The sequence below is a fragment of the Canis aureus genome, chromosome 18 (genome assembly GCF_053574225.1).
Source record: "Canis aureus isolate CA01 chromosome 18, VMU_Caureus_v.1.0, whole genome shotgun sequence".
Lineage (NCBI taxonomy): Eukaryota > Metazoa > Chordata > Mammalia > Carnivora > Canidae > Canis > Canis aureus.
This window is the reverse complement of record NC_135628.1, coordinates 17,205,937-17,348,206: the sequence shown is the minus strand read 5'-3', so window position 1 is coordinate 17,348,206 and position 142,270 is coordinate 17,205,937. Positions and strand designations below refer to the sequence as shown.

At 48.7% G+C, this 142,270-nt stretch overlaps 1 protein-coding gene and 1 long non-coding RNA gene across 7 annotated transcripts; one reads left to right on the top strand and one right to left on the bottom strand.

Annotated features, from left to right (window-relative positions):
• Nucleotides 1-13,239: 13,239 nt before the first annotated feature.
• On the bottom strand, nt 13,240-19,663 carry LOC144288634 (uncharacterized). 2 transcript variants are annotated; one of them, XR_013356593.1, is made up of 3 exons: nt 19,533-19,642; nt 18,989-19,127; nt 13,240-16,208 (listed from the first exon to the last, which is right to left on the bottom strand). It is a non-coding gene; the product is annotated as an uncharacterized LOC144288634 (long non-coding RNA). The 2 variants fall into 2 exon arrangements; XR_013356592.1 differs by lacking the exon at nt 18,989-19,127 and having other exon boundaries at nt 15,945-16,208; nt 19,533-19,663.
• Nucleotides 19,664-27,970: 8,307 nt separating this feature from the next.
• Nucleotides 27,971-86,216, top strand: ADCYAP1R1 (ADCYAP receptor type I). 5 transcript variants are annotated; one of them, XM_077856313.1, is made up of 18 exons: nt 28,098-28,114; nt 32,793-32,906; nt 38,943-39,082; nt 40,601-40,706; nt 55,078-55,185; nt 57,539-57,559; nt 58,516-58,560; nt 60,869-60,981; nt 61,626-61,723; nt 62,181-62,313; nt 63,220-63,373; nt 63,804-63,864; nt 64,437-64,506; nt 67,998-68,089; nt 75,268-75,351; nt 78,474-78,603; nt 79,934-79,975; nt 81,430-86,216. In XM_077856313.1, the coding sequence occupies exons 3-18, from the start codon at nt 39,032-39,034 to the stop codon at nt 81,616-81,618; spliced, it is 1,497 nt and encodes a 498-aa protein (XP_077712439.1). In that variant the 5' UTR covers nt 28,098-28,114; nt 32,793-32,906; nt 38,943-39,031; the 3' UTR covers nt 81,619-86,216. The 5 variants fall into 5 exon arrangements, with proteins under 5 accessions (XP_077712441.1, XP_077712438.1, XP_077712440.1 ...); XM_077856315.1 differs by lacking the exon at nt 32,793-32,906 and having other exon boundaries at nt 27,971-28,114; nt 75,271-75,351; XM_077856312.1 differs by lacking the exon at nt 32,793-32,906 and having other exon boundaries at nt 27,971-28,114.
• Nucleotides 86,217-142,270: the final 56,054 nt, after the last annotated feature.

The window sequence follows — 142,270 nt, the reverse complement described above, 5'->3', positions numbered from 1 at the left end:
AGCTGCTTAAACTCTGTCTGCCTCAGTTTGCCCATCCGTAACCTGGGGATAATAATAGGACCATTTCATGGAGGGGTTATGAGTTTTGGACGACATAATCCAAGGAGAGGCCTGAGCCTGGGACATCACACAGTCTCCGTAAATATGTGTTATTATTACTTGGGGTTCGGTGAATGGAGGCAGCAATCGGCAAACACCGACCTTGTGCACACCTGTGTTTTTACCCGCTGAGAGGGGGAGAATGACGCTGGCTCCGACAACCTGCCAAGAAGCCAAGCTGATATCAGACAAGAACAGCAACCGTTTACAATTACTGGCCTCTTCCTTGGCTTTTAAAAACATTTCAAATCTCCGTCCAATCCTCTGAAGAAGACATTGACCCCCATTAGGAAGGGACAGAAGCCAGAGGAAGATGGGTGTTTTACCCAGGGTCACGTGGCCGTCTGGGGGCTCCCCCTGACTTGGGCTCTGGGGAGGGGGTTAGGGGTGTTGAGAGGTGGGGACAGGAGGAGGCAGTGTTCCTGCTTGGTCCCTGTCATTATTTGTCCTACACACTTGCTGATTCTGAACAGCAGACACCGAATCTTCAGGCCTCAATCACCTGTCTATTTGAGGAGAAAATTGGATGAAAATGGTCTAGAGCTTTCAGCCTCCAGTTCACGAGAAGGGAGGGCAGCGAGGAAGAGAGTAGCTTCTGAGTCTGAGGGTGTTCTCAGGGCCAGGACCTCAGGAAGCAAGGCCCCGAGGCCTGGTGGATGCCTGGGGAGGGGGTAAATGTCAGGGGAGGCATCAGGGTCCTAGACCCCGACCTCCCTGCTGCAAGATAGAGGCTCCTAAACCCCTCCCCCACAAAAAGACATGATGCAAAACTCACCTATGACCACTGGGTCCTGAAGTTTTTCTGCAAGAAAAATAAAAAGGACGAGTGGAGGACATGTGTGGCATGCCCGGAGGCCCTGCTTGGCACTCCCTCCCCTGCATCCTGGTCTTCATTTGTTTGGCCTATTGGAAAAACTGGGAAGGAAGACCTGGGTCCTGCCCTCAGGAAGCCTGTGGTTGGTGGGGACCAGACTCAGCCCAGGTCAGCCAGAGAAGAGCCCTGGTTGAGGTGGAGGTCTGGCTGGAGGGTAGCGCTTGCTTGGCCAGCTAGGCAGAGAAGTTCAGAAAAGGGAGGTCAGTAGAGGTTGAGGCAGTTGGGGAGGTTCCTGTGAGAGGAGTGGATAAAGCTGGTTCTTCAGGACTCGGACAGGGGGACTGAGGAGGAAGAGCCCTGGGTGGAGGTCTTCTTGTCTTCCCCTAGCTGGGGCAGAGTAAGCGATGAAAGATGACAAGATGGGGGAGGTGAAGGAAAACACCACCTAGTTGGGCCAGGAAAGGGTTGAGTGGCCAGTAAGCCAGGAAAGAGAAACCATAGACCTGGAAGCCAGATGCAGAGAGAGTTGGGCTACGGGCATTGGACATGACACAGTGGGAAATAGGGAGCCATTGAGGATTCTGGAGCAAGGGAATGGCTTGGTTAAATTAGCAGGTGGCGAAACTCATTCTTCCCCTGGCTGGAGAGTGGATGAGAGTAGAAGCTTGGTGACTAGTTGGGAGACTATCATAACTGGTAAAAGGCAGTGGTGCCCGGGTTTGGACTATTCCCAGTGGTTGGAAAGGAGAGACTAAACACCTTTGTAATGCAGATGTGGGATAGCCTGGGGTGGATCAGATGGGGATGGGATTCATCTACGTGGAAAAGGCTAACTTCTACCTAGGTTTCTGGTTTGGGCAATTAGGGGGATGGGGTGCCATTTGCAAAGACTGAGAACACAATGAGGAACTTGACTTTGGACTGGCTGAGTACCAAGCATCTGTGAAGCAGCAGTGTGGAGTCAGTCCATTGGATGGTTGGGTAGGTAGGGACACAAATGAGCGATGGGGGCCCACTGGCAGATAGATGGGAGTAGAGTATGGTGCTCAGTCGGGTGGCTGTGAATAGCAGAGCCTGGAGAGAACATCTGCACCTCTTCCCGCAGACACTGTGCATGACCCCATCCTGAGGGTTGCCTGGGAGTTTCTGCTAAGAGTAAGAAGAGGGTCAGAACCCAATCCTGGGGACCATCATCGTTTAAAAGGAGGCAGAGGAAGATGGTGATGGGTGGACTCTAGGAAGACAAGGGGCATGGTCATAGGTGTCTGGTGTCACAGAGTGCAGTGTGGTGAGGCAAGAGGCTAGCAGGAGGTCATGGGGCCTCCAGAGTCACAGCGTGGGGTCAGCTGATGGAAAAGCTCAGAGCCCAGAAGTCAAGTCAGGTCTGCTGTTGCTGGTGCCCATGGGGTAAGAGGGGGTCTGCAAGCTATCTTGGAAGCAATTTGGGGTTGTACTACTCTGCCTCCCCAAGACCCCACGGAGGCCCTCCATCTTGTGCTCATGGGATGGAGGAGCTGACCATCTGGCGTCTCTACCCTTCCCATTTGTCCTATATCTTGACCATTTGTCTTCTTGGCCTGCCTACTCCCTTTCCTGTCTTCCTCCCCATGTCAGAGCCAGAGGCCTAGACTATTACAGGCCTGAGCTTATTACCAATTCCTGCACCCTGCTCCCAGGACTCAGGACTCCCTTTCCAGGGGTGCAGGAGTACCACGTGGACAGAACCTGAATTGCATGCTGCTCTTCAGATCTATTCCATGAATAACCCATGGCAGGGCTTGGGGGTTAGACACGGGGGGAGGGACCAGACTTTAAGGTGACAAAGTACACTAGCAAGTTGGCCTGAGGGCCACTGCAGGGAGCGTGGATGGTTCTCTGCCACCCACCCCGCCACGGTGAGCAGACATCAGTGCCCACAGCCATGCCCGTGACCGAGGGAAGCAGTGAGCACCTGGGTGTCAGAGAGCTGATAGCACAGACTCTGAGGTCCATGCAGGGGGCACCGGGCGCTCTAGGAGTGGCTGAGTCATTCCCTGAAGCTGCGGTGGCTGGAACATCCAGTCCCTGCTGGTAGACAGGAGCTTATCTGGGCCACCCGCCTGCCCATCTGATGTGATCTCTGCGAGGAGACCTTGTCCTCGGCACTTCCCTGCAGCACAGAGGCCGTGCAGAGCTGGGCTCAAGAGGGGTCAAGAGGGTCCTGAAGTCCATGGCCCCCACACCAGCGCACAGGTCTTGGGTCTTAGAAGCACCAGATATGCCCCTGTCTAGAGAGAAAAGGAACCCTAGCTTCTGTTTTTTGCAACCCCTGTGGGGTGTGAGCCTCTCAACTGCAGCCCCTGACAAGGGGTGCCTATATGTATCTCACCCACTGGGCTCAAATACCCCTGGAGATCAAGGATGCCCAGTTCTGCCCAGAACAGAGGCTCGGTTTGGGTAGGTGGGCCAGCAACATGGGGGGAGGGGGAGGACTTGGAATCTGGAAGGACTTTTAGAGAATGTCTTGTCTGGTGTGGGGTTTCAAACACCTTTAGCAGCAGCTCAATGACTAAAACACATGAGGGTAGTCACTCTGACTGCAGTGGGGGTGGTGGGCTGGGGCCACCTATTGACTCCTAACCTTGAAGCCCACCCCCAGCGGCCACCACCAGGAGTGGCTTTGATTAACCCCTAGGGTGCCGGGTAGCACAATTTGAAAAACTGCCCACCAGCATCACTCTGCATGATATACTCGGCCTACCTGTTTTACAGATGGGTATGTTGAGGTGTAAGAAGGAGGTATAACTTATATAAGGTTGTTTGTGGTGGAGCAAAGGGACAGGAATCCAGATTCCTGCATCCCAGCTTGGGACCTCCCAGCTGCCTGATAGGACTCCATCTTCTCAGACTGCTGATGGGATGCCAACAGCTCTGTTTTAAAGAATAATTGTGTTGTCCTAATTGTGCATCTCAATATTGTAAGCCACCTTACATCTGCTTTGGAAACAGGCCAGTAAGCATCGTAAATGCATATGTAAAATCATGCTTCCTTTCGTTCAACCCTGGTCTCTGCTGCCCTGTGGGAAGATTTAATAAAAGAGGGTCAACCTGGCCCCTGCCCTTGAGGAGCTCACAGTCCAGATGGGCATGGAGGAGAGAGGACTCTGGCCCACTGTCAGATGCTGCAGCCAGGCCGGAGATGACAGCTGGCCTTCTGTTGTGTGCCCCATGGTGGTGGTGGGGGGGGTAGGCTGCAGGTTAGATTCCCCTGGGGGCATCTTCCTGGCTAGCTGTAGGGCAGAGGCATGCGATCCGTATACCCTCTGGCTCCAGCTTGAATGCTGTTGAGAATATTGACTCTATCTGTTGATAGCCATAACCTTAGGCAACTTTGCTAACCTGTCTGTGCCTCAGTTTCCTCATCTGCAACGTGGAGATTATAAATTACAAATCTCAAAGAGTCGTGAAATTTGGCATGTATCCATTTGCTAAACACCTAGCACTGCACCTAGCATATGGCGAATGCCCCTGAGCAGTTAGCCGGTGATAATGATGATATATGCCTGGGTTAAAATGGGCTCTGGAAGAGTGCCCGCCCTGGGGGGTGGTGGGGGTTGGGGTATAAACTCTCCCATGGGCATCACTTCTTGCCTGAGGCTTGATCATTGGAACCCTGCTTGAATGGAGCAACCTATTGTAGAGGACAGCCTGGGAGCTGGGAGCACGAGGCTGGGAGCTCAGATCCTTGTGCTGCTGCCAAGGACCTGGGACGGGGCTGTGTCTTCTCTGAGCCTCCATTTCTGCATCTGTGAAGTGAGGGACATTACACAAACACACCGTGGCGCTGAGAGTTAGATCAGACGAAGGCGTAAATAACAATCACTTGGCCTGGCATGTTGGAGGCATTCAGAGAAAGTTTGTTCCCTGCGCCCGGCCCCGTCAACAAGAGGATAGCAGGAGGACCCTGGGTGACATATCACACAAGGATCCTCCATAGAATTTGGGAAGAAGGTGGAAGTAGCAGCTGGCAGCTAACACAGATGGAAGCAGGTAGAGAGGCCAGGCTGGGGCAGAGGAAATGTGCATTTTCATCACTTAGCACATTTCCCAGATGTTCACTGTGTCTGGCCCCTGGGCTGGGTCCTGGGTCGATGGACAAGGCTGACATCACTCCTGCTCCCGGGAGCTCCCAGGGTGCGGGGAGAGGGGTGAAGATGTATGCTCAGATGAACACTGTGCCGGGTAGAAGTAGAAAGGCTGGCCTGCGGGCTGAGGGCTCTTTGAGCTAGGGAGGGCTGGGGTTGGGTTTGGTTCGGTTCGGCTGGGGCTTGAAGGACAGCTAGGATAGAAGAAATTCGGGTATGCCAGTTAGGTTGAAGAGCATCCCATGTGGAAGGGCCCCACAGGCAAGTGCTGGGCGGGAAATCATAGGCAAGCGGATCTGAAACCCCGCTACATCCCTACCTCCTACCTGGGTCACCCCATTCAAGCAGGAACAGAATTCCCCCTGGAGGAATCAGAAAGGGCTATTTCCAAAATTTTCACGTAGCAACAAATGGTACAACCCATGGTTCACTTTTGAAATATTGACCAAAGCTCTAGCACCACACAGGGGAGTGTTGACTGCAAATTCACCATAGGCCGGGAGAAGGTCCAGTGGAGCCTGGTGGGAGCCTGGGCAGGGTCAGCCTAGGCCCGGAAGGCTTCTCCGAGGAGGTGATGTTGGCGGAAGCCAGCCTGCTGGCGGGAGAAAGCCAGGCTGAGAAAGCTACAGGCGCTCATTCACTTCCTATTGCAGATCAGAGCAAGGAGTTTTCCTCAGATTACTTCTCACTAATAAGACAGGCCTCTTCTCAGGCACGACTGCTGACATGTTTTGTTTTCCCCAGATGGGGATAATCAGCCTGTTTGGTAGTCAGGCTGACAGCTCAGGCAGCAGGCGGGGGCTGGGGCGGGAGGCCCGGGGCTGCAGGCAGCTCTCAGGGAGCAGATGCCGCTTGGTTGCCTGGCTGCCTGGGTGACAACCCCGAGCAGGTGGGGACTGTCATTTGTGCCGTGGAGAAGAGGGCTGCGGGGCAATGTCGCTCGGTTACGTGAACCCCAAGAGCCCACCTGGCCGTCTCCCCACCTCATTCAGGCCTAATGTCAATGCTGAAAAGCATCCAGCCAATCCCCTTGCTTCACGAGAGGAGACCAGTCAAGATCTGTGCTTGGAGCTCCCTCTCCTTCGCTGGGAAGATGTCCATGGTTCCCCATCCCACAGCCCTGACAGCCCCGGCCTTAGATGCCGAGCCAGGCATGCACGCTTCTCCCACTCGGGAGACCCGCCTTGGGATCTCGATGCGCAGGTCATGGCCAAGCTCTTCGGCTCCATCTCTAAGTGCTGGGCTGGAAGCCTTGTGAACGGAACACAGCCGGGCTGAGGAGTGGGTAAAGCAGCCATATCCACCTTGAGGATGATGGGTCCCCCACCCCATGGGTCCCTGGAGGTCCAAGGGAGGCCCCAGACCTGCTCCACCTGGCTTCAAGTTTCCCCTCCTTCTAGGCTCTCCTTCCCCTCCTGGACAGCCTTTCTGGATGCCTTGCACTCGTTTCCCACCCAACACACACTCTGATTTCTTCTACTGTATTGAAGGAAGGGGGTGGGCCGCCCCAGCTCCAAGCCCCCACGGCCCCCACCTCAGCACCCCTTCTCTGGCTCCCCAACCAGAGCCCAGCAGAGAGCCCAGCTCTGGGCCGACAGTGTTTGCTTCTCGCTTCCAGTGCAACAGGCCTGGGTTTCCTCCTCCCCTGTGGCTGCACATTCCAGCTCCTCCGGAGAGCGAGGTGTAGTAGTGGCCTTTCTGGAGCCTGAGGTGTTTCCAGAGGGGCCTGGTGGGGGACCCGGCCACGGAGACCATATGCCCCCCGGCTGTGTGTGCCTGTGTTGCAGCTCCCGGGCCCTGGCTCTGTCCTCGGTTCCTTGCCCTCAGTGTGTCAACAAGTCAGGGCCTCCCTCGGCACCTCAGTTTTCCCAATCTGCCTTGTGGGTGTCCAGAGGACCCCAGCAAGAGGCCTACAAGGCAGTGGCCCCCAGGAGAGGCACCTCGGGGACCACCAGCCATCTGGCCCTCGGTCGCGGTGTGGAGCAGCTTCCTCCTTCGTGGTCTCCCAGGCAACGCCGAGTGCCTGCCAAGCTCGCCGCCGAGGCCTGGCTCCTGCGCACATCTTTAGTGCCACACAGAGATGGCTGATGGCAGGAGCCGGGGCGAGACCCAGCCTCCCCAGCTGTCACGGGAAGCAAATCAGATAAGAGCTGAGTGGGGTCAGGAGGAGGGAGTGTTGGAGCCAGGGGTCCTGGGAAAGAAGCTCAGAGGCCATGACTGCCACTGTCCCCCCCCCCCCGCCCCGCCTTAACACTGCCCTCTCTGTGACCCTGCTTTCAGAACCCTCCATGTGGAATCTCACAGCCCTGGACCTCAGTTTCTCTATATATCAGAGGAACGGGGTGGGGGAGGAGGGAGGGATCTCTAGCCCTCCAGACTCTAATGGCCTGAGACAAGGGCCCAGCCATGATGCCAGGAGCCTGTGCAATGGGCCCCGAACAATCTTTGGGAAGGTGCATCTCTCAAGGGTGTTTATTAGGCAAAGTCTCTAGGATCATTTGCTCCAAGATCCTAAAACCACCCTCTGCTCTTCACTCCATGCCCCAGCTGAGGATCCTTATCCAGGCTGCTTTGCTCTGCTAGCCTCTCCCTCTGCCACTCCCAGGATTTGCAGGCTCTGGTAGCTAGGCAGTTCTTTCTTAAATTATAGTCACTCATGAGCTAAGGCCCTTAGTGCATTCCACCCCTGTCCTGAGAGATGTGGAAGCTAGAGCTGGCCCTGGGAGGGGGACCAAGGGGGTGTGCAGAGAGGATAGATCCTGGGTACTGCTACTGCTGCATGTAGAGGGCTGAGACGTAGGGAGAGCTCCTAGGACAAGGACCGGGGAAAGGGGTGATGTCCGGCCTCCAGGGTATTCCCAGGTCTGGAGGAAAGATCCAAGCATTCCCCCTCTAGGCTGGGCTCCCAGATGCTCACCAGGCCTGGGACATGAGAAGGGACTGCTATGGTGGGGAGTTCTGCTGAGACTGGGCTGCTGGCAGCATCAGATGGCCACAGAGACAAGGATGTCGTCAGCCGCCTTGGCCTCTCTGTGTGGACTGGAAAATGCACCCTCTCTGGGCAGACATGGCCCCGCAGTGCACAGATTCCAGTCCCTCAGAGGCTACCCCCACAGACTGTTGTTGAACGGAGCAGATTCGAATTGCTGTCCATAGAGGCCTGCCAAGCAGAAATTGGAGAGGCAGCAACTCTGGCCGACCCACTGGAGGATCAAGGGAGATTGGTGGCACAGGAGGTGGGGAGGCTTTGGTGCCTGTGGGCTGAGGCTGGATGCCAGGGCAGAAAGGGTATCGGTTCCTTCAACAACTACTAAGTGAGAGCACCTGCTCATCGCCGGGCACCGTTCTGGATGTTGGGAGCACAGGGATGCCCAAGATGGACAAGGTCCTGGAGCTTATGTTTTGCAGGGGAGAGGCAGTCAATAGTAACCTAAACAAACAAACAAACAAACCAGGGGGCAGGCAGAGGCTTACGTCAGGCAGCGCGATAGTGAGTGAAGGGCCATGATAGATGGGGGACAGGTGGATGAGTCTGGCAGGCTCCTCTGAGCCTTAAGCTGAGGCCTGAGTGACAAGGAATCAGCAGAGTAAAGGTCAAGGGAAAAAGCATGGCAAGTGGAGGGAACAGCCCGGCGAAGGCCCCACGGAGGGAAAGAATTTGGCCTGTTCATAGACTTCCAGGAGGCTAGAAGACGGGAGCGTGGTGGATGCTGAGGAGAGAGTAGGAGAAGCACTTAGCGGACAGAGGCCAGATCTGGGGACTCAGCCAGCTGTGGTGAGGAGTTTGGACTTTGTGCAGTGAGAAGCCAGTAGAGGAGTCCAAAGAGAGGACACTCAAGAACAGTGATTCTCAACCGGGAGTGACCCCCTCCACCCCGGGATAATTGACAGTTCTGACTGGGGGTAGGGGTGGGTGCCACGGGTACTTTGTGGTAGAGGCCAGGGACACTGGTAAGCGTCTTACCATGTGCAGGACAGCCCCACAACAAGCGATTATCTGGTCCTGAATGTCAGAGGTGGGAGGGGTTCTGAAGCCCTGGCTAAATGTTGGTGCTCCCCAGGGCTGCTGCTCTTTTTGAATAACCCAGGGTCACACTGTACTCACATCTAGCTCTTTCTATATATACTCTGGGTTCAAATTCTGTTTCCACCACGTGCCCGAAATGTCAGTGGTGCAGAGGTTAAGAAACTCTGGAATGGAAGCGTCGAGACTGCTTAGACCTGCGCTGGCCAGTGTGGTGGCCCCTGGCCTCGGGGGGCTCCTGAACGTTCAGATGTGACTAGTCTCAGGTGAGATGTGCCGTGGGTGTAAACCGCCTACTGCGTTCTAGACGAGGTATACTGCAAGTGATGTAAAATATCCATATTTTATATTGACTGCATGTTAAAATCTTAATATTTTTGATACACTGGGTGAGATAAAATGTTTCTTTAAAATGAAACATTTAATGAAATGTTTGCTTCTTTTCACTTGCCTCTTTTCATTTCTTTTCAACGCGGCTACTGGAAAAATTTAAGTTAGACACACGGTTTGCATTTGTAGCTCCGTTATGCTATTGGATGGTGCTGAGGTGGCCGGCGATAGTGTGACGGGACGGCTTCCTAGGTGCCCAGCACTGTTCTACACACATCACCGACTTCCTTCCCACAACAGCTTCCTGAGGAAGATATTATCTCCCGTTTAATGCAAGGAAGCTGTGGCCCAGAGCAGTTAAGTAAGTTGCCCAAGGCCACACAAGGAGGAAGGGTAGAGCTGGTTCTGGAATCTGGGTGCTTAAGCAGGCCCCATGAGGATGATGGCTGGGTTATGGTGGAAGGGATGGAGTTGGACAGACGTGAGGTGATTCAGGACCCCCATGGGGCTCCACGGGACTCTAGTGGGTGGGCACAGCAAAGCGGGAAGGGAAGAGAAGGAATCAAGAATGCTCACTAGGGGACACCTGGGTGGCTCAGCGGTAGAGCGTCTGCCTTTGGCTCAGGGTGTGATCCCTGGGTCTGGGGATCCAGTCCTGCATCGGGCTCCCTGCGGGGAGCTTGCTTCTCCCTCTCCCTCTGCCTATGTCGCTGCTTCTCTTTCTGTGTCTCTCATGAATAAACAAAAATAAAATCTTTAGGGGATAAAAAAAAAAGCTCACTAGGCTTTGCTTTGAGCAGCAGCAAGTGGGGGTGATGCCATTCATGGAGATGAGGAAGCCAGAGCAGGAAGCCCAAGGGTTCCATGCTGGCCCTGCCAGCTTCAAGATGACTGTACGCATCCAACTAGAGACAGCAAGAAGGCGGTGGGGTTTGTAGGGGGGCATTTGGGGTGGAGATAGACACTTGGGGGTCAGTTGCAGGCCGCATTTAAGGACACGGGGGTGATTTTATCACCCAGAGAGAGTACAGATGTTGAAGAGAGGGTTGCTCAGGATGGAGACGCAGAGCACACCAACATTTAGAGGGTGAGCCATGGGGTAGGAAGCCGAACGGGTGGCTGAGAGAGAAGCCAGTGGTGCAAAAGGAAAACGAGGCAGAAGGAGAGGTCTTGGGAAGGAGGGTGGGGTCAGTTTTCAGGCTCATTGAACAGCCTGTGAGCTCTGGCTGGTGGGAGCAAGATTGCAGGAGAACTCGGGGTCCAAGGAAGGACGTCTGGGCTGGAGCCTTGCAGGCTGCCCAGATTCATGCCGAGTCCCCAGAACTAGGCATCTCTGTTTCCCAGAAGATCAGGCAAGGAAGGGCCATGTCAAAGGGCCCCAGCTAAGGTGAGAGGAGGGCCCAGGGGTGTGGGAAGGGAGACCCAGGCAGCTTATTTCATTTGATAGTCAGGAAGTCCTTCCTGATAGCTGACTGCAATCTTAACTGCCTCAAAGTGGGCCTACAGGTCTTTGTAGCCAAGCAGAGCAAACCCCCTGGGACACGTATTTCTTTTGGCTGAAGACAGAACATGCTTCTCCCTCCCGACCTCTCCCCCCAAACCCATCAGCCCCAGCTTCCCCAGGCTTTTCCTTCTCCCTTCGCCTAGGAAAGGCAACAGCCCACAAATTCATCTCAGGGCTTGGACAGTTTGGAGTTCGTGACACATGGGGAAGGATAGGTAGCAACTCTGCTCTGAGCTTCTTGGGTCCTGCCTCACTCTAGAAGCTTCCAGCTGGCCCTCATCCCTAACTTCCACTGTTTCTCTGAGCTGATTAGGAAGATCTGTCTCCAGGAATCTGTTCTCAAGAGCACTTGTTTCTGGTTTGGCAACTTGCTCTCTGCCACCTGGTACCTGACTGCAGCCCAGCCTGGCTTCTGTTCTCTGCTCATTCTTGGCCGTTTGGGGTACCCCTGCCCCTAGCCCAGGCCTGGTCTCGGCTCTCCTACCGCTTTCTCGGGGCTGTCATCCCAGCGCACCAGCCCCCGCCTGGCCCCCACCGCTAATCTCTCCATCAGCAGCTTCTCCTCGACCGCACTGCCCACAGAACCAAGTGCTTTGTCGATGAAAAAGCCCTTTGGGGGCAAACACAGGAAATTAAAGCCTCAGAGCACAGTAAGAAAATCCATTCTTTTTCATGGATTTCTGCAATCCGATTGTGTTAGTTTCTCCTGAGTGGTTGGGATATTCCGGTGTTGCTCACACTCACAGGGGCTGGTGGCGGGGGGGCGGGGGGGTGTCAGGAAGGGGGGTGACGCTGACAAGGAGGGCCTATGTCTGAGATTTGGCCACCCACAGTTCATACCTTTGGGGCTGTAAGGCTGGCCATTCGGTCACCGGTCTCTGGTCTCCGGGGTGTCTTTGGCAGGAGGGAGCCTTCAGGGCATTGTCAGAAGCTAACACCTAGAGTGGATTTGTTGATGGCCAGCTGAGCTTTGTGACTCTGAGTGTAATGTGGGAAGAGAATAGACTAACTCGGGGACAGAGGCATCCATGGTCTACTCTCCATGCCTGCATGGTTTCATCTCAAAATGAGGGGGTTGGATGAATGGTGTTTAAACTCCCTTCTGGGTATAATTCATGCCACAAATGTTAGTAGAGCTCCATCCATGTGCCAGAACTTTCTGAAGCCTCAGCCACACTGAGTGTTCCCAGAGCCCCAAATCCACCAGGCAGCAGCTATGCCCCCTTACCTCCCTTGGCTACCACTGAGACCAGGCCCAGCCTGCCGCCCAGCAAGCAAGCTCACCGGCTGGGATCTTTGGAAGCCATCCTGCCACCAAGGACCTCAGGAATGCTGCACTCTGGTGGGCATCTTCTCCTTCGAGAATCCCAAGATTCCACCAAGGGCACTTCACCACTGGGTCCCTGAGAAGGCAGGCGAGGTGCCAGGGGAAGAAAGGTAGGGAGTGCAGAATGCAAGACATGGCCTCAATTTGGGGCCTTAACTTATCATTTGGGGGAGCAGAAAGAGAAGGAATAAAAGGAGAAGGTGGGAAGAGCAGGGTTTTGGAGTAGGATACATGGAGGACTCCTTCAAGTGCTCGGGCTCTGCTGACATGTCCCAGTGTGGGGACTGTGGGCTGAGGTTGCAGCCAGCCCTGGGAAAGCCCTCCAACTCAGGGCTCTGGGAGGTGGCCGCATGCTGGACATTGGGAGAGCAACCCCACAGGACAGACTGGGCCATCCTGGCCCAGGGGAGCAACAGCAGTCACAGATGGGGCAGGAAGATCTGTGAGCCTCAGGGTAGGGGCTCAGCATCGGATTATCCAACTCCATCATGTCTTCTAGTTCTATCCATTTTTGTTTTTTTTTTAAGATTTTATTTATTTGTTCATGAGAGACACAGAGAAAGAGAGGCAGAGACACAGGCAGAGGGAAAAACAAGCACCTGCGGGGAACCTGATGTGGGACTCGATCCCAGGACCCTGGGATCATGATCTGAGCTGAAGGCAGATGTTCAACCACTGAGCCACTCAGGTGCCTCTCTATCCATTTATCTATCCACTCATCCAGGAAACATTCTCTGGTAGGCATTCCTTTGCCACCCCACCCTCACCCCTCCCCATCACCACTGACCTCTTGCCCAGGGGCTCCCCCGCCCACAGGCTGTGGCTATTATTTCCTGGCCCCGTGTCTGACCTTTCACATCTGCTCCTGGCCAAAGTAACCCCCGGCAGGATAACTGATTTCCTGCTTTGTAGATGGTCACGATAGGTGCTGGTTCTCAAAACCCTTACCCCCGCCAGCCCATAACACTGGCAGGAACCTCACCCTTACAAAGAATTGGCAGTCCTCACATTCTACACTTGCAACACACTAAAGCTTTATTTGATTATAAACTTGAAGGAAGAAAGGGAACCAGTCCGCAATGAGTGCATACCCCGGGTCAGGCATTTTCCATAATAGCTCACAACCATCTGAATCTGGTAAAATCTTAACAGCAAAAGTAGCTAATAGTTATTATTAACTACTGCTGTGTTCTAGGTTTTATGCTAAGTGATGAAGACACAGTCTCAGAAGGGATAAGTGCTTCCTAACTCTCCCAGTGTCACATAATCAGAGTGTGGCAGTGTGGACGTTCAAACCGGCTCAGCTGACCCTCGTCACCTTCCACTTCGACCTCCCAAAACAGACATTGGTCATGAGCTTTGGGGACCCAGTGGAGGGAAGAAAATGATTGCTCTCAAGGAAATTCTAAGGGTAGGGCCCTCTTCGGGGGAGCCTACCTGTACCCTGCCATTGACCTCTGCTCTCATAAACTCTGGGCTCCTCCTGAACCAAATGCTATAAGGTTTTTTCCTTCTAGGCTTTCACTTATGTCAGGCACATTCTTCTGTAAGTGCCCCCAAGAGCAGCAGGGATTTATGGGTCTTTTTTGTCTCTGCCTCCCTCCCTAGCTCTTCCTGGCACTTGACCTGAACAAGATTAAAGGTGTTTCATAAATTCTTACAGTTTCATTAGCACCCGCTTGGGTCCCCACCAAAAAAACCTTACCACTTTGTGGGATTGAGTACCCTATAGCTATTCTGTTTTACAGATGAGCATTTTGAAGTCCAGAAAAACAGAATGGCTAGAGAGAGAAGAAGTGATAGATGTCCCGAGGGTTCACTCGTGCGTATGCACGTGCTCACAGTACAGGCTGGCCTGGCACTTGCAGAGAGGACAGGGGGCTGTGGCGACAGCGGCTGCAGTTGTCCTGGGCAGGGGGGGCTGGTTCCCAGGAGGGAAGGTGGAGCCCCTCAGTAGTAGGCTCCGGCCAGATCAGCTTCCAGGGCCGGTGAAGGCCAGAGCAGCTTCCTGAAGGACTCATGAGTGACGAGTGACATGCGGGGAGCCCCGGGAAGTAGAGAGGGATGGAGGGAGAGAAAAAGGGAAAGGAACCTATTTTGTTTCTCTAAAGCCCTGTCACTCCTGAGAGGACCATCGTGTTTCCTGTTTGGCTCTCCTTACTGCGTTCTTGTGAGGACCGTGATGGAGGTAGCTGGGTGGCTGCTCTGGGTCACCTGCTCTCCTCTCCACGGGCCTAGGAGTGTGGGAGGGACTGCAGGTTGGTTCCCTTCCCACCCCATACTCCTTCCCGAGGTGTCTCATCCATGCCTGTGGTTTCAGTTATGGCCACGCCTGTGCTTCCTCCACCGCACCCTGCGCCGTGAGGACCACCGTGAGGGAGCTTTTAGCAAATGCTGCTTGCCCGCCCTGTCCCAGACCGACTAAGTCAGAATCTCAGAGATGGGCCTGGCTATCAGAATTTGTCACCCACTCTTGTGCAGTCAGGGTTGGGAACTGCCGAGTCCTCCTCTGGTTTCCCTTTCTTCCAGCTGCCACCTGCCTTTGAAGCTTCCTACCTATCCCCTTTGCACCTCTTCTTGTCTCCTCTTAGGATGCCTCCAGCTCAGTTTGCCTGAGTCAGGTTCATCATCTGTACACCCCATCTCACTCCGCAGTGAAGCCTGTTTCTCCCTCGGGGCTCCACCCAGCAGTGCAAGCCGGAAACCTGAGGGCGGACCTGCCTCCTTTGTCCATTTGCTTAGTGTCTATTTGCCGCTCCATGGAGATCTGATTCAGCACCTCGGACAGAGAGACATAAATTAGTGGTGCCCCAGCGTCCAGAGAGCATAGAAGTTTCTCTAGTTTCCCTCTTTCTCTCATAAGAATTTGGATGGACCATTCAGGATGGTGTGGCAGCTCCATAACCAGCGGGGTCCCAGGGTTCCTCCTCAATCGGGTGCATTTGCTCTCCTTCGTAAGCAGCCTTCTTCTCCTTGTCCAACATGGTGTTCTCATCCTGACCATCATGTCCCCGTTGCAGCCAGTGGGAAAGGGCAAAGGGGAAGAGGAGGTCATGCCTCTCCCTTTGGGGGTACAAACTGAATGTTGTTCACATCACTTCTGCACATGTCCCATCGGGCAGGATGTAGTCACAGGCTCATACTCAGCCATAAGAGAATCAGGGAAACACAATCCTACTGACTTCATCTCCTCAAATGGTGTCCAGTCCCCCCACTTCTTTCTACCTCTCCCACCATCCCCTTAGTACAAACCATAATCTCCTTCCACATCTCCTGCCACAGCCTCCTCATCTCCTCACCTCCTCCAGCCTGGTTTGTCCTTTGCATCCTGGTGTGATATCATTTCAATGCAAAGGAGACCTGATCATCTGTTTAGCAGCTTCTTACTGCTCTTAGGATAAAGCCCCAGGGTCTTTCTTGACCCTTCATCAGCCCCAAGACTCTCATGATCTGATCTGCCCTCTGGCCTCAAATCAAAGCCTCCCTCCCTTGCCGTCCATCCTCCAGCCACACTGGTCCAAGTCCCGGGGGTTGAGCACAGACAGCTTCATCTCTACTCATGGCCTTTGCTACTTTCACTGCTGCAGCATTCTCCCCTTCCCATCACCTCCTACCTTCTCCTGTTTCCCTGTATTTGTCCCGCAGATGGAAGAAAAACTGACAGTTGCCCTGAAAAACTCCCCTGACCCCTTGAATGAGATCAGATCACCCAGTCCCTAGGCTTAGGGCACCCTATTCTTTTATTTTGGCATTGCAGGTTGTATTATATTGTTAGTGTGATCATTGCTTAGGTTGTGTGTACCCAGCTGACTGTAGGCTCCAAGAAGGTAGGACCATTGCACTGCCTGTACGGTGCCTGGCATGGTGCCTAGCCCACAGGATATCTTTCCTAAATGGTGGTTGCTCTGGTGAACATTGAGGATTGTAGAAGTATGAAGAGTGATTCCCAGGTTTTTGGCTTATCAAGGAGATGAATGTGGCACCATCTGTGGAGATAGGGCACCAGGAAGGGGTGAAGACTGGGTCAGTATCTTGCATTTAGTGTTGGAAATGCTGGGCTGAGATGTCAAGTAGGCTATTGGACATATGGATATGGACTCTGGGGAGATGTCCCACTTGAGTCAATTGACATGAGGGGGGATTCTCCACCTGACCCAAGGTTATCATAAGTCAAGCCCACCAGAAAGGCAGCCATTTAGGGCAAGGGGTGTGTGGGGGGGAATCCTGGCAACATGTTCAACTTTAAGTGGGGCAAAATGGGAAGGAAGTACCAGAATAACTCCCCACTCTAGTTCTCCCTACCAGATATTCTCAGAAGGGCTTGCTTAGAGGCCCCTTAGCCTGTCCAGGAGACTGAGGTTCTGAGTAGCATGTATGGTGAGCATGGGAAAGCTGGAGCCTGTGCCCGCCCACCTGGTGATGGTGTATACCTCTCGCTCCGCTCCACACCCACAAGCAGTCTAGCTCAGCAAACACAGATGGAGTATCTACGGAATGCCAGGCCCCATGGGGATCAGTAATGACAGTGCTGGGGAGGGGCAGGGAAGTAGAAGTAGTACTAGCTAGTGCTTGCAGAGGACTCACTCACACCAGACACCATCCTGGACACCAACTATTTAAACACATTTGATACTTGGGACAACCTTATGGCATAATAATATGCTATTCTTCACATTTTACATCTAGGAAAACTGTGGCAACCAAAAATTAGAAATAAGACCACAGCGACTGAGTGGCAAAAAGAAGACTTCTTTGCTTAAGCAAGCTTAGAGGTGTGGGACTATCTCCTTGTAATAGTGGCGATAGCTATTGTCACTACTATTGGATGGGTAGGCCCACAAAGGGGTTTCTGGTGAACATAATGCTTCTTACCAGCACTCAGTCACCCCCCACGTATATCCTCAGTAGTTTTCATTGAAACTTCTTGCCTTCTCTCAGAAAGCCTGGAGGTGGGTGGTGGGCTAATGTTGGCAAAACAGTTTTGAGGCCATTCCCCTTGCAAACCCTGCATAGACAATTTCCCAAAATGATTCTCAAGGGGGTAGAGAGTGGGCAGTGCTGGAAATGGATAGGAATTTTATATAAAGATTTTATTTGAGAGAGAGAGAGAGAGAGAGAGAGAGAGAGAGAGAGAACATGAGCAGGAAGGAAGGGCAGCAAGAGAGGGAGAGGCAGGTTCCCAGGACCCTGGGATCATGACCTGAGCTGAAGGCAGACTCTTAACCGACTGAGCCACCCAGGCACCCTACATAGGAATGTTTTTAACGTCACAATGACTGTGCAGTGCCCTTAGCATTTAGAACTGGCCTCAAGACGCCAAATGATTTGCATTGCAAAAAACAGCCTGGCAATATCCTAACCAAAAAGCCCCGGTATTGTCCTCCTTGAGAAATGAATGTGGGGTTATGTGACTGAAGCGTCAGTTAGAAGCAGTGCTGTGACCCAGATTAGCAGGCAGGCCTCTTCCCATCAGTCAAGAGTGCTCTGCAGGGCATATTCCCACCTGTCACTGAAAGAGAATGAGTCCCAGTGGGGGAGATTTGGATGAAGCACTGGACAAGGAAAGTTGTGGAGGGGGTAGAGCATCTTTCCCTGCCATCCTGGCTCCACTGGCCCTGTGAGGTGTAGCTGGCACAGCACCCCCACTGTGGCCTACAGTCTCTCCCTCCTCTGTTCAGATGATTGCAGTTGAGAGGTCTGTGGGTCCATCCATTTCTTCCAGGCAGGACTCCCTTGACCTTCCTGGGACTGAGCGGGGTGTGTGTGTGTGTGTGTGTGTGTGTGTGTGTGTGTGTGTGTCTATGTGAGAGAGAGAGAGAGAGAGACGAGTTACATGCCTAAGGGGGAAGGCTCTTTCTAGAAGAAGACTGTTGTTTCTCCACCTTGGAGATGCTGAAAGAAGTGCAGGGAATAAACAAAGACTCAAATTTATTTGTTACTTGAGCTGGTATAGAGTTCCTCCTTGAAAAGTGCCAGGCTCTCTAAGGAAAAACAATGACCTCTTGCAAGACGCTAAAACCAGCCATGCTGAAGACAAGACAGGGGGTGACAGAGAAGAGGAAAGAGTGCAGTTGAGGAAGGGAAGTTGGGAGACCCGTTTGTGTAGGTGGCCACTGCCAGGCTTACAGACATTCACCGATATTGGCCATCATCAAGGTCAGCATCCCTATGGCCACTCTACCTCCACCACCACCAGGACCAGCTCCTCCATCACTCCACCCAACTCTCTTGCCACAGTCAGTGTCTCCATCTTCACTGTCTGGGTCAGGTTAAACCCTGGTCCATCGGCCTCCTTCCACATTCTCTTTCTCATACTGGAAAGAGCCTAGGGTGGAGCAGAGCTACCTCTGGACAGAAGACCCTTCCGAGAGTCTGGACTTTGAGCGGGAGTTCAGCTCAGGCCTTCATAATTGTGAGTTTCCAAAAGCCAATGTGTCTCAGGGGGCTCTATCTTCCCATTTTAAAGAATCCTACTAGTCATTTGGGTTCTTTGAGGTAAAGCCTATTTTCAGAGATCTGTGTGCTCATTAAGGAGGAATCCACAGGGGGGATCAGGGATTGGTCTTGGATTAGGGCAAGGGGTTACAAGTCAGTCTGTGGTCAGGGCAGAGGTTTCCTCTGAGACTGGGATTAGAGACTAATTTGAGACACGGTCAAGGGTCAGTGTCCAGATGGGTCAAAGTGCTGACTGGGACTGAGCCAGTTCTCAGGGTAGAAGATCATCAGGTGTCCATTAATTGAACCTCTTATATGCAAAATTTCTTACAAAGTGCCACCATTATTCGGGGTCAATCCATTTCCTTGAGGGATTCCTGCACCCTCCAGTCCCCTTGCCACCATTGCCCTTTCAGCTCTTAGTCCTCTGGGGCTCAAAATGCAGCCATACTCCTGCGCTGGGGGATAGACTGCAGAAAAAGATGGAGAACATTCTGAATTCAAAGCCCTCCGCAGCCTGAGCCTGCAATTGGAGGAGAGGGCACAGCCGGGCCTGGTGCCTAGCCAGCCCTGGCAGCTGGATGGCCAGTTGTAATGGGATTAGGGCTGGCCATGCCCGCCCTCCCCCATACTCCGCCCCAAACCTCTCCCTCCCGTTCTCCCCCCTGCATCCTGATTAGGATGCAGCCCTCGGCTCTACCTACCCCGCCAGCCTCATTGTCTCAAGCAGAGCCAGTGCCTAGCAACCCTCACAGGGGAGCCCTTTCCCACCACCGCCCTGGCCCCTGGCCCTGCCCCTCCTCTTCTGAGCACCGGCACCACTTGTGTTTTCGTGGCTGCAAAGGAGCCAGGGAAGCAAAGCCAGCTGGGCTCACCACGTTCTCCCAATGACCCGATTCCAAGAGTCTCTTCTGAAATTCTGGCCCTCCTTTCCAAGATTCCTAGGTCCTATCAGCCATTCTCAGATGACATTCTGAGATTCCAGAGCTCCGTTCTGGAATTCTCCAAATCCTAGAGTCCATTCTAGGAATCTATGAATTCTAGAATTGCAAAATTTTATGACACGGTCTCAGACCACTGAATTGTATTCTAGGATTTGGCTTTGGTGTTACAGAGGGCTCTGTGGTGCCAGAGTGGGATCATGAGCCAGGGTGACAGAGGTTAGAAGATGATGAGGGCCTGGGAGCTGCATTTTATTCTCCAAGAGCATGGAGATCAATGAAACTGCCGCCTGGGAAGAAGGAAGGTGGGACTCCCTCCTGGATTCCACAAACAACTCTTCAAGCCCTCTAGGTGCTGAAACAGAGTAACGAGCAAAGGAGGAGCCTGCCCTTGAGCAGCTCCCACTCTCTTGGGGGAGACAAATATTGAACAAATAGACAAATAATACCACGTTGTACAAAGTGCTATAAAGAAAGAAAGCAAAAAAAAAAAAAAAAAAAAAAAAAGAAAGCAAACAAAGAATTAATACTTTATTGTACTTACCCTGTGCTAGACGCTGTCCTAATGCTTGACATATCTTATTTAGATTTTATAACACTGTGAAAAAGTAGGTGCTATTCTTTAGTCCCACTTTAGAGATGAGAGAATTGAGGCACAGAAGGTTGCATAATTTGTCCAAGTGGCAGAGCTGGGACTTGAACCCAGCAGTTTGCCTCCAAAAATCTATGCTTATCCACTGTGTTGTAATGCAGGGTAAGAGGGTAGAGAGTGATGGAACGAGAGTGCTGTCACACTGAGGGGGAGCGGGGGGTGGGCAGGGACATTTGACCAGAAACTTATCGGAAGGCGAGGGGGTGATGCATGTGTCTGTCTGGGGAGTAAGCCAGGTCTCTTCTTGCAATGTGGAGGACCCATGTTCTCTATGTTCCAAGGCTGGAAAAAGGCTTCTCATGGGGGACCTGGTGGGAGGGGGTAGGCTCATGGAGGTGCTTGTCTCTACGGCCATAAAAGTCCCCTTTGCTCACCCTGGCCAGATTCCCTTGTGTCCTCTCCTCCTTGGTCATGCAGATGAGTCCCTTCCTTTCCAGAGAAGTGTCCTCTGAACACAAAGGAAAGAACTAAAAGAGACAATCCTCTCATGACAGGACCAATCATCATGGCTAATTCTGAGTAATTAGCAACCCTCCCTACCACCTTGTCAGGCTGTGGGTGGCCCAGAGTGAAAGTGAGTGACACTGTGAGGACTAAATCCCTCTGAGAAGGAAGGGGGAGTGGTGAGGAGTGGTCAGTGGGGGGAGGTGGCCAAGCATCCTTGACCATCCACGCACACCTGGCCTCCTGATGGTGTTCTCAGTCTGTCCTGCCTATAGACACAGGCTAGGGAGTGTAGACAGGGGTACATCAGGGACAGTGGGATCAAGACAAGTGAGCATGAGTTCTGGCTTTATGATTATGCTATTAGCGTCTTTGAGCAAGTTACTTCGCCTCCCTGAGGCTTGTTGTCTTCATCTATAATCCTGGGGTAATCCTAATCCCTAATCCTTCAGCTTTATGATGACTCAAAGAGCTAATGAAATAAGTGAACAGGGTGCCTGGCATATAGTAAATGCTCAACAAGTAGAAGTGCTCATCAGTGGTTCACCTTCGTCCTCTGTTGCCTTGGATGACTTGGAACAGTCCTTTGTTCTCTCTGGGCCCTGGTTTCCACACCTGTACAACAGAGTTAGGAGTTGGTGACTTGCTTGTCCAACCAAAAAAAAAAAAAAAAAAAAAAAAAATTCCTGAGTACTGATTTCATGCCAAGCACCAGAGATGGAACAGGACCGACACAGGCTCTGAGCTCAAGGAGCTTTGGTCAAGGGCTGTTCTGACCCCATTCCTCACGTTCCGGCTCTAAGTCATGGGGACTATGGTAGACAGACTTGTAAGGTCCCTGAGATTTCTGCTTCCTGTGTACATGCCCATACAAACCCCTCCTCTTGAATGTGAGCCGGACCTATAAATATAATGGAATTTTTATTTTTCTGGTTAGGCTACTTATGTGGCAAAGGGGAAGGGATTTTGCTGAGGTTGTTAAAGTCCCCTAATAAGTTGAATTTAAATTTGCCAAAAGGGATATTAGCCTGGGAGGGCCTGAGCTAATCATGTGAGCCCATTATAAGAGGGTCTAGAAGTCAAAGACCGAGGCAGAGTCTCTCTCCTGTTGGCCGGAAGAAGCAACCTGCCATGTTGTAGAGAGGGCTACACGGCAGGGATGGTGGGAGCCTTCTAGAAGCTGAGGGCCCTCGCCCCACAGCCATGATGAACAGACTGCCTATAACCTTGGGAGAAGACGCTGAGCCTCAGACCAGACCCCAGGCCTGGCTGACACTTTGACTGTAATCTTGTGGTATCTTAAGCAGAGGATCCTGCCTATGTTCCTGCCCCAAGAAAACTGAGATAACCACTGTGATTTGTTTGAAGCCCTTGTGGTAACTTGTTACATGACAATAGAAGCCTGATAGACAGACCCTACCCTTGAATGTAGGCGAAGCCTTGGGTCAACCCCATCCTGCCACCTGCAGCCAGCTTCCCTGTCCCTGCTCAGGGCCTAGAGCCCCCAAGGCTCCAGTGAATTCCTTGCAGACAATGCTCCCATCTGCCAAGGCAAAGGGTTGTTTCATCAGCTGCCAACCTGCTCCCAAAGTTGGTCGTCAAAGAACGTTCTATTTGCCCTACTTTTAACATAATTATCAGCATTGCTCGCACAACACCGAGTCAGGGCTCAGCCTGTCGCAGGCCCCTATTATCCTGAGCTGCTTTTCTGGGAACGGCTGTATCCACGCCTCATGCCTGCTGCTGCCTCCCACATGAATTATCTGTAATTTCCACACCTCCATGCTTGCCGAGGCCCCATGTTAAAGCCAGGGACTTGTGGCGGGCTGGGTGCACTGTGATTTCCAAGGCAGCCAAGTCAGGCTCTGAGAAAACTGGAGCAAATGCAAGTAGAACCTGGCTTTGACTGTGGGAGCTACAGGGGGGTGGGGAGAGCGAGCAGAGGGGAGCGGGTGTCCATCCCAGGAGGAGCCAGAGCCAGAATGAGGGCAGTGCCTGAGCCCCTAGCAATCAGAGAGGGCAGGGCATGCATGATGGGGCTCTGGAACACACGCAGTATGGCCCATTTGTGGGATGCCCGGGAGGGGTCCCTTCTGCTGCAGAATATTACACCAACTCCAGACTGTGCCAAAGAGGGAGGAGGGGATGGGTGTAGGGATAAGAAAAGAAAGCCCTGTGGATAGAGAGGAGTTGGAGATGAGAATAAATCGTGCAATTCTCCTTCAACCGGTGCCCTGCAGGGTATTCAGCTCCCATGGGTAAACAACTGAGCTCTCAGGGAAGGGAGTAGGGAAGGCGAGTGAGAGATGTCCCCGTCTGACAGCTAAGAAGCTATGCCTCCACCCAGAGGCCCACTGCCCGCGTGCAATTCTGCAGGAGAGAAAACATCTCTGTCTTGGTAGGGAAGATGTACTTTCATACCACGTATCTGTGGATGGGGCCTTTGTGTGTGCGTGCGCACATGCTTGGACCCCATGTGAATGCCCCTCTGGGCACAGATTTTGGATGGAAATGCATAGGTGGGGACATCTGGGTGGCTTAGCGGTGGAGCTTGTGCCTTGGGCTCAGGTCGTGATTCCAGGGTCCTGGGATTGAGTCCTGCATCTGGCTCCCTGCAGGGAGCCTGCTTCTCCCTCTGCCTCTGTCTCTGCCTCTCACTGTGTGCCTGTGTGTAAATGAATAAATAAAATCTTAAAACCAAAAAAAAGGAGATGCATAGGCATATGTGTCACAAGTATTCAGGAGTATGCATAATCTGAGCACTACGCTGCATTCGAGTATTTGTGAACATGGGGGAGGGAGACTACCTCTCACTTTCGCTCTGAGCTTTATGGGATTACTTCTTTGGCCACTGGTCTTCCAACACACCCACATTTTCCAACTCCCTTTCTAAGAGTTATTATGGTTCAGGGGAGAGAGCACAGTAGTCCAGAGACCTGGGATGAGGCCCAATTCTGCTACTCGTTAGCCTTGTACTACGAGCCTGTCGTTCTGTTGCCCGAACCTCATTTACCCTGTCTGTGAAATGGGGTGCTAACCAGTCACGTCTACCTAGAATTCAGAGCTCCAGGCCCCGTTGTCCCCTGGCCCTACCTGCCCCTACTCCAGGCAGTTCTCTTCTTGCTCATCCTTATCCATTGCCACGCCCTGGTGTGGAGGCAGGGCAGAGACAACTTGGGACTCCTCAGCTCTGAAGGTGAGTCTTCTTTCTTCCTGTACTCCAGGCTGGTGGGGAGGCAGGATTTCCAGAGCTCCTGGAGCACAGTTTGAAAACCATGGACCTAGGCAGCCTTGTGTTCATTGCCTTGGCTTCTCGGAGAATCCAGAGGGTCCTGAGGACCAGCATCCATGGGGTAACATGGCATGATTCATGGATGAGGATGTGGACCTCAGAGGGGAGGGCCGGGGAGGAGAGTGTATCGACCTCTGGGATGTGCATGTGGAATGGCTACTGTCTCAGGGGAGCCCCAGCCCTGATGCCTGCAATGTCCCTGGAGTATCCATGGGAGAGGATGTGTGTATCCATGGGAGAGGGGACCTTCATGGGACAATGGGCGTGGCTTGCACACTTGCATGGGCTGAGCACTCCAAAAACCTCCCTGCCCCTGCCCTGCTGTGCTTCCAGGCCTTCCACTGGGCATCCCTAGGGGCACCTGGGGCTGTCTGGGTCCAGCACAGGAGCAGGAGCTGATTGGGGGCCTTCAGAATCAAACTTTCCCCAAAGCTGTATAATCTGGGCCTCTGGCTCCCACTGGCCTGAATGAGGACTGAGCCAGGATCAGCATTTTTTATTCCAGAGAAAGAAACACATACTCTAGTAGAGCTGGGCATTCAAGGCCCATTCCCCACATACGAGTCAAATGGGTTAATGCACATAAGGCAGTTACTCCCCATCCTTTCCATGCCTTAGAGATCGTAGAAAACTAAAGTATTTATATAGTTGCTGGCTGCCTAGCAGGCCGAGGGACAGTACTGCAGTGCACAGGTAACCGGTTCTGGACATACAAGGATGCCACCTTGGGACGCTCACATGTAAAGCATTTAGCCGAGGCCCCGTGACGGTGGATCTGAACCTTCACCACACGTTAGAATGGGCTTTAAAGAAAATAATTTTGCCCAGGCCTTACCACGGGCCAACCGTCTAGTGATTCCGGGTGGTGAGACCTGGGCATGGGTATATTTTTAAAGCTCCCCAGGGAGAGTTGAGAAGCCCTGGCCCAAGAATGAAGTGAGCATTCAGCAAATGTCAGCCAGCTCTAACGAAAGTGGCTCCGTGTCCTCCAATGTGCTGTTCTCCTTGACTGAGCAGCAGAAGGGCTGGGCTGGGCTGGGCTGGGCTGGGGGGCCAGGAGTCATGGAGGGCACCACTGCTCAGGAGAGATGAATGCCGGGTAGGGCAGCCTGGCATCCATCTCCCTCAGCCATGTCTCGGAAAATTGAATTACCACTTGTATTTTTCAGCTGCTGCCCGCCTGGCTGGCTGGAATGTGGAAGGGAGCTGAGGCAGTGAGCACCTCAGGGTAGGGAAAAGGTTGTGGGGAAGACCCCCCCAGCCTCCCTCCCTAGGAGAGAGGAGGCAACTCAAGGGGTCCTTTGGGAGGAGACCATTCCCAAGGTGGGCCCTCAGTCTCCGATCTTCCCAAAGGCAGGCAGGTAGGATGAGAATGCGCTGGCTGGCTCGGGGGAAGGGGGAGACTCTGGCCCTGTCTGTCCTCGGGAAGGTCCCTCTGGGGGAACAGGATTGGTGTAGCTGCTGTTCAAGGACAACCAGGTTTGTTTGGAGAGACCAGAGCCTCTGCCTGGAGGAGCAGAGCCCAGGTTGTGAGAGCCCAGCCTGGGTCTCCAGCACGATGGAGGCGGCCCACCAAGTAGAACACCACTAAACTGAACACCGGGACACAGGCTTGGGTCCCCAACCTGATGAGAAAGTTGCCTGTGTGTCCTCAGCCTAGTCCTCTCATCCCTCTGGGGTCAGGCACTTGATTCACAGGGAAGGGGACTGGACAACCTCCCGGATCCTCACGCAGGCTGATGCTCCTAGGCAGGGCTGGCATCAGAGTCCATCCACAAGGCCGGCTGGCCCATACAGCGCTCTGGAGAGAATTAGGGAGATACCCCTCTAGGACCAATGAACAGAAGTGTGCACTGCCCACACCAAGACGTACATGTGGGGACACAGAATAGATGGCAGGGGGTACAGAACCCTAAGCACTAGGGATCACAAAGCAAATGCACCTGGAACAGAACGAAGGATCTCAGAGCCAAGGGGACCTCTTCCAGGGCCCTGGCCATTGACATTTCCAGGCTGAGCTGGGCTGCCATAGGTGACTCTTGGTTTCCACCCTTCCTCACACTCCCGGGTCCCCAGCGTCCTGCTTCCCTCCTGCTTCCCCAGACTCTGAGACTCCCAGCAGACATCCTTTCCCTCTCCTGACATTTCACAGTTCACAGAGCACTTTCAGACACAGCATCTTATTTGAACTTCACTGGAGAGGAAGGAAGCAGGCTCCCAAGGGTTAGAGGAGCAAGCCAGGCAGGGGCGTAGCCAGGCCCACAGGGAGGTTCTGTCTGTCTGTCTGACTCTAGCACAGCACCTGGCCCTCTTCTCTCTAGAGAGGTCCCACTCTTTATTGACACAGAGAAGGACTGGCATTCTCCTCCTCCAGGAAGTTTTCCTGGACTGAAAGGAATGTGATTCACGCAGACCAAGTGTGGTGTACCAGCCGGGGCTAGCGTTTGCTGTGCAGTGAGGAGACATCACCAAGTCTCTGGGTGGACCTAGGCACTCCCTGCATCTTTCTGGGGCCTCAGACACCTCCTATAAATCTCCATTATGGATTTCTCTTCTCAGTTGGACTGGAATCCCCAAGAAAAGATTCATCTGTTCTTCCTTCCTCCTTCTTGAAGCTTCCTTGATAGAGTGGCCACACCCAAGGCTTGGCCCATAGAAGGCTGGACAATAGCTTACTTGAACGGGGAAGGACAGCCTGGTTGCAGAACTGTGGATCGGGGTTTGGAGGGAGCTCTCGGGATGCTCACGTCTGGGGTGTGACCAGAAACCAAGAGCAGGGGCAGGCGGAAGCAGAGGTTGTGGGTGTAGGTGGGCAGCGGTTAAGTGCTTTGCCTGGGAGCACTAACTGTCTTCAGTGAGGCTCTGGCTCTACTACTGACTGGCTACCTGCCCTTGACCGGCCGGTTCCCCTCATTAAGCTTCAATTTACCCACCTGTCCTAGGAAGAGGCTGAGTCGGACCCCAGTAACAGTAGTAATAGCGATTTATTCATTAGCGACTTAAATAATAAAATCAGCGAAGGCCTACTAGGGGGGGTATGCACCATTCTTATTTAATACTGGGAGGGCGTGGGCATTATGATTCCACCCACACGGGGTTAAGAAGCTGAGGCTCGGAGAGGTCAAGTCACCAGCCCAAGCGCACCGGCCCAGAGCTTGCCCTGACCCCGCGGGGCCTGGAGCACAGGCGGTCTGACTTCAGAGCAGGATAAGTTGTAAGCCCCCCCCTCCCCGCCCCCGTCCCCACCGTCACCCCCGCTCCTTTCTGGCCACAGAGGTGTTCTCCAGGGGTCACATTTGAGGACATCCCCGGGGGGGGGCGGGGGGCAAAGCTGGCCGATCTTCCCAGGCCCTGGGCTGTGGGGGCCCAGAGTAAGCCAAGCGGACTCTGGGACTTGCCGGGTGAGGAAGGCTTCCCGGAGGAGGAAGCGCAGACTAGACCCACGGACCCGCAGGGACTCCTGAGGACGCGGAAGGGGGCAGAGGGGGGCTTTCTGGCTCGGGGAGGCTGGGAAGGGGGGCAGCGAGCCCCGGCCCAGCCCGGACCCTTTGGGGCGCGCGCTCGCCTCCGCACCGCCGCCGGGGTCGCCCGCAGCTCGGGCGGTGTCGGGGCGGCCGGGCGAGCGCGGCGGGCGGGGTCCCGCTCCCCCGCACCCCCCGCTAACCCCTCCCCCGGGCGCCCATTGGTCCACACCCCCACCCGCACCCCACCCTGCGAGGAGCGCGGCGGAGGCGGTGGTCGCTCGCCTCGCTCCGGCCCGGCCTGGCTTGGCGGCGCCTCTCCCGCAGGACCGAGCCCGCCGGGCGCGGGGCGCGGGGCGCGGGGGGCGGGGCGCGGGGGCGCGGGGGCGCGGGGGGCGGGCGGGGGCGCCGCGCCCGGGCCCGGGCGGTGACTGGCGGCGGCGGCGGCTCCAGCTCCGGCGAGCGCGGTCCCCGCGTGCGCACTCGCACACGCACACGCCGCGGCGCAGGGGCCCGGACACCGGCCGCCGGCGGACACGCGGACGCGGGGACCCGGGCTCGGCGCGCGCTCCTCGGCGCCCTCGCTCCAGCCCGGGCCTCCCGCCGGAGTCCGCCCGCAGCCCGCAGCCCGCAGCCCGCAGCCCGCCGCGAGGCCCGGTGCGAGCAGGTAAGGGCCGCCCGGCCGCCCCTCCCGATGCAGAACCCTCGTCCCCGCGGGGGGCAGCGGCCCCTTCCTCCCCTCGGCGACCCCCGCGGCCCCTCCCGCTGCTGCTCCCTTCCTGCGCGACAGCCCGACCCCCCCCCCCCCATCTGGGGTAGTACCTGGGGCAGCAGCTCCCTGCAGCCCCTCCCCGCGCCAGAGGGAGAACCTGGGGCAGGACCGGCACTGCGGCCGGGGGGACCCAGGGGGACCCAGGGGGACCCAGACCGAGGGACCCAGGGGGACCCAGAGGGACCCGTCTCCCTACTCCCAAGGCAGACGGACGCGCCTACGCGGATGGGGAAGGCAGCGCTGGAGGGGCCCTGGCTGCTGGCTACCGCAGTCCCCAGGGGGGCTGAGGGGTGGGCAGGCGCCGTGCAGGGTGGGTGGGGGCAGGGGCCAGCCTAGAATGGCCCCCCCATAGTGACACATTCGGGATTGTCCAAAAGAGCGTCGTCTCTCGGTTTCCCGCGGCGCAGAGGGGATGGGGTCTTGACGCCTGGGCGCGGGTGGTGGGCCCGGGCGGGGGCGGGGGGGGGGGGGGGGGGGGGGAGCTCCGGCCTCCCTGGGCCCAAGAGGGCCAGCCCGAGACCCCTGCCGGCCGCCTTAAAGGCACAGGCTCCTGCTGCAGCTGCGGGAGGCGGGGGCCACATCCTGGGCGGGACGTTGGCGCTTTGAGGGCCTCCGAAGGGGCCAGGGCCGGGGAGGGGGGTGACGCTAGCCGCTCAGGAGGGAGCCTGGCCAGAAGCTGATTGCATGTCACACGGAGCTGGGGAGCGGAGCCTCACCACTGGAAGGAGTTCAGGCCCCTTTTGGAAGCCGCTGGGGGAGGGCTGGTGGGCCCCTGCGAATTCTCCAGACCATTTCTACGCTTTTAGTGTGGTCAGTGTCCCTGACTTTACCCTGGCCCTATAGCGTCCCACAAAGCATCCCCTCTCCCCGCTAAAAAAGAGAGAAAAAAAAAAAAAAAAAGAGAAAGAAAGGAAGGAAACACACAGCAGTTAGCTTTTCTGTTGCACAGCCCAGTGTGTGGGGTGCCTGGGGAGTGGGATGGGGCTACACACCATCAGTGGAGGGTCACTTGCCTTGGGACTGCTGTTAGGCAGAGAGAGACAAGCATCAGGTCAGGCTCGAGGCTTTGAGTGGATGTGAACTAGTGAATGGGATGAAAAACTATTTATGAGCTTGGGGGTGGGCAGCAGCACCCAGATTTTCTCAGGAGACCCCAATCTCAGTTCGGTGCTGGCTGAGGGTGGGGTTGGCAGAGTCCCCAGCTGAATCTGGGGCTCCTGCTCCCCGCTGACCTTGGGGAGGGCAAGCAGAGGTGCCAGTCTGGATACAAACCGAAATTGGAACATACCCATTGGAAACAACACACTGGGGTGGGCTCTTGGCCAAATCTTCCAACCAATCCATCAACAGGTGGGTAGGGTGACCAGGGATGCAGTCCTGGTCCCTTCCTCTATGGATGATTCATTGGTGGGTCTGTATCTGGGCCCGGCTCCCTCTAGTCTGTTTGTCCCTGTGTGCAGTGAGGACAGGTGTCAGTGGGGAGCCTCTCGAGGGACCCTTCCCTGCATTCTGAGGACTAACCAGGCTGAACATCCATTAAAGTCCTCTTTTGTGTAAAGTTCAGGCTGGCAGGAGGTTGATTGGAGAAACACTTTGGGACCCCCTCGCCCCCCCCCCTTTTTTTTATGTGGCCACCCCTCCCTGTCACTCTTCTACTTTGGGACACTCCTCAATTTGTGTTGAATACACAAACACATAAAATAGGTATTTACAGGGATCCCTGGGTGGCGCAGCGGTTTGGCGCCTGCCTTTGGCCCAGGGCACGATCCTGGAGACCCGGGATCAAATCCCACGTCGGGCTCCCGGTGTATGGAGCCTGCACCCTCTGCCTGTGTCTCTGCCTCTCTCTCTCTCTCTCTCTCTCTCTCTGTGTGACTATCATAAATTAAAAAAAAAAAAAAAAGGTATTTACAAATCAGTATGTGCAGCTAAGGGGCTAGGAAAAACAGGAGCTAAGGCCACAAGGTGGCTTTCTTCCTAGGGAGGTGGCCTCAGATTGAGTGTCCTGGGTCTCTATCCTCCCAGGGATGAAGTCTTCACTGACCAAGGGCTGGCACCAGTTAAGTGGAGGACACTTTGTGCTGTCTGCCAGAGGGCAGAACCAAGGTGTGCCAAGCGCAGAGCGGGAGCCCAGCTCAGTGCCAGGAAGGCCTCACTTCCCTGAGAGCCACCCAGCATGGAGCCAGTACCTGGGGGTGACAGTGAGTTTCTGTCTTAGGAGGTATGTGAGCAGAGGTCTGATGCCCCAGATAGGGCTGTTGGGGGCTCTCTACCCTGGTAGGGCCAAAGGCGTGGGAAACCTTGGCCGCCCCTGGACAGAGCAATCTGAGTCCAGGGACTGAACGTGCTGGGCCTAGTGGTCCAGCTGCCTGGCAACATACAGGCTTAGAAACTCCTTGGCGGCGACATTTGTACTAAGCCCTGGATGCCGTCAGAGGCACATGGTGACAGCCACCCCCACAGTGACACACAAAGAGGTAGTGACACACTGCCTAGGAGGCATGTAGGTTTCCAGTGACACCTGTCACCGGGCTGGGGCAGGACATGCAACAGCAGAAAGACATATGGACTTTGGGACACACTGTCTCACACAGATCTTGCATACCTGGGGACTCGGACATTGGCCACAGGAAGATCACAAAAGTCTTCCTTAATGAAAGTCTGGATGCACACGGAATCAAATGGAGAAAGTGCACGTGTTGCATGAGATTAGACTGAGGGTTGACAAACTTTCGGGAAGGGGCTAGATAGTAAATAGGCTTCGCTGGCCGTGCACCCTGTGGCAGCTGCTTCGTTCTGCTGTTGTAGCAGAAAAGCAACCGTAGGTGACACGTAAACAGATGAGCGTGGCTGTGTTCTGATAAACTCTGCTTAGGGATGCTGAAATTTGAATTTCATACAATTTTTTATTTGCCACGAAATGTGAGTCTTAATTTTTCCTGACCATTTAAAAATGTACAAACCCTTCTTGGCTCACTGGCTGTACAAAAATAGGGGACAGGCTGGCTCGGACCTGCTGGAAGTGTTTGCCAACCTCTGGCCTAAGGTCAGAGAAGAAAAGTGATTTAAAAGATTAAAGGAGGAAGGGCTTAGTCCTGGGAGGCCGAGCTGCCCTAGGGGGCCGTGGATGCTTCCCTCCACTCTGCCTGGAGCCCCGAGTGTCCATCTGCTTAATGGGTCAGTGCCAGGAGAGGCTCCCTGCCCGGCCTCAGCACCGCACCCCAGACAGGTCTTTGCTGTGTACGTGTGATAAATCTAAGGACACCTGGAGACAGCATTCATGAAGATGAAATGATGGTGTGTCGCTTTAGCTCACCACATAGGTCCTGAGTCCCCTTTTCCATTGACCCTCTGTGTCCGGGTCCCTGCCCGCCTCTACCAGGAGGGAGATGCAGTGACACCTGGACAAGCCCCATGTTTCCAACAAGATTTGAAGCTCACAGTGAGCAGGATGAGACCTGAAATGGCCCAGGCAGGAGGGAGGGTCTCCTTATCTAGGGCTGATGGTTCTCAGACAAGGGTGAAATCAGTGGAGGTAGAGGCAGCCAGGGCGGGCTTCCTAGAGGTGGTGATGGGAGGTGGGCTTGACCTTGAGGATACCTGGATGCTCTCCATCCAGTGCCATACGTTGCCTTCACCATCCTCAACCTTCCCCTTCTCCCCCCGACAAATGGGCACTGCAAAGGCTTGGCGGAGGAAAAAAAAAGCTCCTTTGTAGGCTCCTCCACACGGCCCAGCTTCTGATTGAAGGCTGTGTAGTGAACCAGGTCTTGCCTTTGGTTTCTTCCCCTCCTTCCTGTTCCCTTTTGACATTTCCTTCCTGCCATTTGCCCCGAGGTGGGCCAGGGAGACCTTCCTCTCCCCTTTTCCATGAGTCTCTGGATTCTGTTCCCTTCCTTCCATTTCCTGCCCAGGGATTCCCCTCCATCACCTCCACCCTGAATCCGGAGAATGGCCTCCGTGTGGGTTTTTCCCCTTCTGCTCGGCTTGCCAGCCGTCTGAGTATTGCCTCAGTGGGAAGCTTCTCACTTCACTCCCCAGCTTAGGGGCCTTCAGTGCGCCTGTCTTATCCCAGGGACCAAGGCTGCAGTGTCTCCAGCACCCGCAGACTGGCATCAACCTCCCACCCCCCTGACATCTTGCTGAGCCCCTGAGCACCCCCAGTCACCCTCCCAAGCCCATTCTCCAGGCACTTGTCAGAGATCCCTGGGGAGGTCTCTGGGCTCCCACTGTATGCTGGGGTCATGTGCGAATCAGAGCTGGCTCCCCCTTCCAGGGGCTCATGCCCACTCAGGAGGGCCTGGGGGGGTGACAAGGAAAGGCAGATAGAGAGGCACTCATAGTCCCTCCCTGCCTGGGAGGTGCTCCCTGGACTGTCAACAAACAGGGGTCTGCTCCTGGCTTCCATTCCCTCCCTGGCCACCCTCTCCCTCCACGCCTCCCACTGCCTTCCACCGGGCCCCTGCCTGCTATCCGGACTCTCCCTCCACCCCCATTATTATCTTCTGCTTCCTCCTCCCCCTCTCCTCCCCTCTCAATCCCACTTCGTGGGGGGTGGGTCTCTCCCTGGCAGAGAACTCCCAGCATCCCTTCCAGGACAGCAGATGTGCCTGGACTCCTCAGTGTGGAAGGGCTTTGCAGCGTGACTTTGGGAAAGTCTCCTGGTTCCTTGGGGCCTCACACCCTCGTAAGTGAGATGGGATAACACTCCCAATGTGCATGTGTGCGTTCCAGCCCAGCCCTTCCCTGCCCTGAGCCCAGGTTTCCCACGTGTCAAGTGGAGGGTGTGGGTGGGATCGTGGGGGACCCTTCCAGGGACCTGGGTTGTGTCACTTACTGTGCACAGGACCTCAGAGGCCAGGCTCTGAAAGGGGAAGGTTTGAACACCCAGAGGAGCATCAACAGTAATGATTAATCGAGAGGATGCCCTGCAATCGAGAGGATGCCCATTACCCAGACATTGGGCTGTGGCCCTCATCAGCTCTGACCCTACTGAGGAGGAAAGAGGCTTTAGAGGTTCCCTGTTCCTTCTCCAGAAGCGAGTGTAGTTTCCTCCCTTTGAAGGGTGAACTTGGCATGGGGGGTGGGGGCAGGGTGTCGGGGTAGGTAACATTTTTATCCTTTGGTCTTCCCTTCCTGGTTTCCTGCCCTGGGAGGGAGAAAAGGAAGTGGGGGGCAGATCCTGCTCAGGTGCACTAAAAAAGGGAGTATGTGGTGAGCAAGGGAGGCCAGTGATCCACTTCCTGTGGGTCAGCTGTCTCGTGTCAGGCTTGGCAGTGCCCGGTGAGGTGAAGGGAGGGGTGCTGAGCAGCCAGGGGAGTTCAGTAGTGGGTAGCCCAGATGGGCCCCAGCCCCATGAGGGCAGAAGAAGGGCCTAGATCTGTGTGGCCCAATGGAGCAGGAGGGTGAGGTGCTGCCCTCCCACCGTGGGGGCGTGTAGAAGGCAAGGGCTGGCCCCGAAGGACATGGTGGAAGGAAATCAGAGCTTTTCCCTGAGGGCCCTGGGCCAGCCGCTGAGCGGGGTGGGCGCCCGGTCCCCGGAGCTGGGCCACCCTCAGCCGGAGTGCAGCAGAAAGGGTCCTGCAGGTGCAGTCGTGGGGCAGCGGGGAGTGGCTGCAGGGTCTCTGAGTCCCCTCCCACTCCCATGGGGAAAGTGGGGAGCCCGGTGAGTCACCGCTGGCTCCCGTGTGCTGACTGATGACACTCTCTTCCTGTGTGCTTGGCGCAGTGGCTCACCGAGCACGCGGCGGCTGCTCCAGTCTGTTCCCGTTGGTTGCTGTCAGTCCACCACGCTGGCGGGGCCCGAAGAGGGCCTCCCGAGTGTGGACGGGGGAGCAGACTCCCCTGTAGACCACATACCTGTCACACGTGCATTCCCGCCAGGCAGGGCTCCAGTACTCTCTGCTGTGTGACCTTGGGAAGAATCTCACCCTCTCTGGGCTCAGTTTCCCCACAGGGAGCGCAGTAGTAATGAAAGATGGCCTTTAAAGCCCGTCTCCGGTGTGAAATGGTGTGTCTATAATGAACTCTTCCTAAGGAAGATATTTCAGATGTAGAAATACGTGCAGAGGGGAGCTGACCAATCCCTAAAGGTGTGGGAAGGATCACGAACAACATATAGTGCATTCTGCGCTGATCTTCCCTTTGCCAAAGACGGAGAATGGCAGGAGTGTAGGATGGAGTGTTCGAGCTTTGGAACCAGCCAGCTTGGGTTCCCTCCCAGCTCTACTGCATATTTGCTGTGTGACTTTGGAGAAGTCACTTAGTTTCTCTGTGCCTTAGTCACCTTAGCTATAGAATAAGGATAATGCTAGCAACTACTTTAAGGTTTGGGGCGGGTGAAATGAGTTAATGCAAATTGATTGCTTGGAAGAGTCCCTCGCACATACTGGGCGTTTAATAAATGTTAGTCATTAGCAAATAAAGGTGTAGCAGCCCTGCTGCTCCCATTTTGCAAGTGACACAGGGCTATGGGGATAGAGGTGACAGCGAGAAGTGCAAAAACCTGAACATAGGTAGTAAGAAATTAGTGACGGTTAATACCAGTGTGGCCCTACTGTTGGAACCAGGCTATGCGATAGACTCTGTAGTTTACTTACATGAATTTGGTGTCTCACCGTAGTATTTCTGAGATAGTATTACTATTATTTCCATTTTACAGTCAAATCGAGGCACAGAAAACCTGATTTTCCTGAAGTCCTAAGTCTTAAAACTCTAGCAAAGTGGTCCCCACGTCCGCCACCATAAATGCCAGGGAGTAGGGTTTAATTGTTCTCAGATCAGTTGCAGAAGCCAGTTGCCCCAGCAGAGCCTGCACCCGAGAGAGCGAGCCTGGAATATCGGTGACCCGCTTGTCCTGAGCCAGCTGTGTGGCTGGGCCGAAAGAGTCCAGTGTTCATCCTCAGGGAGGGGAGAGTCCCACCCCAGACCACAGTGGCCAGGCCTAGCCTTGTCCTGTGCCATGGTCCCTGGCAGGTTGGGGGAGTGCAGAGGGGAGGTGGCCAGGATGGGGTGGGGGAGGAGGAGCAGCTGACAGGACTGGCAGGTGTCGGGGAGGGACACATCTCAGGGGGCGGGATCTCAGGGGGCAGGGGCACCATGCATGTGGCCCACAAGAGGAGTAGGTTTGGGGCAAGTGGCCTCCAACTGTAAACTCTGAGCGTAGTCCAATAAGGGTGCAGGGAGGTGTGAGGGTGTGGATGGGGGGCGGATGAGGGGCAGAAATGCCAGAAGGGGCTGGGGACACTGTCATCTTGGAGAAGCTAGAGAAGATGATCCCTGAGGTCCCCAGCTGGGGGTGGGGGGCGTGGGGGAGATCAAGGCCCTGGAGCTCTCCCACACTCTCTCTCTCACTGGGGAGTCCGGTTGGGCAGGGGGTGGCCTGGGGAGGGGTGGGGAGAGGACACTAGTGGGCTAAGAACGATTAGATCTTAAGAGTTCTCATCACAAGAGAAATGTTACATCTGTGTGGTGACGATGTGAACGAGACTTAACCGTGGCGATGGCACAGATGAACATCCACTCGTTACGTCGCGTACCCGGGACTAATAGAATGCTACGTGTGTCAGTTATATCTCAATTAAAAGAAAAGAGGGCGAGAGTGGGAATGGGGAAGCCGGGTCCAGATCCAGATGAGGCCCTGTGATGAGAGCACCCCAGCCCCTCCACCCTGCGTCACTGGGCTGCTTCACATCATTGCCTGAGCAGCCTAGTGACAAAGCAGAGCTGGGGGATGGTGGGGCCGTGGGGCCTCGGCTCCGGCTGGTTTCTAATCAGTGCCGAGGCGCTGGCCTGCGGAGAGCGGGCAGGAGCACCCTGCAAGTCCGGCGTGCCCCTGGGAGTGTGCGAGCGTGTGCGTATGTGTGTGTGAGCATCTGTGCCAGGATCCAAATATATCTAATTGCCTCTGTGCATCTGAATGCCTTTGCGTACTCATGTGTGCGTGTTACTCCTGTAGATCCAGGATCTGGTAAACGTATGTGAGCCTCTGCCCTGCTGGGTGCTTGCATCCGTACCTACCTTTACGCTGTGTCCTGGGGGTGCTTCTGCATTTCTGCGAGGGAGAGCGTGTGCGTGTGCAAATGCACGTAGAGTTGCCTGTCAGCCCCTGAAGGAATCTTCACCTTTGGGTATCTCGTGCGTGGCAGTGTACTGATGCCTCAAGTGGGTGCCCTGGGGATGGATGTCTCTCTTTGTCTCTGTGGGGTTGACATGTGTTTACGCTCTTCTCTGTGGACCTGCTTCTGTGTGTGTGTGTGTGTGTGTGTGTGTGAGAGAGAGAGAGAGAGAGAGAGAGAGGATATCATCAAAAACCAGCGAGCTCTCAAACACAAATCCATTCTCTGCTTGCGTGCTGCCGCCCACTTGCCCCTAGAGCACCCAGAGTTGTGGGAGTTGCTTGCTCTTCCGGTCCAGCCCTCTCAGTTCTAATAAAGGTCAAAACAGGCACCTTAAAATCCTACCCTACGTGAGCGTTACCTGGAGAGCCAGAACCGGCGTTGATCTTCGGGGCCTCAGCCCCGGAGACACTGACTCAGTTGGGCAGGGGTATTTTTAAATGCCCCTCAGTGGTTCTGATGGGTGGTCCGAGCTGAGTGTGGGCTAAGAGGTCAGAGCACATCTTCGGACCGGGTTTGGGGCTTGGGGACGGGGCAGCAAGTCTCCGTTTGGGGGACCCCGTCCTGAGGGAGGCAGGTAGTGCTGTTGCCATCTCAGAGTGTCGCTGAGAGCCCGGAGCTCTTGATGTCATTTCTAAGTGCTCTTGTCAGGTGTCCTCCTCCAGGAGCCTTGCTCTGTGTCCCAGGGCAGAGGTCTCCCCCCCACCAAGAGACAAATAGCAGCTGGTCCTGTTTATGGTGGCGCCTTGCTGGGAGTATGAGGGAGGTGGCCTCTGAGGAAGGAGCACTGTGTCCATTTAGTGACACAGGCTGTGCACCCATTTCCCTTCTCTGGCTCTTGTCCAGGTCCTGCTGGCTTGGAAGGTGCTGAGATGGGGAGTCACCTCCCTCTTGGCTAAGACATGCATGACCAGTCCAGGTGGGGTGTCATGTGGAGGGTCCTGGGAGTGGGTATAAAAATCAAAGCCTGGGAGTCCAGCCCAGCTGGTCCTAGGGGTGCCCAGGGATGCTGGGGCCAGTGTTTCCCCAGCCTGCCCAGTCCTTCCTGCCCCACAGGGGAGATCCTGCACTGGCATCCTCAGGACGCCTTGGACTTCTCCGAGCATTTCTTGGGGATACCCGAAGCCTCCCTCAGTGTTTCTGAGTGGGCCCTCGGTGGATAGAGCAACAGGTGGATAAGATAGGACCCCTTTTGTTGAGTTTTCTGCGGCACATTTTTTTCCTCTTTTTTGGGTCCTTGCTTGTCACCAGATTGAGCTTGGAGAAGCTAGGAGAGAGGGAGAGGACACGTGGGTAGGCAGAGAGCCAGGGGCTCAGAGGAACCAGGGTAATGGCAGCTCTGCCCCCCGAGGGGGTTATGCAGAGACTAATGGTTGGGATGCAGCCCTCCATGGGTCTCTGAATCAGGCACCTATGGTGGTGGCCCTGACACCGACCTACTGAATCGTTTTAATAATAATTTAATAGTAATAAAAATACTATTTTTTAAATTACCGTGTGGTATTTCCTTGCATGGCTGCCGGGGCCTATTAACAGTGCCTGCTTGATGGATGCTTTGTTGCTTCATTTTCTGCTGTTGATGCTATTTTAGGTGATGCTGCAGTGAATATGGTTGCATATGCTTTTTTTTCTTCCCCCTTGACCAGTGCAAATATTTCTCGATAAAGACCCAGATGTGGAATTGCTGGGTTGAAGGGAATACACATTAATGATCGATTTTAGAAGCAGACCAGGCTCTACCCCTGGGAATGTGCCAGGGCTTGCACATCCTCCCCATTGGGCTCCCTTTACTCGGTCTGGTCCCCACCAGGACCTCCCCACTTGGAGCATGCTCTTTGGCAGTCACTGTCTTGTATGTCACGGTGGTGGAGGCTTTGTCCTGCAGCCCAGGTGGCCTGAGAGAGGGTGAAAGGTTACGTCTGTTAGCAGGTGGGGCTCGGCAGCTGGCATGAAGTGGTGAGCGCGTAGTAGAAGCGCAGTTCTTTCTTATGTAGTGGTCCGGAGCGAGGCAGGCCTTCCAGGCTGGTGGGGTGCTCACTGGGATTTGGTTCCCTTTGGTGTGTTTGTTACTCTCCACTCCATGGGTGTTGCCTTGGTGGCACTGTCACAGCCAGGTCTAGCACTTAGGAAGGGTGAAAGAGCAGAAGCGGGGAGTGTGTGCTGCCTGAGGGACACATGGTACAGAAGTGATGCATGTCACTCCCACCCATATTCTGTAGGTGGGAACTTCATCACAGGCCCACACCTGCGAGCAGAAGGGACTAAGAAATGTCCTCTTGAGGTGGGCATGCTTGTGCCAGCTAGGACTCTGTGGCAGTGGAGGGAGATATGGGGACACAGTTGTTTGCTACAGAGGAGAAGCCATGCAGACCCTTCTGGTGGTCTGATGGGGGCCTGAGCCCGTGTGTTCCCCACCGCATCCCCACTGCCCAGCACTGTGTAAGTGCTCAGGAAATGCCTGTTTGATAGAAGAATAAAGAAGGCATAGACAACGGCAGGGAGGGGCTTACCCTTGTAGGCCAGAGCCTTGCTGCAGGTGAGGAGGGTGTCAGGTGCCCCTCCTCTGCCGCGGGACCCGCAGGACTCATGCTTTCCTTTCTCTCTAGGCCGTAGACACCTTGGGGTTAACCAGTGGCTGCTCTGAGTGGGAGGCAAGCAGTGCTGCCCTGAGTCTCCTTCCGGATTGAGAAGCGTCATGGCCAGCATCTTGCAGGCCTCCCTGGCTGCTTTCCTCCTGCTGCCTGTGGTAAGGGCCCAGGACCCTCCCCTCCATGACCAACTGGAGCCCCAGGCTCACCTGAGCTCACACCCCAGAGAACCTGTGTCTGTTGTGTGTCCTTCGCCAAGCTCGGGTCAGCTGGCTGTTATCTCTGCCTGAACCCCCACCGAGCCATTCAGTACCTTTGTGTGAGGTACAAAGGGTACCCCTTCTTCAAGATCTTGTACTGACTTGCCTAGAAATTATGACACAATTTACTAATCTATTATGATGAAGCAGATGTGGCAACCTTTAGAGTTGTGCAGTGTACAACCTGCTCGACTGTATGCAGGGGCCTTAGTTACAGCTGCAGAAAGCTTTTTGATCCCAATCCCTAGCCCATAAGTCTCGGCCAGGTTAGAGCTCAGAAGCTTGCTCTTTGCTAATGCGTCTTCCCTAAGAAGGGAAGGGTGGGGGAGGAGGGTTCCTAGACCTTGGCCTCTGCCCCTCAACCTGGGAATTTAGACCAGCAGTCGATGCAGCTGTCTTCAGAGGCCTGGATGCCAGTCCTGTCTCCATAATGGCCTTACTCATGACCCCAGAGAAGCTCAGCCCTCTCCCTGGAAGCCTGCACAGCTGTGAATAGTCAAAACTAGATCGGATCCCTCAGCACTGTCCTTAGCAGCTCAGATGCCTGTGCCTGCCTCCGTACTTGTGGGCACCCCTTGAGGAACCATCCCTGCCCCAGGGTTTTACTTGAAAGTGACAGCATTAGAACACAGCTGTCATGGTAGCAACACATGGGCTTAAATCCACACCTGCCACTAACTGGTTGTGTGACCTTGGGCAGGAACATTTGATCTTAATGAGTCTTGGTTTCCGCTTTTGTAACGTGGGGGCAGGAGTGAATGGGAGCAGTAGTAGGTCCCACTGAATGCAAGGACTGCTCATTTGCCCACAGCCACTGGGGGTGCACCTCCTTCCTGAGCCCCCAGAGGAGAGAGAGGATGAGCTCTCCTAGCCCCTTCTCTCTCCCATCCCCTCCTTGCTCCTCCCCCGAAGTCCAGTAGTAGTAGCCTCATGGCCTCTAGAGCCAGACTGCCTAGGTTCGGATCCTGGCTGTACAGTCTCTAAGCTGTGTGACTTTGAGAAAGTTACTTAATGTCTCCGTGTTTAGGTTCACGTCTGTCAGATGGAGAATGAGCCCAGTACCCACTTTCTAGAGCTCTTAGACGGTGTATGTATGTGACAGAGTAATGCGTGCACACAGTAGCACAATGCTGTGCGTGTGTTTGCTACTATTATTAAACACGTGGAAACGGAGACCCAGGGAGGGGTGGAATCCAGTGAAGGCCGCACGTTGAACTAGGGAAGGACAAGAGCCCCTGTGGTATCCATGGCAAAGTGGAGTCAGGGCCCCTGCTGGCCCTGAAATCTTTCTGGCACTATCTTCTTCCCGCTTCTGCCCCCCCTAGCCCCCACACACTTCCCCGGGGGCTTAGGTAGCAGGGCTTGCAGGTGAGCCTCCTGCTTGCTCCTCCTGTCCATCCTGTGTGTCCCTCGCAGGCCACCACCATGCACTCTGACTGCATCTTCAAGAAGGAGCAAGCCATGTGCCTGGAGAAGATCCAGAGGGCCAATGACCTGTTGGGCTTGAACGACTCCTTCTCAGGTGAGTAGGGTGGCGTGGAGGTCATGGCGTCCCCAGCACATCCAGGCCAGCCTTCAGAAACTGGTGTCCCAGCCTCTGGCCATTTTGTATAGGGTGGTGGAGGGTATAGGTGCCTGGGCCCTTCCGAAAACCCTCTGGGGTGATGGGAGTCCTGGATCTGCTCTGGGCAGTGGCCCCGGGGTGGCCTTCCTCGGGGACAGCCTGCCCAGGATGTCTCACTCTGGAGGAGGCAGTTCTGGGTGGCTGGATGTGGCCGCCTCTGATCCCACGGGGGCTGGGATCGGGCTGGTGTCTGCCCTGAGGAGCGGCTGTTAGTGAGCTTATTAGCAAGCAGCCTGGGCTTGGTGGCAGCAGGGACACAGCTGTTGCCAGTGGCCGAGCCGGAGAGCACCTGGTCAACCCAAAGCAGGCAGTGTGGGGTCATTCCCCTCTTCTTCTACTCGCTCTGCCAGAAGCCAGGGAATGAGGCTACAGCAGGAACCCCACTCCTACGCCTGCTGGGTACAGAGCTTTTCCTGGGGCTGCTGTTAGCAGTGATGTAGTGGGGGGTGCTGCCTCCTGGTGTTGTATGGGGCCATGCACAGCAGGACACTCAGCAGTCATAGCTCTCCCCATTAGATGCCTGGAACACCCCCAATCCCAGAGACAACCCCCAATTCCTCCCACCTTTTCCAAGTGTCCCGAGGGCATGGGGTGGCTCCTGGCTGGGATCCAGGGGTCTGTGTAGCCCTCTCCTGCCGACTCCTCTCTGCACTCGTGGTGCAGATGGGATGCAGGCCCACGGGGCAGAAGAGGGCCTGGGGATTCGGGGCTGGGGGCATCCCTGGAGGCTTTGGAGCCTCACCTGTGCCTATGTTGCTGGAGGGTGGGGCTCTCTGCCCAGACTAGAGGGCTCTACTTTTCCCTCTGGATCCTCCTCATTTATGAGGAGCTCTTCTGAGCACCATCTGTTTAAATCCTTGATTAATCGGCAGCCCAGTTAAATGTAATGGTCCCTCCGGGCTGAGCTCCCTGTGCAGTCAGTGAACATTAACTGGTAATGAAGCTGCTCCTGGCCAGGCTGGCCTTTCCCTCCAGGGCAGGCTCTGGCTCAGCCCTAACTGAAGCCGAAAGTGGATTCTAGGCCCTGTCACCCAGGGCAGCTGAAGCAGGGGGCCCAGGTGGGTACACAGTTGCAGGAGACCAAAAGAATATCTGGTCCAAGCCTCTGGTCTCAGGGATGGGACAAGGGGAGCCCTGGGGGCAATGACTTGTTAGGCCACATGGGGGTGGGAGTGGGCATGAGGCTGAGGTGTCCTGCCTCCCAGCCCCAGGAATTGTTCCTTTTGTTCCTGCATTGCAAGTCTCTGATGTACTTGGTGTTGAGCAATGAGAAGCATCCAGGAGGGAAGAGTAGAGGTGGGGTGGGGACCAGGCCTGGTGAGCTGCATGCAGGTTAATTGCACAGTGATTTGGGGAACCCTGGGTTGGGGGAGGGCATGAGGGCCTGGCCACAGGGGTGCCCTCAAAGAAGCATGAGCAAGATGGATATCAGGATGCACACCCTCCCAGGAGGGGGCAGGCCAGTGCTGAGTTGGGGGGCCTCACCCCCAGGTGATGCTCCAGACAGGAAGAAAGGAGTTCTCTGTGGGGAAGGTGGGCAATGATTCATGGAAAAGGTGGTATTCAAACTAGATCCTTGGTTCTTAAACCTGGCTGCACATCAGAATCATCAGGAGCTTTTAGAAAAATTTACCCAAGCCACAATCCAAACCAATTAAATCAGAACCGCGGTCCACTGTAGTCATGAGTTTTAAAGGCTCCCCAGGCAATTCCGATGAGAAGCTAGGCTGAAACCCCTGAGCGAGGCTTACGGACAAGCAGGCGCTTGATGGCAGGTGAGAGCTGGGGGATGGATGAGTGGGGAGGTGGGGAGAACATTCTCAGCTGAAGGAACCCTAGCAGGAAGAGGTGGGGGAGGGGAATGGGTAACTCCCTGTATCTGGAACCCTGAATGAGGGTGGGTGGGAGTGGGCTACAGAGAGGTCTGGCCTAGGGTCCCAGGGGCCCTGTGAGTCAGGGCTGACCACAGGTCACCCTCAAACCTGGACTTGGGAGAGAAACCCCAGGCCTGTGGAAGAAATTCCCTCATCTGCGGACCCACTCATTCATTTATTCACTCACCCATTCATTCATTCACTCATACATGCACTCACTCATTCACTCACCCATTCATTCACTCTCACTCATTCACTCACCCACTCATTCGCTCGCTCACTCATATGACAAATTGGAATCTTAGTGTCTGGCCTGGATTGAGTAGGGCAAGGCCACAGGTAGGGGACTGCAGAGAGACTCTGATAGGCCCAGATGCAGTTCACAGAGGTCATGCCAGGGGGGAGAGGTGGAGCTGGTGCTTTGGGAATTCAGTGGAAGGAGAAAGTACTTTATGCTGCGCAGGGTGAGTGGAGGTGGTGGGATCAGGGAGGGCTTCAAGGAGGAAGGGGCATTCAGGCTGGGAATGCAAGAGGCAGGGTGTGGAGGGGTCTTCCGGAAGCGAGCTTTCCTCTGACTCTGAGTGACCAGAGCAGAGAGGAGTCTACACCCTCCTACAGTCTGCCTCAAGATTCTCTTACCTCTCCCTATTGTCCTGCCATGAGTCATAGGATGGGGCTCTATAGATGAAGCTGAGATGTTATTAAGTAGAGTCAAAAGGCAGCCATCAGGTGGCAAAGAAGAGACTGAGGGCCCAGCTGGATCACCACCTCCACAGCTCTTTCTTTCTCTGTGCCTCAGAACCTTCTCTATTAAAATGAGCAGGTGGGATGGATCATGTTAGTAGCCAGTACTTATATAGACTTACCATGTGCCAGTCAATGTGCTAGTGCTTTTTTTCTCCAGAAACTTAGAGGGTTGGGTCTGTTATTACCCCTATTCTATAGCGAGGAAACTGAGGCCCATGGAGATTATGTACCTTGCTTGGAGACCAGTAAGATCCAGAGGTGAAACTTATAGTTGGGCACTCTGTGCCCTCAACCATTGGGATCCGCTGCCTTGGAAAAAGGATACGATCCACTAAAGCTCTACCCCCCTCACCAGCCATGTGATGTTGCAAAGGGCACTTAATGCCTTCATTTTTCTGTCTGAAAAATGGAGGAAAAGATGATATCTACTACCTAGCATTATTGCATTAAATGCCAATCATGGGAAATGCTAAGGGTTCTATGTGGCATTTGCTAAGTACTCAACAAAAACATGATAGTTACTTAGAGTTGTCATCTTCTGGTATGGAGTGCCTCCAGGGTCTCCCATCTTCTACTCGATCTGAGTTCTGTGGAAGTGTGGAGATCTCTACAGGAAACAGATCAGTACAGTTTGGAACAATCTGGAAGGGCTTTCTGGAAGACCGGAGGAGGGGTTGGGAACCAGATCCAGGCTGCAGAGGGCAGATGGAGAAGCATGGGAAGGGGAGAGAGAGCTCCAGGTGGGGGATGACCCCTGATAAAGATAGGAAGGGAGCAGTGAGTTCAGTGGGTGGGGACTGTGACAGCTCACACTTGAACACCAAGGACAGCTTCCGAATCTTCCCACACGGAGTTGCGTGTAACCTCACCGACCTATGGGCTGGGTAGAGTTTTTCCTCCCATTTTACAGCTGAGGCTACACAGACTCACAGAAGTTAGGTTGCTAGCCCCTTACCTGGTAGGTCACAGGGCCAGGGAGGGAGGAGCCAGGATGTGCATTTGGTAGTTCCGCAGTCCTTGCCGTTAACTGCTACACTGTGTTGTGGCTCAGAGGAGAAGCCGAGAGATAACCAAACTGCTCCCACCCCCCTTGTGCAGTGAAATGTCACTTGGCAGAGGAATGAGGCTGGAGAGAGAAGTAGGAGAGGACGGCCTTCAGTGTGCCCCCCGAGGCCTGCACTTCACTTGGCTAAAGGGCATCAGTGTTTCTAAGGGCCAGGATAGCAGGAGGCCTCAGCCTCTAGTGACCCTCTAGGCCTCAGCTCCGGTGCTGTGGAAGGAGACAGGGCCTGGCAAGGGGAGGCTCAGAAGTGTCCAGCCTGGCTCACTTCAGGCCTCTGGTCAGCAGGGACTTTGCCCTACAAGCTGAGGTTGGAAGAACCCCTCGGGGGGGGCATTGGGCATCTCTCCAATGCTGAAGTTCTGGTAGAGCACTGATCTTGCGGTCAGCAGATGGGGAGAGTTTGCTAGGGTCTTAATTTTGCTCACGTGCTGTATCCGAGCCTCAGGTCCTGGGGGCAACCTTGTCATTGCAGTTGAGCTAGGCTTCCTGGCTTCGTATTACACCTGCTTGAGAAAGCCAGGCAGCAGTTGATCTCCTTGTGCTGTGCAGGGCATTAGAACCCCCAGGAGCACTTAACAGATGCTGATGGCCAGGCCCTTCCCACACCAACGTGATTAGCATTTGGTGTGTGTAGGGGGCTTGTTGGAGGTATGTGTTAAAAGCCTTCAGATGATTCTAAAGCATATCCAAGTTTGAGAGCCGTTGTTGTGGCCAGAGGATGGCATCCACTGGATGCTCATGCCCTCTTGGACCAGAGAGCAGCCCCCTGAGCACAGCTAAGCCAGGCTGGGAGCTCATTCTTAGCCGAGAGCCAAATGTGAATGTAATGGAGAATTGGCAGTTGGCATGGTGTTGTGCTCGGGTGAACCAAGAGGCCAGCCCTCCCACTGCACCCCTTCTTTGCACCTCCCCCCTTTCTGTCCCTAAGCATATGCACCATGCACAGAACTCTGGCCAGAGGTCAGCTGGTGCCCCGAAGTGTACTTGAAAATGGAAAAAGAAAATCTGTCACCCTGTTCCAGTAACTGTGAGTTGTGAACTCACAGTCATGCTTTGCTATATTTGAAAAATGTATTTCTATGCATTTCGTATATTTCCTTCGTTCTTTTAAATTCTAAAGCGAGTGTGTTGGAATGAGGATACTAATCTACTAGAGATGAGGTGTGTCCATCCTACAGTGTGTGTGTGTGTGTGTGTGTGTGTGTGTGTGTGTGGCTGGGGCAGTAGGGGGCTCCCTGGAAGGCACCTGCTTCCTGTCAACCCCTTTTCTGTCCCTGGGACACCTTAAAGAGAACTGGGATGGTAATGCACAGAGCAGCCTTCAGAGTGGAAGCCAAGGGGCAGAGAGATGTGAGGGTGACAGGGTGGGACCAGAGTTCCACAGACAGCTGAAGAGGGTAGAGAAGCCAGGCAAGGCCAGAAGAGCGAAAGCTGCCTGCATGGTTTTTTGTTCACAACATCCTCGGGGTGTTTTAAAGATGTTTATTGAGACTGTTTTGAGGAGATCTGTTAAGTGGTTTTGTACCTCGTCCCAGACCCCTGAATGCTCAGTGGGACTTGGGACCACATGGAGTCCAGCTCTGTCATGGGACACAGAGAGAGGTTGAGGCTAGAGGTGGCAGTCACTGGCTGGGTCACATGGAGGGCTGGAGCCAGCTCTGGGACAGGGCCCAGGTCTGCCATCCAACCGGGGGCTGCCCTTTGTGTGGCGGTGCTCTTGTGCCCAGAGAGAAGGAGAAAGGACTCCAATGCGTGGGAACGGGGGCTCTACTCTTAAAAGAGTTGCCGGGCCCACCCGGTCACAGGCACAGCCTGCTTTGTCCTCTGCTCAGCCCGAGCGAGTCCGGCCAGCACCTCCTCTTTGCAGGGCTGCGGGGCTTCCGGCCGCCTGGAGGCCTTCCCTGCATGTAAGTGGGGCTGCTTGGGTGTGGTCCTCCTTGGGGGTCCCCCTGCTTTGGAGAAGATGAAAGAGGCCCGCGGTGGCTTTGGCTGGAGCAGGAGGGAAGATGCGGAAGCCTGCTCATTGCTATTCTGCTGCAACCTCAGAAGCCTGTCGGGGGCAGAGCGCTTCGCCCCAGCCCCACCTCCACTCTCACCACGAGAGGAGAGGCCTGGAGGAGGGCACCACCTAAGGGCTGGTGCCCTGGCTCCCCAGCCCCGGGGCAAGATCAGCTTCTTGACAGCACCTCCCAGCCACTCTGAGACTGAACAGGCGCTCAGCATGGGAAAGGCTGGGGTCCGCGGGGACCCTCACTTCTGACAGTCGGTTCCGTTTCTGTCCAGACTGATTTTCCCTTGGTCCCATAGTTCTCAGACTCGAGCCTGCATCAGAACCTCCTGGAAGGCTTGTCAAAACGCAGAATTACTGGACCCCAACCCCAGAGTTTCTGACTCAGTGGGTCTGGGTGGGGCCTGAATGCGTCTGCATCTCTGGCAGGTTCCTGTGCTGTCCCTGGCCTGCGGTCCCCACTTTGAGAACCCCTGACTTCCAGAGGGGAGGACTGCATCTTCATTCCTCCCCCCCTCCACTCCCAGCACTGAGCTCACAGCTGGTCCCCATTTTATGGATCAGAAATATTGGCTGTGAGGTAAATCGAATCATTTTTTACCCTGGAACTGTGTGCTAAAATGAGGGGCTTGTTTTAACAATACCCAAGCATCCTCCAAGGGAGCACTGTGTCTTTGTCTGAGTCCCTTTGGTGCCCCTGGTCTCATGGGTTTTGAACACTGCGTGGAACTGGACAAAATCATCACCATGACAACCTGCGATTAGCTCCTTATTTTGTTCCAGTCGAGGCTAATGGCCCTTGTGTTCTCTCTCTGTTCAGTGCGCCCAAGTGGTCTTTCCCCCTCCTGCTGTCACGAGGCACCGTGTCTCCGTGGCTGCTTTGTGTCTAGTGTCTTAGTGAGAGCAGCCCCCCCAACCCAGATCCCCCCAGAGTGTGCACAGTGCTCTCCCCTGAGCAGGATCCCAGCTGTGATGGAGCCCCCTGCCCAGGTTCCCTAGAGGCTTTCAAGCCTTGGGGTGGGGGTCAGGGGGCAGACTGAGCTAGGAGGGCACAGGCAGACTTTGTGTAGAATTGGAGAACTGGAGGAGAGGTGAATAGGGAGGCTTGGGGGTGTCAAAGCAGAGAGCTCTCCCAGGGCATAGGAGCCATTCTGATTTTTTACCTTTCTCCCAGGGGGAGGAGAAGAGGGGACTGGTGGCTGGTGCACTTGACCACAGCCTCCTTGAAGCTTGCTTTCCTGGTTGCTCTGTTGCTAATCTGCCCTGGTTTTCCCTGGGTTCCTGGCCACTACTCCTCAGTCTTCTTTGCCACCCTGTCTTCTAAATGCTGCGTTTATTCTTCTGTTGGGACCAGGCCCTCTACTCCACTCTTCTTCTTACTCCACTCTTCTTCTTCCTCTTTTTTTTTTTTTAATGGGTTTTATTATTCATGAGAGACAGAGACAGAGAGAGAGAGAGAGGCAGAGACATAGGCAGAGGGAGAAGCAGGCTCCCCAGGGGGAGCCCAATGTGGGACTCCATCCTAGGACCCCGGGATCATGACCTGAGCCGAAGGCACATGCTCAACCACTGAGCCACCCAGATGCCCCTCCTCACTTCTTTAATGCACGCCCTCCCACTAGGCGCATCACCCAGGTCCGTGGTCCTCCTTAGCACCCTGTGCTGACCACTCCTTATTCTCTTGCTCTGACTTCCCCCGTCTGCACTCTGGACTTTTATCTGACCGCCTGCTTGAAATCTGCCTCCACTTGGCTCTTGGCACCATCTCAAACTGAACACACTCCAAACAAAACTGTTGAGCTCTAGCCTGCCTAATACCCTCCACCATTTACTTCTCATCCAGTTCTTTCCACTGTGGAGAATGGCTAACGCCTCTGGCCATAGAGACACGCAAGCTAGAAATCCAGGTGTCGTCTTCGGTAGCTCTCCCACTGCATTAGTCAGGGTAGCCTAGACTTCACTGCGGTAACAACAACAACAAAACCCTTAACATTTTGGAGCCTGGGTGCTACAGCCTTTATTGCAAGCACAGCTCACAGGCCAGCTGTTGGCAGAGTCAGGAGGCGGAGCTTGACTCTGCAGGGGTCCTTCAGAGCCCCAGGCTCCTTCTGCCTTAAAACACTGTCACCCTCAACATGTGGCCTCCAAGGGTGCCACAGAGAGAGGAGAGAGAAAAAGAGCACGGAGCCTGTGAGGGATGCCTTTGAGAGCAGTTCATCACCTCCACTTACCCTCGGGGAGAACCCAGTCACGTGATAAGGGTGAGCTTGCCAGCCACAGCTGGTCTGTCACCAGGCCCTTCAGTCCCACATCCAGACTCCCCAACACAGAATGCCTTTCCATCTTGCCTGTCCTGGCTCCAAATAGAGTCCCTCCACCTTCCCCTGGACTTAGGCCCATATCCTAATAGGTCCCGTGTTCGATTGGTTGCTTTTGAAATGGATTACCTTCCCACTCAGCTGAATCAGGTCATATGACTCCTTGTCTTAAACCGCATCTATGGGAGGCAAAAGGGTGCCCCTGCCAGCGATGTCCACACCCTAATCCCCAAAGCCTGTGAGTGTGTTACCTTACATGGCAAAAGGTACTTGGCAGACGTAATTAAGTGAAGGATCTTAAGATGGGGAGAGTACCCTAGATTATTCAAGTGGATCCAATATAATCACAAGGGTCCTTATAAGGGAAGGAAGAAGGCAGGCGGGTCAGAGGAGAGAGTTGAGGATGCTATCTACTGTCTCTCAAGATGGTGAAAGGGGGCCGCCGGGCAAGGAATGTCTTGAATCTGGAAAAGATAAGGAAATGGATTCACGCTAGAGCCTCCAGAAAAAGAAAACTAAAACAAAAACAAATGCAGCCCTGCAGATGTATTGATTTTATTTAGCCCAGTGTGGTCAGTCTGGGACTTTCTGACCTCCAGATCTGCAAGGTAAGAAATTGTGACATTTAAGCCACTGAGTTTGCTTTGTTGCAGTGGCAACAGGAAGGCAATTCCTAATCTAAGGGCTGCTCCTACCATTTAGCATAAAATGCAAACTCTTTTATTTGACCACCAGACTATAAACTCTGTGCAGGCAGAGACCGGGCCGCTTATTCACTCTGTATTGCTCGGCAGCATCTGACTCATATTATAGATACAGAACTTCTTGAGTAAGTGAGTGAATAAGAGGGAGGGGAAGGGAGAGTGAGAAGAAAAATAAGATAAAAGGGTGGGGGGTAGAAGGAGAAAAGGTGTCTTGAGATCCTCCAGTCCCAACAGAACTAAGGTTTGTTGGGACTAGAGTCTGGAACAGATGGGGGTAGAGAAGCTGGATGTGTTCTGTGGGGGTGGAAGGAAAACGAGTTGCTGTCCTCAGTTAGAGAAACCCAAGGCTTTTTCTAGAGCCCAGATGGTATCCTCCTCATCTGCCCGGAGAGGGTTACTGGAGGGATTCAGAGCAGGCCCCATTGAGGAGGGGAGAAGGGATAGAACCCATACCACCTCCATCAGGAACAGGCTGAGAGGTGAGAGCTGTGCAAGTGTGAGTGGGGCATTCTGGAAAGCCTCGAGGTGGCTGCCTGAGTCTCTTGTGACCGCAGTGATGCAGGCCAGAGGGGTGGGCAGAGAGCTGTGAGCTCCTGATGGGATCAGGGACATTGTCCCCTAAAGGAAAACCATGTCTCTACTCACAGCATTTCTGACATTGAATGTGTGGCTTTCCACACCAAGCCATTCTCCAGTTTTCTGTGGACACCGATCGGTGTCCCTACAATTTAATTCACTTCTGACACTAACTACCTGGAGTTAGCACAGACCCTACTGGCTAAGAGCTTAGTCTGAAGACTGCCACCTCCCCAACTCCACATGCCAATCGCAAATCATGGGTCCCTATGTTATCCACACTTCTGTCCGACTTGACTACAAATCGGAGGTTCCCATGACTTACCTCTTCCTCAGTTTCAGTGATTTGCTGTAATGGCTCACAGGACTCGGGGAAACACCATAGTTTACCAGTTAACTTTAAAGGATATAAATGACAGCCAGATGAAGGGGTTCATGGAGTGAGGTCTGAAAGGATCCCAAGTGCAGGAGCCTCTGTCCCTTTGCACCACTCTGCTAGCATGTGGGTGTGTGTGCCAACCCAGAAGCTCTTTGAACCCCACTGTTAAGGGTTTTTATGGAAATCCTGCTGTGTAGGTATGATTGACTAAATCATTAGCCTTTGGTGATTAGCCCAATTTCTAGTTCCTCTCCCCTCCCATGAGGTTGGTGGGTGGGGTTGAAAGTCCCCACCTTCTAGTCATGTGGTTGGTTCTCCCTAGCAGCCAGCCAGGGTCACCCAAGAGTCACCTCCTTAGCATAAACTCAGGTGTGATTGAAAGAGGCTTTTGAATAACTAAAGACACTCCCTTCACCCTTGTCAGGAAATTCCATGGGTTTAGTTTAGGAGTGTTGCCTGGAAGCTGGGACTAAGACCAAATATATAATTCTTATTATATCTTAATATTACAGTCCCCTAAACCCAGACCCTGGGATTGGACCCTCCAGTTATGGATTTTAGTTCTAGTCTTTCCACCTGCCTTGGTGCTGTAGGAATTGCCCCTAGGAACCTTAGTCCCTGGAGGGGAACGAGGCTGGGAACCTAAGGAGGGCTTCCATAGTGTGGTTGGCTGTGGGGTAATGTGGGGCACCTTGGCAAGTAGCCCTTGGGAGATGTTTGTCCTGGCCCTTGGGCCAGGGTGGGCAGCCCCAGATTCCCCAGCCACCCTTCTGGGCACCCGTAGGTCCTGAGTGAATCTCTGTTCCAAATTGGAGCTCTGGTCACCCAGAGTTGAGCATAACCTCAGAGACACCCCGCCCTCACAGTGCACACAGGGAAACGGAGTCAGGGTGCAGTGGGTAGAGACTTACCAGCGTCATGAAGTGAGCCCTTGGCAGAAGTCCGCAGAATTCAAGGCTTAAGGCTGCCATGCAGGTGCTGAAGGGACATGCAGGTGCCCTTCTGCTTCCTCTGCCCTCACTGGCAAACTTCTTAGATTTGTTTTCTACACCATTGTGGCCCTGGGCCTGGTGGGTGTGGTAGGCGCCGCAGGGGTTCAGTAAGTAGTTGTCAAGAGAGTGGATTCCGCACCACGCCTCTACACCTCTGACCTCCAACCGGGGGGCCCCATCTCCCCTCATGGCATCCCTGCCTCAGCCCTCCTGGCCATGCTCCCTGTATCTCAGGGGCCCTGAGACCTCAGGAATGTCAGCTGGCGGGAGCCCAGTGTTCCACATGAAGGGAGCGTCTGTTGGCTGGGGCTTCCAGGGCCTGGGCCAGACCCACGATCAGATCAGCGTGGACCATGACAGCCAAAGGTGTGCTGTTGCGCCTCTTTCAGGGACGTGCTGTCATAAGCAGCCACGTGCCCACTGGAGTCCTGCTGTGTGGACTCTATGACGGGCTATGGCTCTGGTCCCGGTGTCCTTATCTTCCTGGTGTGTTACCCTCAGAGTTTACTGTGGTGCTTCCAGCTCCGGAGCTTGGTCATTCCAGGAGACTGGGCCGGTGTGACTGGGTAGGAATTCCAAAATAGCCGGGTCTGAATTCTGAGAGAGCGGGTCTTCCGCATTTGGAAGCTCTGGATGCCTTCTTGTCCAGACGCGGCCCATTAGTCAGTCACGGGCCCCAGCAGAGCGCCTGGGAGCCCACAAGGCCGCCCTAGGTCCTCTGGCCCTGCTTAGCGCCTGCCCAGGCGTCTTCTGTGACCTGTTGGTGGCACTCCACTGAATCTGTCCTCACCTTGCAGGGCTCTGCTTCATCTCCTTGCCTGGGCCTCTCTCAGGGGAATGATTCTCAGGGACACCTAATTGAAATAATGAAATTAATGCTAATAACAGCAGTGAATATGCATTGAGGGAGCCTGGAGTTCCAAGGGCTTTACGTGTATGAATTCATTAATCCTCACGACAGCTCTGAGGTGGGACAGTGTCGGTCACCCGCTGACTGTCCCTTATCTGGTAAGGAAGCCCTCTCCAAAGCCCTCGTACAGACCCCTCAGCAGGGTGTGGGGCCTTTCCTGAAACTACTCAGCTGTTGGACCCTCCACACAGCTGCCTCCCTCCTCAGCCTTTGCCCCCCTCTTAGGAATTACATTCACTGTGTATACTTCCTCTGCCCACCTGGTAAATGTGGGGTTCCCTGGGGCTCCCATCTCCATGCCCTTCTCACTTCATGCCCTTCCCCTGGGGGAACCGCTGTCCCAAGGCCTCATCCCCTCCCCATGTGCCGGAGGGGGGTGGCCAGGGCTGGGTCTTGGGGGCCACATTAAGGACTTGAGGTGATAGGTCCTCTGACAGATATGCTCTGCTGGGGGTGGGCCGTATGACCTGACCAGATCTTCCTTTTGAAAAGATCATCATCATAGCCTTGTGGGGTTGAGTGAGGTGACCATGGTCCCGGTGAGAGGATGGCTTACCCCTTAACTAGACAGGGGTGGGAGGATAGAGAACAGGCCATGGATTCCACAAGTGTTTGGAGGTCAAACCAGCAGGACATAGTGACCAGTCGGATATGGACAAGGAGAAGGAGACATAGTAAGGGCAGTCTGTTACCAAAACCCAACTTTGGCTGCCCTTTGTTTGAAAAGCCAATTCTCCAGGGACAAGTGTTTGTTTTTATTTAGTGTCTAAATAAAACAAAAGTTTTTATAATATTTTATTCTATAAACAATAAAGATTTAATTAATTAGAGAGAGAGGCAGAGTACAAGGAGGAGGAAGGGTTGAAGAAGAGGGAGATGGACAGGGACAAGCAGACTCCCCGCTGAGCAGGGAGCCCAACACAGGGCTCCATCCCAGGACCCCAGGATCATGACCTGAGCCAAAGGCAGACCCTTAACCGAATGAGCCACCCAGGCACCCCAAGAGATGAGTTTTGTTTGGAAAAGAGTACAGGCTTTATTCAGAAGGCTGGCTACCCAGAGAGAACGCAAACTTGCCCCAAGGCCGAGTCCGAGGTTCCTGCCCGCCCCAGAGACTTTTTAAAAGGGTTGTAGGCAGTGAGTTAGTTAAGGGAGTGCAGTGGTCTGTAACATTACTTGATTACGTGCACGCTACAGATGCCACCTACAGACACTACTGGGACGCACAGAGGTGGTACAGGAGGGTCTGGTGCCTGGTGAGGAAGGGGCTGTGTCCTTTTCGAGGAAAGAATGCATCATCTATAGATCTACAAAGAAAGGTTTAGTTAATCACGTGGGCCAAGGGTGCTTGCTAAAGCTGCAAGACTGCTAGGTTGGCCAGAGGGGCTGTGGTGGCTTCAAGTCTAAGTGTCCAGCCGAGACGGGAAGTCAGGTTTTAGTGAGAGATGCCGAACTGAGCCCTGGATGGACTGGGTTGGGATTCCCTTGGGCCTTTCATGTGGGGCTCTCCAGCCACGGGAGGCTGTTTTCAGGGAGTGCGGGTCTCAGGATTGGGGGTTGTCTGAGTGTAGCTCTGTCCCTAAGTCCATGAGCCGGTGATCTTGTCCCAGGTGAGAGGGGGTGAGGCCCCAGGGGCCGGACAGCCACCAGCACTGCATTTAGTCAGGGTGGGCAAGACATGCCTTGTGGTGGCCAAAGCTGGTGGCCAGAGGCATTTCAGCAGAGAGGAGGGCTAGTCAGAGGAAGGGGTGGGGTGTGAAGGCAGGTGAGGAAGTGGCTGTGGGGAGTACAGAGAGCTCCCCGGAGAGCTGGCGAGGGCTGGAAGGAGAGAGTGGAAGGTAGGCAGAGGGACAGGAGGCTCCGCTGAGCCCCCAAATTAATACCTGGCCGGCAAGCTTGTCATCTTTCTCTTGCTCCCAGCAGTGCATGTCCAGCAAGGCGCTGTGTCTTGATGATTCCTAAGGACCCCCCAGTCTGTCCCACCCCCCCCACCCCACCCCCGTCTGTCCCACCCCTCAGCCAGCCCTCAGCATTCACCTGAGCTGGGTCTGTGCCACCACCACCCTGGCCTTTTCTGTCTCTGGGCGCCGTGTCCCTTCACAGTCCTGGGCCGTGGCTGCGCAGGCCTCTGCCTGGCTGGCTTTCCCCTCTTCCCTGTCTGGCTGGCCAGTGGCCGCTCCTCTCCCAAGTCTCAGAACCTCACTATCCGGAAGGCAGGTGCAGCCCTGGAGCAGCACCCTTAAGCCAGCCGGCTCCTGGCCCTGCCCTCAGGGACAGGGAGGGACCACCGAGGAGGCCGAGTCGAAGCTGGACCCCTTAGTGATGGTGGCGGCTGGAAGGACTAGGGGGAGCTGGTGTGGGGTGCTACACAGACCCCCAGCATCTCATGCTTAGTGATCCCATATTGGTCTGCTTCTCCCTGCCCTGCAATCCTGCCAGCACCGTGGGGTGGTGTGAGGTGTAAAATCAGGTGAGCGCTCCCTCTCCACCTTGGGAGCTCCTGGAATGACTCAGCTCCTCTGTGAGGGGTCTTCCAGGGATGAGGCTGAGCCCTGCCTCACACAGTGAGCCTCAGTTTCCCTCCGTGACACTGTTCCCTCCCCCTGCAAGGGCATGGCTCCCAAGGGTATGTGTGTGGTGTGTGTGTGCATGTGTGGGGCTGGGCCGCCTCTCACCGTGGTGGTGCTCTTCTGCACAGGCTGCCCTGGAATGTGGGACAACCTCACGTGTTGGAAGCCTGCCCGCGTGGGTGAGATGGTCCTGGTCAGCTGCCCTGAACTCTTCCGAATCTTCAACCCAGACCAAGGTGAGTTTCTCCCTGGGGTCTCCCTAGGCCGTGATTGGTCTAGCCTGCTCCTTACGCTTGAGGCCCAGGCTTTTCTGGGACACAGGTACCAAGGACTGGGGCATCCTACAAGCCAGTATTCCCTGTTCCAGAGTTCCCATGCTAGTGAGAGCATGAAGCTACAGACCCTAGTACACACAGGTTGACGTGGAGATGTGCCACATTGTGCTGTCATTGTGTGTGAGGCCAGGCTGTGCTCTTGGAGGTGTCCACATCCATCACTTACCCAGGCTGGACCTTGAACAAGGCAATTCCCCCTCTGTCCCTTGCCCGCATTCTCTGCTCTGTCAAATGGCAATGTGGCATCGTGACTGGGGAATTAAGTGGAAGAACACACGTGGTAGCCCAGGCCTTGGCACATGCTAACGGTCAATAGTGTTAGCTGGTGTCACTATCACCACACAGGGATGCTCAGAGGGCCAGAGACACACCCAGATATGGACACACAATGAGTCGCCCTCAGTCAGCTGGACACAAGACACTCCTGTCCATACCCACATACCCACTTAGATACTAGGTATGGTATCACAAAGAGCTCAGTTTCGGACATGTCTGTATTTGAGGTCTTGGCCATTGTTGAGCTTGTGGAAATTATCAGGGGCCCCAGACAATCTGAGAGTCCTAGAGGTGGGCAGTGGCTGAGGTTCCTAACTCAGGATGTAGGAACATGGAGAGGAAGGGCCAGAGGGGGCAGGCAGTGCTCTGTGACAAGGACAGGGTCTTAATGACTGCATCTTCAAGGGGAGGGGTCTGAGGAAGAGGGCTTCATGCAGATCTCTTCTTTGGGTATGAGTCTGCTGGGCTCTCTAGGCCAGTCCCCACCTTTCAGCTGGGACCTTGTAGAGTCTTAAGGCTGCTCTCCAGCCCATCCGCCCTGCCTCTGGGAAGGGTCTAGAGCTAGCTCCTGCTCCTCCACCCCACTCCTTGTGGCTGTTGAGGGAAGCAGGACACCAAGTTCGGTGGGGCTGGGCTCCAGGCAGGTGATGTCCTAAGAGCTGGCCCACTCACTGCTGAGCCTTGGGCTGGGGCCTTGTTGAGAGGAGGGTGGAGGGCAGGGGCTCTTGAGGGGATTAGAGGCATCTGACTCACTTGTGTGGTCATACACAGCACCTTGCGACCTGGTCCTCAGCTTCCTATTTCACCTGCCTAAGCCTTAGGCCAGTGTCCTTCTGGAACTGGAGCGCTTCTGAGCTCCACTCCACTATGAGTCCTGCCTATCTCCATCCTCCCACTTGTCTGCGAGAGACAGAGACACCTTCTCTTTGTCTTCTGGAACCCCAGCACCCGTGACTCTGCCTGGAGGGGCAGGTGCTTGTGGGAATTGGCAGAGGGGATAGTAGCCGTATTGGGGGGTGGTGGTGCATGGCCCTACGCAAAGACCAGGGAAAGCAGCTGCCCTGCCTCCCCTCCCCTCACTTCCCCTTCTGGGCTTTTAGCCACACCTCCCATCTCTGGACTGGACCTGCCAACCCAAAAGGAGGGTGGCTTGAGGCTCTCCCATCCTGACACCTGGGGGCCTGGGCGTGCCCCAGCGCCAGACAGGAAGTGAATCTGGAAGAGGAGGCGAACTGGGGAAGTGCTGGGGTGTGGGGTACAGTGTGTATGGAGGGCATCAGGTGTGGTGGCAGCCGGTGACTCAGCCACCTCGCTGCCGCATTCCTATGGAAACCGCCTTCCTCATTTCCTCCATTCACGTACTCCCCTCATTCATCATTTACCTGAGGTTTCTTGCTCGTCTGCTTTGGGGCAGGTACCGTGGCAAGACTGCTGCTTTTCAACAACAACAAAAAGAGGCAAAATGAATCAGCAGTGAACTAAGATTTTAAGAAAGGCTTTCCTTCACACTCCGTCCCTCCCTCTGGCAACTGCACCACGAACATGAATGGCTTATTTACACCTGATTCTTAATGGCTCATTAAGGCAGGCCCTTTAGCATCTGTGTTCACAAAGCTGGATTAGTGAGATTCACCTTACCTACTTAGAAAGTTGAGAATGGCATTTCTCATTCTATTTCCTGGCACCAGGGGCCGAATCTGTTTGCTGCGGTCATTGCTTTGCAGGCTTCTGAAGACACAGGGACGTTGATCTGCCCTCCCCCTCGCAGATGCATTGGCTCATCTCTCCTTAACTGGGTCCCATTCTGGAGGGAGACGTAGAAGTCTCCGGTGTCTGGTCCACCCCCAGCCTGTAGTCCTCACACCCCTGGGTCCCCAGCAGAGTTTGGGAGTGGGGAATGGTGGGGGGCCCCAGTGAGAGCAGACCCAACTTTAGCTCCCTCGTTCACCTCTGTGTTCTCTCTCTTTCTCTTTTTCAGTGTGGGAGCTAGAAACCATTGGTAAGAGGAACCTTGGAGAGGACAAGGCTGCTGATCATCTGTCCATGTGTCCATCCAGTGGGAACCCAGTTCTGACTGCTGGGAATGGTGCGGGTGGAATGAGAGGCTCCTCCGGAACCAGATTCTCCCTTTACCACCTGCCCTTAGCCATCCGGGGAGGTGGGGGACACAGCCCTTGGCCTTGAGGTGCTCATGGGCTGATCTGGGAGGATGAGATACACCCGTGGAGGGCATCATACAGGCCTGAATGTGTGTGTGAACCCACGTAGATACCAACATGCTCAGTGGCCTTGGCCTTGGCATTGAGAGCAAGAGAGACCTAACTGCAGCGTGCAGCCAGGGTAATGAAAAGGTCCGGGGGGTGGCATGTCAGCTACGTGTTGGAAACAAGATTTTGAGAACTGGAAAGGAAATGAGGGTTCGTTGCTAGCAGGGGGCTCATCATAAGAAAAGGATGAAGGTGGAATAAAGAGTCAGGAGAGAGGGAAAAAATGTCTGCGGACGAAGTCCTGGGCTCCCTTGGATGAGACAGGTTTGGGGCTGAGATGGAGGCGTGTGGACCAAGAAGAAACCCAAGTCCAAGACCCATGTTCCTCTTCCTGCCTCTTTCTGGAAAAGGCCTAGTCATCTTTTTCCATTCCTCTCTCTGTCCGTAGGCCCTTCCACCTTCCTGACGCTATCCCATTTCCACTTCCTGTGGCCCAGTGGGGAGAACTGAGTCATGGGCCATCATTAGCATCACAGAAGTACAAAGCAAGAGGGATTGATGCCCGAAGGCACAGTGTGTCAGAGATGTGTGTGGCTGCCCTGGGTGCTGCAGCCTTTTGGCCTAGACCCCCACCCCTATCCTCAGGACCGGGGATGGCCTTGGCCTTCCAGGGTAGAGAGTAAACCTTGCACAGCTCTGGCATGCTGATGGCTGTGTACTGACTCCTGCCCACTTCTGTGCTTTGCAGATCGAGAGTTCGATTTCCCTGACACTAACTCCTTGGATCTCTCAGGTGAGGGGATAAACCAGGTCCCACCACAGGCTGGCCAGAGGGAGGGCATCCACCGACACGTGAAGTTGGGGAGCACCCCCGTTCCCGGGCTGGCATCCTTTCTGTGGCTATGTGATCGTTGGCAGGTCCTTTTCCTTCTCTGGAAGAGCCGAGGATTTTCTCTGCAGAAACTTGCACTCACGTGTTCAGATAGAATATTGTGTGCACAGATCTCCCGAAGTCACACTGTGGGCTCCAAGCACAGATCCCCTCGGTTAGGTGGTCCCAGATAGTTTGGGACTCCCATGGGTGCCAGTGGTGGTTCTCAGGCTTCCCACTGTGACCACCGTCACCTAGAGGGCTTGTTAAAACTTGGATTCCTGGACCCCACCCCCAGAGTCTCTGAGGTCGGGCCTGAGAATGTGCGTGTCTAGCCAGTCTTCCCAGGGATGCTGATGGGCTAGCCTGGGGGGAGAACCAGTTTTGAGAACCAGTGCCCTAAAATCCTATGCGCCTATGAAATCATTGGGGCAAAAGAGTCTAGTGAAGTGGGCGCAGTCACTGCAAGGTTTTGACAGTCTAGAGAGTACTCCATCTTCTGGAGATTTCCATCAGAACAATACAGTGGCAAATTCGTGGAATAGTTCTGAACAAAAAGATTTATACGCCTCTATGCCCACTCTGTCTTACAAAAAGAAACGGAGAAAGGGGGAAAATAAAAGAAAGGAAATGGCTTTCACCTCTAGGACCCTTTTTTAAAAATTGCTTTTCAAAGCAGCTTCCCTTTCCTCTTCCCACCACTCTGATGTGGGCAAAGCAGAGAGGAGATGAGGCTCAGGAACGGGAAGGGTCTTGGCCAAAGCCATGATTTCCCCCTGGGGCATGCAGATTTTCAGAGGGATTTGGAATGAGGGTGCCAGTAACAGCCTTATGTGGATTTGCTGGAAACAGGAAGAATTTGGCATCAAAATGTGGGACAAAGCGACTCCTCTCCCTGGGCCTGCCAGGTGTCCTCTGTGTCCTATGTCACAGGACTCTGAATTGGAGAAGTGATGGAGACCAGTAGTCTCCCACTCTGGGCAGAGCTGTCTTCTGTGGCAGGGTCACTCACCCTCTGCTTCTTCCCAGAGTTCCAGGAAGTGTGTTTCTGACTCTCTTGGTAAAAAAGAATTGGCCTGGGATCTTCCAACTCAAGGCGAGGATGCAAGATTGGGAAAGTAGAAGGGTTTCCTGTCTTGGCCTCTGCCCTTGCCTCCTTCCTGAGGTGGCCTTGGTTGGAGCTAGAGGAACCTTCCAGCAACGTGGGTGCTGGAGGAGCCCCTTTCCTGCAGATGTGTCCCATCGTACACAATTTCCTGGGCCCTGAATCCTGAGAAAGAGCGAACCATTCCTAAATGTCCTACTATGCCAGGTGAACTCCCAGGAAGCCAGTCTGCGAACAGGGGTCAGCCTGGGCCGGGGGCAGGGGGGCTGCTTGCCTTTCCCCTCCACGGGACGTCTGTGGTTCACCCTTATAGACAGTCAGGAGAGGGGAAGATGAAATGAGCAATCATTAAAGGCTAAAAGGCCCCAGGCGGGGCAAAAACCAATCTAGATTCCACTCTGCAGACAGTAAAGGACTCCCTCCCCTTTGGTGTCCTACAAAATGGCCTTTAAAGTCTATCAAAAGGAAATTAAAGTACATTAGTGACAGGAAACAGACCTCTAAACCTGGGAAGACAAAAGTTTTTGTTTTTTTTTTAAACCTAAATGCACATCTTAATAAGATCTGGCGCTAGGTTAATGGAGGTCTGGTCCTTGTTAATCAAGCAAGCCATGTATCCCCTTGGTGGGGGATCTTGCAGCTGCTGGAAGGCGCAGAGCTCCCGGGGGTACGACGACGGGCACTCCTGCTCCGTGGTCACCTCAGGTGATTCCTGGGCCAGGATCTGGGGGCTGGAGTCTGCAGTGGTGATCTCACATCATTCTTTTCTGCTCACTGACGTCTGGCAAGTGCTGAGCCAGAGCCAGGGGAGGGGCTCAGGCCTTTCCTTGGTGAGCATTTGCCAGTTCCAGAAGAGAGGGAGACTCGGTCCCCTCAGCCCTTGTTAAGAGATCAGCGGTGCCTTGTCCTCCCCGGTGTCCTTTGTGTAAAGGCTGAGCTTGAGGTCACCGGCATGGACTGTTTTCTCTAAGACAGTGGAAAATTTCGTGAACCTGTAGTCACTATGCTTCCCAGTTGGGCATATGGGTTTCTAGCAATTCCCACTTAAGAAGTAATTTTCAAGTAAGAGTTTCAGGGTCCTCTTAAGTCTTTCCTGTGCCTCACTGAGATTTTGTTCTACCGCAGACATGAGGGTGGTGAGCCGGAACTGCACTGAGGACGGGTGGTCAGAGCCGTTCCCTCACTATGTAGACGCGTGTGGGTTTGATGAATACGATGAATATGAGCCTGGGGACCAGGTGAGTGTCTGCCCCCACCATGGGGGTGAGGCTTAAGAGGCCCGTGACAGCATGTCCCCACCAAAGGCCTTGGCTTCTGTTGGGACTCTAGGATCCTAGGCAGCAAATGAGCACCTGCTGTATACCCAAGCCAGACACACAGGGGGCAAGCCAGACACACACACTTCATTCACTCATTCTGGGCCAAGAAGCACCTGCTTTGCTGCCCAAGTTCCTCCAGCCCCCACCACATGTCCCCTACCTCCCTGGGTATCCTTCCAAGACGCTTGTCTTTTCTGTGGCCCAGAAATGAGAAAGTTGAGGCCAGGCCCAGCAGGGAGGGCCTCCTGGATACTTCACCGGGCTGAGGCTGGTGTCTGTCCTGATTGGTCAGTGCCCCTGCACTCAGCAAGCATTTACTAAGCCTCTGCAGAGCACAGACACTGAGGGGGCAGTAAGAAGCTCATGGGGGGTGGGGTGGAGGGAGCAGGGTAGTAGAGGCACTGACAGGGAGAGCAAGACCAAGACGTGAGATCAGCAAGAGGAGAAGAAAGGAAGGAGGGGCTGGGTGCTGGACCCCTGGGGTGGGCAGGCCCTGGCCTCGGGGAGCTGGGTGCTGGGGTAAGCCCCATGTGGGGCCCTGGATGTTTTGTGCTTTCCTCCAGGATTATTACTACCTGTCAGTCAAGGCTTTGTACACAGTTGGCTATAGCACATCCCTTGTCACCCTCACCACTGCCATGGTCATCCTGTGTCGTTTCCGGTAAGGATCCCTCTCTTCCCCACCAGCAGCATTTGAGCTAAGGCAGCCCACCCTAGCTTGGAGCCCGTGCCCTGTCCCACCTACCCTTGCCCTCTCCTCTGAATGTCAGCCTTGGAGGCCCCTTAGAAGGCATGTCACCCACCCCTACAATAACAGAAGGGGAACTTGATCTGAGAAAGGGCACCTGACATGTCCGGGGCCACGCAGTGAGGTAGATGCTGGGCAGGAGACCTCCGTTCCCCACTTCTATCTTCCTGGTCACAGGAAGGGAAAGTCTGGCCTCCTGGAATAGTGGAGTCTGGCAACAAAGGCCTGGGAAGGAGGTGGGAAGGTGGGGACCCACCCGAGACAGAGCCTGGAGTTGGCCCAGAGCAGCCCTTGGAGAGGAGGGGTGGGATGCTGTGGGGTTCCTCACCTCAAGCCTCTTCCTCCCCCTGCCCCCCACCTGCTGGCCTAGGAAGCTACATTGCACCCGCAATTTCATCCACATGAACCTGTTCGTGTCCTTCATGCTGAGGGCCATCTCTGTCTTCATCAAAGACTGGATCCTCTACGCGGAGCAGGACAGCAACCACTGCTTTGTCTCCACCGTGAGTGAGCTGAACCCCGGTAGGAAAGGCCTTCCAGGGGTCCCTTGCTGTGACACCTCGCCAGCCAGGTGTTTTCCTGCAGGCTAAGGCATTGTCCCCAGTGAACGCAGAAATCCAGGAATGGCCATGAGGTTGCTAGTAACCAGCGAGACCATTGCTTGGTGTCATTTCCTGCCTCTCAGTCTGTGTGTGCGCTTGGCAGAGCAGATGCAGAACGTGGAGAGGGAACGCCTCTCTCGCTTGTCTGCAAAGGAAACTAGGCTTAGAGCGAGGCTTGCCTGGCCCCTGGTCATTTAATGAACCTGTGACAGAGCTGAGGGGCTGCTTGGCTTGGGTCTCTCCAGACCGTCTCCCCAGTTCTTAGACCTTTGGAGGTAAGCAGACATGATAGGTTTTGATGGAATAAAATGGAAAGAACAGCCCAGAGCACAGGACTTTGACCCAGGAGGGCACACATGGCGGGGGCGGGGGGAGCTGTTGGAGATTTCTGGGGACCAGGAATCTCCGCATTGATGTCTAAAACCTTCATTTGACTAAGGAGTCTCCTGTGGGGTCGTCTACTCCCCTTACTCCCCTCTCTGAGGGGCTGGAGAAGGAGCAGGAAACTGGGGGGTGAATGAGCCTGGGGAGGTAGAGGGCCCTGTGCTCACCCCACCCCCATCCTTTCCCGACAAATGTAGAGTTGCCTCCATGGGCAACTCAGAATCCTAGGATGCTGCCGTTTTTAACTCTTCAAATTCAGGAATGTTGAGTCTTTCAATCCATGGGATGTTTGAGCACAAGCATGCTGGAGCTGAAGGGCCCTCAGAATTCTCCTTGGTTCTGCTGGCTTCAATTTTTCAGGGCCGAGTGGGGGCCAGCAGAGGGGTCTTCATGCTTCCCTCAGTCTCCCCACCCTCTTTGCAGGTGGAATGCAAGGCCATCATGGTTTTCTTCCACTACTGTGTCGTGTCGAACTACTTCTGGCTGTTCATCGAGGGTCTGTACCTCTTCACCCTGCTAGTGGAGACCTTCTTCCCCGAGAGGAGATACTTCTACTGGTACACCATTATAGGCTGGGGTAGGTCGCTGGCTGTGGCCTGGACAGGCTCAGGCCTCACGGCCAGGTATGTTCTTGGTCCCGCTGTCAGAGGGTGTTAGGTCAGAGGAGGGAGGTGCTGTCATTGTCCCGCAGCTGATGTCTGGTTCTTGGTTCCTTTCTTGTTCTTCCTGCCCATAGAAAGCCCATAGAAGTTGGAAGGTGATATCAGCTGAAGTTCTTCCGAGAAGTGAGATAGCCAAGGGACTGGGGGATACATGGACCCCCAGAGGCCCCACTGTGAGGGACAGTTAGGGTCCCTAAGACTCCAGGTCTGAAAGGGAGACCTGCCCCATGATTAGGACCCCCTGTTTGAGTGGTGATAATGGCCCCTGGGAGCCCCAAATCTGAGGGGACCCCAGGGCCTCTTGGCTTTCCTGTTATCACCAGGCTCCTTTTCTTGTCTTCCCAGGGACCCCAACTGTGTGTGTGTCTGTGTGGGCAATGCTGAGGCTCTACTTTGATGACACAGGGTGAGTACATGCTCAAGAGCCAGGGCCAGAGCCCTGAGTAGGTTCTTACAGATGGGTCTCAGTGGCTGCCCTGACTTCACATTAACTGCCAGACTGTACCCCCATCCTCGGTCCTGACTTCACCCTGATCCCACTGTCATGGACCCGCCCAGTCACAGCTCCGCCAGAACTTAGTGACAACGTGCAAGGTTTCAGAGTCCCTTTCCACTTCTGGGCTCAGCTCTGAGTGTCTATTTTTCTTTTGGGGGAGAGAGGAAGGATATTGAGGATGAGGTCACCTCCCCACCCCCACAAGCCTGAAGGGGAAACATGGCCATTTGCTCAGGAGCCCATTGATGATTCTTACTCTTGGGCTCCACTCGCTGCCTTGATGAGGAGCAGAGGGAAAGACCAAGGCACTAGAAGAACCGAAACTGGGCTTGGGTCTGCAGGATGCCTGAAAACTCTTGTTCCAGCCAGCCCCTCCTCAGAGAGCTGCAAGGGAAAAGTGCCAAATGGGGCCGGGGTCATTGGCTTGCAGGCATCCCAGCCCTGAGCTTAAACTCTCTTCTTTCTGTCTGTCTGTCTTTCAGCTGCTGGGATATGAATGACAACACAGCTCTGTGGTGGGTGATCAAAGGGCCTGTGGTCGGCTCCATAATGGTGAGTATCCTTGGGACAAGGCTGGGAAAGAGACGTGAGCCTGGGCTGAAAGCAGGAAAAGGGAACAGATTCAGAAGTCACTGCACAAACTGGCCTCTACCTTTTTCGTGGCTGCATTATATTCTGCAACATGGGTATACAAGTTGTGTGCTAGTCCACTAGTGTTAGACATTTATATTTTCTCTTTTTTTTTTTTCTTGTAATAAAGGATGCTACTAGGAGCAATTCTGTGTGTAATTTTGAGCACGAGCATTCCTTTAGACTAAATCTCTAGAAATGGCATTGCTGGGTTGGAAAGAGTACCTCTCATCATTGTCTGTGCTTGTAACGTAAATCATTTAAATTTTTGCACAGGCTCCTAGGGGATAATGGTAGCTCATTGTTTTAATGTGAATTTCTCCATATTGCTAGTGCAGTGAGGTATTTTTTTCCCCACTTATTGGCAATTTGTTTTTATTCTGGTCATTACCTGTATTTCTCTCGCTCATTTTCTCTTTTGCTTGCTTTGCTCACTTGTCTTTCTAATTGTTTGAAAGGTAGTAACGCTTTATCTCGTAAACATGTTGTAAGTATATTTCCAAGTCTGCATAATTTTTGACAAACTGTCGCGGTTTGTCTTCCTAATTCTGAAATTTCTTTCTTATTATGGAAGCCTTTTCCCATCCTAAGTATTTGTAGTTGTTTTATAACATTTTTATGGGGTGGATTATTATATATATGTTCTGAATCTGAATAAAGCTAAAGCTTTATTTCTTTGTCTGATCTGAAATGTTACCTAATCTTCTTTAGTTTTTTTTTTTTTCCCCTACCAGTGGATAGACATTCCACCCTCCCAGTTCTTTTTATTAAATAGGCCACTGTTTCCCAGTTATGTTGAAATGTCACTTTATCATGAACATTCTGTGTACTCTACTTGTATTCTATGCTACGTTACTAATCTATTGGACTGTTTCCACGGTGAATGCCCCCTTGTGCTGGTTGCTATAACCTGGTAGCAGGTTTTGGTATTTGTTATGTTAATATTCTTCATTCTTTTTTTCTTCAAGATTTTATTGTATATTCACACTTTGAGGTGAACTGTCAAATAGCCTTATCAGGCTGCAAAAAAAAAAAAAAAAAGTGTGGTTGAGATTTTTAGAGAAATGGCATTAATTTTATGAATTAATTTGGAGAAGTGATTTTCTTAAAATATGGAGTCTTCCTCTCCAAGAACATGGCCCGATTCTCCATTTATGCAGCCTTTTCCATAGAGTCATTTTGTACAGCTTTTCAGTTGTCTTCAGTTTACCTTTAGGGTATTTTCCGTTTGGGTTTGTATTGTGTCTGGGACTCATGCCGTCATTCTGTGTTCTAGTGGGTTACGGCTGGTGCTTCGGGAAACTGTTCGTTTCTGTGTATTTTTTCTTGGTTACCTTTCTAAACTCCCTTAGTAGTTCTTGTTGCTTTTCAGTTGGTTCTTATGGTTTTCTAGGTAGAAAATGACATAATCTTTATATGAAAATAGTTTCACTCTTTCCAGTCTTTATACCGTTGATTCCTTGATTTTGACTAGGATGGTGTTTGCTATTTAGTTTTAGTTAGTCTTCATTAAATTAAGAGAGTTTCTATTCTCGGCTCATTTTAGTGTATATTTTTTCAAAATTATGAAATCAAATGTTTTGGAAACATTTATTGGAATGATCCCTTCCCTTAGTGATGAGCTTTTATAATATTCCAAATTTTCTTCTTATGAACAATGCTATAATAGATATATTCATGCACATGAATATGTCTTTAGAATAAATCTCTAAGAGTGGAATTTCCAGGACAAAGGGTATGTACCTTTAACATTTTCATAGATATCAAATGAGCAGAATACAATAATGCTCATTTCTCATGTCTTTGTTGATATTTTGATGATTGAACTATTCACCAATCTTATGGGGGATAAGGGCAGCTTATTCTTTTTAATCTGTTAATGTAAGAAATATTAGCAGATCTGAGTTTTTTAAAGTTTTGTTTGTTGTTGTTGTTTTCATTTCTCATATAAAACTTTTTTTTGGCCATGACCTGTTTGTTCTTTTAATGTACTACTAAATTCTATTTGTTAAAAAAAAATTCTATTTGTTAATATTTTGTTTATAGTTTTTGCATTGTTCTGTGTAAGTTCTCTGTTTTTGGGTGTGTGTGTATCTATTTGTATACTTCTTTTATTGTCTGGGATTTGTAGCAGAGTTTTGTTAGCCTAATAAGTAATTTGTGGGGTCTTCTTTTTACGTGCTCTTAAATAATGAAGTAGGCTATAAATGACATCTTCCCTAAAGGTGTTATGAAACTGGCCTGTAAAGTTGTCTGGGCCTGATGCCTTTTAATGCATACATCTTTGATAACTCTTTAACTTTCTTCTGAGGTCGTTGCTCTACTCAGATTTTCTACGGCTTCTTGATTTGATTTTGTTTATTTCTGTTTTCCAATTTTGTTTGATTTTTCTCTTATGTTTTAAAATATCCTGTACATCTGTTGTCTTGTCCTCCTTCTTATCCCTAAATATGTGTAATTTTATTTTCTCCTTTTGAATCGACCAACCTACACAGTGAGCAGTATGTACTGTGCAGAATTTCTGGTGGTGTTCAGGCACTGGGCTTGTATTGGAGAAGAAGACTGAGATAACTCTGCCTTTGTAGAACATGTGGAAACAAACAAACAAAACCAGACCCCCAAAATAAAGTTTTTAATTGATCAAGTCTACTTTTTCTATTTCTTTATAATGAATTTTTATCTTTATTAATTTCCTTCTTGTGTAAGTTAAATTTGTGGTACTCTCCCCCTAGCTTTTGATTTGAATGCTTAATTATTTTATCTTCAGTATTTAGTATTTTTTTCACATGTTAGTGTCAAGCTCTACATTTTTTTTTTCTCCAGGCGCTGCTTTGGCTACACTCAGAGGGTATTGCCCTGTGGTTTTCTCTTTGCACCTTGTTTCTATTTATTTGTTCCCCATCCTCCCCTTTTCTCACTGTTTAGAGAGATTTTGTTCCCTGATCTTTCTCTGAAGGTAAATGCTGTTATTGCCATTCCCAGACAGTCCTTTAATTAATAATGCTTTTGGTTGTCCATTCTGGTTCCCCGTGTTCCATTACTCTGAACTTGGAGTTTTTCCAGAGGACAGTTCTCACCTCTGCAGGAGCCTCTTCTCTATCTGTTTGGCATTGTTTTCCAACACCCTGATCCTATTTGCTCTTACAGAAATTGCCTACTTTTCCAGCTCACTCATGATAATTTTTCCTGTTCCTCAGTACCCCTATGACATTCTTTTTCTTCTATCTTTCCTGTCATTCTAGCAATAGTAAGTGGGGAGGCAAATGAGTGTTCTGATGCCGCCATCTTGGATTATTGGGATTTGGACTGGATTGGGGAGGGTCCTGTTGGGGCAAGAACAGTCTATGCCGAGGCAGGGGTATGGAAAGTCCTTGCCCAGAATCATTTCTATCTACTTTTTCTTTGCTCTTCAGGTTAACTTCGTGCTCTTCATTGGCATCATTGTCATCCTTGTGCAGAAACTTCAGTCTCCGGACATGGGAGGCAATGAGTCCAGCATCTACTTGTAAGTACCATTGTGAATGCCATAGTCACTTCCAGCAGTTGTGTGGGCCCTGCACTCAGGTCATAGGAGAGGGCCTAGGTTTTGCTGACAGGGTAAACTAGCAGGGGCATTTGCAAGATTTCTTTCTGATTAAAGTGCCTTTAAAATGTAGTTGTCTGCCCATCCTCCAGTCAACCCAGTTGCTGATCTGCATGATTACATGTCAGGGAAGAGAGCGAGAAGATGAGATGGTCAGATCTTCTGTCACTTTAGGAAAATCAAGATGGGAAACACTTGATTCCTTAGAGTAATTAGGGTCTTAGTTGTTTAGCAGTTGGATTTCCTTGGGGGATCTTGCTTCTGTGGGAAGTTTGTGAATGCCACTGGATGCACTGTTGCCTGATGTCCCACCACCAGCCAAGCATGTACAAGTTGCTCAGCCCCTACTAGCGAGCCAGGTGGACATTCTTGCTGGTCTGGATATTGGAAGGGGGGAATCATTTCTCTTCTCCACCTTCTTTCAGGGCCACTCTATCTCTAGGTCTGGTCTTCCTCCTGCAATTCCCTTCTCCCTGAGCAGAGGGACAGGTGATATGTTTGAGATTGAGGGGATTTGCAGGCAACCTTTACACCATTGAGCATAGGGTTTTCTCCACTTTCATGGCCATTTGGCTTGTTTCCTACAAGTGTTTTTGCAGTCATGTCCCTAACAGCTTGTCCCACTTGCTCTGTCACCCCTCCTCCAGTCCTCCACCTGTTCTGAATCAGACTAAGAACTTCCTGTTTCACTCCTCTTGCTTCATAATCAGGAGAATGGCCAGCTGGGTGTGTGTTCTGATGATGGGGAGGAAGGTCGAGTCCCCTGTGGTTGGCTGGAAGGGCTAGAGAGGCATAGGACTTTGGAGAGCAGTCCCTGGGGTCTATCCATGGGCAGTAGAATCCATATGTGTTGCCTCCTCAGTTTTTTAAGAAGAGGGCAGGTTAGAAGGAGCCAAGGTCTTCTCATGGCATCAGTGGGGGATAGGTCCTGCCTTCATCAGAGAACCCAGCCCAGGGCTCAGAACCTTGATGGCTGCCAGTGGACAAGTGGAACAGCAGAGAGACTGCAGCAGAGGGTTCTCCCCACCTGACCATTGTGCTGGGTGGAAAGAGAGGCAGGACAGTTGAGATTCTTCTGCTCCTTGGGGCTTCCTCAGGGAGGCGGAGTTTGCCCTTGATCTGTATGTTAACTTGGGCACCTCCCCTTGTGGAAGTCCTTCCTGTGGGAGCAGAGGATCTGCACAGGGCCTGAGATGGTCAGCCTTGTTTTCCCTGAATTTAAGAGGATTACATTACATTGGAAGGGACCCCCCACCTATTTTTTTGCTATCCATTTACTGTCTTTTTTCCCCCATGTTTTTGCAAGTTTTTTACCAACCCGTGTTTGTATGTATGTGTTTTGTCGTCAAAAATTGTTCATACATGTAAGTCATAAAGTCTCTGAGGCCTTGCACTGGGGGGCCAGTGGGGTTGGCTCCCTGCAACTAACTGCCCTCAAGGGATCATCCCTGCCTTAGTCTCCAGGACCCACAAAACAGGGCCTTCCTGCTCCCTTCACCTCCCCGTCTGACGTCAGCACTCCTGCCCTTGTGTCTGGCCCAGGGTGGACTGCTCAGAGGCCTTTTGGCTCCCACACAGTTGTTTCAGAGATCTGAAGCTAGCCGTAGTGAAGGTGGCCTCTTCTCTCCTTTAAGCTCATGCCTTGGATCCCCCCACCCCCTCTCTCTGCTTCCTGGTAGGAAGTGTTTCTTTCTTTGTGGTTCCTGGGATCTCTTCTCTGGGAGGCTCTCCCTGCTTCCCCTCACCTGGCCTGTGCAGGGATGTATACAGGGACCCAGCTGCAGCCTAAAAAAGGCCCCGATGCCACCCCTTCAGTGACCCCGACACACACTTCAGCTCAGACATCTTGTCCCAGGCAGCAAGAAGCCCTGGGGTCTGGCGGGAGGGAAGCAGGTGGTGGGGCTTTCAAGTTACCACAGACTGGAGTCCTGTCCGGCCTTCCTAAGGCATAGACGACTATTTGTCAAGGTGCTTTATACATTTAAGTACAAGTATTTAAAGAACCAGCTAGTTGGTTTGCTTCTGTCATATAAAAAAAAATCCCCTTGCTACCTCTGTACATCCTCTTCTTAGAGAAAACCTGTGCTAGTCTCAAGCCCCAGAGATGAAAAAGTCAGATGTGGTCTGTAAGCCAGGGGGAGCGCTGATGCGGGATACGGGACCATTTCGATTCCAGTAAACATAGCAACATATTTGAGCGTTTGCAGGGTCAGGGTGACCTGTTGGTGGGAAGTGAGGGATAATCAAAGTGACCGTGCTGCTGGGGACTGCAGAGCTTCTAGCAACACTTGTCACCCAGTCCACAGACATTTCGTGCTCGTAAACATCCAGTGAATCTGGTGGGCTGAGTAACCAACTGTTCAGTATAATCCTCATTTTGCAACTGAGGGAACTAGTTGTCAGTGAAGTGAAATGAATCCAGGAGGAATTAGTGAAGCCATAGCTTCGGTACAGCAGGCCCTTGGCTCTGAGCTTGACTGCACCGTCTTTCCTGTCGCCAAGGAAGTTACAGATGAAAGATGGTGTTAAATAAGCATATAAACAAAGCTTCCTGGAAGAAGAGGCCCCATAGGATCCAGCCCTGTCGAGTGCTTTGGGTTGGGAGGGAGGTGTCTGCTGTAGGAGGGGAGATTATGGGGGGGATGGGAAGGGGCAGGACCTGGTGGGAGAAGAGATTTCAGGACTGTGCCCAAGTCCCCTTGGGCCACCAGAGTTATATGTGGGGCTGAGAAGCCCCTTCTGATCTGCCCACAACAGCTTTCTGGTTTTTTCCTCTGTTTCCAGAACAAATTTAAGCCTGGGAGTCCCCAAGAAAGCCCGAGAGGACCCCCTGCCTGTGCCCTCAGACCAGCATTCACTCCCTTTCCTGTAGGTTGGTTCCAGCTGCTCAGATGATAAGGGTTTGAGACATCGCTTCTATTGGGGCTTGGACCCCTGCAGGGGGCAGTGGCCCTGAGCCACCCACACTCACTCTGAGGAGCTGGCATCAGGACTTGGGCAATGGCCAGGCGTGGAGTGTGGGCCTGGGTCGGGGCTTAGCATGTGCTCTGGCTCCATTTGGTCTGGGGTGGGGGTTAGGGCTCAGCCTGAGGCGGGGGCCAGGGTTAGTCTGCCTTTCCCTGCCCTTAGCTCTGTGACAAGCCAGCTGGCTCAGAAAGGGGAGGGTGAGTTTCCGCGAGGGCACCAGTTGTGCTGAGACCACCTTCAGTTGCTGGCTTTCCTCCTGGCGGCCTCCGCATTGCAGGATGGGCTTTGGAAGCTGCCTCTTGGGTCTGGGGTGAGGGAGGGAAGCCCTTAGGGACCTTGCAGAGCAGATCTGCATGGCCCCTTGGGGTAAAAGAGGGAGAAGAGAACAGACATTGTGATGTTGGCAGGGCTGTGACACCCAGTGTCTGAGCGACCGCACCACCTCCAAAGACGGACTCCTTCGTGGCAAAAGTGCAGTCAGGAAGCTTCCAACTCCCACGGGGCTCCATCTTCCACTTCCAGAGCACCCTTCCCCTGTCTGGCAGCACCCGTGTCCTCACAATTTCTCTTAGGGATCAGCAGCAGGGAACGGTTACTCCCATTTTGCAGATGGTGAAACTGAGGCTCAGAGAAGGAAAGTGGTACCACCTGAGACCAGCCAGCAAGTCAGTGTGTAGACAAAGCCTCGAGCTCACGAGCCCTGACCCCCAGAGGCTGGGGACGGGGCACAGAGGGTGAGCTTGTCCTCAGTGGTGAGGAGTGGGCAGGGAAGCTCCGAGATCTGCTGAGCTGAGCTTCTGGCTGGAGTAGCCGTGCGCTGTGCAGTGCTTCCCTGGGCGCTGGGCCAGGGTTCTGGGGGGTATACAGCATCTTAGCTTCACAAGGGATCGGATGGAGAATGTTCAGTTCAGGCTGAGACCTTCTGTGGGCCTGCCGAGTGACCCAGTGCCACCAAGTCACTAGGAGCAGGGTGGAATAGATGGGTGCTGCCCTCCTAGGGCTCCCCCGCAGGGGTCTCTGTCTAGCATTGGGTTGGATGTTCCCTGGGGCTCTACATGCCCAAAGGCAGCTCTGCACACCAAAGGCGCCAAAGCATCCACGGAATTTAGCCTGTGGCCAAAGCAGGGCCGAAGAAACCATGTCCTGCCTCCCTGGGTTATACAAGAGCCCTGAGACCTGGACGTGGCTTTGACCTTCCTGCAGATACCCAGCAAAGCCTTGGCGGAACCAGGCCTGCGGGCCGGGGCTCCCCCGGTGTCCAGATGGTGGTGTGGGCCGTGTACCTGCTGTGGGGACCTCCAGCCTTCCGAACCATTCCCACCCAGCAGCCTTGCCTTAGTTTCTTATCTTCCCTTAAATCCAAATCAGAGCTGAGCTCCCCAGCCAGTCTGGCGTTATGTCTTTCTCTTGGTTCAATTCCCCCCACCCCCACCCTTTTAAAAATTTAACTAATTGTAGTGTCTTTTTTGAGGTTATGGCATCTCTTCTTTCTCACGCCTGTCTCTGGCTTTTCTGCTACCCTCTTGTATTCTTTTCAGTGGGTCCTTTTGCATAGAGTCATTGATGTATTGGGAAAAGTGGAGTGTCTGGAAAGGAGGGCACTTACCTTTGTCCCTAGAGCCTTCTCCCGAGAGCCCTCCCCAGCATCAGCCCCCCTCCCCCCTTTGTTCTGCCCCCATCTGTACCCAGGGGTCTGACCTCCCAGCTCCCCTGCCACTAAGTGGCCTTTAGCATACTGTGAAGAAATCATAGGAGTCAGTATTTACTGTGGCCAGGGCCCAGGAAGGGCAGGGACAACAACTTGGAAGCGCAAGGAAGAGTGGTCTCCGAGGACAGCAGCTGAGGATTTAGAATTCAGGGTGAGGGCTTAAGCCTGGCACATAGGGGGTGGCATCTGAGGTTTGGGCTCTCGGGCTCCTGGGCACCACAGTTGAGGGATCAGGCCCCTGACTGCAGGAGAAAGTAGCCAACCTTTCAGTCTGGGCCAGGTAGAGATAAATTTGGAGACTAGAATGGCTCCCTTTCCTGTATACCCAATTAAGCTCTTTTAAGTTGTGAGAAAAACCTACTTATGTGTGTCCATCTGTCTCTTCATATATATATATATATCATATCATATCATAGATATATATATATATCATATATATATATGAGAAACCGACCTTTGACATTCCCTGAGCACACATGAAGAAACTTCTCAAATATGTGACTTCCTCGCGACAGTGCTTCTCAAGCTCTGAGTTGTCTGTGGATCATGTAGGAATCTTGTAAAAATGCAGATTGTGAGCCAGCAGGGCTGGGGTGATGCCTACGATTCTGCATCTCTAAGAAGCTCACGGTGGTGCTGATGCTGCTGGTCTGGGCAGCAGAGCGTCACGCCGTCCCTCACACCTCTCCCCTCACACCTCTCATCTGCAAAGTGGGCCAGTAGCGCCCACCCCACCATGTGGTATGAACTGAGAGGTGCCTTTTGTTTTGTAATCAATTAATGTATTTACTTAAAAGATTCTATTTATTTATTCATGAGAGACACACAGAGAGAGGCAGGGACACAGGCAGAGGGAGAAGCAAGCTCCCTGCGAGGAGCCCGATGCGGGACCCGATCCCAGGACCCCAGGATCACGACCTGAGCCAAAGGCAGCCGCTCAACCGCTGAGCCACCCAGGCGTCCCGAGAGGTGCGGTTTATTAAATGAGAACCACGCACCTGACAGAGGCAAGGGTCCTGGGTGGACCTCAGCTTGCTTCATCTTTTTAAGTGTGTCATTCATATTCTTGCCTCAGCAAAATGACCTGTCTCCACATGTCAAGGACCTTCAGACTGACCTTCAAAGAGGTGGAATCACAAATTACGAATCAGTGAATGCCCAAGGTCTGGTGTTTTCGTGTGTGTCTGTTCTCATGTGCATTGGATCCCCTCAGAGATCATCGGCGGGTCCTAGGGGCTCGGTGCCACGTGGTGCCCGAGGAGGGTTTGCAGGAGGCCACTCTTTTGCAGTCTGACAAGCTGACATGGCTCTTGATCCGGGTCCTATATGTGTATCGGAGAAGGAAAAGCCTACATGTGGGCTTGTCCCCACCCAAGCGTAAGCAGGACCATGAGAAGCTAGAACAGATGGACGTTTAGTCTGACATCTCCGAGGTGGAAGCTCTGTGCCTCCTCGCCCAGCGGGATGTAGAGGGAGCCTGGCACCCAGGGCCCACCTGCGGATGCCTCCTTTAAGATGACCTGTTACTGCAGGCACGAGGGCAGTGCCCAAAAGGCACCCTCCCAGCCTGCAGCCCCTGCCTGTTGAACTTTATCAGGAAGTCCAGCCCAGCGCTGTGCCGTAGGACTCTCAGCAGGGACGGACATGCCCGAGGCTGTGCCACCCGGTATGGGAACCACTGGCTCCATGTGGCTCTTGAGCCATTGCAGTGTGGCTAGGGTAACCGAGGAAAGGGGATTTCTGATTTGATTTCATTTTAACTCAGCTGCCAATGCGGAGTGGCTGTCGTATGGGGTGATGCGGATGTAGATTAAGTAACACTCTGTTCCATCCATCCCACCTCTGTCGCCCCTTTGTGCCCACTGGGAGCTGCCTGGGAACACAGAGAGGAGGAGGTCCAGGCAGGAAGAGTGAGAGGTATAGAGGACAAAGGCTGGTGGACGCCCAAGCCCAGAACTGGCCTGATTCAGGCTGGGTCGGCCCGGCGTAGGCAGCGTGAGGCCCACGGCATGCGTTTCCAGCTGCCCGTCTTGCTGAGTGACCTCCGGCAGGCCCACGCTCTGAGCCTGGAGCTGACTCAGCAGACAGCATCCGGGCCCCTGCTTGAGACCCAGGCCTGCCCCCACCTTCAGAACACATGTGCTCTCCATCTCCCCTTACCTGCTATGGACCCAGTGTGGTGCTTGTTGTGTGCGTGTGTGTCCATGCACACACCTGTACACGTATGGGCATGCGTTTCTGTGTCCAGAGCTGACCGTGTCTTGGCCCCTGGCTTCCTCATTCTCTTCCACGTCACCGCCCCAACCCTGTCTCCACACTGGGGGCTCCCCTCTCCTCCCCTGAGCCGTGTTGCTCTAGGTCCACCTCAGTTTCTCCATTGCCCGATGCCCCCAGCTGACAGAAGTGCTGATCTTGTCACACCCAGCAGCTGCGTGCAGAAATGCTACTGCAAGCCACAGCGGGCTCAGCAGCACTCCTGCAAGATGTCAGAACTGTCCACCATAACTCTGTAAGTGTGCGTGGCGTGGCTGTGGCCGGGAATCCTGGAGGGGAGGGGGCCGCATGCTGCTGCTGCCCGGAGCTCGTACCCTGGCCCGGCTGGACGAGGGCGGAGAGCAAGCCTGTGCCTCCTGCCCAGCCCTTCTGTGCTGTTGCATGTTGACGTCTGTGTGTCTTGTGAGTTCTCTGCAACCTGAAGCCATCGGGGGGGTGTTGGGTGGTCATGGGGTGGATCTGTGGGCCCAGGCGGGAGCAGCAGGGCTTGCCCGGCACTGAGGCTTGGAAGCCTCGGAAGCATCCTTGCTGCTGCCATGATGTGTGGTTTGCCCTGAATCCCTCACTTCTCTGGGCTTCAGGCTTTGCAACTATCCAATTGTTTCTAAGGGCCCTAGAACTTGAGTTCCTATAGATTGTCCCCCTGCGCGGGACAGGACCCTTACTCCAAGGAACCTCACTCACACTTCATGTGCCAAGTGGCTTCATCCCCTCAATGACCCTGTGAGGGGGATCCTTGTAATAACCTCATTTTACAGACGAGAAGACTGAACACAGAGAGGTGAAGTACTCCCTCAAGGTCCCATAACTGAACCCAGGGAGACCTAAGCATTAAGGCCCCAAGGCATCTCTAACTGAAGATCGGTCTTCATTTCATTTGGAAATCCTTTGAAGGGGGGAGCCCAACATAATTTGGGTGACTGACTGTTGGAAGCTCTCCCTTGGGTGTTTTAGGACTCTTCTGCCCATTGATGCCTCCTTGGGGCAAGAGGACAGAGGCTGAGGCCGGTGTTGCTGTCTCTGTGGCCTAATCAGATCATAGGGTGATTCTTTGTCCTCAAAGGGTTTCCAAGACACACCATGTGTCCCCATTTCATGGCCTCTGGTCAGCTCTGAAGTACAGAGGTTCCAGAACTTTGGGTCCTCACGGCCTCCTCATCTGGTCCCCCCCCACCCCCATCTACCAAAGGGGTCACTGGGATGCCCTGGGTCCCTGGCCGAAGTCCCCAGCCATTCCAGGGCTCCAGTAAGGCCATCCATGAGTGAAAAGTGTTGCCCTTGCTGCCATTTGCCACCTGGCCAGGGACAGGGAAGGCCTGAGCTCATGTCTAGAAGGACCCTGCTTCTCACACACTGAACGCATCCATCCACTGCCCCATGAAAGCTGGAGAGGTTTGGCCTTTTGGTTTCTGAGAACTTTCAAACTGCAGGGATGAGTCCTGCAAACAGGCCCATGGAGGAAGGGAGGGGGGAGGAGGGCAGGGGCCACAGGTGCATCCCAGGGCTGCCTTTCCTCCTGATCCCCTTCACTTACCCTTGTAAGGTAACCCCCTCTGGGCAGGGTCTACAGGGGCCTCCAGGTGCCCACGTGCCTGCATTTCTAGGCCAGTTGCCGCTTCTGCTGCCTTTTGAACTTTCGTTCTTCAGCTGTCACTCCCTGCTGCCTCTGGTGCTGGCCACGGGGGACACAGATGAGCAGGGCCTGGGCCCTGGGGCACGTTCAGGCCCGCGTGTCCATTTATCCCTTCCCAGGCAGGCACCTTCTGCGTGTGAGCTCCCAGCCTGGCGTGTGCTGGCCAGGGAGGGCAACTGGTAAGGGCAGTCCAGGCCCACCTTCAAAGAGCCAGAGACTGGCAGGGCACAGACCACTCAAGGACCACACCTGGGTGCAGAGTGGGACCAACTCACATCCTGTTGGTGCCAGTTCTGGTCCAGGGCACCCGGGTCCTGCACAGCTGGCTGCCTGCGAGCAGGGGCAGAGGGGGCGGGCACTGGCACTCGTGGAGCTTCTTGCTTCCAGGGCTGAGCCTTGGTCCACCTGAAGGTTTTCTCAGGCTACTCCTCCCCCTTCCTCTGTGTCTCCTCCTCTGCTTTTCTTCCTTCCCCCCTCTCACTTTCCTTTTCTCTTTGTCGAAGCTGAGATGCCAAGGGCCTCCCTCAGACTCTATGGATTCACCTTCTCCTGAAATCCAGGGCCCCTACATTCAACAGAATGTTGTCTCCCCGAAAGGCTGGAGTGGAGAAGAGGGCAGGGCACATGTGTAAAGGTCCTAAATCACAGAGCCATCCCACACCCCCATGGACAGGAACTGAGAGAGTCGGGAACCCACTTCACACCCCCACTCTGATTGCCCAGGGGGCAGACCATACCTTCAAGGGCAGGGCTGGCTCTTCCAAGAACTCCAGAGGGAGCCAGTCTGCTGGGTGGGCAAAGATGGGGTCCCAGTCTTGGAGACCCTCTGGGAACACCCCTTCTGATAGAGTAGGACCCATGAGTACATGCCATGTGGATCCTTGGGATGTCATATCATGGCTTCTGTGCCCTGGTCCCTCAGAGCAGAGCCCCACCTCACTGGGCTTAGTAGCCAGGGGCAAGCAGAGGAATCCCAGAAGAGGAGCCTCAGGAGGCATGGAGGTCCCTTTGGCCCTGTCTCTCCGTAGCCTGCAAGCTCCAAGCAGATTGCCGCCTCTCTCTTGACTTTCCCAGGTAGTAGGTTCCTCTGGCTTAGCTGGTGTTTGTTGATTCCCAGAGTCAGAAAACCCTTCCCCGGATCCCTCCCGAGTCTCTCCTTCTGTGGTCCACCCACTGTGCCCCCCACCTCTCCCTCACCCGCACTTCCCCATCACTCTCCATGAGCGTCCCTGGCAACCCCAGACTCAGAAAAGCCCACTGCCTCCGTGTCCCTGAGACAGGGACATGGAACTTCCATCCAGAGCAGGAGAGGGTTTGCTTTGCTTGAGGGCCCAGCATGTCACTCAAACCTTCCGGATCCCATCCCTCTATTTGTCCTGATTTCACTTTTCCCAAGGGTTTTGTACCTCCCACCCACGAGGGGTGTCTGTAAACCACACACTCACACGTGCATATTTAGTGGTTGTGCAGGATACGGATAGGGCCTAGAGGGATGCTGTGTCCCCCTCTCCCCCCAGAACTTCCCAGGGAGTTCTGGAAGCCCTGCTGTGTTGCCACCATCTCTTCCGGGCCGCACGCACTGGGAGAGGATCCTGAGAGGGTCTGTGGACAGGAGCTCCAGCTCTGGGGGAGAACGGGGAGCTGGGACTAGGGTCTCTGCCTTCCAAGGCTCCGGCATCAAGACCTGGTGGCCCCAAGAGCAATATCTTGCTCTCTCCTGACAGACGGCTAGCCCGGTCTACTCTGCTGCTCATCCCGCTATTTGGAATCCACTACACGGTATTCGCCTTCTCCCCGGAGAATGTCAGCAAGAGGGAGAGACTTGTGTTTGAGCTGGGGCTGGGCTCCTTCCAGGTACGTGTGGTGGGGATGGCAGGTGGGGGACTCAGGGGGAGCCAGGGCCCGGCCCCTAACCTGCTGGTGGTTCTGACTTCTTTAACCTAGATCCAGCCTTGTGTTTCCATCTCTGAAATAGCACTAGGAGAAAAGGGAGCCGGGAGAGATCCTTCTGTCTACCCTGTGGGCTCCTATGAGAACACACACTGCTATCTGCCTGTTGCTGCACCTGGGTGTTCTCAGCAAGGCCTCCCCTGGGCTCCCCATCTCTCACCTTCAGCCTGGGGTGTGAGCAGGATGCTCTCCAGGGACCTGTGTGTCCACATCCCGACTCCAGCCTGCCGAACCATGCCTCTTAGGGGCGCTGGAGCTCTGTGTTACCCAAATTGGGGTCCCCAGCACCGGACCTGGCCACAGAGAGCCGAACAGGTGGATGAGCAGAGATGTAAACGATCCAGGAAATAGCAAGTAGGGGGGACCATGCACCCATGCCTGAAGGCGTAAGTGGATGTGAGTGAGTTGCTTTAAGGATTTGGAGTAAATTAATAGAAGGCTGCACAAGTGGATCCGTGAAGGTAGCAGTGACAACCTTGAGTGTCCCCCTGATAGAGCACCTCTCTCTAACCCAGCTGTCGGACCCAGCGTCTTGATGGTCAGAAGGTGACTCTGTGTATCTGACTTAACCTCTCCCCACCCCATTCTAACTCAAGGCCATTTTACCGGTTAGGGTTCTTAGCCTGGCGTGGCCGGGAGTTGTGTGGCTGCAGCCCCAGCCCGGAGGCAGAGCCCAGCGTTCCCGTCTCGGCACAGGAACTCTAAGTGCCAGGAGTACACGTGAAGACTCCACGTAGAGTAGCTAGCTGCCTACTTTGTGTCGAGCAATTACTCATGTGGTGTTTTGCGTGCTGTTTATATGGGTATCTGGCCAAGGAAGGCTGCAATGGGGGAGGTAGTGGGGATAGACACACGTCTGTTCTGTCCTGGAATGGTGCCACCCTCAGGGCCCTGCAAGCTGGTTAGGGAGCCCAGAGAACATCCCTGGGAACATCCAGGAAAGGCTTCTTGCAGCAGGTGGGTAGAGCTGGCCTTCGGCAATGGGAAGGATTTGACCTAGGGACTGTGAGATCCAAAGCCGGGGGCAGTCACTTGGCCTCATGGGTGTGGCCGTCTTGGTGCAGCAGAACTTCTCCCATCTTAACCACAGGTTCCACGGGCAGGTGGCCCCCCATCCAGGTCTTTGTATTTTTCTGCCGCCTGGTGTCATTCCCCATTTCCGCCGCCTCCTCCGCTCCCTGTGCACAAGGTCCCTTGCTAGCACTCTCAGGTTATTTTTGCTCTCTCTCCCCAGGGCTTTGTGGTGGCTGTTCTCTACTGTTTTCTGAATGGGGAGGTAAGATTCCGGCCCTCTGGCTTCTTAGTAATGGAGGTGGGGATTGCTGGGGAGCAGACAGGGGCGGAGCCTGCTGCCCACCAGAGCTGATTCTCTGAACCAGGGCCATGCCAGGCTCCCCCCAGCACCCAGTGGAGGGGGAGGGCAGCGGTGCTAGGGTCTCCTGGCAGCCTGCACCCTGTGCCAGAATCTGTCCCCCTTTGCCTGCTGTGCAAGGCATCAACTGTGCCTGTAAAGGCATCACCTGCTGAGCACAGCTGTGCCTGGCAGGGCTTGCAGTGTGGGACATAGCTGCCCCAAAGTCAGCACCGTTCCCGGCATGCCTGCTGGCCTGCCCAAACCCATCCCCTGTAGACCTGGAGAGCCCCCTCCCAGAGAGGCCTGGAGCCTTCTCGTAGTGTTCCATTTCCAGAGCTGTAGTCTTAGGGCCTCCTGCTCCAGTGTGTTAGGGTGATGCTCTTGATTAGAGCCCAGAACAGAGGTCCTAGGCCAGGGTAGGGGCTCCTTGGGTGGGACCAGTATGGAGAGTGGGCAGGGATCACGCACCCGTGCTTGGGTCTCAGCTGCATGACCTTGGCAGACTCCTTCCCTTTCTGCATCTGAGAAATAAGAAGACTGGGTCTAGAGATCGCCAAGACAACTCTAGAAAGGTCAGATGAGGAGAAACAACAGAGCCCTGCAGGGGGTGGCTGGGGGAGGCAGGGAATGGGAGTTATGTGGAGCTTGCCAAGAGACCTGGGGGAGCGGGGGAAGCAGGAGCTGGAACCGGAGGGCTGGAAGCTGGGACCGCTCACTCGCGGTCGTGCAGTCGGTGCGCCACACGGAGATGCCAGCCTGAGGGGGTGTCTGGAGCCTGAAACTAGCCCTGCCCCGTACATCCCGTGCTAAGAGCAACATGGGGGTGTGTTCGCCCAGAGAGCACATTATTCAGTGGGCCCTGACCCTGGGCGCGTATTGGAATCCCCCGGGGAAGCAGTACAACGTACGGATGCCTTACCCCAGGGACTCTGATACAACTGTCCTGCGATATGGTCTGGGCATCTGGGTTTGTCGAGCTCTCCAGGTTATTCCGCCGTGCAGCCCTCTGTTAATGGTCTGAGACAATGGGCTCTTTGCCCTGACCTGTCGGCCCCAAGGGCCTGCTTTGTACGATCCCCTGAAAGAGCCTGAGAGCCAGTCCCTGACTGTGGAGCTCCAAGGCCCCGGCCCAGAGGCCCACAGAGAGCAAGAAGCCATGAGAGGGCCTTGCTCAGACGGTGACTTGGGCGAAGGACTACTATGGTCGGCTCCTCAGCGGAGTTCCTTTCGCATTGGTGGCCCTGAGGGCTCCAAGCTGCCGTTTGGGTCAGGCAGTAGTGCAGGAGGTGGCGATGCCAGCCTGGGAGGGGCCTCAAGGTAGACGAGGTTGCAGAAGATGTCTGTCTAGAAGTGACCATCTAAGTTGCTCCCTGCAGGTGCAGGCGGAGATCAAGCGTAAGTGGAGGAGCTGGAAGGTGAACCGCTACTTTGCCGTGGACTTCAAGCACCGACACCCATCCCTGGCCAGTAGCGGGGTGAACGGGGGCACCCAGCTCTCCATCCTGAGCAAGAGCAGCTCCCAGATCCGCATGTCGGGCCTCCCGGCTGACAACCTGGCCACCTGAGCCCACCCTCCCTTCCTCCTCTCCTCCGTACACAGGCTGGGGCTGCGGGCAGGCGCCAGCCCACGCACATTGTGCTTCTTTTCTCACTTCGGGCAGGCCCTGGGCTGAAGGCTGGGCTCCCCGAGGTGGGAGAAGGATGCCGGGCGCAGATGGGTATTGGCCCTACCCGTTTGGCACTGGCCCCACCCACCATGGGCCTCTTGGCCCTGATCCCAGACATGTAAATACTCCACAAATTTTGAGAAGTTGTCTCATCCCTACCCCTTTACCCACTGTCCCTGCTCACCTCAAGCAAGTCCCCAGCTTCACCCTACCCTGTTTCCACCAGCCTTAGTGATCTTCTTGACCCCTGAATGAGGCCTTGTGGGCTAAGGCTGACGACCTTGCTTTGAGAGGCTTGGGGTGGGGCCTTCCTGACAGCCCCCACAGTGTCTGACTTTCAGTGTGGACTCCTTGAGTCTGCTTGCCACCTGAGGCCCTCCTCAGGCCTGGCCCGGTCCCTGAGGTCTGCCAGAGGCCCAGTGTGGGTGCCCAGAGCTTCCTTCAGTGGAAGCAAGACTTGAGCTGAGACTCCTTCGTACTCCTCACCCAGCATCTTGGTGTCCAGATGTCCCGCTCCTGGGTATCAGGACAGTGGACAGCTCCAGGGCTCTTCCAATCAGAGACTTCATTTTGGGTGTGGGGCTGAGGGTCCCGGAATGTTCTGGTGCTCTTCATCTGGTGGAAGAAAAATTACCAAGATCCAGAAATGTGGATGTGATTGGAAAGGAGATGGAAAGAGTTTTGGGGCCCATGGAAGAAGACCTTCACTGGCTCCATTGTTTCACTCCGGACTCAAGGGGGTGGGGATTCACCTGGTAGCCTCCCTTCTACCCGTCCCATCCCCGAGCATCAGCTGCAGGAGGTGAGAGACACATGCCTCAGAGAGACTGCTCCCCACCCATACCTACTACAAGGAGCCCTATGCCCTCCTCCTTCTCGTTCCTCCTTAAGTCAAAGCCATGATTAGGATGAACCAGCCGCCTTCCTGTGATGTCACTAAATCCCAAAGCACCTTACCTCCATGTGCCCGAGTCCAGGGCATGAGACTCCCCTTTCCCCCACCCTCATGGACAATGAGCCCCAGCCACCAGCTTCTTGGGCTTTGGCTCAGCTACTGAAATATCTCTGAGACCTTTGCAAAGACTTCCCTCTGTGTTTTCTTGACATTGAATCACCACAGATGCCAGAGTGTCCTAGGGTGTTGGGAGACGGAACCACACCCACCAGGCCTGTTAGAAGAAGCTGCAGATGGAAGGCACAGCAGCTCTCCAGCTCCCATCGTGGTTCTCCAGCCGCAGTTCTTGGCCACAGCCTAAGAATTCAAAATGGGGCAGAACCAGGTTGGGGGATGGTGGAGCAAAATGCTAGAGTGCCATGGCCCGTGTGTGGGGCCCACTTCATTCCATGTCAACTTTTGGTGTTGTTCTTGTCCAAGTGTGTTTGTGGACTTGCTTCGTGATCGTATTCTGGAATGCTTGGGGAACTTGGGTGGAGAGGGAATGCTGCTTAGCTTGGTTTTATAAAGGGGAAGAGGCCTGGGAGGTTTGGGGGGTCTGTTTTTGGAGAGATCCCCAAGATGACTGGAGAAGGACTTGGTTGCATGGTTTAGGGATGAGCCTTGTGTTGTTGGACAGTGAGGCATTGTTGACCCCTTGGGTCTTTGGCAAACCCAGAATCTGCCCCAGTTGGGCTCATACTGCTGAGACTGTGGACACAGAGCTCCCTGTTTGGGGCCTCGGTTTCTCATTTGTGAGATGCAGTGACCTCTAAAAGCTTCTCCAAGCTCTGTACATCAATAATTCTCCAGTTCAAAACTAAGCAGATAAAAGGGCATGCGTCATTGTCATGTGTGTCACCTAAAAGGTTCTGAAGTGCATGTATTTGTACATATGTGGAGAGAGGGGAGAATGTTGTTTATTTTCCCTTTCTTAGAAAGGAAACACTTGTCTCTTCCATTGGGACACCACAGTGGAAGCTAGTGGGCTGGAGGGAGGGATTACGCCAGGGACAATTGGACAGGGGCCTTGGGCGTGATGTGCAGATCCAGCCGTGTCCCTAGCCCGGGCAGGGTGCCAAGGCTGCTTGGACAGTAGCCACCCCGAGATCCTAGGAGCAGTCCCCCGAGTGGACCTAATTTCTTCGTCCCCGTCCCCACCAGCAAATCTGCTTCACTGTGGAAAAAAGAGACTTTGATTTTATATATATGTCATCACAAAACAGCAAAAACATAATCAGCCCTGATTTCCATGTGCTGTGCTGCCACCTGAGCCCTGGGTTGCATCCTTGTAGAGGTTCCAGGTTCCTGTTAGTTTGTTGGTTTGTTTTTCTATCTGAACGAATAATTGCCAGTCTTGTGAACAGATGTACCCAATGTATTTTGAATGTTCCAGAAGGTTAGGCAGCTGGCCTTGAGCATCATAGGCAGTGAGGGGGATAGCATAAGGTCTGGATACAACCTCTCTGAGTCTTTGTTTTCAAATCTGTAAAATGGGCAGTAAGACTAGGTGATTTGTGTGGCCCATTGCGTCCCTGGAATTCTATGTCTACACACCAGCCATCTACTTACTGGGCATGGGTCCCAGGCAAAGATTGTGGTATCTGCCTGTCTGGGAAAGGATAAGAAGTGTGGGGCGGGGAGGGGTTTGAGGGCTTTGGGAATGGTTAGGCTGCAGAGGAGCAGTTATCCGACTCCATGACTCTAGAGGATCATTACCAGGAAGGGGTTTTTTCATTGTTTTATGCAATCCTAAAGGGCAACAGTCACCTGGAGTGGCTGAGTTTTTCTTGGAACGAAGAGATTTTTCAACCTCTTTTATGAATGTCTCATCATGGGACAGGTCCTGTTAGGGGAGAAACTCCAACCCTGGAGGAAATGGGATTGCAAGTCAGGGATGCTGAGGCTGTCAGGGAACCTGTGACAGGACAGAGTGTATGATTTGGAGAGTGGAGGGCGGGCAGTTCTGTAGCTTCTTTGTGGTCCCCAGTGCTGGGGGGGGGGGGGGACTGCTTAACCCCCTACTATACCTAAGGCCAGGCCACATTGTCTAGCTCGGTGGGTAGTTCTGTGACTCTCCTTGACACATCCAGTGGTGTGCAGTGATTCGTTTTCTTACTCTCCTGCCTCCCCCAAACCAGTTTCTTTGGGGAGTAGGGCCAGGGAGCTGGAGCTGGGCCAAGGCTTGGAATACACACCATCACCCACCAAGTGTGCTGACTCACCTCCTTCGTTTGACCCTTTCCCTTCCTGGAAGGAAAGCCAGAAGAGGCTTTCTTTGTGATCCTGTGAGTACCCTCGACCCCCTTGAGGCCACACCAATGTGAAAGCAGTGAGTGCTTTGTCATCATAAATTCCTGCTTGAACCCAGTGACCATGGAAGCCTGTCAGAAAAGCTTTGAGCACAGAGCGAAGAACCTGGGCTTCTCCCAACTTTGCGGGGGACCTGCTGTTTGGCCTTGACCCCTTCCCCATATATCTTGAGGAAGACTCACAAAGCACTAGATCTGGGAAGAAAAACAGAGGTCGACAGGTCAAACCTCCCCATTGGGCTGCTGAGAATTCACTTACCGGCAGGCTTACTCAGCATGGTGCCTGTACTGTGCTGGGATCCAATGTGCTTTACAAACCTGAATGAGGCAGTGGGCCCGGCCCGCCAGCATGTGCCCAGCCCTGCACGTGAACCAGAATAAAGCATCCATACAGGAAACAGTCTTCTTGCACAAGAAAGGGCCTCTGGCTGCAGAAGTTGTTAGGACTCCAAATTACAGGAAGAGCCATGGAGTCAGTGTGGCTTGGGGCGAACTGTGTTCTAGCCTGGGGTTTCCCACCTGCTTCTTGGAGCCTCTGTTTCTTAATCTGTGAAATGGGAGAAGATGATTTGCAGTCTGCCCCATAGGCCAGGGATGAGGTTGAAATGAGACATCCTTGTGTGTAAAAGGGCTTTGGAAACTACATTATTGGCTGGTTACTGGGGCGAAGACCTCTGAAAGGGACTCTGTGCTATTTGTCAACTGCTTTGAGCCATCCTGGGTTAACCTATGCTCCAGTTGTAAAACCACCAGCACTGGGGGTGAGGGGGAGGCCAGTGGACTGTGATGGACACGGAATTCCAGATTTATGTCTGTCAACTGATTCACTTTGCTCTTGGGGTTAGGATGGGGAGGATTTCATGTGGGTGGTGATTTCCATGTCACCTCCATGGGAATCCTTCAAGGATCTGGGAAATTCCTCAAGTGGGCTATGTGCCCCTTTCTGCTTTCCCTAAATGTGAGGTCCTGGGATGTGTTCGTGCTTAGTCATTTGTGTCTTGTCTTATGTTCGTGTTCTGTGGTTTGCCCTCGTGAGGGCTGAAGTGGGGCAGTCTCCAGCATCCCAGGCGTGGCTTCAGGCTTGCTTGTGGAACCAGGCTCCCCGCTGTGTTTCGTCTCCCACAATAAAGATAAACCCCAAAGACCTCACTGCTCCCGCTGCCGCCATTAATGCTGTGCTCACAACCTTGTCCGGGATTTTAAGGATGTCAACCTGCTGTAGATGACTCAATAAATGTCTTACCATTTTTCCTGGTGGCTGTTAACTTGGCAGAAGTGATGGGCAGGGAGGAGAGGAGGTGGAAGGGGAGGAAATCTGACCACCCATAGTAATCCAGTCCCCACAGTCCTGTGGCCTTTTGGATTCCAAGGGACAGGTGTGAGAACAAGCATGAATGAGCTTAGAACGAACCGGCTTGGAAGAGTAAAGTCATGACCTCAAAAGGACCTGAAAGGATCATGCAAATTGAGTGGAATCAAGGTCTGTTAGATGTTTTGAGTTCCCAGAAACGAAAGTAACTCACCCCATGGTTTTGATTCCCTGTGGCCTTATGTTGTTTTATGAGCACGGCTACCAGATACCCTAGAGCTTGCCTATAATTCCAAATAAGCACAGGTGCATCACTGGCTACCAGAGCCCACCCCCTAACCTGGATATTCAGAGCCATTAGCCCATGCCAGACCAGTTCACCAATTCCAAGTAACTTCCATTTCCTCGAGTTTCTACTGACTGTCATAACCTCCAGTGCCCATTTGTAAGCAGTCAGAATTTACAGTTGCTAGCAACAGAAGATAATTTGGGCTGATAAATCCAAAATGGGGTTTAGAGGGAAGATGTTGGGCATTTCCTAGAACTCTCTTGAGGCTGCAGAAACCAGCAAAGATGTCTCAAGGCAGAGCATGCTATAGTACCGGTGGTGAAGCTGTTGTCTGCTGCTGCCACCAGCCCAGTGAGGTCTCTTCTGTGCCAAGGACCCACCCTCATAGTTACCGGTTTTGAGAGCAAAGAGCTTTGCCGCCATCTTCACCAGGAAATCAGTCCACATGCAGCCTCTTTCCTCAAGTCTCTCATTTCTGAATCGAAGCCTCACATGAGTCCATTAGGTTGGCTGTGTTTTGGTTGCAAAGGAGGCCAGAAATTTGACTTTTCTGGATTCTTGGGGAAGTCAGGATCCTAAATCTGGAGATTTTCTAAACTTAACAATAGTATTAAAAAGCCCTAGAATAACAAATGCCCATTACAGCAGGCCTGATGTCTACACCTGAAGCAGAGCCAGCTCCCTCCAGTGATCGGGTGGGCCACGATGAGGATGTCAAGCCAATGAAAAGATCAATCCCAACTGGAAACATGTGAGCCCTACAACCAGCTAGGCCACTTGCCAAATGCACCAGGTATCTAGTGGGGCTGTTCCCCAGATGTCTCTTCTTCCTAAGATTGCCCCTGTTCTTTCCTCTCCAGGTCCACCTCTTGTTCGAACCCTAAAGGATAGTACCAGCTATGTCATATGACCCACTTAGCAGATATTTTGAGCTGCTTCCAAAATGGAACTCACCCTCAATGGGTGAAAATCAATCTTGCATGTCTGACTGCTGATCACTTGGACAGAAGACTAGTGTCTAGAAAAAGTGTCCTCACTGGTGTGACCATGATAAATTGAGGTTCCATAGGTTTCATTCTTAGAAGGAGGTCACATTCAAGAAGCAAAGATAAGGAGCCAAAAGCAAACTGAAGCCTTGAATTCCGTATTAGACTTGAATTTCTTGGCAACTGTGAAGATCATCAAACTAAGTCTATGAACGCTCATTAATCCTGTCCTATCCATTCCACCAAATCTGTCAACCACTCCAGCCCTCTTTTCTCCCAAGCCTTTTAAAAGAAGGCCTTCAACCCTGATTATTCCTGAGGATGCTCTTTGCTATGGATAGTGTGAGGAGTTCCTCTTGGGTATCCAGTGGTTCTCAAGCATTACCATGCATCAGAATCACCTGAGGGTGATTAAAGCACGGATTGCTGGACTCAAATTTCTGATCCAGAAGGTCTGAGGTAGGGCCTGCCTAATAATTTCCATTTCTAAAAAGTTCTCAGGTGCTGCTGCTGCGGCAGCTGCTTTGGTCTGGAGACAATACTTTAGGAACCACTGTTCCGGACATTCTACTGAGGACACTGAGTAGACATCACAGTGCCTTTTTGTGAAACTTAGGCCTGGACAATGATTAACTTACTAAGAGGGGGAGGACAAGCACAGACATCAGCAGCATAAGCTTTAATTGGCTTTTCTTCCCAGGCCACTGTAATAAACATGCATTGGTGCTGGCCCACCCAGCCCTGGTCTGGTCCTTTTTTGAGCATTTCTCATGTTTCCTATGGAAATTGCCTGGCTTCTAAGATTCCGTTGCCTTCCAGATCACATTTGGAGCATCCAAATGCTTAGGGGGCCCAGTCTCAGCAGGTGAAGCTGGATGAAGCCCATTCAGGAAGGCTAGACACTGACCTCTCAGTGTTCAAATAACCCCAGCTTTCAAAGAAACTGAGTGCCCATTCCAAAGCAGAAGCAAAGGCAAACCAAAAAAATATTGAGTCAACTACACATATTAGGGATGCTAGAAGACTTGTACAAAACCATCATTTACATCTATTCCAACTCATATAGACTTTCACATGGAGACTGGGGAGTGAAGTCCCACCAACTCAATGGAAAGGGTCTTTGTTGTGGCCCTCTGGGCTTTCTCTCAGGCCACCCCTCTCAGTCATTGTCTCCTATTCCCTTTCCAGACAGTCCCTACCCCCAGTTTATTCTATTCTCTTTACTTGTTTTCTTTACCCTGGGTTCCCTCTCTCTGCTCTTGATCTAGATTTAGGCATGGTTTGGTGCTCAATGTTTTTCTTGAGATGATACCCTTTTGGTGTGCCTGTCCTTTGGGTTTCCCTGACACTTGGGAGTCGTCTGTGGTTTTCTTCTCAACCTTTTTCTTTTTAGACATTCTCTCCAGGGACAAAAGCACTCATTCGTATTCATTAACCATGACTTCAGTTGATAATCCCGACCCTTCATCTCCAAGCACAATCTATTGGCATAGGTGGGGGTTTGTGCAAGAAGTACCATGGAGAGAACTGAGTGAACTTCAGGTCCAGCACCACAGACAGTTCCAAGACACTACACCTACTTGAGAGTCAAATCTTTGTGTGGCCAATTTATCTGACTTGAACAAACACAGATCTAGGATTTATAAGGTCTGAAACACATATAATTTGGGGGAGGGTTGGGTCATCTTTAATAAAAAAAATGCAAAGATTTAAATTCAAACTTAGATATAAACATTTTTCCTTTTAGAATGAGAGAAGTTGACAACTATCACAAATATTTCAAAATCCAAAAAAAATTATATAATATTTGTATTAATTACTCTATGACACTTTTGTCTATTTTTTGGTCCATTTGATCTTTGATTATATCTTCACTGGATTAACTATTTTTCTGTCATTCTCCATACAGATAACTGAAATATAATTCAGTCACATAATTCATCAAAATATGTGTTTTATTACTGATGACTTGGACTCATTATCAATGAGAAAAGAATCCCCCACTTAAACTTTTACATATCTGATGATTGGAAGATTATTTTTTACAGACAAATGCCTAGCTCCGTATATGTCAAACTTTGTTTCTTCACAACTAATCACAATGCCAGACATCTTCATATTATGCTATGATCTCTAGTCCTCTGTTTTTATATGTAATGTTCAATGAAATATAAGAGGATTCCTAGATGACTTAGTAATAATCTAATTACATAATGAAGCAACAGCACACTACTTAGTTGTAACCCGAACTGAATGTATCTTTAACTTGACTTCCCTTTAGCAAGATCCCCAAAGTGCTCATGGTCAGTTCACCAGTCCCCAACATGTGAGATGGTGTCAGGCTTTCAGTCTCTTGTGACATAGAGTATCTTGACTGTTAGAGGAACTTGATAATAGCTGGAGGAAGGATTTGGTAAACTTTTTCAAGAGAATTGCTCTTGAGCCTGAGTATTAATGAACAAATACCCAAGAAGACGGAAAAAAAAAAAAAACAAACCCAAAACTTTAGAAGCAGAGAAAGTAGTATTATCAAAGACTTCTTCACTTTCTTCTGAAAAGCTTCCTATGATTCCAAATCCAGTTAAATGCTTCTCTGATATTTTCTCATACAATTTTGTTCTGAAGTCACACTGAGTTTGAACACTCATGCAAGAAATATTAATGGCACATCTATTAAGTTCTATGTGCTTTAAATGCCTGGGATAAAACCATGAGTGAAGGAAAAGATTTTTTTTCTTGCAGGGAATATATTCTAATCAGAAAAGCAGAAATTATATAGGCAAATGAATAATAAAATATATAAAACCAAACAGGGTAGTGGGGTAGAGATTTTAACACGGTGCTCCACACAGGCCTCTCAAGAAGGTGACACTTGAGTTGAGACCTAAAAGACAAGGATATAGTCATTGAAAGATCAAAAGAATAATGATCTGAAAAGTGCAAAGATCCTGAGGGTAGGCACAGATTTAGTGGTGTTTCTAGAAACAGAAAAAAGACCAGTGTGGATGAAATATCTGGTCAACAAGGCTGGTAAGCAAACTTCAATTTCAAATATATAGAAATTCTGGATGAATTGATATATATATATATATATATATATATATATATATATAATATAAAAATACATAATATATATATATCTTGCATTAGTAGAACTAATGCAAGAAAGGGAAATCTCCAGGTGATGGAAATGAGAAATTTAAAAGACAAAACAATGAGTGCAGTAAGTCATGGGGAGGGTCATGATGTTTGAGAGGCAGGCAGTGACCAGGTTAAGTAGCATCTTATAGGCCATGATAAAAAATTTGGAATATTTCTCAAGTTCAGTGGAAAGTCTTGGGAGAGTTTTAAGCTGGAGAGTTAGGTCATGCGGTTTGTATGTTCAAATCACTCTGGCTACCTTGTAGAGAATGGACTGTAGGCTCATCTGGAGACTGCTGCCACTGTCCAGATGGGAAGGATGATCATTTAGCTTGGAGTGGAGGTGTAGCAGTGGACATGGTGAGATATGACTGGGGGCATATAGAGGTCAAACCAACGGGAGTTGCTCTTGGGTTGGGCATGCTAAGGGAAGATGATGATCAGGTTCTTGGGTTGAGCAATGGCTGGGGCGGGGTGCCATTAATGGAGACGAAGAAGACAGGTGGGCAGACTGGGAAGGAGACTTGAAGTGTTCTGTTACCCAAGGGTCAACTTTTAATGTCACTATCAGCCAGGAGTCAGGAGAAGAGAAGCTATTGTGGGTATTCCAAGTATGAGGAGTTTTAATAGGGGCATTAGAGGGTCACAGAACCATTGGAAAGGCTGAAGGAGTAAGACCCAAGCTGCACTGAGCCCCTCAACACCAATAGGATCTGAGACTGGGCCCTGGTCCACATGTTTGGAAGCACAGACAGTGCAGAAAATGGGTGTCCTGGGCTCTGTAAATGGCCTTGCCTCCTCATTTATCTGCATCTCGACCAGGGACATACTTAAAACAGGTCATGACCCAACCTGTCATCTAATCTGAACGAGCACGTGAGGTAACAGCAAATAGAAAAAGCCCAGGCACTGAGAACCAATTCCGCCAAAATCGTCCAGAGACAAGCTCTCTGATCTTGGGTTTCTTTGGGAGGAAAAATCAGTGCGTGGGTCTGCACTGCCCCCTGCTGGTCACTCAGTTACCAACAAGGCAGCGCGGCGCTCCCTTCTGGAAGTTGCAGGAGCCCTTCCCAGCCCGGATTTTTCATCCAACCCAGCTTGCTTCCACACAATGACTCATAAATGAAATAATGAGGGGCAAGAGCAAGCTAAAATGTTTACCATAATTAACATCTAGAGGAAAAACTTCTATCTTAAATCGCCTGTGGAGAGAATGTGGCCCAGAGAGGATTTGGCAGCAGGTTTTAACCCTTCGCATTTTCGGTTGTGAAGCATTAACTTACATTTTTCCCCCCCGATCACACAGAAAGTTTATTTCTGAAGATCACATAAATATAAGAAACATATGTTTGGTGTCATTTAGGAAGAGAATATGGGCGTAAGGATTTTCACACTCAATTGTAAACACAAATACACTCAGTTACTCATTCATTCGGGCCTCAGATTTCCACTGAGATGTTTACTATGACCTCCCTCAAGGACACGAAGGTGAAAGAGATAAGGATTCTGATCTCAAGGAGCTTGCTGCTCATAAGGAAGTTAATAAATACACTGAAGGAAGGCACACAGGGAGATATGCCCTAGCAGATGCTATAGATGCCTACCTGGGGCCAGCCGCGGCAGGTGTGGGCTGCTAATGGTATCCACCTGTCCCCTTCTCCAAATGATCGCTGAGGGATGCCCAAGTGGTAACACCACCCTCCCTCCACATTCCCCATCTGGTGCCGCCTGTGGCCAGCAACTAACTGATGCAGGGGTATGACAGCCCGGGCCCTTGTCTCTGGGTGGCCAGTCTCTATGGTGCGGTGTCCATGCCACAGTTCCCTGCAAGGAGGGGCAGGAGGGGACAGATTCAGCTGCAATGACATCTCTGCCTAGCACCCCCCTGCCCCTTCCGGCTTCCCTCATTCCCCTATAATTTCTCCCAAGGGAGAAAAGTTATTTGCTTATGATTCTCAATATCTTAGAAGGAGATAGGAGTCTCCATTTGGAGACTCCATTGCTTAGGAGTCTCCATTTCAGGCTCTTCTATAGAATCCAAACAAAAACACGTGCCATCAAAGAGGCCCAGGAAAGACAATGTCTGTTCTCAGGATCAGGAAAACGTGCCTGGGAGGTTAGGTTAGATTTGAGCACGTTAGAGAGGATCGTTGATTCCACAAACACATCGACTGAGTGTCTTCTCTGAACTGGGCAGTCTCCCAGGCCTTGAGGACACAGCAGCAAATGTGGCAAAGCTTGTTACGTTCTAGTGGGAGGGAAAGAAATGAGAAAACAAATGATGGACAATTAGATAAATTCAGGTAAGTTCTATAGTGAAAATAAAATATGCTAATCGGTCAACATCACCAAGTCTCTCTCCGACAATTTTCCCAAAACTTAACCATGGGGACAGATGTTCTAATTCCTCACAATGGTTCAAGCCTCAGTCAATGTCAGCTCCTGCTGTGGGTGGTTATCTGAAACCATGGCAATGGCTGCCAAGCATTTTCCAAGCACTTCCAAACAAATGCTGTATTTGGGATCTTGGAATATTCTCTAGGTTTTCCACATTTAAGGCACTGAAGTATTTCATTTAGTCTCTGCATTCAGAGCTAAGAGTTTCCCTAGAGGACCAGGGATGGTGTGAATCAGTAGGAGGCAAGTTTCTGCCATTGCTGGAGGTGACTACCTAAGGTCCCTTGACAAATGGCCCCAGGGACAAGGCAAGTGAGCCTCTCAAGGAGCCCAGGCCCTACTGGCTACCAGTTCTATTCTCCAAGCCAACGTCTTAAGACTGCACTGTTCTTTGTTCTAAAATAATAAGACTTCAAAAAAAAAAAATAATAAGACCTCCCAAGACCTGTAGCCTTAGGAGGTCGAAGCTCTCCCAGGCAGGGGTGTGTTTTATTTATCCTCCTGTGCCTGATGGACACAAAACAAATTTTACTGCACAGGAGTTAACCAGGGACATTTGTGGAAATAAGTGACTTCGAGGACACTTCTAAATTTTTAATACTTGCTTGCCTTACTCATGATCCCCTGTTCAATGGCTGCCTGGGGGGAATTTATGCCTGCACAGAGTAGGTGCACAACATATTTCTTTCTCCAGCTCCCAGTCCATTTTTGAAGTATTAGCCACTGTTCCCAAGAACCAAAAGGCACCCACCTTCCAAATGTCACCTCTTTCACAAGGGCTCTCATGATCGCTGGGATGGCAGACTGACCTTAGAGCCAAAGCTTTTCTCTTTTCTTCTACAATTTGCATGGGGTGAGATCTTCCTAATGCAGCAGTTACTAATCTTATGAAATCCAACATGCCTTTTTCATCACAATTTTGGGTGGCCATTAGGGCTTTCCTAAAAATTTTGATCCTTCTCTTTATGGGAAAGAAATTGGATGGCTTTCACCCCAGTCCTTGAAGTCAGGCGTGACCATGTGACTTGCACTAGCCGACGAATAGTGAGCAGAAGTGAACTGGGCCACTTTGCTACTGAAGCATTCAAGAGCCGTGTGAGATTTGTCATGTTCTCGTTTCCTCTGCTGGAGCGAAGATCAATGTGGGGATGCCATTTGTGGCAGAAATAAATTTTGATTGTTTTAAATCACAGAGATTAACACAGGGTTGTTGATTTCTGTGGTATAATTAGCTCATTATGATTGATGCACCCATTTTATTTTCCTAAAATGAAATTCATAGTATATATATGTATCTATATGTATATACATATGTATTTACTTAAGTGTTTAAAAAGCAATATAATGGTCTGACTGGCATATAAAGAAGAAAGAAAGGGGCATTAAACTTAATGATATATATTCAATAAGTAAATGCTCTCAGACATAAAGAAGTAGATTCTTCTCCTTGTACATCATATCACCACAAATACAGCCATTGCAAATACAGACTTTTAGAGGTGTGCCAAAGACTCAAATGCCATTTGCAGAGCTATTGTCATTGATATGATCATCTAAGACTAGGAACAATTATCTAAGATTAGGAACATATAGGTTTTATTGTTTGTTTTTTGTTTTTGCTGTTCTATTATCTATCTATTTATCTATCTATCATCTATCTACCTACCTAGGTACCTACCTATCTATCTCTCTATCTGGAGAGAGAGTGACAACATAAGCAGGGGAAGGGGCAGAGGGAGAGAAATCCTCAAGCAGACTCCCAGCTGAACGTGGAGCCTGACTTGGGGCTCAATCCCAGGACCCTGAGATCATGACCTGAGCTGAAATCAAGAGTCAGACACTTAACTGACTGGGCCACCCAGGTGCCCCAATTTTGGTAGAGTTTTTGACAAGAGTTTAATCCTCCCTTGATTAACAGGGCAGTTGCTTTCCTGAGGAATGCAACGTATTCCCCTAATACTTTTCATTTAAGTATAAACAGCAGTTGTGTTCTCCTTCCAGGTTTTTTTTTTTTTATCTTTGATAGTCAAAGAGAGAGAGAGAGAGAGAGAGAGAGGCAGAGACAGGCAGAGGGAGAAGCAGGCTCCATGTACCGGGAGCCCGACGTGGGATTCGATCCCGGGTCTCCAGGATCGCGCCCTGGGTCAAAGGCAGGCGCCAAACCGCTGCACCACCCAGGGATCCCTCCTTCCAGGTTTAAATGTGAACCTATTTTGGCCCAGGTTTTAAGTAAAATCCTGCATGTTTTGCCTACGCAAAGGTCTCTTAGGGCATAAAGCACTGCAGGCTGTGGGACAGTTCTTCAGAGTGTGGACCTGCCCTGTATGTCGCAGGATGTCCACTGTTCTTGGCCCTTGCCCAATAGATGCCAGTTGTATTCCAGCTCTCACTGTTGTGATTATCAAAAATGCCCCCCAAAACTTCCAAAGTAGACTTTGAGACCGGATTTTTCCTTCCTTGAAAGCTCTCCCGTCTTTCTGAAGAAGGATGCTGCTCTACACTTCTTCAGGTTACCTAATGCCACCTAGCACTGGCATAGATCAAGAGCAGCTTCCTGACTCTGTTGAGTTGATTTTCCAAAGCCGATTCTGTTAAGCTGAGTTTTTCTTATTAGCACACGCTGAAGGATTGTTCTTAGGGCCAGGTCCTCCAGGACTCTGTCCCTGATGGCGGCACTAGGACTGAGACATAGGGTAGCACAGTGGTGCCCAGGGGGCTGGGCACATCATTCCTTCCTGGCCAGCACCATCATATGCCATGGGTGTTTCTGGAACATCCCAAACTTTTCTTCTTTTGGTTTTAGAGTTCATCATACAAGTCTTTTCCTCACCTCCCAGGAGGCTCTCCGGGCTTTTCAACCCATTCCAGTCCGTCCTCAGTATTTCTAGTGTTAAATGGCCCAGACCTGGTTTAGGAGATAGTAGTACTTGGGCTGGGCTGGCTCAGGTGAAAATAGCTGTTCATGTCCACTGAAGGCAGCACAGGTTCTTAGCTGCTCCCAGAAAGGATGGTGTTTCCAGATTCTTGTGGTTCTCTGTGCCCTCCTCTTCCCACCCACAATTCACCATTCCCAGCTGACTTCAGCTGCACCTTGGAGGGATTTCCCACTTGCCTTGCTTTCCAGAGCTACACTGGAGGGCAAGGTCCAGGAGGATTCTCCTCCTCCATGTGCTGCTAGGCTTCTGCAGCTCATTTCCTGTAAGTGTTGTTTTGGGAGACAGGAGACGGTCTTGGGGATTAGTAATCCCTGACCCCCATTTACCAGTTTTTGAGATTAACTAAAAGGCTCATTGACAATCTGATTCTTGGAAACTCTGTGCTCTTCAGTGTCCTAAATCATGTACAGTGGCCCTGGACTTGGCATCCTGCCCTTCGGTTCCTGTCTTCTAGCACAGGCTCTTGCTCTGTGTTAGGTCTCAGCTTGGTGGCTACTTTCTTGACCTCTGCCTCTGAAGGTTAAGCAATAGTTTGTGTTTTGTGGGGGAGGGTAGAGCCCATATCTTCCAGCCTCCACATCCCACTTCCAGCTGGTGCTTCCCCATGGCAACAGGCTTTACCTCAGGCAGACAGCAGGGGGCAGGAGGGGACTGAGAATCTCATGTCCCTAATTTCTGTGATTCTTCCTTGAATCTTACGTTCCACATTTCCACTTCTCGCCTCTGTCCAAACAGGATTTAGGATACACGCGGCAGACATGCTTTTGCAGTTCTGCAAGATGTTTGAGTCTCTGATTCTTGACTTCCTAGAGCTTCTTAAACAAGGCTGAATTCTATTTCCATTCTCATTTCAGATAGGCCAGCTTCAACCAAACCATACAGCTTTGAAGAAGAAACTTAACAGATTAAAAAACAAAAACAAAAACAAACCAGGAGAGGCTAAACCATAGCATCTATGGCTACACATTGGTGTTGTAAAACTTTAAAGAAGTCAAAGAATTACTAGATTTTCTAGTAATTAGGAATTACTAGATTACTAATCTGATTTTCTAGATTACTAGAAAAGTCAAGATAGTCATTAATTTGGGGGGCAAGGACAAGACTGTGTTTGGAATGCCACACAGAGGGGCTTCTGAAGCAGCTAAGGAAAGTTCTGGTGCTAACTATGAGGGTTTTTACCTTATAACTTATGAAAACCATGTGTTTTTGTTAGATTCTAAGCAACAAATTGATAGGAAATAAAAGGATGAGCAAAAGTATATCATGTGGACAGCTACCACAGGAAAGCTGGAGTGGCTATACGGCTACCGGACAACAGACATAAAGATTTTATAATGATAAAAAGATCCATCAAGGGTATATCAATCAGGAAGACATAATGATTATATATGTATCCACATCTAATAGTAGAGCACTACGGTGTATGAAGTGGAACTGAGAGAAATGCAGAGAGAAATAGTTCAATAGCAATAGTTGGAGACTTCAGTACCCCTACTTTCAATAATGGACAGATCAAGGAGACAAAAGATCAATAAGGAAAAGCAAGCCTTGAACAAGAGTATAAATCAAATTAGACCTAGCATGTATAGAGCCCTGCACCCCATAGGAGAATATACAATTCTCTCAAGCACACGGGACAGACCATATGCTAGGCCATAAACTAAACCTCAATACATTTAAAAGGATAGAAATAATAAGAAGCATGTTCTCCAGACACAGTGGAATGAAATCAGACATCAGTAACAGGAAAACAACTGGGAGACTCACAAATTTGTGGAAATTCAACAACATACTCCTACATAACCTACGGGTCAAAGAAGAAATCACAAGAAGTCAGAAACTACTTCGAGATGAATGAAAATGAAGGTACAAGATACCAAAAACTGATATTAAGCAGTGAAAGCAGGGCTTAGAGAAGAATTGATTGCTATAAATGTCTATATTGAGAAAGAATAAATATTAAAAAAACCTTCTACATGAATGTTTCTAGCAGCAGTATCTACAACAGCCAGAAGGTGGAAACCACCCAAATGTCCATCAATTAGTGAAAAAATAAACAAAATGTGGTATAGCCATACAGTGGAAAGTAAAAGAAGCCAATCACAAAAGGCCACAGATTACCTGGGTCCATTCATATGAAATGTCCAGAACAGGGAAATCCATGGAGACATAAAGGAGATTATGCTTCCTTAGGTCTGGGGGAGGATTGTGAACATAATAATGAAAAGGCTTAGAGGGCTTTTGTTTGTTGTTTGTTTGAAATGATGAAAATATTCTAAAATTGTGGTAGTAGTTGCGAATATCTGTGAATACACTTAAAATCATTGAATTATACACTTTAAATAGGTGAATTGCTTGGTATGTGCATTGCATCTCAATAAAACTGTTTTTTTTTTTTTTTTAAGTTAAAAAAAATGAAACACCACTAGAAAAGAAAAGCATTGCTGTAAGTAGCTTTGAATACATTTGATCAGACCTATTTGGGAGGATCTGTAAATTTAGGCTTAACTACCACTATTATTAATGATAAATGTAAATAGTAGCAATTCAGTGCTTCTTCACTGTATCCAACTTAAGCTATACTTCTTTTATGTGAATACATACTATCCTAGATTGTTTTATACTTAATCTGTCTTCAGCATTTTTTATATTTCACTTTAGCTTTTGTGATTAGCTATGTTAAAAGGCTGTGTATAATTTTTAGGTGCAAATATGCTGAAAGCTAGGTCATAATTCTCCCTACCATTTGTAAGAAATTGTCAAACTGTTTTCCAAAGGGACTGTGCCATTTTGCATATCCAGCAGGAACATGGATGCTCTGCATCCTTATCAGCACCTGATAGTGATAGTTTATTTTAAGATTATTTATTTTTCATGAGAAACACACATAGAGAGAGAGAGAGAGAGGCAAAGACACATGCAGAGGGAGAAGCAGGCCCCATGCAGGAAGTCCAACTTGGGACTCGATCCCAGGTCTCCAGGATCACACCCTGGGCTGAAGGCGGCACTAAACCACTGAGCCACCTGGGCTGCCCAGTGATAGTTTTTTTTTTTTTTTTTTTTTTAAAGCCTTTCTATAGTCATGTAGTGATATTCCTTGCAGTTTTATTCTGTATTTTCTTTTTTTTTGTTTTTTTAAAATTTTTATTTATTTATGATAGTCACACACACACAGAGAGAGGCAGAGACATAGGCAGAGGGAGAAGTAGGCTCCATGCACCGGGAGCCCGACGTGGGATTCGATCCCGGGTCTCCAGGATCGCGCCCTGGGCCAAAGGCAGGCGCTAAACCGCTGAGCCACCCAGGGATCCCCTATTCTGTATTTTCTTAATGAATTATGCTGGTGAATATCTTTTCATGTGTTTATTTGCTACTCATATCATTCCTTTGGTTAAATGTCTGCTCATATAACCTGTTCTTTGAAAGAACTGGGTTGTTTCCTTACTCCTGAGTTCTGGGAATTTTTTTGAAAAAAATCTTCATAAAAGAGATATGTGTTTTTAAAATTTTTTTTAATTTAAATTCAAATTGCAAGATATAGTATAACGCCCAGTGCTCATTCTATGAAGTGCCCTCCTCAGTGCCCATCACCCAGTTACCCCATCTCCCCAACCACTTCCCCTTCCACAGCCCTTTATTTGTTTTACAGAGTCAGGGGTCTCTCATGGTTTGTCTCCCTCTCTAATTTTTCCCACTTAGTTCCCCTCCTTTCCCTCATAATTCCTCACTATTTCTTATATTTCCCATATGAGTGAAACCATATGATAATTGTCCTTCTCCGATGGACTTATTTCACTCAGCATAATACCCTCCAGTTCCATCCATGTCAAAGAAAATGGTGGGTATTCATCCTTTCTAATGGCTGAGTAATATTCCATTGTATGTATAGACCACATCTTCTTTATCCTTTATCTGTCAAAGGACATGGTGGCTCCTTCCACAGTTTGGCTATTGTGGACATTGCTACTATGAACATTGGGGTGCAGGTATCCCGGTGTTTCGCTACATCAGTAACCAGATGTGTATTTTACAAGTATTTTCTCCTTGTCTGTGGCTTGTCTTCATTTTCTTGACAGCATCATTAGAACAGACTTTTAAAAATTTTTATGAAGTCCAATTTATCATTTTTCAAGTTTTAAAAATTTATTTTGTTACTTTTGTTTTCAGAGACCTTTTGGGGCAATAGGAAATAGATTTTTTAAAAGATTTTATTTATTTATTTATTCATGAGAGACACAGAGAGAGAGAGAGAGAGAGAGAGAGAGAGAGAAGCAGAGACACAGGCAGAGGGAGAAGCAGGCTCCATGCAGGGAGCCTGATTTGGGACTCGATCCGGGGTCTCCAGGATCAGGCCCTGGGCTGAAGGTGTCACTAAACCGCTAAGCCACCCGGGCTGCCTGGAAATAGATTTTGAAGCATTTTGAGCAGGGGTTCAACATGTAGAAAAAGACATTAAAAAACACTTGGTCTGATTGTAGACAACAATATAAATTGGAGTAGAAATAAATTTAGAGTAAGAAAAATCAGTTGTTACAATAAATTAGGTATGAAATAAATGAGGATTTAGGCAAGTGTGGTCACAACAGGAATTGCAGTTCATTAAAATTCCATCTCTGCTTAACTAGGATGTACTAATGATGGAATAGAGTTAGTTTCAGTCAGAGTTAGATAGTCCAGAAGGAAATCAAGAGTCCTCTGACTGGCAACATGAGAAGGAGCAAAGTCCTTAATTCCATCTGGATTATTCCTCAAATGTACTCCCACTATCCTTCTTTTCTTTTCTTTCTTTTTTTTTTTTTTTTTTTTGGTATCATGATTTCCTATGCAGTCGGGAAATACAAATTCTCTATATGCAATTTAGCCACAATACTTATATCAGTTATCTCTTGCTGTATTACATGATTCTGAAGACCGACAATTTGGGCTGGGATCAGCTGGGCGGTTCTTGCGGTTCCGCTGGGTCCTCTCATGCGTCCGTGGATGGCTTGCTCATCTTGGTTGGGCCCTCCCCCGTGTCTCAGTGCCTTGCTACAATGGCTTGTCTGTGCTCCATATGTTCTTGCATGTTCCACCAGGCTGGTTTGGGGTTGTTTGCTTGACAGCTGGCAGGGTTCCAAGAGATTGAGCTGAAGTACACAAAGCCTCTTGAGTTCCAGGCTCAGAAGTGGTTAAGTGCTTTCCACTGCATTTTATTAGACAAAACAAGTCAAATCCAGCCCAGATTCAAGGAGTAAATACAGGGAGAGCAGTGACTGTGCCCATTTTATTGTCCAGGTCTATTTTATGACCTGCTCTAAGGTCATTTTGTGAAATTTCTTGGCAAGAAAAGCATTTTTAGAGACCCTCCTGAGAATTGATGATGAAGGGATTATTTCTACGACAAATCTTCTCTGGATACATTATTGCAAAATCTGGGCCCTTAAAAATGAGCTAGAATTACGATCTAAAGTGGAAATCCCAATTCTTGTTATTTGCCTCCCATAAGGATAAGAAACGGCCGCATTATTAAGTGCCGTACTTTGCTACAAATATTAACTAACAACAATTGACCCTCTCTGGGATTTTCCATTTAGTTATTTACTGGAAGCTGTTCCTGTAATTTTCAACCGTGCTGTTATCTATGAGACTGTCTTTCTTTTAACTGTGCTGGGTTTTCAGATGCATTAATACAGCTTAATATCTCTTCCTGTTGCTTCTCTAATTAAAAGCTTGTTGGATTTCCAAATAAGAAATACTATATCCAGGCACTAGTAATAAAGACTGCTAATAATTAGGAAGGGAAGAAAAGAAAAAAAAAAACATCAGCAAGGGACGTCATTAACCAGAAGTGAGGGATCCTCTGGTCAGGCAAAAAAATAAATAAAAAATAAAAAAATAAATAAAAATTAAAAAAAGGTGTGTGTTGGGGGGGTGCCCTGGGATCTGGAGAGGACTGTAGGGGAATGACCAGGCTCTGAGAAGCCAGCCTCCCAGGAGGGCCGCCCACGGGCAGCCTGGATGGAGTGCAGGTGCCCTGTTCCAAGCTGGATGTATGATTCCTGGGTCCCAGAAGAACAGCTTCTATGTGCCCTTCCAGTCATTACCTCTCTGGCTCCCCAAGTCCCTCTGCCCCGCGGGTCTTTAGCACGGATCAGAGCTCCTGTCGCTACAAGAACCAGCCACTAGATGGCGCCAGAAGACGGCGCCGGCCTGCGCTCCGCAGGTCCCAGCCCAGAAGGCCGGGTCTGGAGGTGGCTTCTCCTACCTGCCGCGGTCCTCCTCGGGCTCCCACTTCTCTCTCCATCTTCTCACCCCATCCCCACCTTAATAATAAAAAAAAAAAAAATTCTTTCTTCCGGCAGCTGCTTTTGCAAGCGTGATTTCCAGGCAGGGGACAGGAGCGCGCCTGCAGGTGCGCACGTGTTTGGGGGGGGGGGGCGCTGAGCGGGGCGGGAGAGGGGATTTGGGGGTCCCCCCAGAATTTTGGATGGCCTCTCCAAAGGCATAGATTTAACTCCGGGCAAGAAAGAAGGTAGGGCCACTGCTTCCGAGTGTCCCCTCTCCAGCGTCCCTACCTGGCCGCCCCACCAGGTCAGAGTCTCTCTGAACCCATGAGTTCCTTCTCCATCCTGGTCCACCCCAATCCATGCTTCTTTTCGGAGCACCCCCCCCCCCCCCTTCTCCATTCCAGGCTTCTAACCCAATCATTTCACTGGAAAGCCGGCCAATTTCCTGTCTAACTCTAGGGCCCCCCCTCCAGGCCCCATCCAACCTGCTGCCTGATAGGGCCTCACTGCTGGGCCCCCATCGAGCCCTCCCATTCTCATCTTTGTGCAAGGAACGCTGGGGCTGTTTGCTTGACGCCCCCCCCCTCCCCCGGCTGTCTGGGTATAGCAGGGGTGCTGACCCTGGGGACACGGCAGGGACGTTTAGCCAGAAATCTGGAGGGTGGGTTGAATGTAGCCAAGTAAATGGGGGTAAAAGCATTCTCCATAGAGCAGCAGTTCTTAGAACTAGGCACCCCTAGAGTTTGCCCCACAGGGGACTTCTGGCAAGGCCTGTAGACATTTTGGGGGGTATTAGATCAGGGTAGGTGGTACTGGCCTCCAGTGGGTAGGGGCCAGGAGTGCTGCTGAACTATCCGACAACCCATAGGACAGCCCCCACAGCAAAGGGTTTTCCAGGCCTCAAAAGGCTCTAGGGCTGGGTTGAGAAACCCCAGGGACAGAGGAAGCAGCACAGGGGTGAGGGGACATGGTTTTTTTGAGGAAGTAGATTGATTTTGTTATGGTGGGAAGGTGTGGTGGGGAGATGTGGTTAGAGACCCGAGTGTGTAGAGTTGCACCCAGCAGTTTAGACTCTGTCCTTAGGCGGACACACTGTATACTTGATTCTCAGGGTCGTTGAGAGCCATTGGAGCCTTGGAAATAGTGAATGAAAAGACACAATTTCAGTCACTGGTGTCAACCGGGCATACCTATCCAGATCTTTATCGAATAAATATTGGTATGCCATGATCCTTCGGAAATTAACTGGAAGTAACCAAATTCATCTATTTCACTAAACAAATGAACAGATTAATTGAACTTATATATTAAAGCACTCTTCGAAGCTGTTCATAAAGATTTTTTACCTTTTGTTCTCCCAACACCCTTATATAATAGGTACCTTTTAAATTTTGTTTTTAAATCCTTGCTTTTTTTCAGATGGGGACGGAGAAGCGGTGAGAGGATAGGTCACCTCCCAAGTGTCACATAGCAGGTAGGTAGTAAGGTCAAGATTTTAACCTAGAGCTATAAGACACAGCTCAGATTCTTAACTATAAGCTATACTGTCATTATACGACTTTGCCATATTTCCAAAGAGTAATGGGAAGTCTGTAATCATCCACCTTTTGTATATTTCCAGTAGCCTTGAAACTAGAACATGGATTTCATGCCCTTTCTTGGAAAACTTTGCATACGTGTATTTATTTTTAAATAGTATAATCCAATAATATCCTAAAAGAATTGGGAAAAAATCCACATACCCCAAACACTTGTGGTCATAAAAAATAAATGATGAAAACAAATGAATTAAGCATTGTATTAAAAGTTAGGAAACCATAAAATAAATCCAAGAAAAGCAGAAAAGAAGAATTAAAAGCAGAAACTGATAAATTGGAAAACACGAAATTTTGGAAATTCTAAATAAACTCATGGGTTTGTTATTTGAAAAATTACATAATCTGATTTTTAAAGAAGGAAAACATAAAATCACATATTAGGAAAGATAAGGAAATTCAAAGAATCAGAAAAACACAAATATTTTTGCTCAATATCATGGAAATACATTTGAGCTGTTACATGAAATTGGTTGATACTCTAGGAAAATATGAAGTAGCAAAACCCCTCCTAGAAAAAGTTAGAAATTATACAGCCCAAGTACAATAGAAGGAATAGAGAAATTTCCCAAAGAGGCACTGTCATTTTCCATAAAAGGCTCCAGACCCAGATGGGTTCATGGAAATATTTTACCCTATCTTTGATGAACTTGCAAGCAAGAAAATCTTCCACGTTTGTTTTATGATGTGAAAAATGTTAATATCAAGCCTGTCAAAGATAAAAATGAAAATTATATTTCAATCTTTATTTTGAAAATTGGTGTACAAAATAGTAAACAATTCAGTAGCAGATTAATGCAAATAATATTCCACAACTAATATATGTTTATTTTAAAAGTTAGGATTTTTAAAACATATTTTATTATTTATTTTGATAAACGGTGAGTGAGAAAGAGAGAGAGAGCGAGTGGGAGAGAGAGCACACACACCAGCAAGGGGGGAGAGGCAGAGGGAGAAGCAGACTGAGCGGAGAGCCTGATGCTGGGCTTGATCCTAGGACCCTGGGACCACCCCCCGAGCGGAAGGCAGATGCTCAACTGACTGAGCCACCCAGGTGCCCCATGTTGGGATTTTTTACAGTTAGGAAGTGACGACTAATTTGACGGGTCAGCATGGCTGGACCACAGTGCCTAGACAGTTGGTCATAAGGTCTGTATATATTACACTTTAGGAGGTGACCCCAAATGCTTTTCCAAAGATGCCTCCTGTATAACTTTATACTTCCCCCAGCACTACGTGAAATTTAAAACAGCTTTGTTTCCTCACCAACAGGGGGTGCTATCAATCTTTTAAATTTTAGCTATTCTCATGGCTATGTAACCATGTACTTCACTATGGTTTTAATATTTATTCCTCTGTTAAATAATGACATTGAGCATCTTATCAGTTTACTAGGACATTTGGATATTCCCTTTTGTCAAGCGCCTGCTCAAATCTCTTGTCTGTTTTCCTATTGAGTTGACAGGTTTTTTTTTTTTTTTCTATTGATTTGGAAGTGATTTAAAAATATTTTCTGTATGCAAATCTCTTGAGAGTTATATATATTGGATAATATCATCTCCCATTTCCAATTTCATTCTCGTGGCATAATTTCATGAGTAGAAGTCCTTCGTGTTAATGTAGCCCAGCTTACAGTCTTTTCTCCTTTGGTTAGTTCTGTTGAGGTTCTAGTTAAGAAATCTTAGTCTATCTCAAGTTCATGAATCTGTTTCCCTATGTTATCTTTTTGATGTTCTTTTAAAAATAATTTACGCTTGAATTTTTGATTTGTCTCCAGTTTATACTTGTGGTTTATGTGAAGTCAAGGGCTGCATTCATTTCTTTTCTATATGGCTATTCAGTTGACCTGGCACCGTTTATGGACAAGACCATCCTAGACTATCTTTTCCCCAATGTTCCATGGTACCACTGTATTCATTTCCTATGGTTACTGTAACAAATTCCCACAAACTTGTTGAGTTCAGGCACCAAGAGGGAAATTTATTCTCAGTTTTGGAGGCCAGAAATTCAAAATCAGTATCATTGGGCTGAGATCAAAGTGTTGGCAGGGTGGCATTCCCTCCAGAGGCTCTAAGGGAGAATGCCTTCCTTGCCTTTTCTAGCTTCTGGTGGCTGCCAGCATTCCTGTTTGTGGGCACATCATCGTAGTCTTTGTCTCCATCTTCACATGACCTTCTGTGTGTGTGTGTGTGTGTGTGTGTGTGTGTGTATAGTCTCCCTGTGCCTGTCTCTTATAAGGACACTTATGATGGCTTTTAGGGACCATCTGGATGATCAGGATCATTTCCTCAGTTAAGTGTTCTTAACCACATCTGCAAAAACTTTACCACGTAAAATAACATTCACAGGTTCTAGGGACTAAGATTTGATATCTTTGTGCGGTCATATTTTAGCCGACTACAGTCACCAACCATCATAAATCAGGTGTCCATATATATGTGTCTGGACTTTCTGTTTCATTTCATTGATCTATTTGTCTCCCTTTGTGCTGTTATCACATTACTGTGATTTTATTTTAAGTGATTTTGTTATATCTTGATATCTGGTAGTGTCTTTCGACTGTTCTTTTTATTTTTTCCAGGATTGTCTTGACCTCTTTTCCGCTTTTACTTTTCTTTATAAATTCTAGAATCAGCTTGTCAAAAACAGGGTTAGGATTCTTTTGACTGAAGTTCCTTTGCATCTATGATCCATATAGGGGGTAATGACATCTTCAACAATATCAAGTTATCCAGTCAATGAACATGGTGATATTCATCCATTTGTTTTTTTAAGAAATATTTTTCAGGAGCAGCCCGGTGGCTTAGCAGTTTAGCGCGGCCTTCAGCCCAGGGCCTGATCCTGGAGACCCGGGATCGAGTCCCACATCGGGCTCCCTGCATGGAGCTTGCTTCTCCCTCTGCCTGTGTCTCTGCCTCTCTCGCTCTCTCTGTGTCTCTCATGAATAAATAAATAAAATCTTAAAAAAAAGAAATATTTTTCAGTAATGTTTTATAGTTTTCTGTGAAGAGCTAACATCTTTCTCAAAATTATTTTTGGTGTTTAACTTTTTATTATTTTTGAAAATGGCATAATATTAAAAATTTTTATTTTCCATTTTTTTGCTTATCTAAAGAGTTTTTGCATAAAATAACCTTGTTTAATTTATTAAGCATTATATATTATCTGTATTTTAAAAAATTTTCTGTACACAATCATGTCATCTGCCAATCCTGATTTATTAGAATGCAACATAAATTAGTATTTACTACTCTTCTGTTAATGCAAAAACCTTAGAGTTATATATTTTAACTTTACATACATATTAGCTCTATAAACCATTATTATTTTTATACAGTCAATATTTATTTAGATTCACTCTCAAATGGACTTTTTTTTTTTTCTCTTTATTTTTCTCCATTACCATGATTAATCTGGGATTAATTTCCTTACCTTACATCTTTGGGATTCTGTTTATTATAGACTGGCTGATGAATTATCTGTTTTTCACTATCTGAACTTTTTTTTTTTTTTTGAACTGTCTTTTTTATCTTTTGAGGATACTTTTTTCTGGGGATAAATTCAAATTTAGCAGTTATTTTCTTTCAGAACTTGAAGATGTCATTCCATTGTCTTCTGTATTCCATTATGTAAATTAAGAAGTAATCTGTCATTCTTATTTTGCTTCTTTGAAAGAAATGTCTTTGTTTTCTTCTAGTTACTTTCAAAACATTTTTTGTTTGTTTATATATATATTTTTAGCAGTTTTACTATGGTAAGTCTAGGTGTGTTTTTTCTTTATATTTTCTTGCTTGTGGCTCATAATATTTCTCAAACCTGTAGCATGATGTCCATCAGTTGTAGAGAATTTCTATCTGGTATTACTTCAAATATTGCTTCAATCCCATTTATTCTCTACATTCCCTCCTGGACTACAATACTACATATTTTTTGCCATGTCTTACATCTTTCTTCTTCCATCCTTCCTTCTTTTTCAGGCTTCACTTTTGATATTTCCTTCTTATCTTCTGCCAGTTAATAATTTTTCTCTCCCTCCCCATCTCTATCTCCATCTATTTTAGCTATAGATCTAGAGTTTTATATATGTACATAATATATATGCATATATTGCTGTTAGACACATCAGTTGAGTTTTTAATTTTAGTTTTTCTTTTCTTTTATTTATTTATTCATTTAGTTTTGCATTTTAAATTCAAATTTTTATTGTGCAGTTTGTATTCTCTAATGAAATTTACTATCTTGTCATCTAGTTCCTTGAACATTACTAATCACTTATTTTAAAGACCATATCTGATAAAAACAATATTGAATCACCTGTGGCTCTGGAGCTGATATCTCTTTGTTTCTTTCTTTGTCATGCTTGAAACCATCAGTTTTATTTCCTGATCTAATTTTATTTCAAAAATCTAACAATTTTTGATAATAGCTTAAATTCCTTTATTGAACACAAAACACTTTGGAGATGCTCTGGATGATGTTATCTAGGCCTAGAGAGCATTTATTAAATCTCTGGTATGAAGTTAGAGTAGGATACAATCATTTTAATCCATCCAGATATTGAATTAATTTGAAGCTGGGCTTCAGTCTCATAAGGGATGTTTTACTTTTGGTTCATCCCTATTCCTGCTGTTTAGTTCCTTTAGGGCTCTCAAAGGAAATCCTTGGATGTTTACTAGAGCTCCTCCTCCAATTATTTCCCTTAAGACTCATAAGAATGCAGGAAATCCTTACTCATATGGTCTCTTCATAACCACTTGTGAATCATCACATTCCTTGATCAGAAAAGCAGTTTGAAATTAATGCCAACTCACCTCTTTGTAAATTCCTTCTCGTTTCTTTAAGTCCTCAGTGCCTTTGTAGTTCTCTAGTGTCTTCAAATACATATTTTAAAAACATATTCTTGAGTATTTCTAGGTGGTATTAGTGGGACAGTTGATCTGAAACCATCTACTCTGTCATTACCAAAAGGATTCATCTGTGATTGCTTATCTTTAAAATATGTACAATTTTCCCAGAAGCACTTTTATAAGAGGTAGAATAGTGTGATGCTAGGTGAGGTGTTTCTTATGATATAGGGTTTGGTATATAAGTTCACTTGATTTTTATTTCCTTTCTATGAACTGGATAAACATGTATGGGATTTTTCTTTTTCTTCACTACAAAGAACATGTTTATGGTTTCTGTGTTTATGTTTCTCATTCTTCTTTTACTTTACAAAGACTTCCAAGGAAATGAAAGAAAAAAATTCAAATTTTATATTGCTATCTTCAAATTGGAAGTCTGATCTCATTTTCATTTTAAACGTATCACTCTGGTTATTGTCTAGAACATTATTTCAAATAGTAAAAGATTAGCATGAACTTAAACGTATGAATACAAGATGGTTAAATAAATTGTGATAAATTCATATAATGAAATATAACCATTAAAAATAATTAGGTAGCTTTCTATGTAATGATATGGAACTATTCCAAGAGATATTGAGAGAGAAAAGCAGGATGTGGAACAATGTGTGTGCTATTACTGCTACTATTTGTGTGGGAAAAAATGTATTTACATTTTTTTCTAAGTGAGTAAGTTCACTTATAAAAAGTGTCTTTGGAATAATATACAAAAACTAGAAAAATTTAATACTTCCTAGAAAAAATTACTCGTAAGGAATGGAAGACAAGTCTCAGACAGACATTAACGTTTCAATGAATATTCTTCTTTATCTTTTGAATATTGTACTATGGGCATGTGTTACCTAGTCAATAATGGAAATAAAATATTTTTCAGAAGAAAAATTTACTTTAATGGGAGAATCTTCACTTGTGGGCCTTCTTATTGTACCTATTACCTTCTAGTATTTAGTAATTAGAGAATTTTATGTTATTTTAAAATATAACTTTTCACATTTTTATAATGTTCAAAATTATTATTTTCAAATTTAGCATAATATTTTGTTTAGTTCATGTACCATAGTTTACTAATCCTTTTGGCCATTTATATATTTACATGTTTCCTTATTATGTGTAACATGGGGATGAGTATCTTTGTGAATGTGTATTCATTTGGATTCTATAATTAGCTCTAAAACTTTATGGTTATTTGGTAAGGCTCAATGAAAATAAAATAAGCACTCTATGGAGTAGAAAAAAGGTTAGGAATGATTATAGATGATACTTTGAGTTACCCATGATAAGCATGGCAATTCTCATTTATTCCAACATTTGTCTATATGGACAAAACAAACAGAGTTGTTGCTATTTAAATATACATACAGTGCGAATTGAACTCTTAGGAAATAATGCACTTAAAGAATCATTAATTATTACCTAATTACTTGCACCACTGTGGCATGGACAGAAAAGTGCTCTGCAATGATGAAGTTGTCAATTATAGTTGATAATTAAGGGGCCAGGTGCATGTTTAACTTAACAAGATAAATATCTGCCCAGATGTTGTTTGTCTGCTGCTTCATTACCAGGTAGGTTAGAAGATTTTCATAAACTAGAAAGACTATTAAATGCATAACCTTGCTACATCAAGAAATCTTTAACAAATCTGTTACTGTAACCAATATTCACTTAGGAAGACTGTTCATCAGATTTCCTGGAGAGCTGTAGAAGGAAGTGTGTTTAGGTAATAGCATATTTGCAGATTCTCAGCGAAATGTCTATTTGAATATAAAATAGGGCAAAAATACAGCAGTACTGGAAATTGGAGAAGATGCTTCTCCATGTCAGAAACATGAAGGAATTTATGTAAGATTTAAATACTGGATTGAAAAAAGACAACAAATAATTCGTGTGTGGGCCATTCCAAGGAACCCAAGAGCCTTGGATGTAAGAGGTGAACATTCTGGCAGATAGATAGTAAAATATCTTAAGTTGAAGGAAAAGCTGGAAGAAAGGACTGGCTATAGAAAAATTGGAAGTTGGACCATGTCACTATTTATCTGATAGGACTGCCATAACAAAATACTAGGTGGGATGGCTCAAAAAACAAGACCTTATTTTCCCAGAGATCTGGAGGCTGGAAGTTCAAGATTAGGGTACTAGCAGGATTGGTTTCTCCAGAAACCTCTCATAGGCTTGCAGATGGTTGCCTCGTGCTATGTCTTCACATGGCCTTTTCTCTGTGCATGTGCCTCTCTGGTGTCTAAGGACACAGTCATATTCTATTAGAGTAACCTGGGTGAACAATGTACAAGAACTTGGTACTATTTTTTTGCAACTTTTCTGAAACTCTGAAGTGATTTCAAAATAAAAAGTTAAAATTTCTATGTCCTCTATTTTTTTTTTTTACAAAGTAAGCCGTACACAGGGCTTGAACTTAACACCCCGAGATCAAGATAAAGAGTTGCATGCTCTACCAACTGAGCTAGCCAGGAGCAGGACCCTGTGTCTTCTATTCTTGAGGTCAGTTTGGCCAGATACAAAATCTTTGGCTCATACTTTATTTTTTTAAGTATGTAAACTGTTACTCTATTATTTCCTGGCATGTCACATTACTGATAAACATACATAACAATTTTATTCTTTCCCCCTTCAGGGACTTGGTCTTTTTATTTGAATATCCAAAAGATGTTTTCTTTTATTTTTGTTAAAATTTTGGTAAAGCTCTTAGAGTATGCCTTGGTTTGGACATTCGGGGCAAATTTTTCCAACATTTAGTATGTCCTTTCAATATGGAAAATTACATTTTAAAGTTTAACTAAATTAATTTTAATGTTTCAGTAAGGTTTTCTCCAATTTTTTATTTAAAAAATTTTTAGTGTCCAGAAAAATTAAAAGAATATCAATGCAAACATCCATATACACTTCAATATTTACCAGTTGTCAAGATTACTACATTTGCACTGTATCTGTCTATAAGTGTATTGCATTATTTTTTTATTTATATTTGCCCAAACTTTTGAGAGTATAAAATGCATAAGAACTGTTTGGGAGCTACTACTTATTTATTTGCCCTTGTGAAAAAAGAAATACGAATAAGATCTGTATAAAGAAGTCTAAACAAGTTAGGCCCGCAGTTCGTAATAGTCAGTGGTTATTATTCTGTGGCCATGAAATAACCACATATAAAATTTTTTCAAAATACCATTTTCCTCTTAGTCCACACAAACTTAAGTAAAGACCGGGCAGATTTTTAATTAACTTGACTTATCAAGTAATAATCCAGAAATCCAGTTAGTAATAGCCATAATTTATTAAGCATTTACTATTTAAGTGATATTAGATTAGGAGATTTCACAGACTGAAAGATCGCTTATTTATTACGAGATGTTTGCAAGGCAAGTAATATTCTCCTTATTTTTATAGTAGGTCATATAGAGGCGGGTAATTAAGGAAGCTACAACTGACCACATACTAATAAGTGATAGAAGGAGGATAGTAAGTCAGCTCTGTCTGAACCCAAGACCTGATCTTTCCACTACAGAGCACAGAGTACTTGGAAAACTCTAACACACAGCTTGTACAAAATGTCTAAAGGTCTGAATGACTCCCATGGGCCAATCTGTACTGGTTGAGATGAAGGGCTGTTTTCCGAAGCTTGTTCCTCTTTATGTGGCGCAGGCATCCCGTAATGCCCACTTCTGTGGATATCACAAAAGGGAACATTTCTTATCCAATGTGGTTCCTGTGTGAAAGATCTTCATGCAGCTTGATTTCCCAGAGAACTCCTGTTTTGCTGCCCCCCATCCCCTCGAAGTAGGCCTGGATTTCCCTTCTCAGTATCTGACATTGGCAGGCTCCCTGCGTAGAAGAAAAGAGTTCAGGTAGTGTTTCAACTCTTCTTCCCTAGAAAGTTTTACCTGTAGAAAAGAAAGGAGGCTGGGGGAAGTGGCCAGCTGGACTGGATTCTTAAGGTACATGGTGGGGCAGGCAACCATGCCAGAGTGCTGGGTTCCAGCACGCATTGTACTCCACTATAAGTAATCATCCTGATTGGGTGGGAGCTTGAATCCATAGTGTGTGACCTCCAGGAAAAATAATATGGCCTTGGATAATTCTAATTCTGTACTAGTGTTTGGGATCAGCAGTTCAGCTACATATTTCTTTTTTTTCTTTTTAATCAACTCTATTGTTGATTAATTCCTACATGTATTTTAGCATTTCCTTTCCCCCCATTCTTTTTGATTATTTTCATAATACTTATTACAAAATGCAAATAATATAGATACATATGACAGAATGTGAAAGTTTCTTTCATTTAAAAAAAAATCACCATTTGTTGGGCACTAATGATGTCCCATATACTTTATATATATATATCCTCACTCATTGCTTGCAGCAACTCTATGAACAAGCATTATCATTCCTATTTTGCAGGGAATGAAAATGAGGCACACAGATTAAATAATTTTTCCAGAAGGTCTACTAGGTAACAAAAACCATTCTTATTGCGCTGAACTGCATTTAATTCTTGCTTGGCTGACTTGCAGTCTTTCTCACATTGGCTCTGTTGTGATCTTTTCTCCATGTGATCCTTTTCTCCTCTTTGACTTCAATTATATCTTTTTCTGATGGCATGTACTATGGGGAACTCACTAGCTAATAAGCTTTTCAAGAACAAGAAGTAGTTCTGTTTACTTACACGCCTATAGCACAAGAGTGCCTATAGTTGCTAAGCAGTCGGTCTTCATAGAATCAATAAGTGAATGAACAGAGTTTTAACCAACAGGCACTTGTATGCATTATCTCGCTTGGGCCAGTTAAAGTAAAATAAACTTCGTTTTAAAGGGATAATGTATACTGTTGCATTGTTCAATTCAAGAGAGAATTTCATGCTATTAGTTGTTTACACAAAGATTTCATAAGAATAATCACATTAAGAATTTAGAATTTTTTATGTGCTGTCTAGAGTTGCCAGATGTCATTTTTTATATATTAATCTTGATTTGTCTTCCACCATCCTCTGTTTTTACTATTGTATGTGGGCGGTTTTCTCTTGTGCCCAGGTTAGAGCTCTCTTGCTCCATTCAGAAGTCTCTTGCCCAAGCATCTCCTCAGTTTGCCTTGGTAAACTGCCTCATACCAGTAGTCATCTTGGCATTGGTAAATGTACCTTAAGAATCCAGTCCGGTTGGGCACTTCCCCCAGCCTCCTTTCTCTTCTATAGGCAAAACTTTCTAAGGAAGAAGAGTTGAAATACTACCTGAACTCTCTTTTCTTCTATGCAGGTAGCCTGGTTGCAAACCCTTTTTTCTCCCAGCTTTGTATTTGTTTTCTGTGAAATCATTTAAGTGGGAACAGGTTGAGGGTTTGAAGAACTTTGGTGGCTTTTCCCTCAGAGGTGGTTATGCTGTCACAGGACATTTTCATCTCTTTGGGGTATTCACATGGGCCCCTTCTTCTGCCCCTTATAGATCTTCACCCAACTCATGGAGGGTCACTCTCACCACACCCTGTGCATCTTTCTGATGCAGCCATGATTACCCAGGAGGCCTGACTTCGGATCTGCCACTGGTCAGCAGTTTGACCTTTTAGAAGTTGGTAAACCTTCCTCGGCCTCTTGGGAATTGGAACTTACTTCAGAAAGAGAATAGTGAATTGACAGTTGTGGAATACGGGCCTAAAAAAAAAAAAAAAAATCAGCAGCTAAAAAAGTTAATTATGCCAGTGTTTCTCCACCCATTTTGTTGATAAAAGAGCCTCCAAAATCATTACCTGTCAATCCGATCCTTCAGATAAAAGACTTTTCCTTTGAAAATAGTCATCACATGAAAATCTGAGAGCTAATATCAATATTTATTAGGGGACACATACTCCTCCTGTCCTGTTGTATCATGGATTTACAGTACAACCAGTTATCCTGAGCTCCCTGAGCTCTTTCAAGGGTTGTGCTAAAATTAAACCTGTCGGCTGTTCCTTGGGAGAATCACAGAGTTTCAGACATTTGTAGCTGACTTGCTTGCAGAAGTATGAAAGTAGTTTTTTTGAATCTCTACTTGGAAACATATTTCTTCTTTTATTTCCTCTACCCTTGTGGTTGCTGGCTATTGGTATCTGAAGACCAAACCAAGTTCCTCTGGTGGTGATTGACATGTTCTGCAACTACATAGGTCAAAAGGGAAGAAAAGATGTATGTTGGTCCCTGAGTGGAAAGAAGAAACAGGAAGATTAACAGTAACAGGAAGCTGTGCCAGAAGGAATAAGAAACTTAAAACTGAGAGAAGAAAGAAAACTTTTTAAGAATTAATTTTGGAGAAAGATTAGGTCAATCAGGAATGTTAAAAAAGCTCAGTATACAAAGTAAGAAGCAGCAAATGGTTCACATGAGCTGACATTAGTGCCAAAACAGATTTCGAAAGGACTCACATGGCTTTTTCCTAGAGGGAAATACAGTACTCCATCAATGGTCAAGTGTTTTGAGCTGTGTATTAGGTACAGTTCCCCTTTTTAATCTCCAAGAATTTTCTAGGAACAAGAATCAAAGGCATTGGTTGATGAATGAGTTAATGAAGGAATGAATGAATAAAGGGAATGGAACAAGGATGGTGATATTCCTCTCTGACCTAGTCAGACTGCACCTGGGACATTGTGCTTAAACTGAAGGACCACTGAGATGATGACAGTGTGGGGACCACGTACTATGAGGAATTTCAAAGAAACTGGGGAAATTTAGCTTTCAAGAAGGGACATTTCAGGCTGGTGGAGGTACCTTGTTAGCTGCTTCCAAATATTTAAAGTCTCAATGAATTAAATTAAAAACTGAGCAGCATTTGGGGGCTGGGCACTGGGCATGGAATACGGGATGTGTAGAAGATGTATGAATATGTCCTGCCTTCTGGACACTTCTCATGTAGAAGGGAAAAGGATACTGAGATTCTGACAGCTTTAAGACAAGATTTCAGTTTCATAAAAGGGAAAGTATCTTTATAAACAGGCCTGTCCCAAGGTAGAGGGGCTGCTTATGAGACAGCAAGACTTCCTGTTGTGGCCGTTCACCGTAGTTTAGATGACAAGGAATTGTAGATGTCCTCTAGATTCCTATAGGGACCATCTACATCCTACATCTACATCTACATCCCTACATCTACATCTACATCCTATTATATAGGATGACCATCTATGACAGGGCTATTCTTGGATGGGATTCTTTATTCCCTTCTACTTCTCATGAATTTTCTGTGGTTTTGCATCATAATATTTGAGAAAGGAAAGAGGCTAGAGAGTAGGCAAGTAATAAAGGGAGCATAGCTTGAGTTATAAAGCATAAGTAATCATAGCTTACTTCTATTGAGAGTTTGCCAAATCCTTGGCAGTGGTGGGCAGCACCTATCCCATGAGGTAGTACCATTTTATCTTCTTTTCCCAGCTGCTGAAGTAACTTGCTCAAAGAGCCACATCCGGTCACCCAGCATGGGAATGGAGGGGCATGCTCTGCCCTCCAGGCTGTGCTGCCTTGCTTGCTCATGCCTTGCATCATTCCTTGACTCAAACCTGCACTTGTGTGCCTGCCAGGAATGATACCTTCAAGGATTCTGGGGGATGCATTTAATTTTCCTACAACTTGCAGAAGCTCCTGTGAAGGCACTCCATGTATAAAACCGTGGGAATGTGAGGAGCCGTGCAAAATTATTCAGAGCAGGGGTTCTTACCTGACATTTGTGTGTGCGTGTGTGTGTATGTATGTGTACACACATCACTCTGTGAAGACATCTGTAGCTTTAATTACATTCTTAAAGGGATGACCCCTGGCCTCACAAAAGTTTAAGAAATAACTGATCTAAGGCTCTGTGGAGAGAAGAGAGAGTCTGTCCAGATATGGACTTTTTCATTCACAAAAGGAATCAGCTAGCTCAAAAAAAGAAAAACAAGACAAAACCCCAGCAATTGAAGTTATTAAACCAATTCATTCTGATTGTAGGAATCATCTAGATTTAACCTTTTGGGATTCACTTTACTAGGTCTTTCAGACTCTGTGAGGAGGCATTTAGTGGATGCTGCTTTTTCCCTAAAGGAAGTTGGGAGTGCTAGAAGAACACAGGAACTAACCGGGCTGGGGAAATGAGGATTGCTCACTGGCTTTCCTTCAGCACCCTTCCCCGAGGGTTTTGCAATATTCAACAGTAGAGTCTCTGAATGATCATTTTGTTTCCACGAAACTTCATTTCTCCCACCTTCGATCCTTGCCCGACACCATCAAGCATCACACGGCAGAGAAAACAAAGACAACAAAGTAGAAACTGGGTAGATCAAAAGCAGTCAGATTTCCAAGTAGAAAATTCATCTTTGTTTCTGAGCATCCAAAGATGCTCTCAACATTCTTGCTGAATGCTTTTGATGCCGGAATAAAACTCCCCTTGCATAAGAACTGCGTGCTCGTTCGTGCTATCTGTGAAGATTGTTCTTTGGCAGAAAACTTCTGCAAAAGCTATTGGGAGAAGAGAGGTTTTTGCTTATATTCACTAGTCTTATATTAAGCATTTAATGATTAGAGCCCTGTATTTCTATTGAGATGACATAAAATATCAATACCACTAGTCATGTGTTAACAGTCCATTCTCTTGCAGGAAATGACCCAGAAAAGAAAGAAAGAAAGAAAGAAAATCAAATACTTTTAACAAGTGAAAAAGATCACTTCTGTTTTGACTTAGCTGCTTTTCTTTTCTTGCTTAATTCTCACATCTGCTTTGGAAGGACGGCCCCTTTGCCTAAGTGTCCAGCACCACTCTCCATTAACTTGCTGACATCTCCCTTCCTATATACCCTGCCTTGGGCTTCCCTGTACAGTTTTTGCACATTAAGATTTCTTAGTTGTTATCAGCGATAGCTCTGGATTTGTTAGCCATGAGGCTGAAAATCAGTATATATTGGTTCCGTTGATGACATCAAGGTGTTAATAAGGTGGAATAATATAATTGATATATGAACAGTGTCACAGTTTATAAACCGCTTTCATAGGCAGATCTCTTCTAACTTTATTGAAACATGTTATCTTGGAAAAAAATCGTATTTTCCTGGAAAAATATTACATTAGATGACTGTCTCTGGAGATCCCTGACAATACGTCGTGTCTGTGTCTCATGTCTATCTCTATCATTTCTCTGTCTTGAAGACCATATCTTTTTTGCTACTAGCACAGTAAAGTAGCTAGGACTTTTTCACTGAGAAGAGAGTCATCCCATACACTCACTGGAGATGGGAAAAATTCCAAGTCTTGATCCTGCTTTACTTTCTATGAGCCAGAGGGTTAACTCATCTCCTCTTGACTCTTTTTTTTAGGTTGTGTCTGTTTTGCAGATGAGTGGCCATATTCATTAAATGTGGGCTTAACTAGTTTGATGAGGGGGGTGTTGGTGGGGAGGGAGTAGCTTATGGTTTGCTCTGTGGGCCAGCAATGCTAACAATAATGGAAAGCACATAAGCCACTGCTCTTAACAGTATTGGCAATTACTTTTCTTTACAAATCTGATTTCTTTTTAATAGACTGTATTTTTTAGAACAGCTTTAGAGGAATGAAAACATTACCAATATAGTACAGAGTTCCCATATACCCCACACCTAGTTTCCCCTATTACTAACATCTTAAATCAGGTTGTTATATTTGTTATAAGGAATGAACCAATAATGGTATGTTATTATTAACTAAAGTCCCCAATTTATTCATATTTCCTTCATTTTTACTTACTGTCCTTTCTCTATTCCAGGATTCCACCCAGGGTACCATATTACATTTAGTTATCACATCTCTTTAGGCTCCTCTTTCGTGTGACAATTTCTCTGACTTTCTTTGTTTTTGATGACTTGGCAGTTTTGAAGAGTAGTTGTCAGGTGTTTTTGTGGATGCCCGCTATTGGACTTTATCTGATGTTTTTTTTCATGATTAGATGGGAGTTATGGTGATTTGGGAGGAAGATCATGGAAGTAAAGTGCCATCTTCATTACATCATTTCAAAGGTACATACTATCGACACAATTTCTGACTGTTGATGTTGACCTGGATCACCTGGATGATGTGGTGTCTGTCAGATTTCACTCCTGGAGAATTACTTTTCCTCAAACTCACTATGTGCAGCCCACACTGAAGAAATAGGGAGCTATTTTCCCACTCCTTCTGGGCAGAGTCTCTACATAAACTATTTGAATTCTTTTGTATGGGAAATTTGTCTCTTTCCTCTCAAAGATCACTTTCCAAAAGTTATTAAACACATTGGCGTCAAAGTTTTAAGAGAAAGATATATTTTCATTTCTCTACAGTATTACTAATCTGTCCTTCCAAGATACGTATTTTGAATTACTCTACAAACCCCAAATTCAGTTATAGCTACAGATGTGTCAGGCATTGTGGAGATGCTCAAGGAAGCAATATTACAGTTCCCAGTCCACCGAGAAATGTTAGAAAGTCTCTGGGAAATTCCTAAGTGGAATCTGAGTCTCCCAGGGCAGCCCCACGCCAGGTGGGTGTAGGATGCTGCAGACAGTCACACATGCTGTGATAAGGACTGATAATGCAAGTGTGGCAGAGAGTGTGCTCTGGGGGCTAGGGTGGAGGAGGAATGCCTTCCCCTGGGGATAGATCAAGCTGATCCTGAAGGGGGGGCGGGCACTGATGAGTGGGGCTGGTGAGGCCTGGAGGGAAAGAGTTGGCGACAATTGCCCACCCTCCCATCCTGTGTTCTCTCTGCAGAGATGGGAAGTAAGAGCCTCAGGTGAACAGAATTGACTTAATCATTCTCCTAAGTTCCTGCCAATGAATGTCATTGGTCCATGCAATCCATCTCTTGTTTCATTTCATTATGTGTTTTCCTTTTTTTTTTTTTTTTTTTTTTTTTTAGGATTTATTTATTTAGTCATGAGAGACAGAGAAAGAGAGAGAGACATAGGCAGAGGGAAAAGCAGGCTCCCTGTGGGGAGCTGAATGTAGGACTTGATCCTGGGAACCCGGGATCACGACCTGAGCCAAAGGCAGAGGCTCCAGCACTGAGCCACTCAGTTGCCCCGATTTTGTGTTTTCCACCCATTCATCCTTCTCCCCAGTCCCATTCTCCTTGCTCCGTATGCACCCACTCTGGTATGTTCAAGCAGAGTCCTTTCCATCTACTTTCCTGACACTCCCATTTACTGCAGTGTTGTTTTGAGTTTGTCATTTTGTTTTATTTTTTATTCACTTTTTTTTTTTATTATTTGAGTGTAGTTGACACACAGCATTACATTAGTTTCAGGGGCACAACATGGTGATTCAGCTGCTCTATATGTTATTCTGTGCTCACCACAAGTATAGCTACCACCTGTCACCATGCAACACTATTGCAGTATCAGTGACTCTATTGTCTATGCTGTACCTTTCCTCCTTGTGCCTTATTCATCCATAACTGGAAGCCTACTCACCTTCACCCGTTTTTCCCATCCATTAAAATATTTCTATTATAGTATTATATGCTAGAAATATTATTTTTTACTTTTTAAAACTTTTTTCTTACTTTATTTGCACTCAATATTAATTTTAAAATCTATCTACATATTCTCCTTTACCCTGTCTTTTGTTCTATTCAGGCTTCCAGGGGATTGGATGAGGCCCCCCATACTGGGAACAGTGATCTACTTTATTCAGTCTACTGACTCAAATACTAAATTCACCTGGAAATACCCTCATAGACATACCTACAATAGTTAAAAAAATTTTTTTTTAAAGATTTTATTTATTTATTCATGAGACACACACACACACACACACACACACACACACACACACACACAGAGGTAGAGACACAGGCAGAGGGAGAAGCAGGTTGCAGGGAGCCGGATGCAGGACTTGATCCCGGAACTCCAGGATCATGCCCCGAGCCAAAGGCAGACGCTCAACTGCTGAGCCACCCAGGTGTCCCTAGTTTTTATAACCAAATATTTGGGACTCCCATGGCCTAGTCAAGGTGACACATAAAATTAACTATCAGAAAGAGAGAAAATGGGGGTGAGGGGGTGGGTAATGCATTCAGTTCTTTTCTAGAAAGGTTGTTGAAAGTCCAAAGGTTAGGACATTGGGCCTATAGGAAATAGAATTAAACATAATATGCAGGCCAGCTGTAAATAATATTTAAATTTAAAGAAAAGTTATTGATTTTCAACTTTTAGAATTTATGGACAAAGAATGGATGATGTTTGCAGTTGCAGAAATTAACGTAAATGGTAATGAAAGTAGGACAGTCAAGTGCAAGTTATAGGGTAGAAGGTGCGAAGGGAAGATGTTAGAACGAATGGGAAGTGTGCCAATATCCTTTTTCATATTTAGAAGAGAATTAAGATACTCATGTTGACAGAACAAAAAAATAGGCATGATGTTGAATGGAAGCCTAGTCATTCTCTCTCCCTTTCTTGAGGACTCATTGAAGTGGTAATATAGGAATAACCCCATAATAGCAAAGAGGAAAAAGATTAGCAGCAAAAAGTGGTCTTAGTAAATTTGTGAATACTGAAGATACGGGAGCCCTTTGATGGTTAGAGCAAGAGTGCTATAGCTCAGAATTTCCAGAAGGGGGCCCATAACACCGGAGAGCTTCAGTCTGCAGGCCACAGACCTGGAGACCCTCCAGGATCAGGTGATGATGAACAAGTACAAGAGTTGACGTGAGTGCGAAGGAAAGCTGGTAATGGTGCTGAGGAGAGGGGGGATTTAACAGAAAGTCTGTCTAATGTTTTCTCCCTGGAAGCACTATTGACATGTTGTGCTGATCAAATTTTATCAAATGGGACAGTCCTGTGTACTGTGGTTCATTTGGTGTCCCTGGCTCCTCCCCATAAATGCTAGTACTAATGATCCCTTAGTTAGTAGCACAACGACAAATGCATCCAGTTGTTTCTAAATAAAAGGGCGTGCTGCTTGCATTTAAGAAACACTGGAAGGAATGCCTGGAATGGTTCCACACCCCCTTTTTCCTTCTGCACAGAAGACAAATAGTCTAGGTTTTTCCCTCCCTCCATCCCTACATATCAGATGTCTCTCTCAAGAAATTGGGTAAAAATCTCTGAGAATCAAGGTTGCGATGTGGATGCCAGTACCAGCTTGGTACCTTCTCGGGATAATAAAAATCTGCCAGCAACAAGCCTTACACCTATATATAAAATTTAGTCAGATTTTTCTATTCTTGGAAAAGACCTAGTAGTGGCAGAGTGGGTAGGGAGATGTACATATACAGCAGCAGCAGCAGCAAAAAAAAAAAAAAAAAAAAAAAAAAAAAAGCATCACCCAGTTTACCAACAGCTATCACTGGGTATAAAGAAAACCAGCAAGCATGGAAATAAATAACATAATAGATCAAATAGGATAATTCTCCTAGAAGAAAATGGTTAAACCAGAGAACACAAGAAATTAAGAGAAATCTTCTGCTTGATGTCCTCGGAGAGGTTCAAGAAGGTTCTGTATTCATAAAATTAGTACAGTATGCTATGAAAAAAGGAACAATGATGGAGTAAGAAGGTGCTCTTGGGGGGATCCCCAGGTGGCTCGGCAGTTTAGCACCTACCTTCGGCCCAGGGCATGATCCTGGGGTCCTGGGATCGAGCCCCACATCGGGCTCCTTGTGCGGAGCCTGCTTCTCTCTCTCTCTCTCTCTCTCTCTCTCTTTCTCTCTCTCTCTCTGTCTCTTATGAATAAATAAATAAAATCTTTTTAAAAAAAGGAAGGTGCTCTTGGAAATTAAGCATTTATTTCCCAAAACTAAAATTTCAAAAGAATTGAAAGATAAAGTTGGAGAAATTTCCCCCAACATGAAAATAAAAAACGAAGAGAGAGAAAACTTTATATAAACGAAGCCACTTATCCTGAGAAGTACAATATTTGACCAATACAACTTCCATATAGATGTTTTATACATATTGATAGAAATAAATGAATTCAAATCCATTGGTGTGGAAAGAAATTCTTCATGTGGCCCTTTTGAATTTGAGTAGATTTTTCTTTCATTGCCTGGAGTATTGGGATGAGGATCTCAGATTTGGTCCTTTCCCTTTGGTGTTTTGAGTGCTCCTGGAGCCACTGTTACAGCCAAAGGACTTCTGGGGTATAGACAGCGGGTTCTCCCAGTCAGGAGACCACCAGGCACACCACACCTGCTTGCGATGCCTGGACCCATTGCTAATGGCAACTGGAGTTCACCTTCGCCCTCCCACTCCAGCTGCCTTCCAGCAACTCCCTGTGGATATTCTGCTGGATTCTTCTTCCTTCCAGACAGATCTCTGCTCAAGTATCATCTCCTAAAAGAAGCCTTCCCTGATCATCTGAGCAAGAACAGGCCCCTCCTACATCATCTTCTCTGCCTTTGAAGCCAGGTTGACATGTCTGCCTATAAGCGCCTGGCATGATGATATATGTTTTGGGTCTTCCCCATAGGAATGCATGTTCCATGAGGCCCAGACTTTGTCTTTTTGTCATGGTATTTCTAGCACTTGGCACACTGGATATGCAAAGATGTTATTCTTTGCCATTATTTTATTTTATTTTATTTTATTTTATTTTATTTTATTTTATTTATTCGCAAGAGACACACAGAGAGAGGCAGAGACACAGGCAGAGGGAGAAGCAGGCTCCATGCAGGGAGCCCAATGTGGGACTCGATCTCAGAACTCCAGGATCACGCCCTGAGCCAAAGATAGATGCACAACCACTGAGCCACCCAGGAGTCCCTATTATTTGGCATTCTTTATGTAGGGACATCACAAGGGGGAACTTCATTGTATTTTTATATCACAGGGAGCCTCTCTTTCTGTTTCCTACTTCTATGGTTAGTTCCTTTCCTAGTGGAGTCACCATGAGAAACAGAATGGCTGGTGAGGGCAGCAAAAGTGCTGACAGAAGGGCACGGATGCCCCGGTTGCGACTGTGGGATTATTTTAGCTGCAAATGCTGTCCTGATGGCAAGGTCTACCATCAGCCCTCTAACACGTTCACACCACGTGGATGTATAAAGCGCCAGAGTTCAAGCTCTTGGGGGTGGAAGTCTTTGAAGCTAAGAGAAAAATTTATAGAATTTGAATCATACACTATTGTTCAGCTTCAGTTAAAAATGAGTTAGCAAAACAAAGTTTAAAGTTCCCAACTGAGCATTTAAAATAAAAATAGAATTTTGCAGGGAACATAACACCTTTCATTTCAAGAAGGGATAAGCAAGCAGTGAGCCTTTTCTGAAAAATGACATGACAAAACAATCCAAGGTGGTTGTCCAAGGTGACCGGAAATTTGTACGGGGAACTAGAAAATCCTAGCTATTGATAACCTCCTTGCTCTTGTAGTGCTAAGAGAGACGGTCAGCAGGCCTGTGCTTGGCTACAGACACTTCCTAAGTTCTAACGTGTCTAAGGGTTGAGTGGAAGGGGCTTTTTAAATAGTGGCTACTTTAGCTCTGTATCTTGAAAGTTGATTTCCTTGTACTTTTGTAGGTTCAAGAGAGACTTTATTTTTCTACTGTCATGCTCATTTCCATCACTGACCCATAAATGAGCAATTATAAGAGTCAGCACTAACAGAACAAATCTTGTGAGTGACCTAAATCATGCATTTGGGAGGAACAATAATCAAAGCTGTGGGTCACCTGATATGGAAAGTTCTGAAACCATAGCAAGAGGCTGAAGGCTCCTCCTCCTGTTACCAAACTTGCTGTGCCTTTGCATATGCTGTTCCTACTCCTGGGGGTGATACTGCTCCCAACCTGGTGAACTGATCTCATGTGGAGTCCACTCAGTTGTCACTTCCATTGTGCAGCCTTCCTGATCGTTGCTTCCCCACAGATGGTTAGTTGCTTTCTCCTCTAAGTTCCCATAGCACTTTCTTTCATGCTTCTGTTGTAAATAAGACATGCCACCTATTGTAAATAAGTGTTTATCCGTTTGTACCGTTCATTGCATCATCAAGTCATCAGGGGCAGGGAGCTAAGTCTTCTTTATTCCTTGTCTCTAGAGTTTTTAGCAAGTGGCTGGCCCAGAACGTGGACAGATGAGTGGGGTCAGTCATCTATAATGTAGATTGATCAACCACCACTCTAACTTTAGGACCAAATTCTCGCATGGCACAATGTGCTAACCTCGGTCTCATGTTGCCTCTCTGCACATGGATGGGGTCACTGCGGCAGGAGCCCTCTCTCGCAGATCTCTGGGATAAGATTGCACAGAGCGCAGCCAAGATGGCAGAGGCCACACTGGCTCCTACTGGTACGATTGATCATCGCCACTAGGTACACTGCTGTGTGTTTCCTTCCCCTTTTGGCGACTTCCCAGCAGACCCCAAAGGCTTACTCTTCAGTCTGCTCCAGATGCAGAATCATGGTTTGACAGGAAGCTTGGATCCATTTCTTGGTGCACTCTGCCTGTCTTTGAGGACACACGCATTCTGCTGAGATCAACCATCAGCAGCATGGAGCTGCTCATCCTGCTCCTTTAAATTAATTTTCCCTGCTGTTTTGAGTCTCTGCCTTCTCAAAAGAGTGACCAGATGTCTTTGAGTGCCTCTGGCAGGTTTGGCACCAGAAGACACTGCCATTTCTCCCAGTGTACCTCCATCAGGATGCCAGGCCAAGATGCTGGAGCAGCTCTCCTGCCTGCCTGAGTACAGGGACTTTCCCGATACTGTCTGAGTTCTTAGATGTCTGCCTAGGGCCCAGTAAATCTGCACTTGTTAATTTATCAACAAGCCTTTAAAGTAAACAGACAAAACCTGGCTAAGATCCTCCTGTCATGGAGAGGAGATGTAATTAGATCAAGTTCATTCATTCCTAACCCTATAGCATGTGCTCACCAAATCCGTGTAGGATAGATCCACGTGAAGCTGGAGTTGTGCCTGCGATCAAAGGTGAAGGCACACTCCCTAGAGGGGCGCCAACTAATCATGTTCATTCCTGGTAAAATTGTAAAGTCCAGTCATTTACCAACCAAGTCAGCAGACTCGTCCCTTGACTGCTAAGCTGGCTTTTGATTTTTTGGGTTCGTAATCTGAAAAATATGAGCGATTAGTAGCTCACTGGAGAAATTATTAAGAATGTTTTTATTGCTCCAGAGGTGCTGTGTTTTAGAAACCGGACCTCTAGGCCTGCCTCTGCCGACATTTAGCTGTGTGACTTCGGATCAGTCACCTCTCTTCTGGGCTTCACACTCATTTCATAGGAGATGAGCATTCCTTCCATCTCTAATAAATCAAGCACGGAGAGATTACTGGAGCATTGGAGATTCAATTTGCTGCCGGCACAGGAAGGTGCTCCCTATCCCTTGGGGCATTTTTAATCTCTCCCTCAACAAACAAGTTGCAGGTGGTCTGGCTGTTTTGTCCGGATCTGTCCAGAAGGCCCTGTGCTCCAGAGAGCTCTATTTTCACAACTAGAATCCAAGGGTGCCCGTGCCATTGTGAGACACAGAAGTCCAGCAAAGTCTGCTATTTTTTTTTCTTGGAAAGATGTGTCTATTTTCAGTTTTATAGCCAAAATGAAATAGATAATGGTATATAAATCATGAGGCAAAGCATTGTTTTGTAAAATGTCATCTGAATATACCTCACAGCAAAAAAATGTGTGCCCAAGTGTAGCTCCATTGAATATAACAGCGTATCTGCTCTTGTCCCCGCCAGTACCAGCAGGTTAAAAGAATTTTCTCTAGGTGTCCTCCCAAGTTCAGTGCATTTTTTTTGGTCATTGAAGTCAGGTCTGCTGTTTGACCCTTCTGTGTTCTTCTCTTCATTTCTGCTATCAGCTATTTTTTCTCATTCCTTCGTGCAAGCCTCTCCAGCTCTCATTTAGACAACTTCAGTATCTTTTGGTTTCTCTACCTGCAGTCTCCCTTCCAAGCCATCTCCTGAGCGCCTACCAGATGAACCTGCCTGGAGGGAGCCCAGTCCAGCACCCCTCACTGCTGGCCCACCGCTGGCCACACTCTACATCACTCTACATCAGTGAAGACTGGGTGGGGACTGGGTCGTCAGACTCTGGTTTGGATCTCGGCTCCTTAACTTGCTAAGTGCGCACTTGCGTCGGTGACCTACCTCCTGCAAGCATCACTTTCTTCTATAAAATGGAACTAATTATTGGTCTAACACTAAAGAATGAGGAGAAGCTATATGTTTGGCACATTGTAATTGTCAAGAAAAAATATTAGCTGCTCTTTTTATTCTTGGTATTCATGGCTCTTCATAAACCAAGCTTACCATTTCTGCCCAAATTTACATGTTTCTACCTTGCTTTATGTAACCTGTGAAGCAATGTGGAGTGTGCATTGCTCCCTGATTCTTACAGAATCCTTCAAAGTTCCCCCCTCTATACCTGAACACGTGTAGGTTCTTTCACTCTGGTTCCTTATTTATCCATGGTGACATCAGTCATTCATATCAAATATTATGGAGAATTTCACCTGTATCACTAAAAGAGAATAATGAAATGAGCCATCCTGTACCCATTACCCAGCTTCAACAAAGAGCAACACATGGCAAAGCTTGTTTCAACTTTACCCCTGAATGGGTTACTTTAAAGCAGATGCCAGACCTTATCTGACCTTATCTGCCTGTGTCTCTGCCCCTCTCTCTCTCTATGTGTCTCTCCTGAATAAATAAATAAAATCTTTTAAAAAGATGAATGGTTAATGCTTAAATTGTCTCACAGATGTTAATTTTTTTACAGTTGGTTATTCAAATCAGAATTCAAAGTCCACCCATTGAATTTAGGTGATATATCTTTTTTTAAAAAAGATTTTATTTATTCATTCATGAAAAACACACATGGAGAGAGGCAGAGACATAGGCAGAGGGAGAAGCAGGCTCCATGCAGGAAGCCTGATGTGGGACCCGATCCCAGGACCCTGCAATCACGCCCTGAGCCAAAGGGAGACACTCAACTGCTAAGCCACCCAGGTCTCTCTCTCTCTCTCTCTCTCTTTTAAGATTTTATTTATTTATTCATGAGAGACAGAGAGAGAGAGAGAGAGAGACAGAGACACAGGGAGAGGGAGAAGCAGGCTCCATGCAGGGAGTCAGATGCGGGACTCGATCCCGGGACTTCAGGATCATGCCCTGGGCCAAAGGCAGGCACTAAACCGCTGAGGACCCCCCAGGTGATATATCTTTTAAATGTCTTTTTATTATATATATTCTTTCTTCTTTTCATGTGATTTATTTGTTAAAGAAATTGGATAATTTGTCCTGTAGAACTTACCACAGTCTTCTTTTTGCCAATTGCATTCCTACTGCATGGTTCAACACATTCTTCTGTCTCTTATATTACCATTGGCGTTTGGGTCTACAGGCTTGATCAGACTCAGGTTTTTTATTTTTGGCAAGAATATTTCATAGACAGTGTCAGGAACCATTTCTTAGCCACTGAGCCTTGGGCGTGGTTCTGAGAGTACAGGGGGTGAGGCACGTTTTCCACATCAGGTTGTATACTCCTCCCCCAGGGTCTACCTCATGATGTTTTCTTGTAAATAAATTTTTGCCTGGTAGTAGGGTTTTGAGGCATAAATCTTCCTTTTCCCTTCTCTGTAGTGGCCTTCCTAAGGGAACCCTCCATGTGGAAATCAACTTCATAAACATCTCTTTCTCCAGCACTCTGACCATGCATAGTCAGGTTTCAATAAGAAGCAATAACCACACTAAACAATCAGGTCCTTTTCCTATTTACCCTGTACCAGGCACTGTGCTTGGTGTACCAGGCACATGCCCTTGACATGTGTACCCTGTACCCTGTACCAGGCACATGCCCTTGACATGAATCACCTCACAAGATGATTTCACAAAAATCTTATAACAAACTTATTTTAGTATTCCCGTTCTCGAGGTGAGGAAGAGTTTCCGAATCCCCTCCAAAGGAACTTCTAAGTGATGCCCCCAAATAACTAGGATGGTGTCCAGTGTTGAATCCTTGCCAAAGGCAAGGATTCAGCCCTGTAGATAACCTGCTTCTTTTCCTCCTTTGAGAGAAACACTTGACTCTTCCTTGGGTTGTCAAGTGTTATCTGAGTGTTAGCCAACTTTTGCTAATAGACAAAGGAGTTGAGAGTGTAAACTCATGTTGGAAATGCCTTGAGAGCTGCAGCTTAGAAGGGGTTGCAGTTGAGTAGTTAGAGGGGGCTGTGGGTTGGAATCCTAACTGCAACCCGCCAGCTGTGTGACCTTGGCCAAGCCACTGAACCTCTCTGTGCCTTAGTTGCCTCTTAATAAAATGTGCATGCCAAATGCAAGTACTTAGAAAGGTGCCTAGCATATAGCAAGTGCTCAGTGAACGTAGTTACCTGCTACTGTCGCTATTGTCACCATTATCCAAAGTGTTCCAATAACTACCAGAAAGAGACAAATAAAAAAGCTTATTAAAAACCTTATTTTGTATTCCGTGGTGTGAAAAGGCCAGCTCCCTTTTCTTTTAACTTGTCATGTCTTTCCCAGAGAAGAATGAGAAGTACAGAGGAGGTCTCGAGGTCTCCCCTGCCTCCTTCCCCACCTCCCCCCACCCCACATTTTAATTAAGGTATCTTTTGAGAAGGAATACTTTAATCCAAAGTGATCACTTTGATACTCGAAGAGACACATTTGGAGGCTACTTGGCGAGGGGGAATTAAAGACGGAGAAGCTGAATAAATAGCAAGCAAAATGTTAATGTTTTGGCTTTGTGGTGTCTGCATCTGAGAGCACTCGTCGCAGATTTTCTGGCCGGCTCCAGCTGGAAGCTCCTTTTGTGTGCGCCGGAGCCCTGGCTGCGGAGCTGCGCGCTGCCCCCAGGGGTCAGTGTGGGGCAGCGATCGTCGGGATCCGCAGGTGCCCCCGGGGGATGGGGTGATGGGGGCCGCAGGGCGCCGGCCCCCGCCCCCCCCCCCCCCCCCCCCGCTGCCCCGGCCCTGCCGGCACCTGCCGCTCCCCTCCAGCCCCTCACCCCCCGCCCTCCCCTCTCCTCCCTCCCAACAGGATTGTTTAGCCAGGGTCAGAAGAGGTCAAATTGTTCTTTAACTTCAGAAAATGACTGGGGTTGGCCTCCCTTCTTAATGGTAAAAGGAAAAAAAAAAAAAAAGGAAGAAAAAAAAAAGAGAGAGATGGATATAGATGGCTTAGTAATTTTCTGATAAACTCTCCTTTTTTGCTAGTGATGCCTCCCAATCTATTGCATCCGGAGCCATAAGATGTTAGAGGTGTGAGAGGGTGAATAGCTTTCCTGATAGCTGTTCATCTTGCAAAGACACAGGCCCAGAGAAGAAAAACAGACAAGCAGCCCGGATGTCACACTTGAAGTCTGAGCTGAGGGTTTTATTTCTATTTAGCCCTAACCTTATTCGTTAATTATTATTTTTTTAAAATTTTTTTAAAAAGACTTATTTATTTATTTGAGAAACAGAGAGAGAGAGAGACACACACACAGGCAGAGGGAGAAAGAAGCAGGCTCCATGCAGGGAGCCCGACGTGGGGCTCGATCCTGGGTCTCCAGGGTCACGCCCTGGGCTGAAGGCAGGCGCTGAACTGCTGAGCCACCTGGGCTGCCCGTTAATTATTATTTTTTAAAAATTGGGAATGATGATTAGTTTTAAAGATCATGAACTGATATAAAAATTAGTTGTAAAGTGGTTAGAACTGATATAAAAAGTAGCTGTAAGGCGGTTAGCTGGCAAAATAGCACAGTGGTTAAGCCGGTGGGCTTCGGAGAGAGATGATCTGTGGGCAAATGGTGGGTGAGACAGGGAAACGGCGGTTGCCACCATATATGTGAGTTCTTACCCTCTCTTTGCCTCAGTTCTATTCTGTAAAATGAGCATAAATTGAGAAGATTTATTTAAAAAACCCTACAAAATAATTTGGTAAAGACTTAGTGGATGTCGACTGGCATTAATTATTACAATTGGAAGCATAACAAAGGACATTTTTGAAGTTGGAGGGTAGGAATCCTATATTTCATCTTAGGGAGTCCAGTTTTACTCCTTCTAGTTCATCCTTCGAATGACGCCCGGAGTGATCTTTGAACACAGTTTGTGAGTCCGTTCCCTTATCCCAATACAAAAAGCAGGAAGAATGAATGTCCCTTGGAAATCTGGTGAAAGAGTCAGGAGTAGGGTGATAACTATGAGATTGGCAAGTCTTACAGAGGAAGAAGCTGTTCCAGGGGACATTTACAACAATGAATTCCCAGGATTTAGTACCTTTCTCAAGTTCAATTGCAAAAGGATGGGGCCTTCAGGGGACTTCGGATATTTTTTTGGATACTTCTTTCTTTGTAACTCAGTTGGCTGTGTGTTGTTTAGGGTCAGGTCATCCAGTTGCAACTTCCTAGAGGACTCCACCCAACTTTGGCTTCGTGTGGAGGGGATGCTTACTCCTCCGGACTATCTTGGGTACCATTCTTTCTCTGCAGACACCCTACACAAGATAAGTGGTAACAAGCGCAATCCAACAGTAGACCACTGCCTTTAGGCTTTTCTGTCTTCTTTGCATTGACTTTGCTGCATCTGTGGTGCTTGAAGATCCTGCCATGAACACTTCCCTCCTATTAGTACTCAGTCCACTGTCTGAGAAGGGCTGGCATCTAATTCTCCTTTCACCTGGCCAGTCTGGAGATATTTGAGGACAGCTATCAAGCCTCCTTGAATTCTTCTCTTTTTATGTTTCCAGCCATTTTCTTGTGATTCATGGTGAACATGAGTCATCATTCTCCTGGTTCATCATTGCCCTGGTCACCACCATGGCTTCTAGTTCCTCGCCAGTTTGCGAATGTCTCTCATCACCTATTAGATGTTGGATACCCAGAAATGAATCTAGAACTAGGAATAGGATCAGATCTTTCCAGAGTGCTAGTTTATCACCTGCTTTATTCTGAACACCATCATGTCAGTAACACACCCCCAAAATACATTTGTATCTCCGAGAGCAACATTTTGCTCTTGAATCATGGAGCATGTGGCAAACTATACTCCAAAGTTTTTTTCACATCAGTGGCCGTGGAGCCACATCACTTCCTATCCTGGATCCCAAAACTGGATTCTGTGTTTGTCTCATCGATACCAACTTGTTAATTTTGCAGACTATTAGTCTCTTTGGCCAGACCATGAATTCCTTAAGGTCATAGACTGTATCTCTCAACAACAGGTTTCTAGTGCCCATTACATTGCCTGGGCTTTCATAGTCTTTGAATCCTGTTTCTTATTTATAATTATTGACCACATTATTTGTAACATGTAAGTATCATACATGGACATATTAATATAAACATTTTAAGCATTCTATGTTTTCATCCCAAGTCAGTAATATCAGTAATATTTTGATTAAGGCAGAGCTATATAGGACCTAATTAGATACCATCCTTCATAAAATTTATTAAGAATAATAATGATAATAATCAACTCTTCTTGACCAGGATTGAGTAATGTAGCATACATTTATTTCATTTTGCTAATACCTAGCTTACATTTTCAGATCTTGACCACAAGGATTTCAGGAAGCTTTGTTGAAGGCCATGTTAAAATCAAGACAAATTATACCTGTGGCATTCCTGATAATCAAATGTAATAACTAAGCATAGAAAATAAGGTCAGTGTATGACAACTTGAGTTTCAGGGATTTGTTGCTTTCTTAGGAAAATGGTTACCTCCTCACTGGTACTACTGCCTCTTTTAATAAATGTGGATAAAATAGTACTATGTCATTAGGTTGTTGTATGGAGAGCACAATACTCCATACAACTTGTTAAGCATGATTTCTGTCACATAGTATATGCTGTAAAATACTGACTACTCTTTCTTGTTATTACTTTTATTTGACCAGCTATGAACCCACTCAGTTGGATTAGTATCCAATAAATTGTGCATTCATTCAATCAAGTCTGTTTTGATTTTTGAAATTAGTTTAACCAGTTTGGTGTTCTACGGCCAGAAACCATGGTTGGCTCAATTTTTATCATATCAACCTTTTTTGTTTACTTGTTTGTTTTGTTTCTTTGCCTGGAAGAGACAAAGACCTGAGTGTGTTCCTTATGAGCAGATGCATGTGTTTGTTTAAGCTGGTGGCGCAGGGCTGGGAAGAGAATGAGGTAGTATGGCCAAGAGAGAACCCTGTAAATACAGGTCAGGCCAATGCAAAGAAAGTTTGTTGGCTAAATCATTTGTGTCTCCGTGATTTGTGAAAATGAAATGCACGAGTTTTCTCCATCTCTCAACAGGGTAGTTTAAACATATGGGAAAGGGTCTAGCATTTCATGCAGTTGTATAATTAAAATCTAAAATCAAATAATGATTGAGGTGTGATCATTTGCCTCTGTGGGGTTTGATCTGTGGAGTTTTCATGTGTGAGGGTTTTTTGCTACTTCAGCTGAATGCATGTCTTGAGATCTTTGTCTGCCACAGGTGATAGTCCCAGGTAATTATTAAGATCTACTGGTCGTGACCATGCCATTGTCTTAGATTTTCCTAAATTGTCTCTATAATCTTGATATTATTTAGTCCTCAAAACACGAGTTAGATAGAATTATCCCAACTTCCTAAACAGGGTAAATAATTTGTCCAGTCACACAGCTAATAAGGGACACAGAGAGGTCTGTTCTACTCCAACAGTAATTAACCTTTAACCATTGTGCTTTATCAGCCCCTGCATGACATGCTTCTGTCTTTTAGGAGATCTCAATGGCCTCTTCAGCTTTTGGTGAGCTCTGAGAATGCTTTATCGAAGCAGGAGTAGCATATATATTATTTTTAAAAAACGAAAGGGCCACATAACTTCTTGTTTTAATCTCTGGGAGAAGTAGAACCAAAGGAGAAGTTGGTTATAAATTATTCATAAACAGTCATTAATTTCCTTCTTTGACTTTTGAAGTTTGATTCTCACTCAATTCAGAATTTATTAATTAATAATTTAATTAATTCAACAAATATTAATGAAGCACTTACCATTTGCCTGGTACTGTCCAAAGTGCTGAGGAACTATGCTGATCCAAAGGCTTCAGTGGTCTAAATCCTCACTTTTCAGAAAACTTAGATTCTAAACGTCACTGCAACTTAAGTCCCCAGTGATTACATTATTCTTTATCCTTCTAGTATAATTTATATGTAGCTACACTTAGCCTTGAGCCCTGGCCTCCCCTCACCTCTTAAAAACCACTTAGCCAAACTCTACACATCCATCCTTCAAGGGGCCAGGGCCCACCTTCCCCTTGAAACTTCTCTGACCACAAGGCTACAGGCTACAGGTTCTTTCTCCTTTAAAGCTCACATGTATTTAGTGTCCATAACCCTCTTTTTTTCCTTAAGAGCATGACTGTTGGATTCTTATATTTCAAGGGTTCTTAACCTGAGGTGAGTCCACAATCACCTTGGAAATGTTATCAAAGTCCATGTGCCTGGCCTTCATCTCACTGAATATTTTCTGATTCAGTATTTCTGGTGCTAGAGCTTGATTAGATATCATTTGAAATAGCAACTTAGGTGGTTCTGAAAACTGGAGCAGATTAAGAAACCATAGTCTTATATTGTTGTCAGGCATCATTACCGACTCCCCTACATTTTATATTCAATTTTTCATGCTGAATGTTATCCCCTCGGTGAGGTCTAAGCACCTGGATACATTGTGATTATAATTCTTTGTCTTTTCCTAATTCCTAGCATGATGCTGAACAAATACTCAATAGTTAATCACTGAATGAATCATCAATTAATGAGATTGATTCCATTTCCTCCTTCCTCATGCTGCATTTAGAAAATTTCAGGAATGAATTATGCAATCTGATACCTAAGTCTGACCTTAGGGGCAAACTCCCTGACTTCGGCCTGTGGGGTAAACATGAGGATGGCTCACCTATGTGCTGGTATGCATCTTTTCACACATGGTCGAATAGTGCTTCCCCCAGCCCTGAGGTTATTTGTATGGCCATATGACTCTGTTCTAAGACTTATGGGTGGAAGTGACAGTGTCTCTCGCTGGCTGGAGAACTGAACTACTGGGTACTGTTCCACCTAGGTCCTGAGTAGCTAACAAAGCTGCAGATATGGAGGCTCTAGCATGTTGGGTCCCTGAGTGGGAAGACATGAAGCAGACCCTCCAGCTGACCCATGTGGGATACGAAGCATGAGTAAGAAAGAACTCTTTGTGGTGATTAAACCACACAAATTTGGGGGATTTTTGTTACTGTATTTTAATCTTTCCTGACTGACTCATCATGGACCAAATCTATATTAAATTATTTGTCATCTGCATTATATAAGACTTTCCAATGGAAGTAAAAAGTGTGAAGAGTTGAGCTATTTCTGGGAAGGACAGTGGAAACAAAAGCCAAAAACGAAAGCCTAGCAGAGAAAGGTAATGAATTTGGGACTTTCGTTTATATGGCCACTAAGATAATGTTCTTTTCATATACGTGCTTACTGAAAAATCAACACTTTTCTCACTGGGCTGGTAACAGAATGAAGGACTGTTTGGTAAGAGGGGTAGATGCCATCTTCAGTCCTCGAATGTGGAGGATTGAGAATTGGACAAAAGGCAATCATCCAGTGAGAGTTAGTACCTTGGTTAGTTACATCCTTAATTAGTGATCTGGGATAATTTCTGCTTAAATAGGATGGCTGGGTGACAGGTGTGTCACTTTTCAAGGTTTTGTACTTACTAAAAAGTACCAGTAAGGCAGTTCTACTTTCTAGAATTACGTGATTTATAAAAGGCTGTATTTCTTTAAACTCTCCTCAGTAATGGGTATATTCTTTTTCTTGGTGTTTGGTGCTTTGATAGGTGAAAATTATATGTTGCCTTATTTTGTGTCTCTTTGGTAGATAATGAAGTCATCCAACATTACAGGTACTGTTGGATCTTTGTTTCTTTTTTTTTTTTTTTTGTGAATTGCCTCTTTGGGTCTTCTCTAGGGGAAATGTTTTTGGAGGTGATGTCTCTCCCCAAGTCAAAACACAAGGACCCTTGGCCCTTCTGCTCACCTCAGGGTTTCGATACTGTCCCCAGGTGCCCGTGCCAGCATCTTAGCACACAGGCTGGCAGGGGGGCAGGGGATGCCAGTAGTGCAGCACCACCTGGATCCCTGAATGTCCCATTCATTGTACTCCCAAAGCTCCAGGATCTGATTAGTTTTCTAGAATGGTAAGGAAGGTTAGAGAAGGTGTTAGAATAGGGCTCAGGTCAGAATCCTGGAAAAACCCAGAGGCTCTCACTTTCAAAAATGTGTGTCTTTTCCCCCTTCTTTTCCTTTCTACCCTGGTGCAGTAGCCAGGGCTGCAGCAGCAGAGACTGACCCCTTGCCTCCCTGGGAGCTTGTAGCAGCTTGTTAGTACCACACGCTCCTCTGCGGGGGGAGGGGGGGCACTCACAGGCCCTCCTGACCTTGTAGAAGGCCACATTCCAGGGAAACTGTGGTACCTTCTCCTCTCCACCTCTCCACCCCACCTCCTCGAAGGCTTCCTCCATTCTAATCTGCCACACTGACGTCTCTGTGATCTTTCACTGTACTCATTTTTCCTCCCTCACTGTGAAGGCCTGTAAGATCCTTGATCACCTAACTCACCAGTTGATCAGGACTATTGGCCATACCTGGAAGGATAGACAGATCCTGATGGACTTTGAATTTCAGGCTGAAGAGCTCAGATGGAATCCTTTAGACAATAGGAAAACAGTATGAGCTGGATGCCTGATGATCAGAGGTGTGCCTGATGGGGAGGCCAGGTGACCCACCGCTCTCTCTTTGTTTAGAACATCCGATGAGAAGCCTGTTGCCACCTTCCTGCATTGGGATCAATCTCTCTGCTGAAAGAGGCACATAGATCAGATTGGTTTTTCTCACAAGTGCTGGAGTGCTGGTGGTGGGTTGTACCCTGACATTACCTTTGTCTTGGTAATAAGCACAAGTACAGTGGCCCAAGTGGTAAGAGCAGTGATTGGGCTTTATTAGCTCCAGAGAAGCAAGAAAAGTCAGCTGGACCTTGCTGCCAAACTTGGAGAAAGAGTTTGGAGTAGTAGGCATTCAGTGACTCCCTAGATAGAGATGGGGTTTAGGATCAAAAGCAGTGGGATTTCCTCCAAATCCGTGATTGTTTTCTGTCTTCCCTGTGTCCATGAGGGTTCTGGTGAGAAAGCAGATCCAAACTGGGTACTTTGAATATATGACCATGTACAAAGATGGAACAGAGTAAAGGAAAATTCAAGAAGTGCTTATAGCACTCAGGAGTAGTTAGGACTCTTATGACCCCTATACCACAAGCGGTAAGAAGAGTTACCAGAATTAGGAGCCAGAGAAGTTGTATGGAACAAATCCTTACAGGAGGGAGGACTTAGAGTTGCGACAGAACCCATGGTGACCCCACAGTGATAGGAGGGCTTGGGAGGAATATAAGTACCATGACTTCATTCTTCTTTCTCTGAGCTCTTTCTGATGCCTCCATTGGCTAAACCCAGCTGGAAACCAGAAGATAAGGGAAGCTGTTGAGTAGTCCATACAGCAGTTCTCCTACGGCAGAATGAAGGGCAGAGGGTAGAGACAAGGTCTGAAGGGCCAAGTGGAAGATATCCAGCATATACTGACCCCACTGTAGAGGAAGAAAATTTTTCCTCTATCCTATTAGCTTCAGACTGTGGAGATCTGCAAATTAAACTAACAAAGGACAGATTAGCAAGAGAAAAGATAGATATAATCAATACTTAAGGTAGTTCACGGAAAACTGTGGCAGTTAGGATTTGGGGGCTTATATACCATTTTAATAGGGAAAGGGAAAGGGGATAAAGTCACTTATGGGAAAACAAATGACTTTTGGAAAGGTAAATGGGCCCTTGGGAGAAAAGATGGGAGACATGACAGTTTTATGACAATGTCCCCTCTCCAGTGATAAGAGTCAATCTTTTCTAGTTGCAAGAAATTCCCGGGTAGAGGATTTATGACATTTGAGTTCTTTTGAGTTCTTTCGAGGGACTCTGCTTTTTGGCAGGTAAGGGATTTTAGGAACTCAAACGCCTTCTGCTCAAAATGATTTTTATGATGCAGTGGCATATTCTGGACCCCTCCACCACCAAAGGTAGCGTGGTCTCTGAGGGACTATAAGGAGACCAAAGTTTCCTATTTTCCTTCATGCAGAGAAATGACCAGGTGGCCCTACTTCAAGGGTGTGCTGTCCTGACCAGTCTTAGGCTAGTCTGCATTATGGGTGAAGGGCATCACACACCATTTCTGCATAGTCCATGGAATATGGCATATGGCCTTCCACTTGTTAGGGAGTCAGTGTCCTATTTATCTTGGAACTTCAGGAAATTTTACAGCTTCTAGGCCAGGTTCTGGCTGGAGTAGAGAACTCCAGACCTCATTTTCTTCAGGGTTTGGGGAAAATCCAGAGCCCTTTTGCATACTCAGGAGAAAATTCTATGTTCACTCATAAAAGTTTTTGGAATTCAAGAAGAAAGTGAACTTCCCAGGTGCATATGCATGTGCATGTGTGTGTATGTGTGTGTTTTCCAGATGGGAGGAAAAGTAAAACAGATAAGGTGATAGAATTTCCATTGTTAGATGCTTCTTGTTTGTCTATGAAATACACATGAAGGAGCTATACTGAGCCATGAATAGTGAAAACACTTGAGTGTTTTTCCACGTGTGAAAACGTTACCCTTTGAAAAATCCAAGTCCCCTCCCTGGGCCACACATGTCGAATCCGGAGCTCAGCTGTTAGGAGCTCCTCACCTGCGCCAACAGCAAAAACAAAAGTGGTCCGGCACAGACATTGTTTAAAATGGGTGCGTTAAAAATACCATCTTGACTTCACAGATTTCTGGAACTGTGAGGAGGCATCCTCATTTATGTACTCTGATGAAGGAAGGTAAGTCTGGGAGATATGCACAAGCCAGTTAAAAGTGGTTCTCTAATTGGATTATGCAACAGCAGCTTTAGAATCCCAATGCTTCACATTTCAAAGAACCAGCAACTTCTCTGAGCCCAAAGTTCAACAAGGAGCAAGACTTCAGAGCATCAGAAGGGGAAGGGGCTGGCAGCTCTGTCAAGCATGATTTTGGTAGTGGCTTCCTCTGTAAGATGGGGTTACAGGGCTGCTGTGGGGAAACATATCTCTTTATGGGGAAGGCTTTCCTAGGCGCTGAGGAGAAAAGAAGCTACCAGCACATTGAAGGGAGGGATGCAAAGACTCCAGAAGAAGACCTGGCCTGGCAGGTGGCGGGTGGGGGGGGGGGGGTGTCTGTTCCCAGTTAAAGAAGTTGGTGACAGTCTTGGTTCAGGTTTATTTTAGAAACCAGGTGAGCCCTGCTCTAAAGCTGAACATGGCCCTTGCTTTGTCAATTCCCAAGACCTAAGTCAGCTTCAAGAGCTTAGTCTTCCTTTTCAGAACACATTCGTTTTGTGCCCCTAGGTAAACATTTTACCAAAGACCCTTTTACTACTTGTTAACTGCAGTCGTAGCAGCCCACCAGCCCACCAGCCATCCTCTCACTTTTTTGACACAAGGTTGGTTTGGCCAGATTCCATTCCAATGGCACAAGGCTAATACGCTTGTCTAGGACTCACAGACCTTCTGAGATGGAAGACCACGGCTGTAAACACAGGGGTGCATCTGGCTTCAAACCAAACTCTCTGTTATCTCCATTGTTTATTTCTCTTACTACTCGCTACTTTCGTCTTCCAACTGACCTTCAAGGACTAGTCAGAGCTGTCAATGTTTCTGAAGTTTCTGCCTCCGGAAGTGGTAGGGACTGGAGCTGAAGCAAGAGGGAAGAGGAAAGGTATAAGAAAGATGGCCAATATGGTGGCCCCATAGGAAGATAACCTCTAGCATTTACTTCTGTAAAGCAGAACAGTTGGCAAACCACCCAGAAGTCAGGGAAAAGGATTGTAAAAACAGAAGAAAGAGGAAAAATACTCAACATGTGTTGATTATGAATTTTAATTACTGAGTTATCTGTTCAGTCAAACAGACTGGGAAAGAAATGTGGGCAGGAAGAGCTCTATGAATGTTACAGATGATACAATTCTGTTTTTAGGAAATGCACAATTAGACTGTGTCTATACAACCCAAAGTAAAAGCAGATGTATCCGTCATCAGACTATTTTGATTAATGGGGAAATTTGGAGCTTAAATTATCTGGTTCCGCCAGCTATGTTGATCAAATGAACTGGATCATTGCCAGAGCTCCAGTTCCCTCAGTGGGGTGTAGACACAACTTTTTGGGTGAGGCAGTTTCAGAGACAGGACTCATTGTGTGAAGCAGCAGAACCTAAATGGGAAGGAAAAAGCACCACAAAACGAGTGATAATAATATTCTTATATTTGGATAACCCATATGAGAGGTCATAGACTTAGTTTATAGTTTACTTCCAAATCACACAATCAACTCAGCAGGCCTCGTAATCTCCAATGTGGAACCATGCTCTTCATAATCTTCCAGAGAGATGGTTCTCCAATTAGGAAAAATGTTCTCATGCTGTTGGTCTGTGATGAGAGGGCTGAGTGATTGGACAGAAATAAAGGAGAGGATAAAAGGCCGTTGAACACCCAGGGTAGAACTCTCTCACGATAGCTCACTTCAGATATGGGACTAGGGCTGTAAATATGGACCACTTCTGCCTTCTTATCGACTGGACAAAAGTTCTCTCTTGATATGACAGACCGCATCATCTGCCTTCCAAAGTTCCCATGGAGCCAATCTGGTTTTTTTCCCCATTCTCTAGTACACGTTTGTTTGTTTATATATGTTGATCATGGCAGACTTTGAAGTCCATGTATTCTTTTGCACACCACACTGTGTTTTTTAGGACACACATCTTTTTTTTTTTTTTTTTTATTGGTGTTCAAAGGACACACATCTTAAAAGGCACCACTCTCTGAGAAAAGAGGATGATTTGAGTTATGGAAGATGCCGTGGAACCAAAAAATGTCTTTTGAAATAAGGCCCTATTGGAATGTAAATACTTTAACACTAACTGATGCATTGACTAGCCCGAGGTGTCTATTATTGCAAAGAAGAGAGGCAAATTAAAAACAGTGGAAATCATTAATGGCCATGGGTGATAAGAAGTGGCTATGACAACCCAAATGTTCGTTATGGATGAAAGGATGAACAAATTGCAGGCGAGGCATACTGTGGAATATCACTCAGCCATGAAAAAGAATGAAATGCTGATACTTGCTACAACACAGATGAACCTCAAAAACATACTAAGTGGAAGGAGCCAGACCCAAGAGGTTACATACTGTGTGATTCCATTTATATGAAATATCCACAATAGGTAAGTCCATAGAGACAGGAAACAGATTGGCAGTGCCAAGGAATAGGGAGAGGGAAGATGGGGATTGACTGCTTAATGAGTATGAGATTTTCTTCTGGGATATGAAAATGTTCTGGAACAAGATAGAGGTGGTGGTCGCACATTAGGAGTGTATTAAATGCTACTGAATGGTACACTTTAAAATGGCTAATTTTATGTTACCTAAAAAAGCTAACATGTTTGAATCATGCTATTCCCACTCATTCCCTTTTCCTGATGAAGACATGCAGAGAGCTGAGGACCATTTTGGAGACAGTTCTTATAGCTGAACTAGGTCAGTACTTTAAAGAACCTGAGAGACCATCTCCTCCCACCCTTCATTTTGCAGATGAGAAGTGATGTGGTAGTTTCACTGGAAGTTAGGAAGAGGGCCAGGCCGGTATCCAAGCTGCCTGATTCTCATGTCTGTGTCTAATCTAGGAAATCACACTGTGTCCTAAGAGTAGGTGATATAATAGTCTGAGGTGCCCACTCAAAGTGGTGCAGAAAGTTTTAGTAGCTTCTTTTCTGTTGTGATTTGGACCAATGTATTAAGTAATAATAATAATAATAAACTAATAATAACATAAGTTTATTGAGCTCTTATTAGATTCCAGATACTGGGTGAAAGAAACACTTTCTACGCAATACCTCATTTAATTTGTCTCCCAACCCTATGAAGTCAATGAGGAAACTGAGATCCAGGAAGGGTAAATAAATTTCCTCCAGGGATACCTGGGTAGCTCAGGGGTTGAGCATCTGCCTTTGGTTCGGGTTATGGTCTCGGGGTCCTGTGATCAAGTCCCACATCAGGTTCCCCATGGGAAGTCTGCTTCTCCCTCTGTCTATGGCTCTACCTCTCTCTGTGTCTCTCATGGATAAATAAATAAAATGTTAAAAAAATTTTTTCTCCAGATATTAGTGGTGCAGTTGGGGTTGGCACTATCTCTAGGGCCTACAGTACTTACAACCAATATACCAGTGATTTCTAAACTTCCACAAACTAATAAAATTCCCAGAAACCAATGTAAGGTAGTCATATGTTATCTTGCCAAGTATAAACATGGAGCAAAAAACAATAATAAAGGAAACAAGCCCTACTATTTCCTATCATCATTATGTAATCAAATAAAAAATTTTTCACATCAAAAAGTAGAAAGATCCAATCAAAGAATAGAGAATGTCTTGGAAAGTGGATCTGTTTAGTTTTATGATAAGTTCTTTAGCACAGTAAG

Bases quoted from the DNA above. Each gene is read 5' to 3' on its own strand.
- ADCYAP1R1 (XM_077856312.1), top strand. From the start codon at position 39,032: ATGGCCAGCATCTTGCAGGCCTCCCTGGCTGCTTTCCTCCTGCTGCCT. The intron at 60,982-61,625 runs GTGAGTGTCTGC...GCTTTCCTCCAG, and splicing joins AATATGAGCCTGGGGACCAG to GATTATTACTACCTGTCAGT. The intron at 75,352-78,473 runs GTAAGTGTGCGT...CTCTCCTGACAG, and splicing joins GAACTGTCCACCATAACTCT to ACGGCTAGCCCGGTCTACTC.